The sequence below is a fragment of the Ornithorhynchus anatinus genome, chromosome X5 (assembly GCF_004115215.2).
Source record: "Ornithorhynchus anatinus isolate Pmale09 chromosome X5, mOrnAna1.pri.v4, whole genome shotgun sequence".
NCBI lineage: Eukaryota > Metazoa > Chordata > Mammalia > Monotremata > Ornithorhynchidae > Ornithorhynchus > Ornithorhynchus anatinus.
This window is the reverse complement of record NC_041753.1, coordinates 3,354,762-3,460,841: the sequence shown is the minus strand read 5'-3', so window position 1 is coordinate 3,460,841 and position 106,080 is coordinate 3,354,762. Positions and strand designations below refer to the sequence as shown.

General features: G+C 53.3%; 4 protein-coding genes and 2 long non-coding RNA genes across 8 annotated transcripts; 3 read left to right on the top strand and 3 right to left on the bottom strand.

Annotated features, from left to right (window-relative positions):
* The first annotated feature begins 316 nt into the window (after positions 1-316).
* Positions 317-30,075, top strand: LOC103166193 (signaling lymphocytic activation molecule-like). Of its 2 annotated transcripts, XM_029056293.2 has the most exons (7): positions 319-660; positions 12,031-12,354; positions 13,383-13,661; positions 24,452-24,559; positions 27,668-27,729; positions 28,555-28,662; positions 29,493-30,075. In XM_029056293.2, the coding sequence occupies exons 1-7, from the start codon at positions 381-383 to the stop codon at positions 29,541-29,543; spliced, it is 1,212 nt and encodes a 403-aa protein (XP_028912126.1). In that variant the 5' UTR covers positions 319-380; the 3' UTR covers positions 29,544-30,075. The 2 variants fall into 2 exon arrangements, with proteins under 2 accessions (XP_028912127.1, XP_028912126.1); XM_029056294.2 differs by lacking the exon at positions 27,668-27,729 and having other exon boundaries at positions 317-660.
* LOC114808224 lies at positions 12,161-16,904 on the bottom strand. Its single transcript, XR_003756071.1, has 2 exons — positions 16,799-16,904; positions 12,161-12,382 (listed from the first exon to the last, which is right to left on the bottom strand). It is a non-coding gene; the product is annotated as an uncharacterized LOC114808224 (long non-coding RNA).
* A 2,073-nt stretch (positions 30,076-32,148) lies between the features above and the next one.
* LOC114808223 lies at positions 32,149-36,760 on the bottom strand. Its single transcript, XR_003756069.1, has 3 exons — positions 36,629-36,760; positions 33,875-34,114; positions 32,149-32,428 (listed from the first exon to the last, which is right to left on the bottom strand). It is a non-coding gene; the product is annotated as an uncharacterized LOC114808223 (long non-coding RNA).
* Positions 36,761-36,871: 111 nt separating this feature from the next.
* LOC103166817 lies at positions 36,872-78,266 on the top strand. The gene is made up of 14 exons (XM_039910863.1): positions 36,872-37,071; positions 55,474-55,797; positions 56,883-57,155; positions 58,062-58,169; positions 58,962-58,994; positions 59,220-59,326; positions 59,873-59,947; positions 60,711-60,830; positions 65,380-65,608; positions 69,692-70,018; positions 72,198-72,470; positions 73,603-73,734; positions 76,497-76,564; positions 77,321-78,266. Exons 1-14 carry the CDS (start codon positions 37,011-37,013, stop codon positions 77,420-77,422), a joined length of 2,232 nt encoding a protein of 743 aa, XP_039766797.1. The 5' UTR covers positions 36,872-37,010; the 3' UTR covers positions 77,423-78,266.
* Positions 78,267-85,115: 6,849 nt separating this feature from the next.
* On the top strand, positions 85,116-92,521 carry LOC100087254 (SLAM family member 9-like). 2 transcript variants are annotated; one of them, XM_029055755.1, is made up of 5 exons: positions 85,116-85,293; positions 88,508-88,822; positions 90,322-90,609; positions 91,463-91,585; positions 91,835-92,521. In XM_029055755.1, the coding sequence occupies exons 1-5, from the start codon at positions 85,245-85,247 to the stop codon at positions 91,969-91,971; spliced, it is 912 nt and encodes a 303-aa protein (XP_028911588.1). In that variant the 5' UTR covers positions 85,116-85,244; the 3' UTR covers positions 91,972-92,521. The 2 variants fall into 2 exon arrangements, with proteins under 2 accessions (XP_028911588.1, XP_028911587.1); XM_029055754.1 differs by having other exon boundaries at positions 91,815-92,521.
* Positions 92,522-94,994: 2,473 nt separating this feature from the next.
* Positions 94,995-102,782, bottom strand: VANGL2 (VANGL planar cell polarity protein 2). Its single transcript, XM_029054778.1, has 7 exons — positions 102,635-102,782; positions 100,939-101,059; positions 99,003-99,610; positions 97,764-97,900; positions 96,862-97,000; positions 96,136-96,403; positions 94,995-95,662 (listed from the first exon to the last, which is right to left on the bottom strand). Exons 1-7 carry the CDS (start codon positions 102,703-102,705, stop codon positions 95,402-95,404), a joined length of 1,605 nt encoding a protein of 534 aa, XP_028910611.1. The 5' UTR covers positions 102,706-102,782; the 3' UTR covers positions 94,995-95,401.
* Positions 102,783-106,080: the final 3,298 nt, after the last annotated feature.

Genomic DNA, 106,080 nt, shown 5'->3' with positions numbered 1-106,080 from the left:
GTATCTGCTCTCCCCCGCAGGCCGGACCCCCACAGGCCAGGCCCAGGCGGGCCAGGCAAAGGGGAACCGAAACCCAGGAGTCCCAGGGGCTCTAGTCTCTGGGATACCTTCCTTCCCAGCAGAGCCGCTCGGGGAGCCCCGCTCGCCGGGGTCTGGGGGTGGGGTGGGTGGGGAGGGACGTGGGCCGGGGCCCGGAGGATCCGGGGTGGGGGCAGATGGGGAGGGGACAGAGGAAGGGAGAGGGGTGGGGGGAGAGTGGGGGGACCCTGCCTGGAAATCAGGGCGCCCCGAGGTCTGGGGCGTTGGGGAATGGCCCTGGGTGACTGGAACTTTTCTCCAGAAGGCTGAGTGGGTTTGAGGAGAAGAAGCAGGAGGGGGCGATGAGCCGGCAACCCATTCTGGTGGAGAAAACCCCAACAGACAGGAAGCGGGGGCTGGGGGATGGGCGGCCCCTTCCCCACCCCCGCCCTGGGGAGGAGAAGGCACACCTGCTTCTCAAAGCTCCGCGTCGGTGGCCCCCCTCCTTCTCCTCCTCCTCCTCCTCCTCCTCCCCTAGTGCCCCACCGGCCGGGCCCCCCGATTCCGCTCCTGGCCCAGCGATGGTCTCGGTGAGAATCCTGCTGCTCTTCTCCCTGACCCTGGTCCTGCACTGTAGAGCCGGTAAGTGCGGCTGGCTCTGGGGTGGAGCGGTGGGGAGACTGTGTGTATGGGGGGGGGGGGGAGACCGCTGTGGGGAGCCCCGATTGTGCCATCCCAGTTCCCCTTCCCCTCTGCCCTTCCCTCTCTCCCTCCACCTCCAGATGGAGGCCCCTCCAGCCCCGGGCCTCCCCCCGGCTGGGGGGGACCGACCCCCGGCCCTCTCGGTCGAACACGGTACTAGAGAGGGGTGCCATCCCTGGACCAAACGCTGGGACAAATACGGAGGGTGGTCCGCTGCCCCCCAGGAGGGCAACCAGACGTCTCCCCTCTTCTAAACTGTGAGCCCGTTGGATAGGGATTATCTCTGGTTGTTGCCAGATTGTACTTTCCAAGCGCTTAGTACAGTGCTCTGCACACAGTAAGCGCTCAATAAATACGATTGAATGACTGAAGAGGGAGGGTGACAGAAGAGGACGAGGCCCAGAGAGGTTCGGTGAGTCGCCTGGGGTCGCCCAGCGGAGGTGGGCCCGTGACCGGGGAGCTCCAGGGTCCCGGTTCCACCCCGGCCGTAACGATGATGAGAATGGTGACGTTCGTTAAGCGCTTACTCTGTGCCAAGCACTGTGTTAAGCGCTGGCGGAGAGGTGAGATAGGTCGGACGCAGGACCCGACCCATACGGGGAAAACTGTCCCCGGGACCTCTCCGCTATGTTCATGGTATTTGTTAAGCGCTTACTATGTGCCGGGCACTGTACTAAGTGCTGGAGTGGATGCGAGTTAATCGGGGGGACACAGACCCTATCCCACATAGGGCTCACAGTTTATAAATGAGGTAACTGAGGCTCAGAGAAATGAAATGACTTGTCCAAGGTCACACAGCAGACGAATGGTGGAGTCGGGATTAGAACCCAAGCCCTTGCTGTATCTACTAGGCCACCCTGCTCAGAGGAGTGCTGCCAAGACGATTTAGGGCAGGGCTGGGGTCGGGGAGGGGTCGGGGATGGGATGGAAGGTGGCGGGCTGGGGGGAATCTCTCTGAGAAGCTCGGCAAGAATTAATCAGTGGTATTTACTGAACGCTTAGTGTGTGCAGAACACTGTACTAAGCACTTGGGAGAGGGGGGATATAACAGAGTTGGTAGGCGTTCCCTGCCCACAGTGAGTTTACCATCTAGAGGAAGTTCAAGCTATAATCAGTCAACCGGTGTTCTTTATTGAGCACTTACTGTGTGCAGAGCACTGTACTGAGCGCTTGGGAGAGGGCAAGAGGGCAACAAACAGACCTATTTCCCTGCCCACAATGAACTGACAGTCTAGAGGAAGTTCAAGCTATAATCAATCAAGGGGATTTATTGAGCGCTTACTGGGTGCAGAGCACTGTACTAAGAGCTTGGGAGAGCACAATACAAAAACAGATACATGCCTGCCCACAGCGAGCTCACAGTCCAGAGGGGGAGACAGACGTTAATATACATTAACATACATATACATATAATATATATATATATACATAATATACAGACGTTAGAGAAGCAGCGTGGCTCAGTGGGAAGAGCACGGGCTTTGGAGTCAGGGCTCATGAGTTCGAATCCCAGCTCTGCCACTTGTCGGCTGTGTGACTGTGGGCAAGTCACTTAACTTCTCTTTGCCTCAGTTCCCTCATCTGTCAAATGGGGATTAAGACTGTGAGCCCCACGTGGGACAACCTGATTCCCCTGTGTCTACCCCAGAGCTTAGAACAGTGCTCTGCACATAGTAAGCGCTTAACAAATACCAACATTACATAAGTTAATAAATAAATACATAAATAACAGGTATGGACATAAGTACTGTGGAGATGGACGAAAACAGCAAGTCAGGGCGACGCAGAAGGAAGTGGAAGAAGAGGAAAAGAGGGCTTAATCGGGGAAGGCTTCTTGGTGGAGATGGGCCTTCGGTAAGGCTTTGAAGTCAGGGAGAGCTGACAGTCTGATACGAGGAGGGAAGGCGTTCCAGGCCAGAGGCAGGACGTAGGCGAGAGGTCAGCGACGAGACAGATGAGATCGAGGACCAGTGAGAAGGTTAGTATTAGAGAAACAAAGTGCGCGGGCTGGGAAGTAGGAGACTAGAGAGGTGAGGTAGGAGGGGGCAAGGTGACTGAGTGCCTTAAAGCCGATGGTGAGGAGCTTTTGTGTGATGCGAAGGTAACCACTGGAGGTTCTTGAGGAGTGGGGAAACATGGTCTGAATGTTTTTAAGGAAAATGATCCGGGCAGCGGAGCAGAGAATGAACTGCAGTGGGGAGAGACTGGAGGCAGGGAGGTCAGCAAGGAGGTTGTTAGGATAATCAAGGCGGGATAGGATAAATGCTTGGATTAACGTGGTAGCGATTTGGATGGAGGGAAAGGGATGGATTTAAGCGACGTTGTGAAGGTAGAACCGACAGGCTCTAGTGATGGCTTAAATATGTGGGTTGACTGACAGAGAAGTGTCAAAGGTCACGGGCCTGTGAGACAGGAAGGATGGCGGTGCCATCTACGGTGATGAGAAAGTCAGGGGAAGGGCAGGGTTTGGGTGGGAAAATAAAAAGTTCGGTTTGAGCCGTATTAAGTCTGAGGGGATGGGAGGACATCCAAGAAGAGGATGTCTTGAAGGCAGAAGGAAATATGAGACTGCAGTGAGAGAGATCAGGGCTGGAGATGCCGATTTTGGTGATCATCCGCTTAGAGGTGGTAGTTGAAGCCTTGGGAGCAAAAGGGTTCTCCAAGGGAGTGCAGGTAGATGGAGAATAGATTGGATGCAAAACTGAACCTTGAGGGACCCCCACAGTTAGGGGGTGGGAGGCAGAGGAGGAGCCCGCAAAATTGAGAATGAGCGGCCAGAGAGATAGGAGGAGAAGCAGGAGAAGACGGTGTCGGTGAAGTCGAGGTTGGATAACGTTTCTAAGAGAAGGGGCCGGTCGACAGTGTCAAAGGCAGCTGAGCGGTCGAAGACGATTAGGATGGGTAGAGGGCCTTGGATTTGGCAAGAGGAGATTATTGGCGACCTTTGAGAGGGCACTTTCTGTGGAGTTAAGGAGATGGAAGCCAGATCCAAGTGGGTCAGGGAAAGAATTGGAGGAGAAGAAGTTGAGGCAGCAGGTGTAGACAGCTCGCTCTAGGAGTTTGGAGAGGAATGGTAGGAGGGAGATGGGGAGATAACTGGAGGGAGCCGAGGGGTCAAGGGAGGGCTTTTGGGGGGGGGGGATAGGGGAGACGTGGGCGTGTTTGAAAGCAGTGGGGTAGAAGCCACTGGAGAGCGAACACTTGAAGATGGCAGTTAGGGAGGGAAGAAGGGAGGAGGCAAGTGGTTTGAGAAGGTGCGAAGAAATAGGGTCAGAGGGCAGGTGGAGAGGGTTGATTTTAAGAAAAGGCAGATCTCCTCTAGAGATACTGCAGGGAAAGATGGCAGCGTTGAAGAAGGGGCAGGAGGGGGGAACAACCGGGAGGGGCAGGGGAGATTTTCGAGAGATCGCACCTGATAGTGTCAGTTTTCTTACTCGAGTAGGTGGACGGGTCAGTGGGGGCAAAGGATGAGGGAGGCGGGGGCTCAGGGGGCCTGAGGAGGAAATCAAATGTCTGGACCAACTGGTGAGGGTGAAGGGCATGGGGGTCAATAAGGGCGGAGAAATCGTTTGGTCGGGCAGAGGAGAGGGCGGAGTTAGAGTACGCCAGGATAAGCTTGAGGTGGACAAAGTCGGTAGAATGGGTAGACGTTTTCCCTGCCCACAACGAGCTCAGGGTCTGGTGGATCCTAAGATAGAGAGGAGAGGGAATAAGTAGCCCAGTGGCTAGTCACTTAGCTGGACCTCACTCCCACCTGAGGGATCCTGAATGTCTGGCCAGGGTGGGGAAGAGATAACCCAGAAGCAGTGTGGTCTAGTGGAAAAAGCAACGGCCTGAGAGTCGGAGGACCTGGGTTCTAATCCCGGCTCTGCCACTCATCTGCCGTGTGACTTTGGGCAAGACGCTTCACTTCTCTGTGCCTCCTTCAACTGCAGAAGGGAGATTACGAGGGTGAGCCCCAAGTGGGATAGGGACCGTGTCCAACCCGATGATCTTGTTTCTACCCTGAGAGCTTAGTTCAGTGCCCGGAGCAGCGTGGTTTAGTGGAAAGAGCACGGGAGTCAGAGAATTTAGGTCCTAATCCCGGTTCTCCACTTAGTAATAATAATAATGGTATTTGTTAAGTGCTTACTATGTGCCAAGCATTATTCTAAGCGCCGGGGTAGATACAAGGTCATTAGGTTGTCCCACGTGGGTCTCGCAGTCTTAATCCCCATTTTACAGATGAGGGAGCTGAGGCCCAGAGAAGTGACTTGCCCACACAGCTGACAAGTGGCGGAGCCTGGATTAGAACCCGTGACCTCTGACTCCCAAGCCCGGCCTCTTTCCACTAAACCACGCTGCCCTTCTCTGCTGTGTGACCTCGGGCAAGCCACTTCACTTCTCTGTGCCTCGCTCACCTCACCTGTAAAATGGGGATTAAGACCGTGAGCTCCTCGTGGGGCAGTCCGATTACCTTGTATCTACTCCAGTGCTTAGAATAGAGCTCGGCACATAGTGAGCGCTTAATAAATACCCTATTATTATTATTGTTAACAAATACCGCTAAAGAAAACAAAAGAGGAGAGGATGAGGGGGTGGGGCTGTCCTCCTAGGAGCCCATAAATTGCCCCCCAGGGGGTGAGGGGAAAGAGAAGACTGGGATTTCTCAGGGTTTCAGAGGCGTAGACAGGAGTGGGTCAGGACCCGTGTCCAGCGGAAAGCTCACTGTAGGCAGGGGACGTGTCTACCTACTCTGTTGCCTGTCATCCTCACCAAAGCGCTTAGCACAGTGCTCTACCCACAGTAATAATAATAACTATGGTACTTAAGCGCTTACTATGTGCCGAGCACTGTTCTAAGCGCTGGGGTAGACACAGGATAATCAGGTTGTCCCACGTGGGGCTCACGGTCTTCATCTCCATTTTACAGATGAGGTCACTGAGGCACAGAGAAGTGAAGTGACTTGCCCAAGGTCACACAGCAGACAAGCGGCGGAGCCGGGATTGGAACCCACGTCCTCTGGCTCCCAAACCCGGGCTCTTTCCACTGAATCACGCTGCTTCTCTAAGCGCTCAACAGAGACGATTGATTGATTGATTGAAAGGTTGGGATGGCCACGCCTGCCAAGCCCAGGTGGTGTCCAAAAAAGAGCCCCCGGGGGAGGGGTCACGGGACCCCCAACCTCCAACCAAGGGGACGGGGGCTCGGGAGGGAACCCAGGCCTCTCGAATTCCAGTCCTGTGCCCCATCACTGGGCCCCCGCCGGCTGCGAGGCCTCGTGGGAAAAGACCTCAGTTTACTCATCTCTAAAATGGGGAGAAAATCCCCATTCTCCCTCCACCTCAGACTGCGGGATGGGAACTGCGTCGGATCGGATGACTTTGCACCCATCCCGGCGCTTAGTACAGAGCTCGGCTGAGTCAGCGCCTAGTATAGTCCCACGATTGTGATCGCCACGGTTGATCACGGGCTCAGGGTGGTTTGAGGGTTTAAATAGTTTCACCCCCACCCTTACCTCCGCCGCCCTCCCCTCTGCCTAACTCTGTACCCTCGAGTTTGGGCATCGATCAATCCGTGGTATTTATTGAGCGCTTACCGCGTGCAGAGCACTGTACTAAACGCTTGGGAGAGTAATACAACAGAGTTGGTAGACACATTCCCTGCCCACAACGAGCCGACAGTCTAGAGGAAGTTCAAACTATAATCGGTCAATCCGTGGTATTTATTGGGGGCGTACTGTGTGCTGAGCACTGTACTAGAGAAGCGGCGTGGTTTTGTGGCAAGACCAGGGGCTTGGGAGTCAGAGGTCGTGGGTTCTAATCCCGACTCTGCCACTAATCAACTGGGTGACTTTGGGCAAGTCACTAAACTTTTCTGTGCCTCAGTTACCTCGTCTGGTAAATGGGGATTAAGACCTGATTACCTTGCATTTATCCCAGCGCTCAGAATAGTGCTTGATACGTAGTAAGCGCTTAATAAATGCCATCATTATTATGATTATTATTATCACTAAGCTCCTGGGAGAGTGGGAGACGGGTTCCCTGCCCATAGCGAGCTTACAGTCCATGCGGGGAGACACATCTCGGTCAAGCATCTCTCCCCATCAGTCAATCGTATTTATTGAGCTCTTGCTGCGTGCAGAGGACTGTACTAAGCGCTTGCCATCTCCCATCCTCCAGGGTTTTAAACAGTTTTCCCAGAGCTGAGATCTTCTGCATCATCTGTGCACCCTTTGGGCGCTTGGTATTCATTCAGTCGCATTTATTGAGCGTTTACCATGCGCGGAGCACTGTACTGAGCGTTTGGGAGAGACACATTCCCTGCCCACAACGAGCTTACCGTCTCCGCTCCTCCCGCAGACCCACAGTCCTTATGCCCTTCTCTATCATTTATTTATATCAATGTCTGTCTCCCACTCTAGACTGGAAGATCATTTTTTGTTGGCTTTTCTGGTATTTTTTTCATGGCATTTGTTAAACGCTTACTCTATGCCAGGCACTGTACTGAGCACTGTACTGAGGTATAAACTAATCAGGATGGACCCAGTCCCCGGCCCACTCGGGGTTCACAGTCTTAATCCCCATTTTCCAGATGAGGTGACCGAGGCCCGGAGAAGTGGAGTGACTTGCCCAAGGTCACACAGCAGGCAAGTGATAATAATAATAATGTTAGTATTTGTTAAGCGCTTACTATGTGCCGAGCACTGTTCTAAGCTCTGGGGTAGACACAGGGGAATCAGGTTGCCCCACGAGGGGCTCACAGTCTTAATCCCCATTTTACAGATGAGGGAACTGAGGCACCGAGAAGTTAAGTGACTTGCCCGATTTCCACTAGGTCACGGTGCTTCCCTTGTTAAGGTATCTGTTAAGCTCTTACTGGGTGCCAAGCGCTCTTAGCGATTGTGCTATTTGTTAAGCGCTTACCGTGTGTCAAGCGCTGTCGTGGCTCGGTGGAAAGAGCCCAGACTTGGGAGTCAGAGGTCATGGGTTCGAATCCCGACTCTGCCCCTTGCCAGCTATGTAACTGTGGGCAAGTCACTTCTCTCTGTGCCTCAGTTACCTCATCTGTAAAATGGGGATTAACTGTGAGCCCCATAGGGGAAAACCTGATTACCCTGTATCCACCGCAGCGCTTAGAACAGTGCTCTGCACACAGTAAGCGCTTAACACATACCAACATTAGTATTATTACTAAGCACTGGGGTAGATCCAAGATAAGCAGGTCCCACATCAGGCTCGCAGTAGGAGGGAGAACAGGGACTGGAGCTCCATTTTGCAGATGAGGGAACTGAGGCACAGAGAAGAAGTGACTCAGCCAAGGTCTCGCAGCAGGTAAGCGGTGCCGGCATAAGAACCGACTCCCAGGCCCGGGCTCCTTGCACTAGGCCACGTTGCTTCTGAGCGCTGGGGGAGATACAAGTTTATCAGGACAGACACAGTCTCACCTTAGAGAAGCAGTGTGGCTCAGTGGAAAGAGCCCGAGCTTGGGAGGCAGAGGTCGTGGGTTCGAATCCCGCCTCGGCCACTTGTCAGCTGTGTGACTGTGGGGAAGTCACTTTACTTCTCTGGGCCTCAGTTCCCACATCTGTAAAATGGGGATTAAGACTGCGAGCCTCACGTGGGATGACCTGATGACCCTGTATCTACTCCAGCGCTTAGAACAGTGCTCGGCCCATAGTAAGCGCTTAACAAATACCGACATTATTATTACATGGGGCTCACAGTCTAAATGGGAGGAAGGGGGTAACTGAGGCACAGAGAAGTGAAGCGACTAGCCCAAGACACACAGCAAGCCGATAAGCGCTTAACAAATACCATTATTATTATTATTAATTGGCAGAGCTGAGATGAGAAGCCAGGTTCTCTAACCCCCAGGTCCGTGCTCTTTCTACTAGGCCATCCAGCTTCTCATGTGGGCAGGGAAAGTGTCTATCAGCTCTCTCCTCACCCAAGCGCTTAGCGCCGTGGTCCACGCACAGTAAGCGCTCAGTAAGTACCGATGATTGATGGGTCGATCGGCTGATCCTAGCCCACGGGGCTCAGTTTCCCCTTCACTGCCACTTCCCGCACCCTACAGGCACTCCTCGGCTCAGTGGAAAGAACCCGGGCTTGGGAGTCAGAGGTCATGGGTTCGAATTCCGGCTCTGCCACTTGTCAGCTATGTGACTGTGGGCAAGTCACTTCGCTTCTCTGTGCCTCAGTTCCCTCATCTGGAAAATGGGGATTAACTGTGCGCCTCACGTGGGACGGCCTGATTACCCTGTATCTCCCCCAGCACTTATAGTAAGCGCTTAACAAATACCAACATTATTATTATTATTATTCCTACCCACCCTCAGGTTCCAGGGGGCCGATCCACTGGGCCTCCCTTCTCCCGAAGCCACCATCTTGGGTATCGAACCTAAAGCTTTCCCAGAAGGCTCGGGTGGCCTCACTTCTCCTCTCGTCCCTGCCCCGTCCTCAGCCTTCCTTCCTCCTTCCTTCCTCGGCTCCCGGGGGGCCGAGTCACCTGCCCCGGCGGGTCTTCTCGCCGAGGCGCCCATCTCGGCTACCAAACCCGAAGCCTTCGGACAAGCCTCGGAGGGCCTGTCACTGTGGGGGCGGCCGGTGTTCTCCTCTCTGCCCCGTCCTGCCCCATCCCCTCCCTCAGCCTCTAGGGACCCTGCTGGTCCCCCTGCCCCGGAGGTGCCCATCTCGGGGACCAAACCTGAAGCTTTCCCAACAGCTGACCCTGCTGGTCCCCCTTCCCCGGAGGCGTCCATCTTGGATACCAAAACTGAAGCTTTCCCGGCAGCTTCTGGGGGCCTCTCACCGTGCGAGAGCCGGTGTCCTCTTCTCCTCTCTGCCCCGACCCATCCCCTCCCTCGCCCCCCGGGGGACCGAGTCACCGGACCCTACTGGTCCCCCCTCCTTGAAGGCCCCATCTTGGGTACCAAACCCGAAAGCTTCCCAGAAGCCTCCGAGGGCCTTTCCCGGTGTGAAGGCCCGTCTTCTCCTCCCGGGCCTGGCCCTTCCCGGCCCCTGCCCCGCTCCCCCAGAGGCCCCGTCGGAGCGGCGGGGAGATCTGTGGGGGGTTTTGATTTGGGCCCGTCACCCCCGGCCAGGACTCCCGGGAGCTGTGGAGGGAAACGAGCGTGCCCACGGAAAGGGTGAGCCGTGACGAGGCAGCCGGCCGTGACGCCTCGTTTCTTGTAAACCGAGCGTTTCCCCCACCGCTCGCCCCTTCCCCCTCCCGCCGCCGTTCGCGGCTGCCCTCCTCCCGATCTCCTCACCCACAGCCTCGGATTTCCCCCCCAACACTGTCCCCTCCGGGCCCCCAATTCCTGCGCCGTCCCCCTCGTCCCGGCTCCCCCCGCGATTCCCGGGGGCCTAGCGGAAAGAGCCCGGGCCTGCGAGTCGGAAGAGCTAGGGTCTAATCCCGGCTCTGTCGATCGCCTGCTGTGAGTCATTTCACTTCTGTGGGCCTCAGTTTCCTCATCTGTAAAATGGGGATTCGATACCCGTTCTCCCTCCTACTTAGACTGGGAGCCCCATGTGGGACAGGGACAGATCTGATCATCTCTTTCTCTTAATGTATTTGTTCAGCGCTTACCGTGTGCCGGGCACTGTACCGAGCACTGGGGTCGATCCAAGTCAATCAAGTTGGACACGCTCCCTGTCCCATGGGGGGCTAGCAGTCTTAATCCCCATTTTACAGATGAGGGAACTGAGGCAGAGAGAAGTGAAGTGACTTGCCCAAAGTCACATAGCGAGGCAAGAGGAGGAGTCAGCATTAGAACCCAGGTCCTCCTGACTCCCAGGCTCCGGATTCTATCCTTCAGGCCACACTGTTTCTCTTGTAATCCCGGCTCTGCCGCTTTTCTGCTGGGTGACCGTGGGCAAGTCACTTCACTTCTCTGGGCTTCAGTTACCTCATCTGGAAAATGGGGAGACTGTGAGCCCCATGGGGGACAGGGACTGTGTCCAACCAGATTAGCTTGTATCCACCCCGGGGCTTAGTACGGAGCCTGCCACCTGGAAAGCGCTTAACAAATACCATAGTAATAATTATTATTATTGTTTTTACCCCAGAGCACTTGCCGTATGGTAAGCCTGTAACAAATGCCACTGTTACCGTTATTATAATAATAATTATTATTATTATTACTGTCAAAGAGAGGAGATGCGGGTCTTACGCTGGCAACTTGGAGTCTCAGATGCTGATCAATTCCTCTCTGCCCCCCAGGCCTCCGACCCACTGCCATCGGCCGGGGGGGTCTTAGAGAAATTCCAGGGTCTCTTGACCACTTCAGGGGGAAATCTAGTCCGCCCCAGTGCTTAGCACAGTGTCTGGCACATAGTAAGCACTCAACAAATACCACAGTTATTATTATTATTACCAGTGGAGGAGCGCGGCCTGCTGGAAAGAGCCCGGGAGCTGGCAGTCCCGGGTTTGAGTTCCGCCTCCGCCATCGGGCTGCTGTGTGACCTCGGGCATGTCGCTTAACCTCTCTGGGCCTCGGGTTTCTCCTCTGTAGAATAGGGACAAGATCGCCCCTGCCCTCCCTCCCTCCTGGACGGCGAGTTCCGATCAGGAAGGGGACTGCATCCGACTCATTATCCGGAAGCTACGTGGTGTTCAGTACAGTGCCGGGCACCTACTCGAGTGCGTTCTCAGGGTGGATTTCAAATGAAGAGTCTTCGCCATGACCCCTGTATTGGCAGGGAAGAGGACACTGGTGGGGTGAGAGGGGAGGCCGGTGGAAGGGAAGTGCTGTGAGTGCCATGCACTGTACTGAATGCCTGCTTAGTGCAACGCGCTGTACTGAGCTTCTGCTGAGTGTAGCGCACCGTGCTGAGTGCCTGTTGAGTGTTATTTGCTGTACTGAACTCCTACTCAGTGCAATGTGCTGGCCTGAGCCCCTAGTGCGGGAAATGTGCTGTACTAGCGTGGCTCGGTGGAAAGAGCCCCGGCTTGGGAGTCAGAGGTCCCGGGTTCGAATCCCGGCTGACCGTGGGCAAGTCACTTGGCTGTGCCTCAGTTATCTCATCTGTAAAATGGGGATTAAAACTGTGAGCCCCAAGTGGGACCAGCTGATCACCCTGTATCTCCCCCAGCGCTTAGAACAGTGCGCTGCACATGGTAAGCGCTTAACAGATACCAACATTATTATTATTATGGGCCGTACCGAACGCCCGCCGAGCGCAAAGGGATGTCCTGAAAGCCTGCAGGGGAGACCGCTAGACGTTTCTACAGAGAAGGCCTTCCCACCCATCCCGTCCGGACCCGCCGGTGCCCCCCAGGCCTGCGTCGCCAGGGCCCGAGGGTGACCGTCACCCCACTTTGCAGGACGGACCTCCAGCTGCTCCGACCCGGAGAAGGTCCAGGGGACGGTGGGATCCCGGGTGAGTCTGCCCCTGGTCCTCGAGGGGGCCAACGAGACCACGCCGGTGACCATCAAGCTGCAGAGCTCGGAGCAGCCGAACAAGAAGAAGGTGTTTTCGGGGCAGAGGAAGAACCTGGTCGGAAAACTGGAGGCCCGCTACACCTTCTTCCCCCAGAACTCATCGCTGGAGATCACCGAGGCCTCCTGGGGCGACGCTGGCGTCTACGAGGTCTCCGTGGAGGCCGGAGGCTGGTTCAAGGAGTTCTGTCTCAAGCTGGAGCTGTTCGGTAAGCTGGGGGTCCGGGGTCCTGGGTCCTAGAAGAAATGGGGGAGAGGGGTCTGGGGTCAGCAGGAGGCCCCGGGAGGAATGGGGAGGCCTCCTCCATCACTTTCCGCCTCTCTTCGCCCCCTCTGGCTGTCTCTGCCTCTCTGTCTCCTCTTTTGGTTTATTAATAATGATAATAATGATAATGATGGTATTTAGTAAGCGCTTACTAGGTGCCAAGCACTGTTCTCAGCGCAAGGGTACACACGAGGTAATCAGGTTGTCCCACGCGGGGCTCCCGGTCTCGATCCCCATCTTCCAGATGAGGTAGCCGAGGCCCAGAGAAGTGAAGTGACTTGCCCAAGGTCACCCAGCGAGCAGTTGGCGGAGCTGGAATTAGAACCCAGGTCCCCTGACTCCCAGGCCCGGCTTCTTTCCACTGGGCCCCGCTGCTCCTGCACTTGTCTGCTGTGTGACTTGGGGTGAGTCGCTGCCCTTCTCAGGGCCTCCGTTGCCTCCGGAAAACGGGGATTCGACACCTGTTAAACACCTGTTAATCAATCGATGGTATTTACTGAGTGCGTGCAGCGTGCAGCGTGCTGCGCTAAGCGCTGGGAGAGGACAGAGCAACAGACTGTGAGCCCCCTGTGGCTCAGGGACTGTCCAACCCGATTTGTTTGTATCCCCCCAGCGCTTAGTACAGTGCCTGGCACATAGTAAGCGCTTAACAAATACGCTAATTATTACTAGGAGAAGCAGCACGACTTAACGGAAAGAGGACGGGCTTGGGAGTCAGAGGTGGTGGGTTCTAATCCCGGCTCAGCCGCTTGTCAGCTGCGTGACTGTGGGCAAGTCACTTAACTTCTCGGTGCCTCAGTGATCTCATCTGTAAAATGGGGATTAACCGTGAGTCTCACATGGGGCCACCTGATGACCCTGTATCTCCCCTAGCTCTTACAACAGTGCTCTGCACATAGTAAGCGCTTAACAAATACCGTCATTATTACTGTGGTTAATAAACCCCATCCTAATTATTATCATTCCGATCAGAGCGGGTCTCGGTGCCGTCCATCGGAGTCAACTTGACGCTGGGGAACGGCAGCTGCGACCTAACCCTGGCCTGCAGGACGGAAAGCAAGGAGCCCGTGGGCTTCAACTGGACCTGGACGGTGGGTGGGGGGGCCTGGACCCCCCGGCTCCAAGGAAACATCCTGCACCTCACCCTCACCCCGGTGGCTCCCAATTTCTCCTGCACCTGCATCGCCTACAACCCCGTCAGCTCCGCCGAAACCCACTTCTTCAGCTCCTGGGACCGCTGTAGGGTCAGAGGTCAGTGTCCGTCCGGCCTCCGACCGCCGGCCTGGAAAATACCCCCTCCCGCCGGGGACGGGGACGGGGAGGGGGCAGGACAGCAAGGAAGGGGGGATGGGAAGCGGGGAGAGGAAGAAAGGAAACGGATCCAAATTCATAACCCGGATTGGGCTTCTGAGATCCCCCTCCCATTCATCAATCAAAGGTGTTTTGGATTTTAGCACTTACTTCTAGCCGGGCACTGAACTAATCAGGTTGGACCCCGACCCACGTGGGGCTCACAGTCCTCATCCCCATTTTCCAGATGAGGGAACTGAAGCCCAGAGGAGTGAAGTGACTTGACCAAGGTCACCCAGCAGACGAGCGGAGGAGCCGGGATGAGAACCCGGGCCCGTCTGACACCCAGGCCCGGGCTCTACCCACTGGACCACATTGTTTTCCCCAAGGTCCCCAGATAGGACTGGACTCTCTCACTCCAGCCAGCCCTCCGGCCCCCAAGAGACGCGGGTTCTAATTCTGGTGCCGTCCCTTGTCCGCTGTGTGACCTAGGGCACACTTCTCTAGTTCCATTTCCTAAACCGTAAAATGGGGTTTCGATTGGTGTTGTCCTTTGCCCTGTGACTGTCAACCCCATCTGGGCCAGGGACTGTTGCTGCTCCGATTAACTGATTCCTCCCCCAACACAGTGCTCGGCATATCCAGCGCTTAGAACAGCGCTTGGCACATATCATCATCGACATTATTATTATTATTATTATTATTATACTACGTGCTTAACAAAACGCCGTCATTATTATTGTTATGATTATTTATAACACCGTAACTGCGATACTTATAATTGCCCTATTGGCAATGAAACGATAACGATTGATAACAATAATGGTACTTGTTAAGCACTTACTATGTGCCAGACACTGTTCTAAGCGCTAAGTTAGTCGGTTTGGATGCGGTCCCTGTCCTCCATGGGGCTCACACTCTTAATCCCCATTTTCTAGATGAGGTCACTGAGGCCCAGAAAAGTTAAGCGACTTGCCCAAGGCCACACAGCAGACACGTGGCACGGTCAGGATTAGAACCCAGGTCCTCTGACTCCCAGGCCAGGGCTCTGTTCTCGTCCTACCCCTTGTCCCGTGAGTAAAACCACAAACCCGTCTCTAGACCTTACCACTTGTCAGCTGTGTGACTTTGGGCAAGTCACTTAACTTCTCGGTGCCTCAGTTACCTCATCTGTAAAATGGGGATGAAGACTGTGAGCCCTACGTGGGACAACCTGATCCCCCCGTGTCTACCCCAGCGCTTAGAACAGTGCTCGGCACATAGTAAGCGCTTAACAAATACCAACATTATTAAGAGGGCGGGAGACGTGTCTGCTAATTGGGTTGCAGGGTGCTCTTCCAAGCGCTTAGTACAGTGCTCTGCGCACAGTAAGTGCTCAATAAATGCCACTGTTTGACTGATTGAGTCCCACGAGGGACAGAAACCGTGTCTGGTCGGACTCTGGCATACCACCGACCCTGCCAGCGCTCAGCATATAGTAAGCACTTAAGTAGCGCAGTTATGATCGGAAACACCTGTAAGCGTAGTAAGCACTTAACAAGTAGCCCGATATAAGCGCTTAGTACAGTGCTCTGCACTCATTTAAGCACTCAATAAATACGATTGGATGAATGATTATGATTTCTAGCCACCCGGGGCTTGAAATTTCAAATTTGAAATTTCGAAGGGCGGGGCTTTGGGCAGGCGCCGTCATCGCAGAAGGACCTGGGTTCTAATCCCCGCTATGCCACTCTTCTGCTATGTGACCTTAGTCAAGTCACTTCACTTCTCAGGTCCTCAGTCGCCTCATCTGCTAAATGGGGATTCAATACCTGGTCTCCCTCCTACTTCGACTGTGACCCCCCAGGACCTTGCAATTACCCCACCGCCCAGTCCAGCGCTTGGCATATAGAAAACGCTTAACAAATACCACAATTATTATTACCCGGGCTTCATTAGCGATGGTTTTATGCATTACTGTCTTAGAAGGTCATGGGTTCTAATCCCAACTCCGCCACTTGCCTGCCGTGTGACCTGAAACAAACCACTTCTCTGGGCCTCAGTTCCCTCATCTGTAAAATGATTAACTGTGAGTCTCACATGGGACAACCTGATGACCCTGTATCTCCCCTAGCGCTTAGAACAGTGCTCCGCACATAGTAAGCGCTTAACAAATACCAACATTATTATTATTATTCTCTGTGCCTCAGTTCCCTCATCTGGAAAATGGGGATTAAAACTGTGAACTCCCCCCGTGGGACAACCTGATCTTGTATCTCCCCCGTCGCTTAGAATAGTGTTCGGTCCCATGTGGGACAGGGACTGAGTCCAACGCGATTTGCTTCTATCCACCCCAGCGCTTAGTACAGTGCCTGGTACATAGTAAGCGCTGAACAAATACCATTATCATTATTATTATTACCCACGGCATATTTTTATTATGGTCCTTTTTGTGGGCGGGACTCCATCCCCATCCTTCCCGATATTCCGGACGTGTCCTTGGTAAACGGGGGGGGGGGGGGGCGGGGAGGATGCCCCCCCAGAGCCAGCCGTACCCTTCGGGGGGCAGCTGTCAATGAAGCTGCATCCATCCCACCCCTCCAAAGGGGAAAGAAAACTCCCCCTGCTCCTCCGCAGCCTCAGACTCCGCACCCTCAGCTCTCGGTTCCCAGCCCCTCCCTCCCTCCCTGTCACCCCTCCTCCCTCCCTGCGGGGACATCTCAACCAGCCAGCCTGAGAAAAGGGGTTCTGGGTTCCTCCTCCCTCCCCTCACCCCATCACCCCGTTGCCATGGAAACAGGACGGCTTCCTGTCGATCTGCGGTTCCATTTCCTGTGCGTGCCTGGGGCCGGGGGATGCTGAGGCGTTTTGTAAGTGGGGGTGGGGGGCAGGCTCGGCCTACAGGCTGGGAGTTGGGAGACCCAGGTTCCAGTCCCCGTCCCGACACCTCTCCCCCACAGCCTGCTGGGTGACCCTCGGCCCAGTGCCTTACCCTCTCTGATCCCCCTTTTCCTCGCTTGTAAAATGGGGCCGCTCTGAGGCCTGGCTGGACAAGGATCGGGTTCAATCCGCCTACCCCAGTGCTTGGCCCAGTGTTTAGCCCGAAGAAAGTGCCTCACCGATGCCATCATTCTCGCCGCTGACTTCTCAGTCGATCGTTAATTCAATCGCATCTATTGAGCGCTTATTGTGTGCAGAGCACTGTATGAAGCGCTTGGAAAGGACAATTCGGCAACAGAGACAATCCCTCCCCAACAACGGGCTCACCGTCTAGAAGGGGGAGACAGACACCAAAACAAAACGAGCAGACAGGCTTGTCTAAATAAGACAAAAGAGGTAGACAGTAGATCAGTCGGTGGTATTTATCGAGCGCTTACTGTGTGCAGAGCACTGAACTAAGCGCTTGGGAGAGGACGATATGACAATAGAACAGATACAGTCCCTGACCACAGCGAGCTTACAGTCTAGAGGGGGAGACGGACATGAATAGAAATCGATAAATTACACATATGGATGTAAGTGCTGTGGGGCTGGGAGGAGGGGGGGATGAAAAAAGGGCGCAAGTCAGGGCCACGCAGAAGGGAGCGGGAGAAGAGGAAAAGAGGGTTTAGTCAGGGAAGGCTTCTTGGAGGAGAAAACCTTCGATAAAGGCTCTGGGTGGGCGAGGGGTCGGCGGCGAGATAATAATGATGACATTTGTTAAGCGCTTACTATGTGCCAAGCACCGTTCTAAGCGCTGGGGTAGATGCAAGGTTGTCCCACGTGGGGCTCACGGTCTTAAACCCCATTTTACAGATGAGGTAACTGAGGCACAGAGAAGTGAAGTGACTTGCCCAAAGTCACCCAGCTGGTAACTGGCAGAGCTTGAGCGAGAGCCACATCGTAATCGACGGATTCATTCCCCGCCCTCAAAGAGCTTACGGTTTGGTCCAAGCCCTTTGTACAGCCCTCTGCCCACAATAAGCGCTCAATAAATCCAGTCGATCGATTGGTTGAGCGATTAATATCCTCACCTCAAGACAAAGCAACGGGCAGGCCCAAGACGGGGACCCCCCTCTCCCCTACCCACCTTGGGAACTTCTCCTGCATGGTTTGGGGTGAGCAGAAGCAGCGTGGCCTAGTGGTTAGAGTCCGGGCCTGGGCTTCAGGAGGACCTGGATTCTACCCCTCCTCCACCGCCTCTTGTCTGCTGTGTGACCTTGGACGAGTCGCTTCACTTATCTGCGCCTCGGTTCTCTCATCTGTAAATTGGGGATGAAGGCTCTGAGCCCCCCCGGTGGGGGACGGGGCCTGAGTCCAACCTGATGAGGTGGGATCTGCCCTGGCGCTTAGCGCAGTACCTGGCACATATTAAGTGCTCAACAAGCACCATTTAAAAAAAAAATCAGCCCCGGGGTGGTGTCGTCGATCTAATAAAAGGGTCCCAATGGTGTGACCTAGAAATAGAAAAACTGACCTTTCTATAAGGGATGAAAATACCCAAATCGGATGCTCACACCCAGTTGACACGTGATGGGTGGGAGAAAGGGGAAGCAAAACAATTTCAAACAAACCAGCTGGAGCGGTGAGGGGAGAAAGAAAACTGTAAAAACACCAAGGGTCCTGTGAGTGCGGAGAGCTGTGCCGGGCGCCTTCTATGGGTGCAGAGCACGGAATAATCATCGTGGTATCTGTTAAGCGCTTACTATGAGCCAGGCTGGGCTGGATCCAAGCAATTTGGGTTGGAGACAGTCCCCGTCCTATGGGGGCCCACAATCTCCATCCCAGTTTTGCAGATGAGGTCACTGAGGCCCAAGGAAGTGAAGTGATTTGCCCAAGGTCACACAGCAGATGAAGGGCAGAATCAGGATTAGAACTCAAATTCGACTCCCAGGCGGGTGTGCAGAAGTTGTGCTGAGCGTCCACCGTGTGCAGAGCGCTGAACTGCGTAACTAAGAGAGTTCTGGACAGGGCAACGATTTGGTATTTGTTGTTTGCTTTGGGGTTTTTTTTTGGTTTTGGTTAAGCGCTCGCTATAGGCCGGGCACTGTACTAAACGTTGGGGTAGATCCAACCTCATCATGTTGGACACGATCTCAATCCCCATTTTACAGAGGAGGGAACCGAGGCCCAGAGAAGTGAAGCGACTTGCCCAAGGTCACACAGCAGACAGGTGGCGGTACGGAATTAGAACCCGGGTCCTTCTGGCTCCCGGCCCCCGGGGCTCTATCCGGCCAGGCCGCGCCGCTTCTCGTCGCTCCGGAACGGGGCCAGGGTGGGGGCGGGGAGAGGAAAAGAGCAAGAAAAACAGTGTGACATAGTGGAAAGAGGATGGGGGCTCTGAGTCAGCAGACCGGGGTTCTAATCCCAGCCCTCCCCTTGGGGAGAGCTGTGTGTTCCTGAGCCAGACACCTAACCTCTCTGAACCTCCGCATCTTCCCCTGTAAAACAGAGATCCAATCCCCGCTCTCTCCCTCGGGGGGCCTGAGGTCGGGGAGGGGGTGGGGGCTGTTAGTGACTCACTTGTCCCGTGTGGAAGCGCTCAAAAACATCAACCCTTCCAACAGGGGGGTCCCTGTCAGTTTTTCCAGGCCTGGAGGCGGGGAAAGGGCCAGGCTAGCACCCCCAGAACGGATCCTGGGCACGAGATGAGGGTCAGAGAGGAGAAGGGTAGGCCTACCGGGTAGAACCCGGGCATGGAAGTCAGAAGGACCTGGGTTCTAATCCCGCTCTGCCACTTAATAATTATAACAGTGTTGGTATTTGTTAAGCGCTTACTATATGCCGAGCACCGTTCTAAGCGCTGGGTAATCAGGTTGTCCCACGTGAGGCTCACAGTCTTAATCCCCATTTTACAGATGAGAGAACTGAGGCACCGAGAAGTTAAGTGACTTGCCCAAAGTCACACAGCTGACAGGTGGCGGAGTCCGGATTAGAACCCGCGACCTCTGACTCCTAAACCCGGGCTCTTTCCACTGAGCTACGCTGCTGTGCTTGTCTGCTGCGTGACCTTGGACAAGTCACTTTACCTCTCTGGGTCTCAGTTCCCTCCTCTGGAAAATGGGGATTGAAACGGTGAGCCCCATGTGGGACAGGGACTGTGTCCAAACTGATTTGCTTGTATCCACCCCAGCGTTTAGTACAGTACAGGCCACATAGTAAGCGCTTAACAAATACCATAATTATAGTAGCAGCGGTAGGGTAGGAAACGTAATAGTAATAATAATGGTATTTGTTAAGCGCTTGGGAGGTGCCAAGCACTGTTCTAAGCGCTGGGGTACATACGGGGGTAATCAGGCTGTCGCACGTGGGGCTCACAGTTTTAACCCACATTTTGCAGATGAGGTAACTGAGGCCCAGAGAAGTGAGGTGGCTTGCCCCAGGTCACACAGCAGGCAAGTGGCGGAGCCTGGATTAGAACTCACACCCTCTGACTCCCAAGCCCGTGGTCTTGCCGCTAAACCACGCTGCTTTATAGTAGCAGTAACAGCAAGTCACAGTAGTTAACAGTAATAGTAACAGTAGCGGGTAATAATATTCATTCAATAGTATTTATTGAGCGCTTACTACGTGCAGAGCACCGTACTAAGCGCTTGGAATGGACAAATCGGTAACAGATAGAGACAGTCCCTGCCCTTTGACGGGTTTACGGTCTAATCGGGGGAGACGGCAGACAAGAACAATAGCAATAAATAGAATCTAATAAATAGAACATCTCATTAAAACAATAGCAAATAAATAGAATCAAGGCGATGTACATCTCATTAACAAAATTAATAGGGTAATGAAAATATAAACAGTTGAGCGGACGGTTACAGTGCTGAGGGGATGGGAAGGGAGAGGGGGAGGAGCAGAGGGAAATGGGGGGAAAAGAGGGTTTAGCTGGGGTAGAGGGAGAAGAGGGAAAAGGGGAGCTCAGTCTGGGAAGGCCTCTTGGAGGAGGTGAGCTTTAAAAATTATTAAATTATTATTGTTATTATGATATTTGTTAAGCACTTACCATGTGCTTAGTAGTCGCAGTAAGAGTATTTATTAAGCGTCATCGGTAACCAGCCCCTCGCTCAGATTAAGGGTGTCAGGGTGGGACAGAGATTGTGTCCAACCCGATTATCTTGTATCCACCCCAGCGCTTAGTACGGTGCCCGGACCATAGTAAGCGCTTAACAGATACCATTATTATTATTATCATTACTAGCTTCTATTTCTACTAATGACCAAAAAGTTGGAGTTGCAGGCACCCGACCGAACCTCTTGCGCTGAAACCCGATGAAGAAAGGTCTCCTTTGATGACTGAAGCCAACTTGGGTTTTAAGAGCCGAAAGAATTGGGTAAAACGTGTTAACGGGTCTATGTAAGAGTATATATAGAACAAATTTGGTTAGATTAACAGGCCAGGGCGGTGGAAGGGTTTCAGAGCGTGTATTGTGCATGGTGAAATTCCTAAGGAGGAAACTAATTCCACAGCTGAGGAATTCTCACTTTAGATGGGGGGAAAAAAAGGGAATCTGCGGGAAGGCACCTCCCTCAAGCAAATGAAAACTCCCCTGCCTGTGAAATGTGGATCTCGTCATTGGAAGCATTAGCCAAGGTGCGAAAAAGCAAAGAGGTAATTAGGAGAGAAACGAGGGACTACTATCTCACTCCGGCAGGAATGCCTGCGGGGGTGGCGACTAGTACACATCTAAACGAAGAGGTCTGGAAGCGGGTTAGGAAGGTTCTACTTTCCTGGAGGCCAGGTTCGAGCCCCCAAAAGAAAAAAAAACACCCTGCTTTGAGAGATTGACCAATGAGTTCATTCAATAGTATTTATTGAGCGCTTACTATGTGCAGAGCACGGTACTAAGCGCTTGGAATGGACAAATCGGTAACAGATAGAGACGGTCCCTGCCCTTGGACGGGCTTACAGTCTAACCGGTTAGCAATGTGTGGGTGAAAAAAGAAAGAGAATGTCTATAAGCCGACACAAAAAGTGGTTAATTATACAAATATTGTAGGGGGGGGGCAGCCAACAGGGACTGGATCTGGGGGTTCTCTGCGCCCCCTGCTGGATCAGCGCGGGAACGGCGGCTTCCCCTGGGGAAGGAGCCCAGAAGTCACCGCTTCGGAGTAACAATAATAATAATAATAAAATTGATAATGGTATTTGCTCCTTCATTCATTCAATCGTATTTATTGAGCTCTTACTGGGTGCAGAGCACTGCACTAAGCGTTTGGAAAGTACACTTCCGCAAACAATAGAGACAATCCCAGCTCCACCACTTGGCAGCTGTGTGACTCTGGGCAAGCCACTTAACATCTCTGTGCCTCAGTCACCTCATCTGTAAAAGGGGGATTAAGACTGTGAGCGCCACGTGGGAGTAGACTGTAAACCCGTCAAACGGCAGGGACTGTCTCTATCTGTTGCCGACTTGTTCATTTCAAGCGCTTAGTACAATGCTCTGCACATAGTAAGCGCTCAATAAATACTATTGAATGAATGAATGAATGAACAACCTGATTCCCTTGTGTCTACCCCAGCGCTTAGAACAGTGCTCTGCACATAGTAAGCGCTTAACAAATACCAACATTATCATTATTATTAATATTATTATTATCCCCGCCCAACGACGTGCTCACAGTCTAGTAGGTAGGGGACAGCAAAACAAGTAAGCAGGCATCAATAGCATTAATATAAATAAATGCAATTAGAGATATATGCACATCAAAATTATCATAAATATGCACGAGTGCTGTGGGGCGGAGGGGGGGAGGGCAGAGGGAGGGAGGAGGGGCGATGGGGAGGAGGAGCAGAGAAAAAGGGGGGTTAGTCTGGGAAGACCTACTGGAGGAGGTGAGCTTGAAGAAGGGGGGAAGTGGGCTAGTTTGGCGGATGTGAGGAGGGAGGGCATTCCAGGCCGGAGGGAGGACGTGGGCCAGGGGTCGACGGCGGGACAGGAGAGAACGAGGCCCAGTGAGAAGGTGAGCGGCAGCGGAGTGTGCGGGCTGGGCTGGAGAAGGAGAGAAGGGAGGTGAGATAGGAGGGGGCAAGGTGATGGACAGCTTTGAAGCCGACAGTGAGGAGTTTTTGCTCCAGTAGTATAACAACACTGGGATGTAGGGTTTTCTCCATTTCCTCCTTTTCTTTGGCTCTTCCATTTGGCTAAGCAACAGCAAGACCAACAGGAGGGTTCTAAAGAAAGTCCTTGCATTTCCCCCAAAACAGCAGTAACTTGGGGGATCCTATTAGAGTCGCAACTTTTTCCATTACCCACAGTTATCAATGAACATAAATCCACCAATCGTAACACTTTTTTTTCCAACCGCACACTCCTTATAGTTTGTGGCTCATCCCCACCCAGGCACTGGTCCCCAAATCCTCTCAGGACCGGGTCTTCTGGTGGGAACACGGACTCAAGACAGGTGCTCTGCGAAGCAGCTGAGCGGTGGGTCCTTTCTTCAAGCCAATGTGTCCTGCTGGGCTAAAATCTAGAGAGTTACAATCTTCAAGCTAATGTGTCCTGTTGGGCTAAAATCTAGGGAGTTACAATCTCAACCATAGATTAAGAACCCAGCAACATCATTCAGTAAGGCCATATTTTTGTACAATTAACTACTTTTTGTATTGGCATATAGGTATACTCTTTTTTTTTTTTCAATCACACATTGTTAACTCATTGGTGAATCTATCAAAGCACGGGGTTTTTTTTGGCTCGAACCTGGCCGGCAGGAAAGTTGACCGTTCCTAACCTGCTTCCAGACCTCTTTGTTAGATTTCTACTAGTCGCCACCCCTGCAGGCATTCCTGCCGGAGTGAGAGAGTAGTTGCGGGATTCTCTCTTAATTACCTCTGATTTTTTGCACTTTGGCTAATGCTTCCAATCAGGAGATCCACATTTCACAGAAAAGGGAGTTTTTATTTGCTTGAAGGAGGTGCCTTCCCCCAGATTCTCCCCTCCAGCCCCCCAAAGTGATAACTCCTACCTGTGAAGTTATTCAGTTTCCTCTTTAGGAATTTCACCGTGCACAATACATACACACGCTGAAACTATTCCACCTCCCTGACCGGTTAATCTAACCAAACTTGTTCTATATATACTCTTTCGTAGACAAGTTAACACATTTTATACATTTCTTTCGGCACTTAAAACCGAACGGAGTTGGCTTCGGGTCCTCTTCAGGAGACCTTCCTTCATCGCGGGTGGAAGCGGGTTTCAGCACAAGAGGTCTGGTTGGGTCCCTGCAACTCCAACTTTTTGGTCATTAGTAGAAGCCGATATTGATAATAATAATAATAATGGTATTGGTTAAGCGTTTACTATGTGCCAGGCACTGTACTAAGCGCTGGGGTGAATACAAGATAATAGGGTCGGACACAATCTCTGTCCCACGTGGGGCTCCCACTCTCAATCCTCATTTTACAGATGAGGGAACTGAGGCACAGAAAGAGCAACATGGCGTAGTGGATGGCATAGCAAATCAGGATGGACACGGTCCCTGTCCCACATGGGGCTCACAGTCTCAACCCCCCATTTTCCAGATGAGGGAACTGAGGCCCAGAGAAGGAAAGTGACTTGCCCAAGGTCACACAGCAGACAAGGGGCGGAGCTGGGATTAGAACCCAGATCCTCCTGACTCCCAGGCCCGGGTTCTAGCCGTTAGCCACTAGCTTAGCTAAGTTTAGCACATAGTAAGCGCTTAGAAGATACCGTGATTGTTAAGAGATGCTCAGCTGGTTTGCCTCCCCTCTCTGTCTCTCTTTGTCTCTCTCTATCTCTCTCTGTCTCTCTTCCTCCCCATCCCGTCTCTCTCTCCAGATGGTTCGCTCCAGCCTTCGCGGTGGCCAATATATTTGGTACTGCCCCTCGTATGCCTGGCGGCCGTAGCCATGATCTTGGCGATCGCCCTCGTGTCCAGAAAAAAGAGTAGGTGTCAATCCTTCCCCCGGGATTGGGCGGGGAGAGGGGAAAAGGGGGGGCTCCATCCGGATTCCCGCTTCTTGGCTTCGGGTCTTCACCGTCCCTTGGAAAGATCACTCATCCAGTCGTCTTTCCTGAGCGCTTACTGGGTGCAAAGCACTGTACTGAGCGCTTGGAGCACTGTAATAATAATAATGATGATGTTGGCATTTGTTAAGCGCTTACTATGTGCCGAGCACTGTTCTAAGCGCTGGGGTAGATGCAGGGTAATCAGGTCGTCCTACGTGAGGCTCACAGTTAATCCCCATTTTACAGATGAGGTAACTGAGGCAAAGAGAAGTTAAGTGACTTGCCCACGCTGTACTAATCCACCTGTTCCCTCCCCCTCTTCCTCCCCCCGGCCAACCTCCCGTGTGGCCTCGTCGGTGAAATCACTATTCGCCCCCTGGATCCCTCTCAATTAATCAGTCCATCACTAGTGTGTAATAATGATAAATAATAATAATAGTGGTATTTGTTAAGCGCTTACTTTGTGCCGAGCACTGCTCTAAGCGCCAGGGGAGATGGTGACCAGGTTGTCCCATTTGGAGCTCACAGTCTTCATCCCCATTTTACAGATGAGGTATCTGAGATCCAGAGAAGGGAAGCGGCTTGCCCAAGGCCCCACAGCAGATGAGTGGTGGAGCCGGGGTTAGAACCCACATCTTCCCACTTCCAAGCCCATAATAATAATAATAACTGTAGTATTTGTTAAGCGCTTACTATGTGCAAAACACTGTTCTAAGCGCTGGGGGATACCAGCTGATCAGGTTGTCCCACGTGGGGCTCACAGTTTTTTTAATCCCCATTTGCCAGATGAGGTAACTGAGGCACAGAGAAGTGACTTGCCCAAGGTCACACAGCTGACTAGAGGCAGAGCCGGGATTAGAACCCATGACCTCTGACTCCCAAACCCGCACTCTTTCCACTGAGCCACGCTGCTTCTCAAGTGTACTGAGCGCTTGGGGGAGTCCAATTTCAATCCATCAATCAACGGTATTTATTGAGCGCTTACTATGGACAGAGCACTGTACTGAGCGCTGGGGGGAGAGGACAATACAACAGAATTAGCTGGCGCGTTCCCTGACCCGTTACGAACTTAGGGTCTAGAGGGGGAGGCAGACGTTAATATGAACAGGTGATTTATGGAATAAATAATAGGGGGAGAAGTTCTGATCCCTCCCCTTGAGGAGCTTACAGAAAAGTGGGGCTATCACTCCACCAGTAGTGGTAGAGTGAGCGTCTACTGGGGGCAAGGCACTGTACTGAACACTTGGGGGAGTCCAATAAAACACCAGAGTCCTACCCTCAAGGACCTTGCAGTCCAATGGGGGGAGAAGGACACAAAAATAAATCACAGAGGGTCGTGGTAATCGTAGAAATGGTGTTTATATGAGCACCTACCGTGAGGGCAGAACACTGTACTGAGCGCTTGGGAGAGTCTATTAGGGGGCCTATCCCTGCCTTCAGGGAGCTTGTAGTGCAGAGGGGAAGCCGGGTGTCGACGTACACTGAAGAGAGGAGTTGTAAGCAATCACTCAATCAGTGGTATTTATCGAGCGCTTACTGTGTGCGGAGCACTGTACTAGGCGCTTGGGAGAGCCCAATCCAACAGAGTCGGTAGGCACGTTCCCTGCCTTCAACGAGCTTACAGTCCAGAAGGGGACGTCGTCATCATCATCCGTGGTATTTATTGAGCATCTAACGTGCGCAGAGCGCTGTACTCAGCGCTCGAGAGAGTACAATACAGCAGGGTCGGTAGGCGCGTTCCCTGCCCACCACGAGCTTTCGGTCTAGAGTGAGAGTATTAGGTAGCCCCCCGCCCCCCGGCTCTTGGGGACCCCCCACCAGGTTCAGCAGAAGGAAGAGTGGGAAGAAAATTGGAGAATTACTCTCCTCTGCTAGAGGGCGACGTGTCTGCTTCCTCTACCTACTCTCCCAAGCGCTTAGTCCAATGCTCTGCACCCAGTAAGCTCTCGATAAACCCCCTGATTGACCGATCGATTGGTTAATTGATCGGCGCCTCGTGCCATCCAACCTCCGTGTGACCTCGGGCAAGCCACTTAACTTCTCTGTGCCTCAGTTCCCTCATCTGTAAAATGGGGCTGAAGACCGTGAGCCCCATGTGGGACAACCTGATTACCCTGTATCTACCCCAGCGCATAGAACAGTGCTCGGCACACAGTAAGCGCTTAACAAATGCCGACATTAATAATAATAATAATAATGTTGGTATTTGTTAAGCGCTTACTATGTGCAGAGCACTGTTCTAAGCGCTGGGGTAAACACAGGGAAATCAGGTTATCCCACGTGGGGCTCACAGTCTTAATCCCCATTTTACAGATGAGGGAACTGAGGCACAGAGAAGTTAAGTTTTATTGCTATTATTATTATTATTGTTATTATTATTCCCATCCAGGGTCCGCTTGCCGGGGGTGTTGGAGAAGCAGCGTGGCTCAGTGGCTTGGGAGTCAGAGGTTATGGGTTCGAAACCCGGCTCTGCCACCGGTCAGCTGTGTGACTGTGGGCGAGTCACTTCACTTCTCTGGGCCTCAGTTACCTCATCTGGAAAATGGGGATGAAGACCGTGAGCCTCACGAGGGACAACCTGATGACCCTGTATCTACCCCAGCGCTTAGAACAGTGTTCGGCACATAGTAAGCGCTTAACAAACGCCCACACTATTATTAGTATTTACGATAGGGCCTCCGTGGAGCCTGAGGTCTGGGGGGGCTCAGGACGTCAGGTTACTGTGTTCAGAGCACTGTAATAAGCGCTGAGGAGGGTCCGATATAACAATCAACAGGCACGGTCCCTGCCCGCAGTGAGTTTACAGTCTAGAGAGCATGTGCGTTGGAGGTCCCCTTCCACTTTCCACGCACATGCTCCAAGTTCTGACCTTTGGAGCCAGGATGACCCCTTGCTTCCCTTCTTCAGCCCCGGTGATGGCTTGGACTCCCCCCACCACCGAACCCCCAGCCCACACCTGAGTCTGAGGAATTGCCCCCCGCCTCCCCTCCCCACCCCCCCACTGGCTACTTCTTTACCTCCACCATGGTGGGCTTTCTTCCGCAGGCAAGTCAGCCCACTTCCAGCCTCCGGTCCTCACCATCTACGCCCAGGTGCAGAGGGCTCCTGTAAGTGCCCCCCACCCCCCGCCCCCACTGCGACCACCCACTCCCAAGGAGGGGACCAGCGTCACCCCGCAGCCCCAACAGTTGTTGGGGGGACGAGGGGACGCCCTGAGATTCCCAAACCTTGATCTGTGTTGGGCGAATAATAATAATAATAATGAGAATAAGAGTAATAATAGTGGTATTTGTTAAGCACTTACTATGTGCCAAGCAGTGTTCTAAGCGCTGGGGTAGATACAAGGTAATAAAGTTGCCCCACGTGGGGCGCACACTCTTCACCCCCATTTTACAGAGGAGGGAACTGAGGCACAGAGAAGTTAAGGGACTTGCCTAAGGTCACACACCAGACGAGTGGTGAGGCCGGGATTAGAACCCACATCCTCCGACTCCCAAGCCCGGGCTCTTTCCACAAAGGAATGAGAAGAAGGAAGCAGCGTGGCTTAGTGGCAAGGGCCCGGGCTTGGGACTCAGAGGTCGCGGGTTCTAATCCCGACTCCACCACTTATCAGCTCTGCGACTTTGGGCAGGTGATTTCACTTCTCTGTGCTTCAGTTACCTCACCCGGAAAAGGGGGATTAAGACCGTGAGTCCCACGTGGGACAACTTGATTACCCTGTACCTACCCCAGCGCTTAGAACAGTATGCGGCACATAGTAAGCGCTTAACAAACATCATTAAATAAATAATAAGTAATTCCTCTTCATCCCATCCTTTTCCGAAGCCCTCCAAAGGGGGGGAGGTGGGCAGCGGGGGGGAGGGGGGCCCCGGCTCAGCTCTGGGGGAGGCCGTGAGAGGAGGGTCTCCTCCAGCTTCGACTTTTCCGCGCAGTCCAAGAAGAAGCCAGAGTCCCCCATGGAAAAGGACCCGTGTTCTACCATCTACGTGGCCGCCACCGACGTGCAGCCCTCCGGGCCCCCGCCCCCGCCCCACACCCAGGTATGGGACCCCCCGCCCCCACCCGCCAAAATCCCCCACCTTCCCGGATGGAGCTGTGGGGGTGGAGGCCGTTCCCACCGATCCGGTTCCTTTCCCTCGGGGCTGCATTCGAACTCGGTGCCCAGGGGTGGGGCACTGAGGTGAGGGTCAGAACTGCAGGGGCTTGGGGAGGGAGGGATGGGAATCCCAGGGGACCCCACCTCAAACAGCCCCCAGTTGCATCCCAGCCCCTCCGGGTCTTGTCACGGGTCCGAGAGCCAACACGCGAACTCCGCGAGCCGCTCCGTCCCTCATCCCATCAATCAGTCAGTGATATTTATTGAGCACTTACATGCGCGAAACGCCGTACTAAGCGCTCGGAAGAGGATAACACGACAGAATTAGCGGGCAGATTCCTTCCTCCCTGCCCCTCCCTCCCGCCCACCCCTCCTTCCCCAAGGCCCTTCCTGCTGCCGCCTCCGGGAAGCCCTCCCGGATGGATCCCGCCTGCCCTTCCCCTGCCACTCCCTCCCACCCGTCCTTCCCCAAGGCCCTTCCCGCTCCTGCCTCCGGGAAGCCTTCCCTGAGTGACGTCTCCTCCTTCTCCCCCTGTCATTCCCTCCCACCCTCCCTGACCTTCCGCCGCCACCCCCGGGAAGCCTTCCCGGCTCGATCCCACTCCCGCCCGCCCACGCCGTCCGGCTCAGTCGAGACTGGGGAGAGCGAGGGAGGGGATTAACTCCCCTCCCACCCACCCCCAACTCGAGCAGGTCCCTCCTGCATCCTCCCCCCGTCCCTCCCCGGCTCACAGATCCTTCCTGTCCCCTTTGTCGCCCCCCCGTCCCTTCCAGAGCTGCAGCCCCATGACGGTTTACGCCAGCGTGACGCACCCGGCCAGCTGACCCCCGCTCCGACCCGGGGAATCCGCAGGAGGGCCTACGTGACCTCGTGAACTTTGACCCCAACCCCCAGGGTCCCGCCACCACCGCCCTGCCCCTCTGGGGGCTCTCCCCGTTCCCAGCAAGCGACCCTACCCACCCCTCGTAGTCCTCCGGAGGCGAGCACGCCCCTCCACGACCACCCGTGGGGCGCCCGGGCGCTGTGCCCGTTTTACAGACGGGGAAGACCGAGGCCCGGGGCCCGCTGAGGACCTCGCCCATCCTGCCCGGAGACACTTGGGACCCCGGCGGGGCGGAGGGGGTCGGAGCCTCCCCTCCGGCTCCCCCACCCCCCACCCCAGTGTATCCCAGAGACACCGGCGCCGTGGGGCGACGAGCCGCCAAGAAGGGAATGGGAATTGGAACCCAGGATCCACGCCCCAACGCTCCCTCTCTCGGCCTCGGTGTTCCCGCTCGTGAAATGGGAGGAGTAACTGCCCCGGCAGCAACCCATCAAGGGATGGGTCATGGGGCGGGACCTCTGGAGGTTGGGGGGATTTCGGAGGGGCGTCGCTCGCGGGGGGCGGGGGGGGTGCGGCCAGAGCTCAGATGGGGTAAAGTCCCTGTCCGTCCCCCTGGGGTCCCCCCTCCGTCTATGAGGGAGGGGCGGCGGGGAGCTGGCCCCCACTATACAGAGGAAGAAGGGAAGGCCCAGAAGGGGGAGGTGATTTCCCCGAGGACACACAGCAGGAAAGTGGCCTAGGGGGATTAGAATCCGGATCCCCTGACTCAGAGCTCTCTCCACTAGGCCGCCCTACCCCCTGACCGGAGCGCCCACGTTGCCGGCGTAGAGGTAGAGGCCGGCACATGGGGCGGGGCCCCGGCGGGTAGCGGAGAGACCCTTCGGGTCTTCCCCCCACCTCCAGCCACCTCCCCCCCTAACCTCCCCCAGATCATCACCATCCCCGCCATCGCTACCTCCGGTACCGGGAATTTTGAAGCACTTACATCACGAGATCGTACTTCACGGGGCGGAGGGGGAAATCGGGGGAAGCCCAGGAGAGGAGAAAAAAACCAGAATAACGATAATAAATAACAAATTGGGGTATTTGTTAAGAACTGACTATATGCCGTGCACCGTGGTAGGTGATAATAAGGATAACTGTGGTATTTGTTAAGCGCTTACTAAGGCACTGTTCTAAGCGCTGGGGTAGATCCAAGATAATCGGGTCGAACCGGTCCCTGTCCCACATGGGGCTCACCGTCTCAATTCTCATTTTACGGACGAGGGAACTGAGGCCCAGAGAAGTGACTTGTTCAAGGTCACACGGCAGACAAGTGGAGAAGCAGAGATTAGAACCCAGGTCCTTCTGCCTACCGGGCCTGGGCTCTGTCCACTAGGCGATTCCTCCTTCTCAAGCTAATCAGCTACAAGTTAATCGGGTTGGACGCAGTCCCTGTCCCACATGGGACTCATGGCCTTAATCCCCATTGTACAGATGAGGGAACCGAGGCCCAGAGAAGTGAAACGACTTGCCCAAGATCACACAGCAGAAGACTGGCAGAGTCGGGATTAGAACCCAGGTCCCCCTGACTCCCAGGCCCTGGCTCTAGCCACTCGACCACCCCGTACTTATGCCACGTGGACGACTTGAAAAGGGAGGGAAGGGAAATCGGGAAGCAGAGAAAAGAGGAACGAGAATAATAATAATAAAAGTGGTATCTGTTAAATACTTACTCTATGCCAAGCACTGTACTAAGCGCTGGGGTAGATGCAAGATAATCGGGTCCTCCATGCCCTCACAGTAGGCGGGAGCACAGGTATTGAATCCACATCGGGCAGATGAGGAAACTGAGGCCCGGAGAAGTTAAGTGACTTGCCCTCACACGGTAGGTAAGTAGAAAAGTCAGAATTAGAACCCAGGTCCTCTGACTCCCAGGCCCCTGCTCCTTCCATTAGGCCATGCTGCTTCTCTGATAATAAAAATAATAACGATAACGACCTTTGTTGATTGCTGACTCCGGGCCACCGAGGTAAGCGTTGGGATAGATACACGATAATCGGATATCGGATCAGACACAGTCAATCAATCGACGTCATTTATTGAGCGCTTACGGTGTGAGGAGCACCGTACTAAGCGGTTGGGAGAGTACAAGACAACACAGCTGGTAGACATGTTCCCTGCCCACATTCATTCAAACGTATTTATTGAGCGCTTACTGTGTGCAAAGCACTGTACTAAGCGCTTTGGGGAGTACAATATAACAACGAACAGACACATTCCCTGCCCACAACGAGTTCATAGCCTTGGACCTTACAGTCTAGAATCAATCAATCCGTCAGTCGACCAGTGATATTTACTGAGCACCTACTGTGTGCAGAGCACTGTACTAAGCGCTTGGGAGGGTTCAATACAACAGAACCGGTAGACAGGTTCCCTGCCCACGTGGAGCTTACAGTCTAGAAGCAATCAATCAACCGTATTTACTGAGCGCTTACTGTGTGCCGAGCACTGTAATAATAGTCATTATTATTATTATAGTATATGTTAAGCGCTTCAGCGCTTAGGAGAGTTCAACACAACAGAACTGGTCGACACGTTCCCTGCGCACAAGTAGCTTCCAATGTAGAATCAATCGATCAGTGGCATTTATTGAGCGCTCACGGTGTGCAGAACACTGTGCTACGCGCTTGGGAGAGTGGGCCACGACGGTAATATAGAAGACACCCCTAACCCATCCCTTCTCTCCAGAGAAATTGATTTAGTCCAGTGGCCTGAAACTTGCCTTGTCGGAGTTCTGCGGAGGCGTATCCCTGATCCCGTCCATCCTTCCGTCTGTCCATCCTCTCGTCCCAACCTCCCGAGGCCCGCTCGGAGCCCGGCGCCCGGAGGAGGCCGAGCCAGGTTCTTGGAACAGATGAGGAAAAGGGGACCGTGATTTTCCCGTCAGCCCTTCCCTCGCCCCCTCCCCAGGCCTCCTGGCCTCCCTCCCCCCCTCCACCTTTTGTAGAGCAGCTTGGATTTCGCTCGGGTTTCGAGTTCTCTTCTGACAGGGATCCAACCGCGGCAGGGGTAAAGAGAGGGAACTGAGATTGCTCCCGGGTTCTGGGCTAGGAAAATCCCGAGGCTTCCCGAGAATTGGAAGAATGAGAGTCCCGGGGGCGTCGGGGGGTGGGGGGGAGAGGGACCCTGGTGCCTGGATTCGGGTGGGAATTTTTGCCGCCTCCTGGAAATGAACCTGAACCACATTAAGGACTAGGGAATCAAACACGGCCTAATGGCTAGAACCCGTTGTTAGGTAGGGATTATCTCTATTTGTTGCCGAATTGTACTTTCCAAGCGCTTAGTACAGTGCTCTGCACACAGTAAGCGCTCAATAAATACGATTAATGACACAGCCCGGTCCTGGGAGTCCGACGGATCTGGGTTCTAATCCCGCTCTGTCTCTTATCTGCTTGGGAGATTAGCTTCACTTCTCTGGGCCTCAGTTCTCTCACCTGTAAACTGGGAATTAAGCCTGACAGCCCCTTGTGGGAGAGGGACGGTGTCCAACCTGATTAGGTTGTACCCACCCTAGCGCTCAGTACGGTGCCTGGCACCTAAAAGTGCTTAATAGATACCATATAAAAAAGGGGGACTCGCCCCTTGGCTTTCTGTTTCACTGAGGGGAGAAGGTCCAGGGTGAAGGTGCTTCTGGGCCTGGATTGGGGGCCACCAAGGGGGTATTTGTAGCCTCATGATGATGGGGAATGGGCAGAGTGGTACGTGGTAAGCGCTTACTATGTGTCAAGCACTGTACCGAGCGCTGGGGCCAATCCAAGGTAATCGGGTCCCACGAGGAAAACGGGTAGTGAATTGCCATTTTGCAGATGAGGGAACTGAGGCACAAAGAATAATCATAATAATAATGGTATTTTTATGAGCTCTGATCCCAGCTGTGCCACTTATCTGCCGTGTGACCTTGGGCTAGTCATTTCACTTCTCTGTGCCTCAGTTCCCTCATCTGTAAAATGGGGATTGAGACTGAGCTCCACAAGGAAAAGGGACTGTGTCCAACCCGATTTGCTTGTAACCACCCCAGCGCTTAGTACAGTGCCTGGCACATAGTAAGCGCTCCACAAATACCACAATTATTATCGTTGTTATTATTATCATTACAGATGAGGTGACGGAGGGCCAGAGAAGTGAAATGACTTGTTCAAAGTCACGCAGCATACACGGGGCAGAGTCAGGATAAGAACCCAGGTCCTCTGACTCCCAGGTCCGGGCTCTAACCACTAGACCATGCTGCTTCTCTGGGCCACTAGGCCCTGCTGTTGGGGGTAATTCCGCTTGGGTTTCTGAGAGACTCACGGTGCCTTTTCATCCAGTTTTCACTGATCTCTTCCCTTTCCCCTCCAGACTGGGCTTCGGACGCTGGAACATTGTTTCAGTGCTAGGGACCACAGTTCTTGCATCACACCGGTATCCATGGCAACCAAGCATCCCCGGGTCACAGTGGATCTTCCCGCCCCTCGGGGGCATTGTCGGGCTGGGAGCAGGATTGAAGGGGAATCTTCCCAGTGGGGATCAACTTCTTTTTTTATATATATTCTTTGTTAATAAAATGATTTTCAGTTAATCAATTTCGTTAATCCAAGATATTTATTGAATTCTTCTAATGTGCGGGGCACTGTACGAAGCACTTGGGAGAGCACAATATAATTGACAGATATGTTCCCCGCCCATAAGGAGTTAGCTCTTACTGTGTCCCAGGCACTGTACTAAGCGCTAGGGTACTTAGACACAGTCCCTGTCACACATAGACAAAGGCAAACACAGTCTTAATCCTCATTTTACAGATGAGGGAACTGAGGCCCAGAGAAATGAAGTGACTTGCCCAAGGTCACACAGCAGACAAGTGAGGGAGCCGGGCTTAGAACCAAGTCCTTCTGACTCCCAGGCCCGGGCTCTAGCCACTAAGCCACACTGCTTTGCAATCCACGGATCTCACAGTCCATTTTATCCCCATTTTACGGATGAGGAAACCAAGTCCCAGAGAAGTTAAACGACTTGCCCTGAGTCGCCACAACAATCCACAGAAACAGATCTCCCGTCTCCAAGGCCTACGTTCCGTCCCCTAGTCCAAACGTACCGATTTTTGCAAATGATAATCGCACTGCTATATGAATGTCTGTCTCCTCATCTAAAAGTGTGTCTACCAACTCTGCTGCCCTGGATTCTCCCAAACGCTTAGTACAGTACTCCGCAAACGGGAAGCATTCCATAAATACCATCAATTGCACTTGGCTTAGTGCTAGACAGTCAGAAGGACTAGCCTCTGCCACTTGTCTCCTGGTGACCTTGGGTGAGTCACTTCTCTTCTCTGGGCCTCAGTTCCCTCATCTGTAAAAGGGGGATTAAGACTGTGCGCCCCACGAGGGACAGGGACCGTGTCCGACCTGATTTGTTTGAACGCTCGCCCTCAGATCCGACATAAAATGACTCTCCTCTCCTTCAAAGCGCTATTGAGGGCACATCTCCTCCAAGAGGCCTTCCCAGACTAAGCCCCTCCATTCCTCTTCTCTCTCTCCCTTCTGCTTCACCCCGACTTGCTCCCTCTGTTCTTCCCCCCTCCCAACCCCCCAACACTTACGTCCATAATGTCATTTATCGATTTCTATTACTATCTGTCTCCCGTTCTAGACCTTCAGCTCGTTGTGGGCAGGGAATGTATCCGTTTACTGTCGCTATGTCCCCCAAGCCCTCAGTACAGCGCCCTGCACACCGCAAACGCTCAATAAATACCACTGAATGAATGAATGAATCTCCTCCAGCGCTTAGTACAGTGCCTGGCTCATAGTAAGCTCCAAAAAGATCCCACTGTGATTATTTTTATTACTGGGGTGAGAGGATGAGGTCGATTTCCAGGCTCCGACCCGGTCGGGTTTTCCCTGGATTCAGTCAGCTCCTGGTCCTCCCACGGGCCCCAGCTTGGCTTCCTCCATCTGCCTCCCCCTCCCCTTCCTTCCTGGGGTGGGGGACCCCCCACCCCCCACCCCCCAGCCCCCACACACTGTGGCCTCCACAGGAGGGCGCCAGGCTACCTGAGCCCTTGGCTGCCCTCCCCCCCGCACCCCATCTGACCGGTGGCATGGCCGGGCGTATCTCCACGAAGCCACTGCCGGAGCCTGCTGGACTCGGAGGGTCCTTGCCCTGGGGATCTTCGCCCCGGCCCCTCTCCGCTCCCCTACCTGCTCGGCGTCAAATGCCGCCACCTGTCCAGCCGGAATGTGGTCCAGACTCTCTCTCCCCCGTGCCTTCTGGAGGTCTCGGGCAAGCCCGTCTACACCGGATCCCCCAAAACGCCATTGAGTTGGGCTTAATCCGCCTCTGCTCTCTCTGTTTCTCCCCGTCTCTGTCTTGTTTCACCCGTCCGTCTTGTTTTCTTTAGGTTTCCGCGTCTTTCTGCTCTGCTTCCTCTTTTTTCTTTCTCCCCTCTTCATGTTGTTTTCTCTTCCTGTCTCTATTGCTCCTCTCGCCGTCTCCCTCCCTCGTTCTTTGTCCCCCTCTTTTATTCTCTTTTTCTCAGTGGTTCTCCCTCTTTCTCTCTCATTCTATATCTCCTCTCCCTTTTCTGTATCTTCTTCAATCTCCCCCTCTCTCTGTGTCTCTCCCTTTCTCATTCATTTCCTTTTTTACTCTCTTTCTCGGTCTCTCCCTCTTTCTCATTCCGTCTCCCCTTTTTCTGTATCTTCTTCAATCTCTCCCTCTCCCTCTCTCATCCTGTCTCCCTATTATCTCTGTCTCTTCCTCAGTCTCTCTTCTCTTTCTCTCTCCTCTCTCATTCCGTCTCCCTCTCTTTTTTCTGCCTCATCCTCAGTCTCTCTCTACCTCCCTCTGCCTCTCTCCCTCTCTCATTCTCCATCTCCCTCTTTTTTCCTGTCTCTTCCTCAGCCTCTCTCCCCCTTCTGCCTCCCTCTCATTTTTTCTCTCTCTCGTCCTTGGACTCTCTCTCTTTCCTTTTCTCATCCTGCTTCTCCCTCCACCGACTACCTCCATCTCCCCTGTCCCTTTTCCTTCTTGTGAGCCTGGAAATGTCTTGAGGGCAAAAGCCTTGATTCTTACCTCCACTCTGCTCTCCCAGAGGCCTAGGACAGTGCTCCGGATAGGGTCAGGTGTTCAATCAGTACCCCAGATGGATGGCAGGATAGCCTGACGTGGACCTCTCCCTCTCTAAGCCCTCCCCTAAAGTTGTTAGAGTATGTTGGCACTCCTACCAGAGGAGGGAGAAAGCTAGAAGGGAGGAGACAGAAGTGGGTGTTTTTTTTTCTGCTGGGCCTTGCGGGGGGGGGGGGGTGGGTGGGCTCAGAGGAAACGAAGCACCAGCCCACAAGAGAATACTCGGCCTTCAGAAAGCGCTCAGTAAAGAGTCCTGATTGATTGATCGATCGACCATCTCCTCCCCACCTCACGCTGCGGTTTCCAGAGCCACCTGGCCACCGAGGAGATGTCTCCGCTCAGCCTTTGGCTCATAGCTATCTGGCTCCTGGCCCTGAAACCACGCTCAGGTAAACCCCCCGCCTCACACCTCCACCGGCCCCTCCCCAGGAACCCATCTCGACCCCTCTGTCTCTGTTCGCCCCCTTTATCCTCCTCTCCCTCAAGCCCACCGCGCTGACTTCCATAACCGTCCTTTATTTTTTCAGCTTTTTGTCCGTCTCGCCTTCTAGCCTGTAAACATGTTTGCTAACTCTGTTGTGTTGAACTCTCCTAAGCGCTCAGTACAGTGCTCTGCACACGGTAGGCGCTCAATAGATACGAACGAGTGAATGAGCACCCGTCATTTACAAAGCACCGTGCTGTGTGTCTGTGAAGTAGCAATAGCCTGCAAAACGCTGTATTTCCGTGTTTACGTTTAGCAGAAACAGTATTTATTAAGCACCTACTGTTTCTTTCCTTCATTCAATCGTATTTATTGAGCGCTTAATGTGTGCAGAGCACTGTACTAAGCAGCGTGGCTGAGTGGAAAGAGCCCAGGCTTGGGAATCAGAGGTCATGGGTTCAAGTCCCGGCTCTGCCACTTGTCAGCTACTGTAGGGAAGTCACTTCACTTCTCTGTGCCTCAGTTACCTCATCTGTAAAATGGGGATTAATTGTGAACCCCAGAGGGGACAACCTGATTACCCTGTATCTATCCCAGCGCTTAGAACAGTGCTCTGCACAGAGTAAGCGCTTAACAAATACCAACATCATTATTATTATGAATATTAGGGAGGGTACAATTCAGCAACAGAGACAATCTGCAACAAGCTCACAGTCTAGAAGGGAGGAGACAGACATCGAAACAAGTAAACAGGCATCGGTAGCAATATCATAAATAGAATTATAGATTCTATAATCATCGTTAATAAAAATTAATAGAATTATAATGATAAATGTATGCATATTTACAAAAGCACTGTGAGGTGGGGGAGGCGTAAAGCGAAGGGAGGGAGTCGGGGCGATGGGGAGGGGAGAGGGAAGACTACTGTTTGCGAAGCGCTGTGCTACGGTTGTCTGTGTGTAGCAGAAGCGGCGTGGTTCAGTAGAAAGAGCCCGGGTTTAGGAGTCAGAGATCATGGGTTCTAATCCCGACTCCTCCACCTGTCAGCTGTGTGACTTTGGGCAAATCACATCACTTCTCTGGACCTCGGTGACCGCATCTGTAAAATGGGGATGAAGACTGTGAGTCCCCCCCCCCGGGACAACCTGTTTACCTTGTATCTACCCCAGCGCTGAGAACAGCGCTTGGCACATAGTAAGCGCTTAACAAATGCCAAGGTTATTAGTATAATTAGCTTACTGTGTGCAAAACACTGTACAAACCACTGTGCGTGTGTGTCTGTGGTTGTGTGTAATAGCAACAGTATTTATTAGGTGTTTATTGTTAGCGAAACCCCTTACTAAGTTCTCCGGCTCCTTGTGTATTGGAAATGGGATTGAATACGCACCTGCTACTTGCTAAGCACTGTGCTAAGCACTGTGCCTGGGGTCCCTTCTTATATCCCAATCAATCAGTGCCGTTTCCTGTGTGCAGAGCACTGTACTGAGCGCTGGGGAGAGCAAAGAGCAGCTCCTCTGGTTGCTCTGAGAGCCGTCAGTGTTTCGATGCAGCAGAGAGAGACCCGCTCTCTGAAGATCGGTCAATCGGTATTCACCGAGCTCTGTCTGGGTACAGAACACTGTGCTAAGCGCTTGGGAGAGGATAATAGAGAAGCAGCAGTGGTTTAGTGGAAAAAGCCCGGGCTTGGGAGTCGGAGATCACGGATTCTAATCCCGGCTCTGCCACGTATCAACCGTGTGACCTTGGGCAAGTCACTTAACTTCTCTGGACCTCAGTGACCTCAACTGTAAAATGGGAACTAGGACCGTGAGTCCTACGTGGGGCAACCTGATTACCTTGTATCTACCCCAGCGCTTAGAACAGTGTTTGGCACATAATATTTGTTAAGCGCTTACTATGTGCCAAGCACTGTTCTAAGCTCTGAGCACAGTTCTAAGCGCTTAACAAATACCATTGTTATTATTATAGAGAGGCATATTTCCTGACCACGCCAAGTCTGAAAGGTCTTGGTGAGGGACCATCACCGAGGAGGGACTGTCCCCACGGGGGGGGGGGGGGGTTGAGGGGGAGCGGAGGGAAAATATGGGGGGTCGGACGTGATTCAGAACTAGAAATGAAAATATCGCCCTGGAACTTTCCAAAACACCCCCAGCCGACCCCTAATCCCTACTAACCGCCGACCTCTCACCCACGTCCTGCCTCTGGCCTGGAATGACCTCCCTCTCCATATCGGACAGAGAGTGATTCTCCCCACCTTCAGAGCCTATTGAAGGCCCATCTCCTCCAAGAGGCCTTCCTTGCCTAAACCCTCCTTTCCTCTTCTGCGTCCCCCTGACTTGCTCCCTTTATTCCGACTCTGCCATTTGTCAGCTGTGTGACTGTGGGCAAGTCACTTAACTTCTCTGTGCCTCAGTAACCTCATCTGTAAAATGGGGATTAACTGTCAGCCTCACGTGGGACAACCTCATGACCCTGTATCTACCCCAGCGCGCTTAACAAATACCAACATTATTATTATTATTTATTCATCCCTCTCCCACCCCCATCTCTTATGTCCATCTCTGTCATTTCTTTATTTCTATTCATGTCTGTCTCCCCCTCTAGACGTAAGCTCACTGTGGGCGGGGAATATGTCTGTTTATTGTTAAATTGGACTCTCCCATGTGCTTAGTACGGTGTTCCTCGTCCAGTTCGCGCTCAATAAATACGACTGAGCGAATGAGCAGTTGACTGAAGACTCCACTCCCCCAAGGCAGAAGAACCAACCGACATCATGGTATTTACTGAGCGCTCGCTCTGGACGGGGCACTGGACGGGGCGCTTAGGTGAGGCCAGTACAAGAGAGATTTGAGTGTTTTGGTTTTTTAAAGGCATCCGGTAAGCACTCCATCTAAACTAATCAGGTTGGGCACAGTCCACGTCCCACACGGGGCTCCCGTTCTTAATCCCCATTTTACAGATGAGGAAAATGAGGCCCGGAGAAGGGAATTGACTTGTCCAAGGTCACACAGCAGACCAAGGACAAGTCAGGTCCTTCTGACTCCCAGGCCTGGGCTCTATCCACTAGGCTACACTACTTCTTAAGGAAATTGACACGTTCCCCGCCCACAGAGAGCTTACCCTTTCCATCTCTCTTACTTTGCTTCCAAGATCTCAAAGCACTTATGCCACTCCCCAAGGAGAAGGATTCGGGGGGCTGGGGAGGGGCGTCTCCCCGGATCGTGCCAGAGGCCGCTTGAGTTTCTGGATCCGTTATGTGCTCTGACCCTCCTACCCCAGTGGGATCGGTCTCTCTCCCTGTCTGGCTAAAAACGATTTTTTCGTTTCTTCTTTTTGCTTCTTTCTTTGATGTTTCCCCAAGTAAACTGACGTGAAGAAGTGTGCTAAACTCTGGGGGGCGAAGACAGTCGTGAGCTCTCTGTGGGCGGGGAATGTGTCTTTTTATTGTTATATCGTACTCTCCCAAGCGCTTAGTCCAGTGCTGTGCACACAGTAAACGCTTTATAAATACGAATGAGTGAATGAATTCAGGTCAGATCCAAGCCGTGTCCCAAGCGGGGCCCACGGTCTAAGATGAATCAATCGATGATATTTATTGGGCGCTCACTGTGCGCAGGGCGCTGTGCTAAGCGCTTGGGAGAGTACGAGGCAACAGAGCTGGCAGACACGTTACCTGCCCGCAACGAGCTTACAGTCTAGTTGGGGAGACATTCGTTAAAACGAATTATGGACTTCCTTTGGGGCTGAGGGTGTGATGAATATCCTCATCAGTGGTGTTTATTGAGCACTTTCACTGTGCAGAGCACTCTGATACTAATAATAATTATGGTATTTGTTAAGTGCTTACTCTGTACAAAGCAGTGTACTAAGCGCTGGAGAGGATAGAAGCAAATCGGGTTGGACACAGTCCCTGCCTCACGTGGGGCTCCCAGTTTACAGATGAGGTCACTGAGGCGCAGAGAAGTTAAGTGATTTGTCCAAGGTCACCCAGCAGACCTGTGCCAGCGTCGGGATTAGAACCCATGACCTTCCACTACGCCACGCTGGGGGAGTTTAGTGCAACAGAGATGTTAGATTTGTCCATGGGGCGCTTTTAAGGGGAGACAGATGTAAAATGAATTCTGGACATACGTACTTTGGGGCTGGGGGGAGGGGTGGCTATCCTCAATCGGTGGTATGTATTGAGCGCTTACTATGTATAGAGCACTGTACTAAGCGCTTGGGAGAGTACGATACGGCAGAGTTGGCAGTCACGTTCCCTGCTCACAAGGAGTTTACAGCCTAGAGGTGCTTAAAAGATACAGAACCAAATGCGTAGGCACAGCGCTTAGGAAATTGGACTAGCAGTACCGATGGTATTTATTATGCGCCTGCACCTTATTATACCCCTGGGTGCTCTTCTTTCATTCATTCATTCATTCATTCATTCATTCATTCAGTTGTATTTGTTGAGGGCTTACTGTGCGCAGAGCACTGTACTAAGCGCTTAGGAGAGTCCAATAAAGCAGTAAACAGACACATTTCCTGCCCACAGCGAGCTCGTTCGCGGTCTAGAAAGGAGCCAGATCCAACACCATCAAGAGTGGATCAAGTTCCTTTCCCACAAAGGGAATTGTATCGATAATAATCAGGCAGCTTGAGAGCACAGACCTGGGATTCAAAACATCCCTCTCTGCCGCTTGCCTGCTATGACTCTGGGCAAGTCATTTCACTTCTCTTGGTCTCAGTTTCCCTATCAGTAAAATGGGGATCGAAACTGTAAGCCCCACGTGGGACAGAGACGGTGTCCATCCTGATGAACTCTCTACCCCAGCGCTTAGTACAGTGACTGGTACATGGTAAGCGCTTAACAAATATCTTTTTTAAAAATAAAACAAAAAGCATCTACTTGCTCTTTGCTTGATATTCAGCCCACCTTCAACCCCACAGCACTTATGTACCTATAATAATGATGTTGGTATTTGTTAAGCGCTTACTATGTGCCGAGCACTGTTCTAAGCGCTGGGGTAGATACAAGGTAATCAGGTTGTCCCACATGAGGCTCACAGTTAATCCCCATTTTACAGATGAGGTGACTGAGGCACAGAGAAGTGAAGTGACTTGCCTACAGACTCGAACCCATGACCTCTGATTCCCAAGTCTGGGCTCTTTCCACTGAGCCACGCTGCTTCTCTGACAGGGATAGCGGACAGGGGACACTTTTAACCAACTCTGTTATGCCTTGCACTCCCAGACGTTTAGTACAGTACTCTGCGTGCAGTAAGTGCTCAATAAATACCTTGGGCAAGTCACTTCCTTTCTGTGCCTCAGTTGCCTCATCTGTAAAATGGGGATTGAGACTGTGAGCCCCATGCAGGACAGGGGCTCTATCCAACCCGATTTGCTTGTAACCACCCCAGCGCTTAGTACAGTGCCTGGCACATAGAAAGTACTTAATAATAACAGTTGGGTATTTGCTATTATTACCACTGATTGATCTGTGCTGAGCTCTGGAGTAGATATTAATTATCAATATTAATGTCCATCTCCCTCTCTAGACCAGAAGGCCGTTATGGACAAGGAATGCGTCTACCCAACTCTGTTCTGCTCTACACCCCAAGTGCTTAGTACAGTGCTTTGCACAAAGTGGGTGCTCAACAAACACCATTGACTGATTGATTGATATGTGGCAAACCCTAAGCTAAACACTGGAATAGATACCAGGTAATAATAATGTTGGTATTTGTTAAGCGCTTACTATATGCAGAGCACTGTTCTAAGCGCTGGGGTAGATTCAGGGTCATCAGGTTGTCCCACGTGAGGCTCACAGTCTTCATCCCCATTTTACAGATGAGGTAACTGAGGCCCAGAGAAGTGAAGTGACTTGTCCACAGTCACACAGATGACAAGTGGCGGAGCCGGGAATCGAACCCATGACCTCTGACGCCCAAGGGTCTTTCCACCGATGCCATCATTACTAAAGAAGATCCATCAGATCAGACTCAGTCCCTGTCCCACATTGAGCTCACAGTCCCAGGGGAAGGGAAAACACATTTGCAGATCAGAGAACCGATCCCCAGAGAAGTGTAGAGACTCACCCGAGGTCACGCAGCAGGCCATTGGCCGAGCTGGGATTCGAACGCGGGTCTCCTGACTCCCAATCTCGTGTTTACTGCTCTAGGTCACTCAGCCGTTTGTAAAGACCATAAGGGATTTATTGTCAGCTCTTTGCTGGAATGGAGAGTTACCCCTCTCTTCCCTGAGGGAAGCTGCGTGGCTCAGTGGAAAGAGCCTGGGCTTCGGAGTCAGAGGTCATGAGTTCGACTCCCGGCTCTGCCACTTGTCAGCTGTGTGACTGTGGGCGAGTGACTTCACTTCTCTGGGCCTCAGTTCCCTCATCCGTAAAATGGGGATTAAGACTGTGAGCCTCACGTGGGACAATCTGATGACCCTGTATCTACCCCAGCGCTTAGAACAGTGCTCTGCACATAGTAAGCGCTTAACAGATACCAACATTATTATTATTATTATTATGAAACTTTACAAGTAGGGAAGGGGGTCTGATGTCTTGAAGCGAAGTGGAGAGGGGAAGCTGAAGCAGCTGTTCAGAGTTCTACAGAACTAGCAATCATCTGGTTCTTTTTCCTTATATGTGGTATTTGTTATCTGCTTGCTATGTGCCAGGCACAGTAGAAAGCTCTGGGGTAGATTCAAGCTAATCAGATTGGACACAGTCCCTGTCCCATATGGGGCTTCTGGCCTTACTCTCCATTTCATAGAAGAGGGAACTGAGGCCTAAAGAAGTTCATTCATTTGTTCAATTGTATTTATTGAGTGCTTACTGGGTGCAGAGCACTGTATTAAACGTTTGGGAAAGTACAATACAACAATAAACACACATTCCCTGCCCTCAACGAGCTTACAGTCTAGAGGATATATATGTGTGTGTGTGTCCATATAATAATAATTATGGTATTTGTTCAGCTGGGGTAGATACCGGGTAATCAGATTGTCCCACGTGGGGCTCACATTTTTTAGTCCCCATTTTCACAGATGAGGTAACTGAGGCACAGAGAAGTTAAGTGACTTGCCCAAGGTCACACAGCAGACAAGTGGCGGAGCCGGGATTAGAACGCACGACCTTTAACTCCCAAGCCCGGGCTCACTCCACTAAGCCACGCTGCCTCATATATATATACTGGAGATAACATTCAGATACAGAGAAGTGAAGCCACTCACCCAAGGTCACTTGGTAGACAAGTGAACTAGAAGCAGGGAGTTGGGAGGAGCTAGGAGAGCTGAAATACTTTCCTCATCTGGGAAATGGGCAGAAGATTCCCTGCTATCCCGGGAAGCCCAGGGATTGGGTCCCAGCTGATGATCCCACACTGACCCCAGCGTTTCACACAGGGTGCGGCACGCTGTCAGCTCTTAGTCTCTCCCGGGATGAGCAAAAGAAGCAAAACGATCAGCGGTGCCCAGGCTAGGTGTCTTACTCCCCTTGACCCCGGAACTTTCCCGTCTCTGTAGATGGCACAAGCATGCTTCCCGTCTCACAAGCCCAAGACCTTGGTGTCATCTTTGACTTCGCTCTCTCGTTCACCCGACACATCCAATCCTACGCCAAAACCTGCCAGTCTCAGCTTCACAACATCGCCAAGATCTGCCCTTTTCTCTCCATCCGAACGGCTACTACGTTAGTGCAATCACTCATCCTGCTCCACCTGGATTACTGCATCAGCCTCCTTTCTGAACTACCTCCTGTCTGTCCCCGCTTCAGTCTATACTTCACTCCGCTGCCCGGATTATCTTTCTACGGAAACGTTCAGGGCATGTCACCCCCTTCCTTAAAAATCTCCAGTGGCTGCCTATCAACCTCTGCGTCAAGCAAAAACTCCTCACTCTTGGCTTCAAAGATGTCCATCTCCTTGCCCGTTCCTACCTCACCTCCGTTCTCTCCTTGTCCAGCCCACACTCTGCTCTTCTGGTGTCGCTGACCTCTTCACTGGGCCTCCTTTTCACCTGTCCCACCGTCGACCCCTGGCCCCCGTCCTACCTCTGTCCTGGAACGCCCTCCCTCCTCAAATCCTCCAAACAATCCCTCGTCCTCTCATCAAAGCCCTATTGAAGGCTCACCTTCTCCAAGAGGCCTTCCCAGACTAAGCCTCTTTTTTCTCAGCTCCCCCACCCCTGTGCATCGCCTCGACTCGCTCCCTTTGCTCTTCCTCCTGCCCCACAGGACTTATGTATAATAATTATGTATAATTAGAACTTAATTCTATTTATTTATATTGATGCCTGTTTATTTTGATGTCTGTCTCCCCCCGTCTAGGCTGTGAGCCCATTGTGGCGGGGATTGTTTCAGAGGGGGGACGCTGAATTGGACTAAGTGACTCCGAGAGATGGCTAAAAGTGGGTGACATAGGGCTCGGGGTGACATAATGATAATAGTGGTATTCGTTAAGCACTTACTGTGTGCCAAGCACTACACTGAGCACTGGGGTAGATACAAGCCAATCAGGTCCCAGTGGTGGCTCACACTGTCAGCAGGAGGGGGAACAGGGATTGAAACCCCATTTTACAAATGATGGAACTGATGCCCAGGGAAGGGAAGTGACTTGTCCAAAGTCACGAGGCAGACAACTGGCGGGGCGAGATTAGAACCCAAGTCTCCTGATTCCCTGAAGCCCGGGCTTTCCTCTGGACCCATCCGGGCACCTCCCGGTCGGCTCCCGCCGAATCTCCCCTCTCCACTGACCTCTCCATTCTAAGCGCTTAGTACAGTGCTCTGCACATAGTAAGCGCTCAATAAGTACGATTGACTGACGACCTACTACACCCCCCGGGAGTCGGTGCCTCTGAACTCGAGCAGTCAGGTAGGGCTGGTGGTGTTTGTAGTAAGGGCCTTGATTGGATTCCACTAGGTGCAATTAACTGTCCTAGCCCTTGGACGGTGGTGGTATTTACTGAGCGTCCAATAGGTGCCGTGGACTGTACTGAGCACTAGGGAAAGTTCAATGGAGGTGCAGAATGAGTTCCCTGACGTCAGGGGCTTCCACTGGAATGGGGGAAAATCTTTCAGACATTTTCAGACGTGAGTGGAATGAAGCCATCGGGCCTGTGACTAATCTCTTCTCAGGGGCTTTGATTCGTTCACTCATTCAATCGTATTTATCGAGCGCTTACTGTGTGCAGACCACTGCACTAAGCGCTTAAGGGTTGGGTTAGGAAAAAAAAAACAGAAATGCTAAAGGCGGCCTGTGATGGGGACGACGGCATGAAATCGGGGCTTATGAGAGGCGGGGGTTTTTCGGGGGGCTTTGAAGTCGGGAAGAGAGACGGTTGCCCGCACCCCCATCGTTCCTCACACTCCGAGGTGTCTACCTGGCTCTATCTTTGTCACCATTATTGTGAAGCGAAGCGGGGGTGCTAAAGACGGAAATGGGGAGGGGGACTTCTGTGAATACTTGTGTGATCTGAGGTCTGGTATTTGGGGGGGGCGGCGTGCAGCTAATCGCCACCCCCGAACAGAGCTTATTCATTCATTCGTGTTTATTAATAATAATAAATAATCTGTTTATTACAGCACAGCACATAGTAAGCACTTTAAAAATACGCTGATAATGATTATTTATTATTATAGAACAATAAATAAATAAACTGTTCTAAGCGCTGGGTTAGATATAAGGTCAATGGGTTGTCCCATGTGGAGCTCACGGTCTTAACCTCCATCTTCCAGATGAGGTCACTAAGCCACAGAGAAGTTAAGTGGCTTGCCCAAGGCCGCAGCAGACGAGTGGCGGAGCCGGGAATAGAACCCAAGGCCTCTGACTCGCAAGCCGGTGCTCTTTCCGCTAAGCCACACTCCTTCTCTTATTTTGAGTGCTTACTGTGTGCAGAGCGCTGTGCTAAGCGTTTGAAAAGTACACACAGCAATAAAGAGAGACAATTCCCGCCCACACCGGGCTTATTAGTCTAGAAGGGGGGGAGACAGACATCAAAACAAGTAAACAGGCATCACTATAAATAAATAGAATTATAGATATACGCACATCAAAGGAAGTAAAGGGGCATCATTATAAATAAATAGAATTATAAACCCTTTACATAAGTGCTGTGGGGAGGGGAGTGGGGGGAAGAGCAAAGGGAGCGAGTCGAGGCGATGCGCAGGGGAGGGGGAGCTGAGGAAAAGGGGGCTTAGTCTGAGAAGGCCTCTTGGAGGAGGTGAGCCTTCAGTAGGACCTTGAAGAGTGATCGTTTGGCGGATCTGAGGAGGAAGGGTGTTCCAGGCCAGAGGTAGGATATGGGCCGGGGGTCGGCAGCGAGACAGGTGAGATCGTTACGATCCGGGTTGATGGGGTTGGATATGGTTCCCAACCCACCTGGGGCCCCCAGTCTCAGAAGGAGGGAGAACAGGTGTTGCACCCCCATTTTACAGATGAGAGGACAGTCCAAGGAGTCAAGGCCTCGCAGCAGGCCGGGGGCAAAGCTAGGCTTCAAATGCAAAGCTCCTGTCTCTCACTCCCATGATTTTTCTCCTAGGCCACACAGTATGGCCTAGTGGATAAAGCATGAGCCTGGGAGTCAGAAGGTTAAGGCTTCTAATTCTGTCTCTACCTCTTCATAATAATAATAACAATTATTATTTTTATGGTATTTGTTAAGCGCTTACTACGTGCAGGGCACTGTACTAAGTGCTGGGGCGAATACAAGCAAATTGACACGATCCCTATCCCATATGGGGCTCACGGTCTCAATCCCCATTTTACAGATGTGGTAACTTAGGTCCAGAGAAGAGACGTGACCTGCCCAAGGTCACACAGCAGATAAAGTGAGGAACCGGAGTTTGAACCCATGACTTTCTGTCTCCCAGGCTCGTGCTCTATCCACTGCATCATGCTGCTGCCTACTTCTGTGTGACCTTGGTCAAATCACTTCTCCCCTCACATAATTCACTTCCCTCACTCCTCCAGCCCAGGAGGTTGGGGGCTGCCTGAACATCCCCCTCTACCCCCTCTCCTCTGGAAGAACCCCCAGAGGTCTCAAAGAGGGAACAAAACTAACTCTGAAATAACCTGTGGCTTTTCTCCTGAAAGAGGATTCAGCCCAGACTCTCAAAGGCCTTTCTTACTAAGACAGACGGTCATTGTGAGAGAAAATTGGGGATTTTTCAGGACGTGGCAGGATGGAGGCGGGGGTGGTTAGGACAGAGTTACTCAAGCCCAAAGAGAGAAGTAGCATGGCCTAGTGGATAGACCCCAGGCCTGAGAGTCAGAAGGAGCTAGGTTTTCCATGCTTAGAACAGTGCTTGGCACATAGTAAGTACTTATCGCATACCATCATTATAATTATTATTATCCTGGCTCCGCCCCGGTAAGCTCATAGAGGGCAGCAAATGTGTTCATTGTTATATTGTCCTCTCCCAAGCGCTTAGTACAGTGCTCTGCCCACAGTAAGCCCTCAAAAAGTACAACAGACCGACTTGTCTGCTGTGTGAGTTTGGACAAGTAATAATAACGATGGCACCATCGTTATCGTCCTTATCGACCAGCACAGAGGGGACGGAAAGTGACCACGATGAATCGGCAGCCAAATCCGTCCTCTCCAGAAGCTCCGCTTTGTCCTTGGGGGGCTGGCGGGTTGGGGGAGAGGGAGGCCTGCCTTTCCTAAGCCCCCCCTTTCCTCTTCTCCCACTTCCTTCTGCGTCACCCTGACTTGCTCTCTTTATTCATCCTCCCCTCCCAGCCCCACAGCACTAATGATGTCCACATCTGTCATTTTTCTATTTCTATTAATGTCTGTCTCCCGCCGTAAACTCGCGGTGGGCAGGGAACGTGTCTGATGCATTGTTACGTTGTCCTCTCCCAAGGCCCTCTCAGGATGGCACCTGGAGAGTTTCCAGTCCCCTACCAGTCTCGGTTACGGGAGGGAGAGTCTGGCAGAGGCCTAATTGTTCTTTTCCTAGTTTGGGCAGTGGATAGTGAGTGGCGGGCCATCTGCTACCACTCAAAATTCATCTGCTCTGGGCAGCAGCGTCAGGGGAAAGAGTCAAGGATGGAGACTTGTTTACCCGGCAGAAGGAGGTAGTGGTGAACCACTTCCGATTTTCACCAACTCTGTGGATCAAATAGCAGAACGATCACAGGTGGAGGTGGGGCATTCTGGAAGAGATGTTTCCATGGGGATGCCAGGGGTCGGAAACGACTCGACGGCGTAAGACAAGAAAAGACTCTCCCAGTACAGTGCTCTGCACACTGTAAGCGCTCAATAAATACAATTGACTGATTCTAGGAGGAGGAAAGGGGAAGGTGGACAGACAAAAGGGGCCCTTTGGTTTGTCCTTCGGAAGTGTCGTACTTTCCCAAGCGCTTAGAACAGTGCTCCGCATACAGTAAACGCTCAATAAATATAATCGATTGACTGAAGGACCACCTAGCTCTTCCTGGGCTCCTCTTTTAGGCCGTTGGGTCCTCGTGGTCAGAGAACACTTCTACCAACTCGGAGAAACAGTGTGGCCCAGTGGACGGAGCACTAGCCTGGGAGTCAGAAGGACCTAGATTCTAATCCCGACTCCCCCACTTGTCCAATGTGTGATGCGGGGTAATTCACTTTAATTCTCTGTGACTTAAATTCTCTGTGACTCAGTTTCCTCATCTGGAAAATGGGGATTAAGACCACGAACCCCGGATGGGACACGGACTGCGTCCAACTCGATTAGCTGTGCCTACCCCAGATCTTAATCAGTCAATCGCATTTGTTGAGCGCTTACTGTGTGCAGAGCACTGTACTAAGCGTCCGGGAGAGAAGGATAAACAGACACATTCCCTGCCCACAACAAGCTTGCAGTCTAGAGGATAGACAGGGTCTGGCATATAGTAAGCACTTAACAAATACCATTTAAAAAAACCCTCTCTTATAATGTGTGCAGAGCACTGTACTGTAAAGTAAGCACTTAAATACCTTAGAAAAACCCAACTCTCTTATAATGTACTCTCCCAAGTGCTCAGGACAGTGATTAGCACACAGTAAGCCCTCAATACCATTGATTGATTGATCAATTGATAGCACTTTGGGGGTTTGGAGGAGGGGTGAGAAAAGAGGGGAATCTGAAATCCGGAAGCATCGTCCCCTTCTCGAGCGGCGGAAGGAAAAGTCCTCCTGGAACCAAGTTGTGCAGGGGCGTCTCAGGCTTGACACGAGAAGAGGAAGCGACCGAATGGAAAGAGGAAGTCGTCGTGAGTCGGTTGCGGGGAGGGTTCCATTGGTATGGACCTCAGCAAATCAGGGATCGTTAGTGACCAACAGCCCCGTTCTCGGGGCTGAGCCATGCAAGGACCGGACCACCGGTCTCTAAACCATCGTCTCACACTACCTCATTCCCACTCTAGGCTTCGAGGCTCTCCACCACCTTGCCCCCTCCTACCTCTCCTCCCTTCTCTCTTTCCACTGCCCACCCCGCACGCTCCGCTCCTCCGCCGCCCACCTCCTCACCGTCCCCCTTTCTCGCCTATCCCGCCGTCGACCCCTGGTCCACGTCCTCCCACGGTCCTGGAATGCACTCCCTCCTCACCTCCGTCAAACTAATTCTCTTCCCCTCTTCAAAACCCTACTTAAAGCTCACTTCCTCCAAGAGGCCTTCCCAGACTGAACTCCCCTTTTCCCTCTGCTCCCTCTACCACCCCCTTCACCTCTCCGCAGCTAAACCCTCTTTTGCCCCCTTTCCCTCTGCTCCTCCCCCTCTCCCTTCCCCTCCCCTCAGCACTGTACTCCTCCGCTCAACTGTATATATTTTCATTACCCTATTTATTTTGTTAATGAGATGTACATCACCTTGATTCTATTTATTTGCTATTGTTCTTGTCTGTCCGTCTCCCCAGATTAGACTGTAAGCCCGTTAAAGGGCAGGGACTGTCTCTGTTACCGATTTGTACATTCCAAGCGCTTAGTACAGTGTTCTGCACATAGTAAGCCCTCAATAAATACGAATGAATGAATGAATGAATGAATCGTCCCCACTGAATGCAATGGTTGAGTCACCATGACCTTGGGTGAGTCACTTGACTTGGCTTCGGGTCTTGTTCTGCAAAATGAGGTTCTTCTTTGTATTGTGACAGGATTAGAACCCATGACCTCTGACTTCCAAGCCCATGCTCTTTCCACTAAGTCACGCTGCTTCTGGGATGGGCATGGCGCTGTGTCGCGTTAAAAAAAATGATCATTAAGGTACTTATAAAGCGTCTACTACATGCCAAGCGCCGTTCTAAGTTGCCATTCTAAGTTTTATGCAAGCAAATCGAGTTGGACACAGTCCCTGTCCCGCATGAGGCTCACAGTCTTAATCCCCATTTTACAGATGAGACAACTGAGGCCCAGAGAAGAGAAGCGATTTGCCCGAGGTCACACAGCAGACGAGTGGCAAGCCGGCATTAGAACTCAGGTCCTTCTGATTCCCAGGCCTCATGCTCTATCCTCTAGACCAGGCTACTTCCAAGTGCTTAGGACAGTGCTGTGTACCCAGTAAGCACTCAATAAATACCATCGATTACTGAGCGCCCCCTGCATAGTACTGTCATGATAAGAATGGTGGGATTGGTTCAGCACCTACTTTTGCGAAGCGCGGTGCTAAGCACTGGGGCAGCGATAAGAAGATCGGGTGGGGCCCGGCCCTGTCCCACATGGAAGACTCGCGGTCTACAGGAGAATCCACCACCATCGTTGGCGAGAGCACGTGGCTTAGTGGATACAACAGGGGCCTGGGGGTCAGAAGGACCTGGGTTCTAATCCCAGCTCCACCACTCATCTGCTGTGCGACCTTGGATAAGTCACTTCACTCCTCTGTACTTCAGTTACCTCACCTGTAAAATGGGGATGAAGACTGTGAACCCCATGTGGGACAGGGACTGCATCCAACCTGATTAACTTGTATCTAACCCAGTGCTTAGAACAGTGCTTGGCACCTAGTAAGAGCTTAACAAGTACCATAATTACTATTATGTTCATCAAAGCACTTATCCTCTCCCACCTTCATTACTTGATTGAGAAAGAGCGTGGCTCAATGCAAAGAGCACGGGCTTGGGAGCCAGAGGGCGTGAGTTCTAATTCCGGATCCGCCTCTTGTCTGCTGTGTGACCTTGGGCCAGTTATGTCATTTCTCTGTGCCTCAGTTCCCTCATCTGGAAAATGGGGATTAAGACTGTGAGCCTCACGGGGGACAACCTGATTGTCTTGTATCTACCCCAGCGCTTAGAAAAGCGCTGGGCACATAGTAAGCGCTTAACAAATACCTTTATTATTATTATTGTTACTGTGTCAGCCTCCTCACTGACCTCCTTGCCTCCCATCTCTCTCTTCTCCAGTCCATACTTCACTCTGCTGCCCGGTTAGTTTTTCTAAAGACAAGTCTGCCTGCAACCCCATCTGCACATTTCACTCTTTTAACACCCGTCTACTCGCTGTTATTTCCCTTTAGTTTATCTCTTCACCGATCTCTCGCCCACATCCTGCCTCTGGCCTGCAACCCCCTACTCCTTTATATCTGACAGACTAATGTTCCCGCTACCTTAAAGTTATATTTAAAGCAATCTCCTCCGAGGGGCCTAGCCCCCCACTGAGCCCTCATTTCCTCTCCTTTCACCACCTTCTACATCACCCTTGCATTTTGATTTACACCTTTTATTCATCCCACAGCATTTATGCGCAGATCTGTAATTAATTTATTTATAGTCATGTCTATCTACCCCTCTAGATTATAAACTCACCGTGGGCAGGTATGCTGTATTCTCCCAAGCGCTTAGTACAGCACTGTGAGCTCGTTGTGGACAGGGAATGTGTCTGTTTGTTGTTGTATTGTACTCTCCCAAGCACTTAGTACAGTGCTTTGCACACAGTAAGTGCTCGATAAATACGACTGACTGATCGATTGATTTGTAGCAACGGCTTCTCCTCTCACAAGTGTGTCTTTGATGGGGGAAGTGATCTTGGATTAATACCATCATTATTACTATTATATTTATTAAGCAGTTACCATGTGTCCAGCACTATCCTAAGCACTGGGGTAGATACAAGTAAATCAGAACGGACAGAACACCCGCCTCACACGGAGGGGCTCATAGTCTAAGTAGAAGGAAGAACAGCAGTGAATTCCCATTTTATAGAGGAGGGAACTGAGGCGCAGAGAAGTGAAGGGACTTCTCCAAGGTCATAAAGCAGGCAATTGGCAGAGCCGGCGTATCAATCAATCAATATGTATTTATTGAGCATTTACTGTGCGGAGAGCACTGTACTAAGCACTTGGAAGAAGACGATATCACCGAGTTGGTAGACTTGTTCCCTGCCCACAAGGAGCTTCCAGTCTAGAGGATTAGAACCCAGGTCCGCTGACTCCCAGGTCTGGCCTCTACCCATTAGACCATACTGCTCCTCTAGAGCTCCTCAGATATTCTGGATTTTCCTTTCCCAAGTTCCTCACGGATTCCTAGAGCTCGCATCGACTTTCAAACATCTGATTAGCTTGTATCTACCCCAGCGCTTAGTACAGTGTGTGGCATACGGTAAGCGCTTAATAAATACCATCTGCCTCTGGAAAATTCGATTGAGTGGTTGAGAATCAACATGGCCAAGTGGATAGAGCTCGGGCCTGGGAGTCAGAAGGACCTGGCTTTTCATCCCGGCTCCACCACTTGTCTGCTGTGTGGCCTTGGGCAAGTCACTTGACTTATCTTTGTGGCAGTTACCCCATTTGTAAAATGAGGATTAAAACTGTGAGCTTAATATGGGACATGGATTGTGTCCAAACTGATTATCTTGTACCTAGCTCAGTGGGTGCTACAGTGCCTGGCTCATAGTAAGTCTCTAACAAATATCATAATTATTATTATTACTGTTATAGTACCTGTCCCTTTCATCTCCGATATGTAACTCTTTTCGGAATCTTCCCTACTAAAGGGTAAGTCCGCAAGGAACCCCAGAGGTTGCTCATCTACCTCTGCATCAAGCAGAAACTCCTCACCTTTAGCTTTAAAGCTCTCCATCACCTCGCCCCCTCCTACCTCACCTCACTTCTGTCCTTCTACAACGCAGCCCACACACTTCACTCCTCTGGTGCTGCTAACTTTCCCATGGACCTCTATCTCACCACCGACCCCTCACCCACGTCCTGCTCTGGCCTGGAACATCCTCCCTCCTCAAATCCGCCAGACAATTACTCTCCCCCCATTTCAAAGCCTAATTAAAGGCCCATCTCCTCCAAGAGGCCTTCCCTGGCTGAGCCCCCCTTTCCTCTTCTCCCACTCCCTTCTGCGTCACCCTGACTTGCTCCCTTTGTTCATCCCCCGCCCCAGTCGCAAAACACTAACGTATATACCTGTAATTTATTTATTTATTTATATTAATGTTTGTCTCCCCTCTAGATTAAGCTCGCTGTGGGCAGGGAATGTGTCTGTTACAGTGTTCTAATGTACTCCCCCAAGGGCTTAGTACAGTGCTCTGCCCCCAGTAAGTGCTCAATAAATATGATTGAATGAATGAATTGGGTTTATTCAATCAGTGGTCTCTTTTATGGCGTTTGTTAAGCACTTACGATGTGCCAGGCACTACATTAAGCGGTGGGGTAGATACAAGATAATCAAGTAGGACACAGTCCATGTCCCATAGCGCTTAGTACAGTGCATGTCACATTGTAAGCGCTTAACAAATATCATCATTATTATTATATGGAGCTCGCAGTATTAATCCCCATTTCATAGATGAGGTAACAGGCCCAGAAAAGTAAAGTGACTCACCTAAGGACACACAGTAGACAAGTGGTAGAGCCAGGATTAGAACCCAGGTCCTTCTGACTCCCAGGCCCAGGGTCTATCCACTAGGCCGTGCTGCTTCTCACTAGACCACACTACCTCTATTTATTGAGCGCTTCCCATTTGGAGAGTACCGTATTAAACATTTGGAGAGTAAGTTACAACAGAGTTGGTAGAAACATTCCCCGCACACAATAAGTTAGTCCTATCACCTTCCCCGAAGCGCTTGATACAGTGTTCAGCACAGTACTCAGCACAGTAGTATAGTGGATAGAGCACGGGTCTGGGAGTCAGAAGGTCATGGGTCCTAATCCCAGCTCTGCCACTTGTCTGCTGTGTGACCTTGGGCAAGCCACTACGCTTCTCTGTGCCTCATTTCCCTCATCTGTAACATAGGGATTGAGAGTGTGAGCCCCACTTGGGACAGGGACTGTGTCCAATCTTGTATCTACCCCAGAGCTAGAACAGTGCTTGGCACATAGTGAGCATTTAGCAAGTACCGCAATTATTATTATTATTATCATCACCCCGCATGCAGGGGGTGCTCGGTAAATACGATCGATTGATGACAATTTCCTCTTCCGTGTCTGCAGGGTTCACCGCCTCGACGGAGCTGACGGGGGTAAAAGGGGGGTCGGTGCAGTTGTTCCCGGAGATCCCGGCCGGAAAGGAGGTTAACAACATCATCTGGAATTCCCCTATGTCTTTCGCCATCATAAATCCGGGCACGACAGGGACACCGCCCGAGGTTGTCGTGACGGACAGTCGATACAAGGGACGGGTGAGGGTTTTGGACCAGAGCTACATCCTGCACATCAGTGACCTGAAGATGGAGGATGCAGGATACTACATAGCCCAGATCAATCTGGTCGGCGTCTCTGACACCTTCACCAGGAACTACACTCTGAGGATCTTCGGTGAGGCAGCGGGGCGGGGAGACCAGCCGGCCCTTTGGAAGTTTGCCCCTTATAAATCAGGGAAGCTCCTATCACCTCCAGACCTTCATTCAGTAGTATTTATTGAGGGCTTACTATGTGCAGAGCACTGTACTAAGCGCTTGGAATGGACAAGTCGGCAACAGATAGAGACAGACCCTGCCCTTTGACGGGCGCACAGTCTAATCGGGGGAGACGGGCAGACGAGAACATTGGCAATAAATAGAGTCAAGGGGAAGAACATCTCATAAAAACAATGGCAACTAAATAGAATCAGGGTGATGTACATCTCATTAAACAAAATAAACAGGGTGATAAAGATATATACAGTTGAGCGGACGAGTACAGTGCTGAGGGGAGGGGACGGGAGAGGGAAAGGGGGGAGAAGAGGGTTTAGCTGCGGAGAGGTGAAGGGGGGTAGAGGGAGCAGAGGGAAAAAGGGGGGAGCTCAGTCTGGGAAGGCCTCTTGGAGGAGGTGAGCTTTAAGTAGGGATTTGAAGAGGGGAAGAGAATTAGATTGTGAGAGGTAAGGAGGGAGGGCATTGTTCCCCCTGCTGTAGACTGTAAACTCACTGTGGGCAGGGCATGTGTCTGTTTATTGCTGAATTGTACCCTCCCATCCGCTTAGGACAGCCCCCTGCCCACGGTAAGCGATCAATAAATACGATCGACTGATTTCCTGGCCCTTAGAGGGGCGGGGCTAAAGGGGCTAAGCTCAGCCCCTCTCACGCCTCCCTTCCCGGGGGGAACAGCGGGAAACCCATCAGGGGCAGAGGAGAGAAGCCCCACGGCCTAGTGGAAGAAGCCCAGGCCCGGGATCTTCTTTGCAGTGCTACCTTGGACAAGTCACTTCACTTCTCTGTGGCTCAGTTCCCTCATCTGCCAAATGGGAGTTCGATATCTGTTTTCCATCCTCCGCAGATTGAGAACCGCTCGTGGAACCTGAGGATCTTGTATCTACCGCTGCGCTTAGTACCGGCTTAACACCTACTAAGCACTTGGCAGATTCCACAGTTATCATTACCGCCATCCTCACGGTTTGTGTCTTTCCTCCATCACCCACGCAGAGCCCCTGCCCAAGCCAAAAATCACCCGAAAAATCAGCCGCGGTGAGAACAACACCTGCAACTTCACCCTGACCTGCTCCGTGGTCGGGGGAGGGGCCAACATCACGTACAGCTGGTCATCCCCGGGGCCGGGGGCCGCTCTGTCCCCCAACAGCTCCGTCCTCAGAGTCTCCCGGAGCCCCGAAGACGATCACACTCACTACACCTGCACGGCCACCAACTCCATCACCAGCAGCTACGAGATCGTTGACTCTGATGAGCTTCTCTGTCCAGGTACCAGACCTCCCCCTCTCCCCCCACTTTCCCCCGCAAACTTGGGGTCGCTCCATGGCAGCCCCCGAGCCCCAACCTCAAGCACCCCCGAAGCTGCTGGGACTTGTAGATGACACACGGGGCCCGTCTACTTGTTTTACTTTGTTGCCTGTCTCCCTCTTCTAGACTGTGAGCCCCTGGTTGGGAAGGGATTGTCTCTCTCTGTTGCCGAATTGTACTCTCCAAACGCTTAGCACAGCGCTCCGCACACAGCAAGCGCTCAATATGAGTGAACGAATGACTGAATAAATAATAATAAGCAGCGTGGCTCAGTGGAAAGAGCCCAGGCTTTGGAATCAGAGGTCATGAGTTCGAATCCCGGCTCTGCCACTTGTCAGCTGTGTGACTGTGGGCAAGTCACTTCACTTCTCTGTGCCTCAGTTACCTCATCTGGAAAATGGGGACTAACTGTGAGCCTCACAGGGACAACCTGATGACCCTGTATCTACCCCAGCGCTTAGAACAGTGCTCGGCACATAGTAAGCGCTTAACAAATACCATCATTATTATTAAGAGGAAAGGAGGGCCTAACCGGGGAAGGCCTCTTGGAGGAGGTGGGCCTTCGATAAGGCTTCGAAGGGGGGGGGGTCGTCTTCTGGATAGGAAGAGGGAGGGAGTTCCAGGCCAGAGGGGGGACGAGGGTGAGGTAGAGAATCCCTTCTTCCGCCCCACCAAGGCAGGGACAGCCTCTTCCGACTCATTCAATAGTATTTATTGAGCGCTTACTATGTGCAGAGTACTGTACTAAACGCTTGGAATGTACAAATCGGTAACAGATACAGTCCCTGCCCTTTGACGGGCTTACAGTCCAATCGGGGAAGACGGACAGACAAGAACGATAACAATAAACGTACCCTTCGTTCGCAGCCCCTCTCCATTCCCCATTGAAGATTGGGGTGTCCAGCCTGGCCGTCCTGATAGCCCTGGCCGGGGCTTTCGTGGGCTACCTCCTGTTCCGCAAGAAGACCTGGAAGGGTAAGGTCGCCCGAGAGGTGAAAGCCCCCAGATCCTCCTCCCCATCCCCCGCCCTGCCAAACTCCGGCTCGGCTCCTCCAAGGCCGGAGGAGGGGGCAGGGGATGTTGGAAGACCCAACTCCCATCACGTCGAGAATTGGGAGGGGGTGGGACGGTAAGAGGAGGAGAGGACGGACCCCTCCTCCTCTGCTCCGCCTCCCCTACTCCAGCCCCCCCACCCCCCACCCCCCATGGATGCTGAAGGAGTCTCCCACCGTAAACGCAGTCGAGCTCCAAGTGGAGTCTCTCGGGCTTCAGGATGGAGAACTTCACCGCGGAAACGGTGATGATGGGGCTGGCGGCTTGCAGGGCCCCATTTGCCCTCTCTCGCTGCTGCGAGGAGGAGGGAGGGGGCGCGGGGCGGGGCGCAATTACCCCGGTAACCGCGGTGCGACGGACAATTACCCTGGTACCTGCGGTGTAGCAGGCAGTTACCTTGGTAATCTTGGCGGATGCTTTCCCCGGGACCCGCGGTGCGGAGGGCAGTTACCTTGGTAACCAAAGTGCGACGGACAATTACCCTGGTACTCGAGGTGCGGCGGGCAGTTACCTTGGTAACCACGGCGCGGCGGATGCTGTCCCCTGTATCCGCGGTGCGGAGGGCAGTTACCTTGGTAACCGCGGCGTGACGGACGGTTGCCCAGGTACCCGCGGTGCGGCTGACCGTTGCCCGGTAACCGAGGGCGTCTCCACGGATGTCTGGCTGCTCGGTAATGCAGGAGGGTCACAACCTCCATCCTTCCGACTCCGCAGGTACCAACAAGCCCCAGGGGCCTAAGAATCCCGGTGAGTTTGAGCTGCCCCAAGTCCCCCGGGAGGGACGGGGCGGGGGAATCCATCAATCAGTCCATCGGATTTACGGAGTGCCCACGGTGACCCCTTTCCAGAAACGCCTCTGCCAGGAGGTGGCGGGGATGCGGCGGGATGCCGGGAATGTTGGGGGGGATGGGATGAGGGATGGTCGCCACCCCCACAACCCCGGGGTCACCGGCCCGGCCTGATGTGCTGCAGAACCCGCTATAGAGAGCAGGGTGTATGACGAAGTGGGCTTGGGCCCGGCCAAGGATCTCCCGGACAGGGATGGAAACACGCTGTACTTCCACATCAAGCCCTCAAAGGTGGGTCTCTGGAAGCCCCGCCCCTGGTCCCTCCTCCCTCCCCCTCCCCCATGACCCCTCCCATCCCCAGAAGTCCCTCCCTTAAGCCCTCCTCCCTCACTCCCCTTCCTGACCTCTCTCCTCCAAGGAGTCTTCCCTGATTAAGCCCTGCTCTCCTCTTCTCCCACTCCCTTTTGCCAGCTCTTACTTGCTCCTTCATTTCTCCTCCCACCAATCCCCACGGCACATCTGTAGATACCTACAATTTATTGATTTATTTATTTCTATTAATGTCGATCTTCCCCTCTAGACTGTGAGCTCGCTGTGGGCAGGAATGTGTCTGTTACTATATTGTACTCTCCCAAGCGCTTAGTACAGTGCTTTGCCCGCAGTAAGCTCTCAAGAAATACGATTGAATGAATGATTGACCCCATCCACCCCCCAGAAGCCCCTCCCCTAGCCCCTCCTCCCTCGCCCTTCCAGGTGACCCCTCCCATAGCCAGAAGCCCCGGGGGTCCCCGCCCCGCCCCCCGCCCCCCGGGCTCAAGCTTAGTTTGTGTCTGACAGCTGGTATCCAAGCCGGATCCCGTGAAGGAAAGCGCCGTGAACACGATTTACTCTGTGGTTGAGATCCCCAAAAGGGTAAGACCCTCCCCCTCGTCCCCTACACCTGAATCCCACTCGCTCCATCCCCCGTTTCCACCTCTACAGGGGTGTCCCACGGCCGCTCTTCCCCAGGCCTGATTCTATGGACCGGGGCCGTGGCCATTGCTTCCAGCCCAGCCTCGGGGTCCCCTGATCGACCCCCGGTGGGACCCGCTCTTCTGCGGCTGTGCTGGCCCCCCATCCCGGCTGGCTGGAGGCCCGGCTGAACATCCTGCCCCTGGCCCGGAATACCCACCCTCCTCATATCCGACGGATTATTACTCTCCCCGCTCTTCAAAGCCTTATTGAAGTCTTACTGAAGCCTTATTTCCTTCAAGAGGCCTTCCCTAAGCCCTCCTTTCCTCTTCTCCTACTCCCTTCTGCATCACGCTGACTTGCTCCCTTTATTCATCCCCCCATCCCAGCCCCACGGCAATTATGTACATATCTGTAATTTCTCTGCAATTAATTTATTTATTCATATTAATATCTGTCTCCCCTCCAGACTGTAAGCTTGCAGGCAGGGGATGGGTCTGTTTATTGTTCTCTTGTAGTCTCCCAAGCGTTTAGTTCACTGCTCCGCACAGGAAGCGCTCAATAAATGCGATTGGATGAATGAATGAACGATTGAATGAATGTGTCTGTCGATTGGTATATTGTACTCTCCCAAGCGCTCAATAAAGACGTTAGAATGAATGAATCTCTCTCCCACAAGCCCCCTCCAGCTGCTGTGACTGACACCCTCCCATCTCTTCCCCAGAAGCCCCCACCCACAGCTGCCAAGACTGACGCCCTCCCATATGTCCTTCCAACCGAGGTGAAAGCCGCCAGTTCCCAGCGGACGGGTGTCGCAGCTCCGGAGAAATCTACGGATAAATGCTCCAACTGAGCCCCCCCCCCCAACTCAAGGTCGGCGGGGAGGGGGGCACATCAGCACCACCAACCTGGCCGCCACACCATTACCAGGGACTCGGAAGAGAGAGGGAGGCGGGAGCGTCTCGGACCCCAGACCGCCGGGGCCTCAGCAGTTCTGGACGGACAGGATCTCCGGGGGTCCTCTCCCTGCTGGGAGCCTGTCAGAGGGTGGGGAAGGACTCCTGGAGAGAAGATGAGGGCAGGGGTCCTGGCCCGGGTGCCAGGCCGACCCTGGACAGAGGGAGGCAGGAAGGCCAACCTCCAAAGCCTGCGGGATGGGGAGCGGCCCGAATAGGAAGGCAAGGCCGCAGGGAGCTAGGTGGTCTAGAGTTCCCCAGAAGTCCACAGACCCTGCATCCCTACCCCTCCATCCACCCCTTGACACTCTCTCTGAACCACACTCTTTCCACTGAACCATGCTGCCGTCACCATTCGTACTTCACTGCTTAGAGGATTTTCAGCTTTTTCTTCTCTTCTAATAATAATAATAATAATGGAATTTGTTAAGCGCCTGAGGAACCCCTACAGTTAGGGGATGGGAGGGGGAGGAGGAGCCCGGGAAGGAGATCGAGAATGAACGGCCAGAGAGAGATAAGGGAGAACCAGGAGAGGACGGAGTCCGTGAAGCCAAGGTTGGATAATGTGTTGAGGAGAAGGGGATGGTCGACAGTATCAAAGGCAGCTGAGAAGTCGAGGAGGATTAGCATAGATTAGGAGCCATTGGATTTGGAAAGAAGAAGGTCATGGGTGACCTGGGAGAGGGCAGTTTCGGTGGAGCGGAGGGGACGGAAGCCAGAATGGAGGGGGTCCAGGCTAGAATTAGAGTTGAGGAATTCGAGTGTAGACGACTCGTTCTAGGAGTTTGGAAAGGAAAGGTAGGAGGGAGATAGGGTGATAACTGGAAGGGGCAGTGAGGTAGAGAGAGGGGTTTTTTTAGGATGGCGGAGACATGGGCATCTCTGAAGGCAGAGGGGAAGAAGCCTTTGGAGAGTGAGTGGTTAAAGATGGAAGTTAAGGAGGGAAGGACAGAAGGGGCGATAGTTTTTATAAGATGAGTGGGAATGGGGTCGAAAGCACAGGTTGAGGGGGTGGCACTTGCGAGGAGGGAGGAAATCTTTGAAGATACTGCTGGGAAGGATGGGAAAGTAGAGGAGAGGGTTGAGAGCGTGGTGGGGGGAGGATGGGGAAGGGGAAGGGGTGACTTTGGGGAGCTCAGACCTGAAGGTGTGAATTTTCCTAATGAAGTAGGTGGCCAGATCGTTGGGGGTGAAGGATGGAGGAGGGGGAGGAACAAGGGGCCTGAGGAAGGAGTTTAATGTCCGGAAGAGTTGGCGCGGGTGATGGGCATGGGTGTCAATGAGGGAAGAAAAATAGTTTTGCCTGGCAGAGGGGAGGGCAGAGTTAAAGCAGGAAGAGATCAATTTAAAGCGAACAAGGTTGGCTGGTGCTTAGACTTTCGCCAGCAGCGTTCAGCAACTCGAGCGTAAGAGAGAAGGAGGCGGACAGAGACAGAGATCCAGGGCTGTGGGTTAGTGGAGCCAGAGCGATGGAGGGAAAGCCTGCAGAGCGGCGGGCTGCAGGAAATTAAACAGATTAGCAAAAATAAGAAAGTTATAAATAGGAATAGAATAATCCACTGCAACAGGGGCTGAGAAGAAGGACCAATAGTTTGCATCAACATACCTTCATTACAACGCGGCCCAATAATAATAATAATAACGATGATAATGGTATTCGTTAAGCGCCTGGGTAGACACAAAGTAATCAGGTTGTCCCACGTGGGGCTCGCACTCTTAATCCCCATTTTACAGATGAGGTAACTGAGGCACAGAGAAGTGAAGTGACTTGCCCAAAGTCAAACAGCTGATTAGCGGCGGAGCTGGGATTAGAACTCACGACCTCTGACTCTGGACTCGCCTAATTTATCAAATAGTCTAGCATTTAAAAGACATGCATGAATACATGGGATCTACCCACCCAGGGTTACTTAAATCCTCATCCGGCAGGAGCGGGCAGCACGGACACCCAGGACCTTGGCCTGCCTGTGACCTCAATCCCTCAAGTGATCATACCTATAAAGTGTTTACCAAGTGTGGAGCACTGTGCTAAGCACTTGGGAGAGCCATTCACAACAGAGTTGGTAGATACGTTCCTCTGGAGGCCGAGACAGACATTAATATGAATAAATAAATTACAGAGACATGCATAAATTCATTCATTCAATTCAATCATATTTATTGAGCGCTTACTTTGTGCAGAGGACTGTACTAAGCGCTTGGAAAGTATAATTCAGCAATAAAGAGAGACCATCCCTGCCCACACCAGTTTACGGCCTAGAAGGGGGGAGACAGACATCAATTGCTCTGGGGCTGAGGTTCTGATTAATTCACTGATTATAACTTGATTTTCCTCTTGACCATAAGCTCCTTCTGGGCAGGGAATGCCTCTATCAATTCCGTTGTAGCGTGCATGCCCAAGCGTTTAGTCCAGTGTTCTGCAAACAGTAAGAGCTCAATAAATAGGATTGAGTGATTGGAAGCTGGGCAGCTATCCCCTCTTCCCCTCCTCTGCACTTTCCTCTCCCTTCTTCTCTAAATAATAATAATAATAATAGTGTATGTGCCAAGCACTATTCTAAGCACAGGGGTATAGACAAGGTAATAAGTTGGACACAGTCCCGGTCCCACATGGGGCTCACAGTCTTACTCCCCATTTTGCAGATGAGGGAATTGAGGCCCAGAGAAGTAAAGTGACTTCTCTAAGGTCACACAGCAGACCAGTGGAGAGTCAGGATTAGAACCCATGACCTTCTGAATCCCAGGCCTGTGCTCTATCCACCACACCATGCTGCTTCTCTCCCCATCCAGCGCCTAGTCCAGAGCTCTGCCCACAGTAAGTGCTCAATTATGATGATGATGATGGAGAGGTGGTGGGGGGAGGGGTGAAACTACAGGGCAGAGGAGGAAGCCGAAAAGGTGAGGTGATTTAATTCGTGGGGAGGGGTGGGCAAAGAGGGCCCCGAAACTGGAAGTTCACTGTGGGCAGGGAATGTACCTGTTTTATTGTATTGTACTCTCCCAAGCATTTAGTACATTGCTCCGCACACGGTAAACTAGCAAAAAATACGAATGAATTACGGTCGCAGGCTCCCCTTCCCCCATCTCTCGTTTCCTGGAGAAGGGGACCAGATGCCGGGAGTTCTCCACAGGGGAGGGGATTCCCCAGTTTACGGGCAGATCCAGCCTCCGCCCCTCAACACCCTCCCCGCCCGTCACCAAATTTCCCCTACAAAGCCTTATTGAAGGCCCATTTCCTCCAAGAGGCCTTCCCTGACTAGGCTCTCCTTTCCTCTTCTCCCACTCCCATCTGTGTCACCCCGGCTTGTCCCCTTTATTCATCCCCCCCGGCCCCTCAGCCCCACAGCACTAATGTCTATATCTGTCACTTATTTACATTAACGTCTGTCTCCCCCTCTAGACTGTCAGCTCGCTGCGGGCAGGGGATGCGTCTGTTATATAATAATAATAATAATGGTATTTGTTAAGCGCCTACTATATGCCAAGCACTGTTCTAAGCGCTGAGGTAGATGCAAGGTAATCAGGTTGTCCCACGCGGGGCTCACAGTCTTAATCCCCATTTAATAGATGAGGGAACTGAGGCACAGAGAAGTTAAGTGACTTGCCCAAAGTCACACAGATGATAAGTGGCACAGCGGGATTAGAACCCATGACCTCTGACTCCCAATCCCGTGCTCTTTCCACTAAGCTACGCTGCTTCACATCTTTCTATTTTATCTTTCTATTATACTCTCCCATCGCTGAGTCCAGCGCTCTGCGCACAGTAAGCGCTCAATAAATACGATCGACCTACTGACCCAACCCATTCTCCCACCTCCCTCCCCCGGGGCACCGCCCCCACCCCTGCCCCCCGTTCTGCCAACTACGTCCCTCCTCTCCGGCAAATCCAACGGAAACGCCACCTCCTCCAGGAGGCCTTTCCTGATTACATCCCCTCCCTGCCTAAGCAGTAAACCCTCAACGCCTGTGGCTCACATCCGGCCGCCTCTGCCTTTTCTTGCTTTTTTTAATCTCTCGAACGGCTTCCACTTCCTCAATCTGAGGGGCGGAGGCTTTCCCTCACTGAGGCATTGGACGCCTGAGTCCTCTCACCCCGACTCCCACCCCTCCACTGGACTGTAAACTCCTCAAGGGCAGGGACTGCTCCTCTTGATGTCCGTGCAAGTTCCCAAGCCCAGGAAGAGGAGGAAAAGGAGGTGAAAAAGAAGAAGAAAGAGGAGGAAGGTGCCCCCACTCCTTGCCCCATCCCTACCTTGTCCACCCCAACTCCACCTCTCTCTAGAAGCCTCTGAGAGAGGGGCAGGAGTCGTGGGACCCGGCCCGGACCCGTCTCCCGGCTACCCTCCCCAACTCGGCCCTGTGTTTCTGTTGCAGCCGTTTTACAAGTCAGGTGTCGTGAGAAACTTCCTAATTAGGCTGTGCACCCTCCCACCCTAGTCCTGCCCCGGTCGCCCTGACACCGAGAAGGTGGGAAGTGACCAGAGAGCCACAGAAATGCTACGTAGTGGAAAGAGGAGTTCGGGGACATGGGAGGGTCTGACCAACCAAAGCTCACATCTGTTTCCTATCCGCCCCACTTCTCTTCCCCATCGCAAAGGAGAGAGGGACAGAGGAGTCATGATCCCCCTGCTTCTATGGCTACCGGCCCTTCTACACCTGCAACCAAGTAAGTGCCAGGGGGGCTCCCTAGCACCCCAAACGCCACCTCAATGCTTTTGGTTTTGTTTATAGTTTTTATTAAATGCTTTCCCTGTGCCGGGCGCCATCCTAAGCGCAGGGCTAGTTACAAGCTTATCACACTGGGCCTGAGATGATCACCTTGTATCCTCCCCAGCGCTTAGAACAGTGCTTTGCACATAGTAAGTGCTTAACAAATGCCATCGTTATTATTATTATTATTCTCCACCTCCCCTTCCCCCCGGCCCTGTGCATTCCCCATATCTGACCACCCCCTGCCCCGCCAGGCCACCGGGACTCGGGGGAGAGCTGAGGCAGAATTGGGTGGGTAACATCCCCAGATTACCAGGTTGTGAAAAGGGAATCGGGAGGCTGGGGGGGGACAGAAGAGCTGATACTGACCACCCCCTTCCCCTCCCAGGGGGGCTTCTGAGCCCCCCCTCATTTCCTCTCCCCAGCTGAGGAAAGCGGGACTGGCTAAGGGAGATAAGGCCCGGCTGGCAGCGGCTGGTGGAAGCTGGGTTATTTATGGACACTTTCACCCCATAGAGGTCCTGGGGTTGGAGCCAGGTCTCGGGGCTCCACCAACCCCCGACAATGGGTCCTGAGCTCGGCCCCTGCCCTGAGCTGCCCGGGACCCCCCGGTCTCTGTCTACCCCGCTCAGGAACGCAGATCTTCCATCGCCAATCCTGACAGGGGAGCGAGATGGGCCTCTGAGACCCCCGCCATATCTCCCCCATGGCTTCTGCCAGACCCCCGGGGTTCCCAGAAGGAACAGTCCCAGGATGGGCCAAGACTTTTGGATCGGAATCCCTCCTCAGCAACCGGTCCTCCCAGGGAACATGCCGGGAGTCAGTCAATCTTATTTCCTGAGCACTTACTGTGTGCAGGGCACTGTACTAAGTTCTTGGAAGAGTACAATATAACAATAAATAGACATTCCCTGCCCTAAACAAGCTTACAGTCTAGAGAGAGGCTTACAGTCTGGAGGGAATGCTTGGAGAAGCAGTGTGACCTTAGTGGAAAGATCCCTGGCCTGGGAGTCAGGGGACCTGGGTTCTAATTCCTACTTTGCCACTTGCCTACTGTGTGACTTTGGGCAAGTCACTTAACCTCTCTGAGGCTCACTTGTAAAATGGGAATCAGAAACCTGTTTTCTCTCCCCATTTGACTGTGAGCCCCACACTGGCCAGGAACTGTGTCTGATCTCAGAGAACATGTCTACAACTCTGATCTTTTGTACTCTCCCAAGCACTCAGTACAGGGCTCTGCCCACACTAAGGACTCAATAAATGCCATTGATTGATTGATCTACTCATATTGCATCTTCCCCAACAGTTACCATAATGCTTGGCACATAGTAAGTGCTTACTACCCCCAGGGATTAACACTTTTCCAGCAGGGACCATGGAAGATGATGGACAATGAGCTCTGAGAGGGTTTTTTTGGTTGTTGTTTTTGAGTCCCACATGGGGCTCACAGTCTTAATCCCCATTTTACAGGTGAGAGAACTGAGGCCCAGAGAAGCGTAGTGACTTGCCCAAGGTCAAACAGCAGACCCTTGACAGAGCCGAGATGAGATCCCAAGTCCTCTGACTGCCAGGCCCCTGCTCTAACCACTAGACACACTGCTTCTGAGCCACCCCAAACTGATGTAGGGATGTAGGAATGTAGGAATGAAAAGCAGCATGGCTTAGTCCACTTACTGATTGATTGATAGAGCCCTTTTGATGTGCAGAGCGCTTTATTAAGTGCTTGGGAGAGTACAACAGAATTAGCAGCCGCATTGCCTGCTCATAACGAGCTTATAGTCTAGAGCAGGAGACCGACATCGAGATGAATAAATAAGTAATTTATAATATAAAAATTTAAAGATACGTACATAAGTGTCATGGTGTTGGGGCAAATATCAAATGCCCAAAGGGCACATCCAAGAAGGGATAGTGAACGGGGGAAAAGAGAGCTTACTCATGGAAGGCCTCTTGGATGAGGTGTGACTTTAATAATGCTTCGAAGGTGTGGACGGTGGTGGTCTGGTGAACATGGAGGGAGAGAGAGTTCAGGCTAAGTGGAGGATGTAGAGAAGCAGCCTAGTGGCTCTAGCCTGGGCCCAGGAGTCAGAAGGACCTGGATTCTAATCCTGGCTCCGACCCTTGCCCGCGGTGTGATCTCAGGCAAGCCACTTCACTTTTCTGGGCCTCGTTTACCTCATCTGTAGATGGGGATTAAGACTGTGAGCTTCATATGGGACAAGGACTACGTCCAACCCGAGTAGCTTGTTGCTATCACAGCCCTAAGTACAGTGCATGGGACATAGTAAGTGCTTACGAAAACGCTAAAAAAAAAACCCAAAACCGTGGGAAAGGGGTCAGTGGCAAATTAGGTGGAATAAAGTGAAGAGAAACTTCTTCACCATTGCTCCATAGCTGGACCAGATGTGCTCCTACCATGTTATGCACATCCTGTTACCACACAGCAGCGGTCATCTCCACCCAAAGACGTGGGGCCACAGCAGGGCCAACTCCCACGGGAAATATAATAAATGGGGTATTTGTTAAGTGCTCTGTCAGTAACAAGCTCTGTACCAAGCACTGAGGGAGATACAAGTTGATCAGGTCCCACATTGGATGAGTCAGATCTAAATTCATCAAGTCCCACATGGGGCTCAGAGTTCATTCAATCGTGTTTACTGAGCACTTACTGTGGGAAGAGCACTGTACTAGGTGATTGGAAAGCACAATACAGCAATAAAGAAAGAAAGAAAGTCATTCCCTGCCCACAACGGGCAGACGGGGGGGGGGGGGGGGGAGACAGACATCAATACAAGTAAACAGGCATCAATATAAATAGAATTAAAGATGTATACATAAGTGCTGTGGGGCAGAGTCTAAGGAGGAGGGAGAATGGGTATCTAATCCCCCGATTAGACTGTAAGCCCGTCAAACGGCAGGGACTGTCTCTATCTGTTGCCGACTGGTTCATCCCAAGTGCTTAGTACAGTGCTCTGCACATAGTAAGCGCTCAATAAATACTATTGAATGAATGGATCTCCACTTTGCAGATGAGGAAAGTGAGGCTCAGGGAAGTGAGGGGCCTACCCAAGGTCACAGAGCAATCCAGGGGCAGAACTGAGATGAGGACTCTGGTCTTCTTGTAAGGAGGGAACACGTTTACCAAAAGTAGTATGGCCTAGTGGATAGAGCTTGGGTCTGGGAGTCAGAAGGACCTCGGTTCTAATCCCAGCTCCACCACTTGTCTGCTGTGGGAACTTGGGGAAGTCACCTCACTTCTCTGGGTCTCAGTTACTGCCTCTGTAAAGTGGGGTTTAAGACTGTGAGCCCCATGTGGGACAGGAACAGTGTCCTACCTAATTAGACTGTAACTACCACAGCGCTTAGTACAGTGCCTGGCACATAGTAAACACTAAACAAATACCGTAATTTTTTTTTTCTCTCCCAAGCACTAGGTACGGTGCTTTACACACAATAAGTGCTCTGTAAATCCCATTGATCGACTGGCGGAATGATTCTGCTTGTAGTCACGTGCTCTTCCCAGCAGACCTCATACCTAAGTGACCCCCTGAACCCGCACCTGATTCCATTCCCCCGGATGCCCCCAGCCCTTCTGAGGGTCCCAGAGATCTGGGCTGGGCAAAGGTGTCCCCGTGATCAAGGATCAATGTGAACCCAATCAATCCCTCTATATTTATTAACTAAGATTGTGGGCAGGGAACGTCTACCAACTCTCCCAAGGGTTTAGTACAGTGCCCTGCACTCAGTAAGCACTCAATAAATACCACTGATGATGATGATGAAGTGGTTCCTGTGTGCAGAGCACTGTACTAAGCGTTCTGCAGAAGATTGCTCCTGGTGGGAGAGAGATTCAGAGATGAAGCCTCTTCCAGGGTTAGATGGATGGAGTCCTGAAGGGAGAGTTTCCCATGAGTGTCAGCTCAGAAGGATGGGGGTTGGGTGTTAGGGGAGGAGGGGGTCTGGGACGGGATGGGCAGCGGGGTAGGAGGAGGGGTCTGAAAGAGGATCTGTTGGTGAATTTCCCCTTCTGGGCCCATAGGTGCCGCAGCCCTGCAGGAGCTGAACAGCATCATTGGGGGGTCGGTCACTTTCCCCCTGAACATCCCGGATGGGTGGCCGGTCAAGAGCATCATCTGGACTTCCAATGGGGCCATCGCCACGGTGATCCCAGGAGCACTGAGAGACCCTCCTAACATCATCGCCAGCACTCAGCAATACAGTGAGAGACTGAGCGTCTCCAGAGACTACTCCTTGACCATCAGTCACCTGAGGCTGGAGGACGCGGGGCCCTACAGAGCCGATGTCAACACTGCTAACACCACCGGCACCACCACCACCACCAGCCAGTTCTCCCTGCGCTTCTACGGTCAGTCCCCTGAAGATTCAACCATTTCTGAATTCCCTTTAGACGGGAGATGCTCACCAGCATTCCCTGCTCCAGGAGCTCCCAGGAGAATTCCCAACAGGAATCCTGGGTCTCCTCTGGGGAGAATGCCATTGTCTGGGGAGATGAGGTCCCAGGAGAAGTCTGGGGACTCCAGACCTCTGGGGACCCAGGCTTTCTCATGTCTATGAGCTGAGCCATAAAAAATGACCCTTTTTAAGATATTTGTTAAGCACTTACTATATCTCAGGCACTGTACTAAGCGCTGAGGTAGATACAAGCTAATCAGGTTACACACAGTCCCTGTTCCACATGGGGCTCACAGTCTTAATTGGCTCAGTGGAAAGAGCACGGGCTTAGGAGTCAGAGGTCATGGGTTCTAATCCCCGCTCTGCCACCTGTCAGCTGTGTGACTTTGAGCAAGTCACTTAACTTCTCGGTGCCTCAGTTACCTCATCTGTAAAATGGGGATTGACTATGAGCTTCACATGGGATAACCTGATTACCCTGTATCTACCCCAGTCCTTAGAACAGTGCTCGGCACATAGTAAGCATTTAACAAATACCAACATTATTATTATTATTATTACCAAATCCCACTTTACAGATGAAGAAACTGAGGAACAGAGAAGTGAAGTGACTTGTCCGTGGTCACACAGCAGACAAGTGGCGGAGCTGGGATTAGAATTCAGGTCCTTCTGACTTTCAGGCCCAGGCTCTAGCCACTACACTGTTTCTCTAAGCAGTAGCTTTAAGTTCTGTGGTTGTGGTAAACAGAACCATAAACAGAAACTGTAATAAGCTTTCACCAGATAAACAGGTAGTCACAGAGCACCGTCAGAAAAGGATGACATAAAATTCACTCACAAACACACCACTTTCCCTTGTTCCAGACTTCTCCCTGAGCTCACCTTCCAAGCCCTTAAAGTTGATAGTCACCCTGTCCTCAGCCCCACCGTAGTTACGAACATATCAGCAATTTATTTATTTATATTAATGTCTGTCTACCCCTCTAATCTCTAAGATCCTGGTGGGCAGGGAACATTTATTTTTCATGTTGTTTGTTAAGTGGTGACTGTGTGTCAAACACTGTTCTAAGCACTGGGGAAGGTACAAGTTAATTAGTCCCTGACCTGCATGGGACTCACAGTCTAAGTAGGAGGGAGAGCAGGTATCCCCATTTTACAGTTGAGGAAACTGAGGTACAGAGAAGTTAAATGACTTGCCCAAAGTCACACAGCAGACGAGTGGCAGATCTGGGATTAAAACCCATTCCTTCAGACTCCCAGGCCCTAGGTGCCTCTACTAGCTGTCCCTCTAGACTGTGAGCTTGTGGGATGGGCAGGGATTGTCACTATTTATTGTTGCATTGTACTTTCCCAAGGACTTAGTACAGTGTTCTGCACACAGTAAGTGCTTAATAAATATGATTGAATGAATGAATGAATGAATACTAGGCCATGTTACTTTGTTTCTTCCACATCTATGAACTCTGTTGTGTTGTATTCTCTCCCTACTCTAGTTCTTACTTCACTTTGCTGCCCGGATTATTTTTGTACAAAAATGTTCAGTCTATGTTTCCCCAGTCTTCAAGAACCTACACTGGTTGCCCACTCACCTCCACATCAAACAGAAGCTCACCATAGGACTCAATCACTTTGCCCCCTCCTCCCTCACTTTGCCGCTCTCCTATTACAAACCAGTCCGCACACTTCACTCTTCTATTGCCAACCTAACTCGATGAATCTCCAACTCATCTGACTCGCCACTGACCTCCCACCCACATCCTGTCTCTGGCCTAGAACACCTTCTCTCCTCATATCTAACAGGGAATGACTCTCCCCTACTTCAAAGCGCTAATGAAGGCACATCATTTCCAAGAAATTTCTTTTCCAGCTCCCTTCTGCGTCACCCTTGCACCTGGATTTGCTCTTTTTTATTCATCCCTTCCTCAGCCCCACAGCACTTCTGTCCATCTCCGTCATTTATTTAATGTCTGTCTCCCACTCTAGACTGTAAACTCCTTGTGGGAAGGGAACACCTCTAGCAACTCTGTTATACTGTATTCTCTCAAGAGCTTTCTATGGTTCTCTACATACAGTAAGCCTTTAGTAAATACCATTGATTGATTCACCTCCCTTTTGGGCCTTTACCCCCCCAGATCAGCTGATGGAGCCCTTAGTAATGGTGAACTCCTCGGTGTCTGTCAATGGCACCTGTATCATCACACTGACCTGCTCCGTGGCCAGAGGAGGGGATAACGTGACATTCAGCTGGACGCCCTCGGTACGGGAGAAAACTGTGTCCCCCAACGGCTCCGTCATCAACATCTTCCACAGCTCCAAGGACCCTCCCCCAAACTACACATGCACAGTCACAAACCCCGTCAGCCACAGTTCCCACACGGTCTTTGCTAACCAGATCTTCTGTGCAGGTACCAGTCCCCTTCCCTGACCTCCCTCCCTTCCTCCCGTCCTATGTGCCTGAGGTGACCACCTGGGGTCTGGGATTCGGAGATTTGTCCTCCATCAGTGGCAGTGTGGGGGCAACCCCCATGAGCCCCCGGGGGGACAGGGACCCTGTCTTTATTCCCACCTGTGTATTCTCTCCCAGCACTTAGTACAGTGTGCTGCACACAGTAAGTGCTTAGATCAGCAGAGTGGCCTAGTGGAAAGATCCCTGGCTTGGGAGTAAGAAGACCTGAGTTCTAATCCTAACTTTGCCACTGCTGTGTAATAATAATAATAATAATGTTGGTATTTGTTAAGCGCTTACTATGTGCCGAGCACTGTTCTAAGAGCTGGGGTAGATACAGGGGAATCAGGATGTCCCACGTGGGGCTCACAGTCTTAATCCCCATTTTACAGATGAGGTAACTGAGGCACAGAGAAGTTAAGTGACTTGCCCACAGTCACACAGCTGACAAGTGGCAGATCTGGGATTCGAACTCATGACCTCTGACTCCAAAGCCCGTGTTCTTTCCACTGAGCCACGCTGCTTCTCTCAAAGTCTGTGTGACTTTGAGCAAGTCACTTCATGTCACTGAGCCTCAGTTTCCTCATCTGCAAAATGGGGATTCAATGTCACTTGGACTGTGAGCCCAGTGTGGGACCTGATTATCTCACATGGAGCTCACATGCTTAGCATTTAGCCCTTAACGAATACCACAATTAGCATTGTTATTATCACTGTCCTCAGGGAGTTGATTTTTGGAGGGCTTCTCCTTGGGGAAACCGGAAGACGGCCTGGCCCATCAGAAGGTGTAGACGGGACAGTGGGGAAGCAGTGAGGACTCCAAGGAGTCAATGGAAAAGGGCGGGGGTGACTTTGAAGGGAAAATAAGGATCATATCTACTAATTCTGTTGTATTGTGTTCTCCGGAGCACTTAACGTCTGCACGTAGTAAGTGCTTAATAAATACAATTGATTGATTGATAAGAGAGGAGGAAGAGGAAGGGCACCAGATAGTGAACCTGATCTTGTGACCTTGACCCTGGCCCCGTCGAACAGTCCCCCGGCCTCCTCCCCAGTCTGCCCCACCAACAACTTCCATATGTCCTCTCTAGACACAGTGAAGGAATTAAACACAGGCCAGACCACTGTGACCGTGGTTGTGACAGTCCTGGTGGTAGTTGGTGTCGCCGTCTTCATTGGGATTGGGTTCACGGTCAACTGGAGGCAGATAAGGACAAGACAAGGTGGGTGACCCCTCCCTGCCCGCCCCCTCCTCCCCCCCGGTGTGTCTGCCAGCCCGTCCGTCCGCCCACGGCTCAAAATGGGGCAGCAGAGGATGGTTGCCAGAGGGGTTGGGTTTCCCAGCACCCATAAAGTCCCATTCCAGGGCCCTGATGTGGGGAATTGTACTTTCCAAGCACTTAGTACAGTGCTCTGCACACAGTAAGTGCTCAATTAATACGATTGAATGAATGAATGAACTCTGTGCCTCAGTTCCCTCATCTGTAAAATGGAGATTAAGACTGCAAGCCCTACATACTAATAATAATAATTATTATGGTATTTGTTAAGCGCTTACTGTGTGCAAAGCACTGTTCTAAGCGTTGGGGTTGATACAAGGTTGTCCCACGTGGGGCTCACAGTCTTAATCCCCATTTTACAGATGAGGGAACTGAGGCACAGAGAAGTTAAGTGACTTGCCCGAAGTCACACAGCTGATAAGTGACAGAGCCGAGATCAGAACGCATGACCTCTGACTCCCATGCCGGTGCTCTTTCCACTAAACCACGCTGCTTCTCATAGAACAGGGACTGTGTCCAACCCAATTATAGCTTATAGCTTATATAGCTTATAGCAAATATTCAAACAAGAGCTTTGAAGGCCGAAGTGGAGAAGGGTTCCATGTGAACAGCAGTTGAACATGGGTCAGTCGGTCCTGAGAGACAGGCGAGTGCCGTTCCGAAGGGACGGGCGATGGCTTCCGTTGCCCTCAGCAGCATCTTCCTGCAGAAACGCTCTGAGCATGTCACTCCGCTTAAAAACCTCCAGTGGTTGCCTATCAACCTCCGCACGAAACAAAAACTTCTCATTCTAGGCTTCAAGGTCTCCATCACCTTGCCCCCTCCTACCTCTCCTCCCTTCTCTCTTTCTACTGCCCACCCCGTAGGCTCCTCTCCTCTGCCGCCCACCTCCTCACCATCCCCCATTCTCTCCTATCCCGCCATCGACCCCTGGCCCACGTCCTCTTGCTGTCCTGGAATGCCCTCCTTCCTCACCTCCGCCAAACTAACTCTCTTCCCCTCTTCAAAGCCCTACTGAGAGCTCATCTCCTCCAAGATGCCTTCCCAGACTGAGCTTCCCCTTTTCCTTCTGCTCCCTCTGCTGCCTCTCTGCCGTCCCCCCCTTCACCTCCCCTCAGCTAAGCCCCCTTTCCCCCCTTTCCCTCTGCTTCTCCCCCTCTCCCTTCCCCTCCCCTCAGCACAGTGTTCATTTGCTCATTTGTATATATTTTATTACCCTATTTATTTTGTTAATGAGATGTACATCCCCTTGAATCTATTTACTGCTATTGTTTTTGTCTGTCTCCCCCGATTAGGCTGTAAGCCCGTCAATGGGCAGGGGTTGTCTCTATCTGTTGCCGAATTGTACATCCCAAGCGCTTAGTATAGTGCTTAGTAAGCGCTCAATAAATACTATTGAATGAGTTGTGTGACTGTGGGCAAGTCACCTAACTTCTCTGTGCCTCAGTTCCCTCATCTGTAAAATGGGGATTAACTGTGAGCCTCACGTGGGACAACCTGATTACCCTGTATCTCCCCCAGGGCTTAGAACAGTGTCCTGAACATAGTAAGCGCTTAATAAATGCCAACATTATTAATGAATGAATGAATATCTACCCTAGAGCTTAGAACAGAGCCAGGCACAGGTAAGCGCTTAACAAATACCACAACAACAAAAAAAATTCCAAGACCCTGTTCCACTCTCGCCCTCTCCACCCCTAGGGCCGTTGTGGGACCTTCTCCATCTCCCCCAGCCTGGAATTTGCCCGTTTATTTGTTCATCCCCTCATGGGTCACAGGTACCCGTTGAAGGGCCACTGGGCAGAGCTTTCAGGAGGGGGCTTTAGGGGATTGGTGGTGCCCTGGGTAACATTACCGGAGGGCGGGATCTCCTCAGGTCCTCTGGGATAATTCAAAGAGGGTGGCTGATGCCCATTTATGCCAACCATTCCCAGCCATCGGACTGCCTCCCTTCCCACTGCCCCCTCCACTGAGCAGTAGCCTTGGGCAACGGAGCTGCCTCATTATGGGCAGAGAACCTATCTGTCTGTTGTGTTGTACCTAGAAGCCCTCCTGAACCCTCTCCCTTCTCACCCTGGGACAAAGCCAACCCTCCACCACCATCTTTTTTTTAATGGTATGTTTTTAAGTGCTTAGTATGAGCCAGGTACTGTACTAAGCGCTGGGGTGATGCAAGCCACTCGCATTGGGCACAGTCCCTGTCCCACATGGGGTTCACAAATCTCAACCCCCCTTCTACAGATGAGGGAGCTGAGGCCCAGGGAAGGGAAGGACTTGTCCAAGGTTCCACAGAGGGTGAATTGGGATTAGAACCCAGGTCCTTCTGACTCCCGAGCTGGTGCTCTATCCATTAGGCAACACTATTTCCCTCCGGAGTGGGGCCACCCCTCAACCTCCCAGGTCTGCATCCCTGATGCCAGAGGGGCCGGGGGCCGTTTACCCCCCACCCGACTCTGCGGTTAGCGGCCCACAGGTACAGAAGCCCCTCTCTGGGTAGGGACCCGAGGGTCAGCGGGCGCTAGGGGCGGACAGGACCGATGAGGATCCAGGAGGGATTTCACCCATCCCAGACCAGGCCAGGGACCCTCCACCCTTCACCTGCCACTGTGAACCTCCTCCCCGCAGAACTGCAACCTTCCAGCTCTGGAAGGGGAGGCGGAGAGAGGAGAGGTGGGGGATGATGGTGCCAGCCTCTTGTGTTCCAGGGGCTGAGGCCGAGACCGTGGAGGGAAACACACTGTATGCCCAGGTCCAGCACAGCCACGCACAACGGGTGAGTCCCCTCCGAGAGCCACCGGGCCGGGGCGGAGCCGCCGCCTCCGCACCATGGCACCCGGGGGGGGGAGCCTACAGGGACCGAGGCCTGGTCACCCCCTGCCCCCCATCCTCCTGGATCTAGATGGACCCTCGCCCTTGCTTCGCCTCTGCCCCCCTCCGCCCCCATTAGGCCAACTTCCAACCCACCCGGGGCAGATGGATTCTCCCCTTAATCCACGGCCCCTTCTGAACTACCCGGACACCTCCGCCGGTCCTTCCCCACCCTGCTGTGACCTCCCCGAGGTGGTGGTGACCCTCCAGGGAGACCCACTCACTGTTGGAGGCGGCGGAGAGAGACGGAGGCTGACACCCCTCTGTTGATGGGGGCATGAACCGCAGCTCTTAGGGGGTCCTCCTCGCCCCAAGGGACACCTTGGCACACACGGAGGCACCCCCTCCTCCACTGTTGGGCCGCATCGGGTGGTCCATGGTCCTGGGCGGGACCCCAGTGGACAACCAGAATGCGAGCCAGGTGCCGGGGCGGGGCACGTATCTTGTTCCCACCATATCAAGAAGCATTTAAGCAGGGCTATAAACTCCTCTCCCCAAATCTGCTCTCGTCCCGCCACGAGGAATGGGCCTCTCTGCTGCCTCTATCCTGCCGCCGTCCCCCCAGTCTCCAATCTAGTGTCCCCTCTTTCTCATTCCCAATCCCTTCTCTGGTGAGAACTACTCTGGTCCACTCCACTCAAGCGACAGCGTTCTCCCACAGGAACCGCCGCATAAAGAGACCACGATTTACTCGACCGTCCAGCCAGCCAAGAAGGTGGAGAGTCCCTCCCTAACCCCCTTGACCTACGAAAAGATCATGTGAACAGAATCTTGTGAACAGCATGTAAACAGCATGCGAACAGCAGCGTGGCCTGCTCTCATCCCAGTGAACAAGGCCACATTCGCCCATGGAGAAATCGTCCGGGCAGCCAGAAAAGCAACTGGACCTCAAGCGGGAGCGGCTCTCACGATTCCTGATGCCCGCGGCTGACTCGGGAACCCCTCGGTGGCAAACACCAGGAAAGCCAAAGGGAAAATCTCCACTTCCTCGGACTGAGACCCCCAGGCCTCGGACGATCCGCTCCTCGTGACTCAGAATCCCCCGTTTCTGATCATGTCCCTCTGGAAGGGGCCCAGATGCTTCAGAAGAACCTTCCCCGCCGGCCTTGACTTGGGGGTTCTGCCCTGGCCACGCTCCAGGCTTGTCCAAAAACAGCCCAAGTCCTTCCCGTCCTCCACACATGGAGATATAGAGATGTGAAACGCTTGCCTCAATTTGCTGAAACAACATGCTGCACGAACGGCTGGATGGAAGCAATACCACTTTAACTCCTCATCTTCTGCCCTCCGACCCCAATTCCTGAGGCTCATGGATAAAAAAGTAACGGATTCATTCTTTATTTATGCAAACTTTTCGGCATCAGCTTTAGAGCTCTCAGTCACCTTGGCCCCAGTTTCCTTACCTCACTGATTTCCTACCTCATCCAGAGTGGACATTTAATGCAGAGAGACGAGGATGTCTCTCATTCAAGCTAGGAGGCTTGAGCAAAGCCTGAATCACTGTGGGAATGGAACGTGCCTGGCGATTCTGTTATATCGCACTCTCCCAATCGCTTAGTACAGTGCTCTGCCCAGAGTAAGCCTTCAATAAATACGACTGATTGGTTGATTGGTTGATTGATTGATTGAAGGGGCAGGCATGGGCTCAGAGGTGGGGAAAATCAGGGTCAGGTGGGGAGGAGGACGGTGAGAGAGTGAGCCTGGCCAAAACAGAGACGGGAGGGTGGGGATGGGGGTCCCCACTGAAACGTGTGAACAGCCCTGGCTCCCAGCTCCTCCCAACCACCTGCCGTTCTCTGCCCCTCCCGGGCACCGGTTCAAATCCTCCCAGGTAGGGTGAGGGAGAGAGGGGCGGTGGCAGTTGGTGGCAGGGGAGGTGGTAACCAGCTTCACCCATTTCCCCTCTACCAATCCAGGGCTGTGGGTATTTATACCCAATAGGGCATGCTCTAGGGGGAGCACAGATTTCCCCACCCACACCACCGCAATCGGCTGATGGTACTGGTGGGTGTGAAAGACTCAGCTTTCTGATCACATGATTCTCTTGATTTCTTTAATCTGGAATTCCCCCCGCCCCATCCATCCACACTCTTGCCCTTCCAGCATTGTGCCTGGCCGGAGTGTCCCCCAGGACCTTGGGTGAACCCCCAAATGACGCCCCATCAGAAGGGAAACATCATGGTCTAGGGGATAGAGCACGGGCCCGGGAGCCAGAGGACCTGGGCTCTAATCCTGGCTCTACCACTTGTCTGCTACGTGACCTTGGGCCTCTCGAGGCCGTGTGGAAGGAGCCTTTGGAGAGAGAGTGATTGCTGGGGGCTATCAGAGAGGGAAGAAGAAAAGAGGGCAGAAAGGTTTTGAGAAGGTGAGATGGTTGGGGTCAGAGCCATTCATTCATTCACCCATTCAATCATATTTATTGAACGCTTACTGTGTGCAGAAGACCATACTAATTGCTTGGGAGAGTACAATACAATAATAAACAGCCAGAGGTGGAAGAAGTAGAATTTGAAAGCAGGTGGGAGATCTCTTGAGAGATGGCCGAGAAGAGGAGAGAAGCAGTGTGGCCCAGTGAACAGAGCACGGGCCCGGGAGTCAGAAGGACCAGAATTCTAATCCTGGCTCCGCCACTTGTCTGCCGGGTGACCCTGGTTAAGTCACTTTACTTCTCTGGGCCTCAGTTACCTCATCTCTAAAATGGGGATTAAGACTGTGAGCCCCATGTGGGACAGGGACTCTGTCCAACCTGCCGATCTTGTATCTACCCAGAGCTTAGTACAGTACCCTATAGTAAGCGCCTAAAAGATACCGTAAAAAAGGCACCATGGCCTAGTGGAGAGCGCGGAGGATTGGGAGTCCAGAGATGGAACCTAATCTTAGTTCCACCACTTTCCTGCTGTGTAACCTTCAAGGCCAGCGTGAGACTCAGGGGATCACTGGGCTCCACCCCTGAAGCAGCTTGCCCTCCTTGGCAGGAGTAAGTTTGTTGTGGGCAGGGAAGGTGGCTGCCAACTCTGTTGTATCGTATTCTCCCAGACGTTTAGTACAGTGCTCTACACACTGTAAGCGCTCAAATACCAGTGACGATGATGATGATGTTGGAGTGTATAAGAGAAGCAGCGTGGCTTAGTGGAAAGAGCACGGGCTTGGGAGTCAGAGGTCATGGGTTCTAATCCTGGCTCCATCACTTGTCAGCTGTGAGACTTGGGACAAGTCACTTAACTTCTCTGTGCCTCAGTTACCTCATCTGTAAAATGGAGATTAAGACTGTGAGTCCCACGTGGGACAACCTGATGACCTTGTATCCCCCCAGTGCTTAGAACAGTGCTTGGCACACGGTAAGTGCTTAACAAATGCCATCATTATTAGCAGTAGTAGAATTATAACCCAGGGTGGAGAACGGGAAGGAGTTGAGGAGGCAGGTTGCAGGGGAAAATCCGGGCCTGGGAGTCAGAGGACCTGGATTCTAAATTCACCTCTGCTGATTCCTTGCTGAGTGACCCTGGGCAAATTACTACACTTCTCTGGGCCTCGGTTCCCTCATCTGCAAAATGGGGAATCCATTCACCCATTTTCAACCTCCTACTTGGACTGTGAGTCCTATGTGGGACCTGATGATCTTATATTTACCCCCATACTTAGTACAGTGCTTGGCACATAATAAGGGCTAACAAATACCCCAGTGAATAGTTCGTTGAGTAGCAAACCGCTGAACCAAGCTAAACAAACCCCTGGGCCCCCGTACCGTGGTGGTGACTTCCTTCCTTACAGGTGCTGCAGCCCACATCTCTCCGTGCCAGAAAACGGTGTGTGGGCCCCCTCCCCCACCCTAAGGGGTGGAGGGAGGGGCACCATTTCCGTCATTTCCAGAGACCCCCAGGCTCTGGCAGCTGCAATAGGGGATGGAGAGACCCAGATAATCTGAGATAAATCAGAGATGGCGGCAGAGGAATGATGACGGCGGAAGAATGAGATGAAAAGGAAACCGAGAGATGGAATAGAGAAAGAGGCATGCAGGGGTGTGTCTGCTTGAGAGCAAAGAAGGCTCGGCGTTTCCCACCCTCCTGGGTGCCCCTCACCCCAGACGGAGGCCGCTGGCACCACAGAGCCTTGCCTGGCTTGTACCCCGAAACAGGAAGTGCCCATACCCTCCTCTCTTACTTCTTCCAACATTCCAAGAGGGCCAGGCTGCTCAGACTGAGAAACACTACCCTAAGCCCCCTCCCCGGACCTCGGCCCAACCCCCGGGGACACAATACGCCATTCACTCTGACCCTCGGCCCACCTACTGTTACCTTGTACTCTCCCAAGTACTTAGTGCAGTGCTCTTCACGCAGCAAGCGCTCAATATCATTGATTGATTGATTTCCTGGGAGAAAGAGCACAGGCCTCGGTATCAAGCACTTAGTTACAATGCTCTGCACACAGTAGGTGCTCAAAAAATGATTGATTGACCTAGGTTCTGTGCCCAGTTACCTCAATCAATCATATTTACTGAGCACTAACTGTGTTTGGAGCACTTTACTAAGCGCTTGGGGGAGTACAATATAAAGAGTCGGTAGACAGCTCAACTATAAAATGGGGATTAGTACTGTGAGCCCCATGTGGGACATATTAATATAGTATAATAATGATAATGATGGCATTTGTTAAGTGCTTACTATGTGCCAAGAACTATTCTAAGCACTGGGGTAATAATAATAATTATAATGTTGGTATTTGTTAAGCACTTACTATGTGCAGAGCACTGTTCTAAGCTCTGGGATAGATACAGGGTAATCAGGTTGACCCTTGTGAGGTTCACAGTTAATCCCCATTTTACAGATGAGGTAACTGAGACACAGAGAAGTTAGGTGACTTACATACTAGATCATCAGGTTGTCCCACAAAGGGCTCACAGTCTTAATCCCCATTTTACAGATGAGATAACTGAGGCACAGAGAAGCTAAGTGACTTGCCCAAAGTCACACAGCTGACGAATGGTGGAGCCAGATTGAGAATCCACAGCTTTCGACTCCTAAACCCGGGATCTTTCCACTAAGCCATGATCAGCCTCTTTCTACCCCCGGTGCTTAGTACAGTACCTGGCACATAATAAACACTTAAAAACCGTTTTGTTATTTTTAAAAAGCCCAATATTAAGCGGTGGGAAAATCAGGTAGAGACACGGGTCGCAGCGCCCCCTTCTGGCCTCCCTCAGAAAAAGCAGCCCTCCTGCCTTAACCCTCCTCCCCCTTCAAACAGCTCCCGCAAAAAAGTCCACGGCTTTATTTGCAGATATATAAAAAAAATTGCATAGTTTTAGTTCCTGAATTCACGAAAAGCCCCTAACTGCTCCGACCCACCGTAAAAAGTAGAAGCGAACCGGGGAATATATTAAAGAAATTTAAAACTCACACAGAATCCCCAGCAGTTTGGCATTCATTCACTCAATCGTATTTATTGAGCGCTCACTGTGTGCAGGGCACTATACTAAGCGCTTGGGAAGTACAGTTCAGCAACAGAGAGAGACAGTCCCTGCCAGCAACGGGCTCACAGTCTAGAAGGGGGAAGACAGACAGCAAAACAAAACAAGTAGGCAAAAAAAAACCAAGTAGACAACACACACACACACACATTCTTCCTCTTCCCCCAAGGGAGGGTGAGAAGCCACAGTTCCCCAGTGGGTGGGTGGGTGGCACTCCGGGGTCCGTGCCGTGTCCTCCCCCTTACTTTCCCACCACTGTAGACGGCACCACCGTCCTTTCTGACAAGCCTTGGCATTATCTTTGACTCCTCTCTCTCATTCAACCCACATACTCAATCACTAAATCCTGTTGGTCCCACCTTCACAACGTCGCTAAAATCCTCCCTTTCCTCTCCATCCAAACTGCTCCCACGTTAATACAATCAGCCATCCTATTCCACCTGGATTACTGCATCAGCCTCCTTGCTCACCTCCTACATTCCCGTCTCTCCCCACTCTGATCCATACTTCACTCTGCTGCCCGGATCATTTTTTTCTACAAAAACATTCAGTACACGTCACCCCACTCCTCAGAACACTCCAGTGGTTGCCCATCCACCTCGGCATCAAACAGAAACTCCTCCCCATCGACTTGAAAGCCGTCCATCACCTCGCCCCCTCCCACCTCAACTCCCTTCTCTCCTTCTGCAACCCAGCCGACACAATTCGCTCCTTCAATGCCAACCTTCTCACTGGGCCTCCATCTCGTCTACCTCGCCACCGACCCCCGGCCCTCGTCCTGCCTGTGGCCTGGAGCGCCCTCCCTCCACGAATCCCCCAGACAATAGCTCTCCCACCTTTCAAAGCCTTATTGAAGGTCCATCTCCTCCAGGAGGCCTTCCCTGACTAAGCCCTCCCTTCATCTTCTCCCATTCCCTTCTGCGACGCCCTGACTTGCTCCCTTTATTCATCTCCCCCTCCCAGGCCCAAAGCACTTCTGCACATACCTGTCATTTTTTTTTATATTAACGTCTGTCGTCATCCCCCCACTCCACCCCTGACTGTAAACTCGTTGTGGGCAGGGAGTGTGTCTGTTTCTTACTGCAGTACACTCTCCCAAGCGCTTAGCCCAGTGTTCTGCACACGGTAAGCACTCAATCAGTACTATTGAATGAATGGATGGATGGCAGGAAGGCTGGATGGATGGCAGGGCTGCTGGCGGATGGTCGCAAGTACTTCTGCAGGGCCCGCCATGGAGGAGAAGATGCCCCGGGCTGGTTCCCGCGGGGATGGGGCGGGGGTCTTCGGCCCCCACCCCCTGCTACTGTTGAAACCCCTTGGTGTGCGTAAAGGCCTCCTCCACCACCAGCCTGGGCCGCCCCCAGTCGGCGCCGTCAGATCCTCCCCCTTGCCCCCGGAGTCTCACCTCCAACCCTCCCGCTGCAGCGCCCCCAACCTCAATCCCCTTGGAATCTCGCCTGCATCCCTCCCGCTGCGGCGGCCCTAACGTCATTCCCCCCTACCGTCTTACCAGCATCCCTCCCGCTGCAGTAACCCCAGGTCTCACATGCATTCCTCCAGCTGCGGCAGCCGCAACATCGGCCCCTCCCGGAGTCTCCCCTGCATCCCTCCCACTGCAGTAGCCCCAGCAGGCCCGGCGAAATCCGCGAAGTCTCACGGCCCGGCAGCAGGGCCGAGTAGACACAGGGAAGGTGAACTGGCCTCTCCTGGTCCCTACCACGGCCCCGCCCATACCCCCCCCTTCCAGGCCCCTCTCACATCCCCTTCCAGGCCCCTTCCCTTCCCACTCCCTCCCCACCCAGCACCAAGCCTATTCCCCCACCCACCTCCCCCCCAGCCAATGCCCCTACCCGCCCCCCTCCCCACCTCCGCCAACCACGCCCTTCCTTTCTGGTAAAACCAACTGAAACGCCACCTCCTCCAGGAGGCCCTCCCTGATTGCCTCTCCACCCTATCCGACAATCAGCCCTCTCAACGTCTGCGGCTCATATGCATTCATTCAATAGTATTTACTGAGCGCTTACTATGTGCAGAGCACTGTACTAAGCTCTTGGAATGTACACTTCGGCAACACATAGAGACAATCCCTGCCCAGTGACAGGCTCACACAGCTCAAATCTGGCCACCTCTTCCTTTCCTAGATTTCTTTATCTCTTGAACTGCTTTCACTTGTTCCTCAGAGTAAGGGAGGGGGGACATAATAATAGTGATGATGGCATTTGTTAAGCGCTTACTATGTACAAAGCATGGTTCTAAGTGCTGGGGAGGATATAAGGTGATCAGGTTGTCCCACGTGGGGCTCACAGCCTTAATCTCCATTTTACAGATGGGGTAACTGAGGCACAGAGAAGTGAAGTGACTTGTCCAGAGTCACACAGCTGCCAAGTGATTGAGCGGGGATTTGAACCCATGACCTCTGACTCCCAAGCCCGGCCTCTTTCCACTGAGCCACGTTGCTTCTCTTACATCTTTCCCTTACTGAGCAGTTGGTGGCCTGGGTCCTCTCATCACCACCCCCTTCCCAGTACTAGACTGTAAGCTTCTGGTGTGCAGGGACCACACCTCTTGCTGGGGATTCAAGTTCCCAAGCCCTGGAAGAGGAGGAGGATGAAGTTGAGGAGGAAGGTGCCCCCATTCCTTGCCCCATCTCCACCCTCTCTGCCCCAACACCACCTCTCTCTAGAAGACTCCAGGATTGGGGCAGGAGTCAGGGAACCCGATCTGGACTCCACTCCTGACCACCCTCCCCCATGTAATCCCATGGCCGGCTGCGGTGCGCAGGCCCAGCCTCCCATCACAGCGTCGCTGCAATGGTACCGCTAGTCAAGACCCCGAGCAAACTTCCTCATTTGGCTATGGCGTCCACTGTGACTGATGGCCCTCCTGCCGCCCCCGGCCATCCCAGCTCCTGGACCCGGCCTGACCACAGAGCCTTGGGCTGTGCTACCTTAGAGGAACTCAGTTTGAAGGGAAGAGAAAGAGAGGTTTCAACCAAAGTACAATTTGAAACATTTCACAGCCACCCGAAACTGAAACTAAAGTGCTGTATTTCAAAAAAGCCATATCACCTCTACTTCTCTTTCCCTCATCACACAATGCTGAAAGGCAGGAGGGAGCCATGATCCATCTGCTGCTGTGGCTACAGGCCCTTCTACATCTGCAAACAAGTAAGTGCCGGGCTGTTCTCTACCACCCAACCATCCCCTCACTGTTTTTCATTTTATTTTCTTTTGTTTATGGTATTTGTTGAGTTTTTATTATGTGCCAGGTACTGTGCTAAGTGCTGGGGTAGATACAAATTCATCAGGTTGGCCCTGAGATTTTGCATCCTCCATCCCCCCCAACCCCGAAAAGTGGGTTCCCCATATCAGATGGATATTGAGGGGATCCCCGGACTGAAGTTTCAGGCCCGACCTCTCCCCGGAGGACCATCCCCTGCACCACCGGGCCACCGAGACTCGGGAGTGGGGGAGGTGGGGGACAGCCAGGGCAGAGTTGGGGGGGTGATGCCCCCAACTACTAGGATGGGGAGGGGAACCGGGAGGTTGCAGCAGTAGGACAGAAGAGCTGATATTGACTACCCCCGACCCTCCCAGGGGGGCTTCTGAGCCCTCCCACATTTCCTCTCCCCAGCTGAGGGAAGCGGGACTGGGTAAATGAAATACGGCCCGGCTGGCAGCGGCTGGTGGGAGCTGGGTTATTTATGGACACATTCACCCCTTAGAGGTTCTGGGGTTGGAGCCGGATCTCAGGGCTCCACCCAGCTCCAACGGGTATGGAGCTCGGCCCCTGTTCTGAGCTGCCCGGGACCCCCCGGTTTCTGACTACCCCACCCAGGAACCCAGATCTTCCATCGCCTATCCGGACAGGGGAGCAAGATCAGGATTCCCGAGACCCCCATGTGTCTCCCCTACCAAATTTGTCCGGTCCCTGGGTTCCCAGGAGAAGGAAGCGCCCTGAGGATGGGTCGGGACTTCTGGATTGGAATCCCACCTCAGCACCCAGTCCTCCCAGGGAAAGTGTCCAGGGAGCACATGGAAAAGCAGCGTTGCCTAGTGGAAAGATCATGGGCCTGGGATTTAGGGGACCTGGAATCTAATCCCTGGCTCCATCACTTTTCTAGAGTGTGACTTTAGGCAAGTCACTTAACATCTGAACCTCAGTTTCCTCACCTGTAAAATGGGTATTAGATACCTGTTTTCTCTCCCTCTTAGACTGTGAGTCCCACATGGGGCAAGAACTGTGTCTGATCTTAGGGAACATGTCTACCAAATCTGTTCTATGCACTCTCTCAAGCGGTCAGTTCAGTGCTCTGCTCACAGTAAGTCCCAGTGATTGACTGATCTGGTTATATTGCATCTCCCCCAGCAGTTAAGATATTGCTTGGCACATAATAAGTGCTTAAAACCCCACTGATTAACACTTTCCCATCAGGGTCCATGGAAGATGGTGACTCCTGAAGGTTTTCTTGTCGTCTGTTGTTTTGGGGGGTTTCTTTTAAATGGTATTTGTTAGGTATTTACTATGTGCCAGGCACTGTACTAAGCACTGGGGTAGATCCAAGCTAATCAGGTTGGACACAGTCCCTATCCCACATGGGACTCGCAGTTTTAATCCCCATTTTACAGATGAGGGAACTGAGACCCAGAGAAGTGAAATAACTTCCCCAAGGTCACACAGCAGACAAGCGGCAGAGCCGGGATTAGAACCTAGGTCTTTCTGACTCCCACGCCGAGGCTCTATCTGTGGGGGTGCACTGTTTTGCCGTCCTCTCCGTCCTCCATCGGTCCCTACCCCCCAGCCTCTTCTCGGGCTTTCTCTTCTGCTTTCCGAAAACAGGCTGACCTCGCTTCCCTCCATCTGACTCAGTTGACCATCCCCCTTGCCCCACTCCCTCCAGTCAGCCCCCTGCACACGACCTCCTGCCGTGACCAAGACTATAGTCACCATGGCAACTAAAGTGACTGCAGGGCTAACTTGGTTGGGGGGGGGGGTCCCTTCTCCTGGCTCCCACCCCAGGCACGGGCTCTGACAGGCCTCTTCAATCAATCAATCCATTCACGTTATTAATCGAGCTGTACTGTACCTGTACTGATCGTTTGGGAGAGTACCATACAATTCACCAATGATTTATTGAATGCTTAATATGTGTAGAACACTGTACTTAAGTGCTTGGGAGAGAAACAACAGACACATTCCCTGCCCATAGTGAGTTTACAGTCTAGAGGGGGAAACAGACATTAAAATAAATAAATTTCAGATATGGACGTAAGTGGTGTGGGGCTGGGAGAAGGGATGAATAAAGGGAGCAAGTCAGGGCGACATAGAAGAGAGTGGGAGGAGATGTAAAATGGGGATTAAGACTGTGAGCCCCATGTGGGATAGGGACTATACCCTACCTGACCAACTGGTATCCACCTCAGAGCTTAGTGGAGTGACTGGCATAAACACTTAATACCATAAAAAAATTTTTTTATCTCTGTTGTAGATAGATACACCAAGCACTTAGTTTACTCCCCTCCCAAAGCATTTAGTACAGTGCTTTCCACACAGTAAGTGCTCAATAAATCCCATTGATTGGTGGATTGATTCTGCTTGGAGTAACAATGTGTAGTATTTGTTAAGTGCTTACTATGTGCCAGGCACTGTACTAAGAACAGGGGTAGAAACAAGTTTATCATGTTGGACAGAGTCCCTTTCCTACATGGGGCTCACAGTCTCAATGCCCATGTTACAGATGAGGTCACTGAGGCACAGAGAAGTGAAGTGACTTGCCCGAGGTCACACAGCAGACAAGTGGCAGAGCAGGGATTAGAACCCATGACCTTCTTACTCCCAGGCCCGTGCTCTAGCCACTACTCCACACTGCTTCCCATCAGAACTCACACCTAAGTGACCCTCGGAACCCACACCTGGATGCCTCCAGCCCTTCTGAGGGTGCCAGAGCCATGGGCTGGGGGTCAGGGGTCAAAGCAAACCTAATCAAACTCTCAATACTATTTATTAACTAAGAGTGTAGTGGGAAGGGGACATGTCTACCAACTCTCTTGCACTGTACTCTTCCAAGCGCTTAGTGCTCTGGGCATAGTAAGTGCCCAATAAATACCACTGATGATGATGATGACGCTAATGAAGTGGCTCCTGTGTGCAAAGGACTCTACTAAGCGTTCTTCCGAGGGCTGCTCCTGATGGGGGAGAGATTCAGAAATGGGACTTCTTCCAGGGCTAAATGGGTAGAGTACAGAAGGGAGAGTTTCCCTTGAGTCTCAGCTGTGAACCATTGAGCTGAGGGGTCGGGGAGAGGGAGTGGTGATCTGTGGTGGGATGAGGGGGGCGGGGTGGTGTGGGGAGGGGTCTTAATCTCCCCTTCTGGGCCTCTAGGTGCCGCAGCTCCACAGGAGCTGAATGGGGCCATCGGAGGGTCAGTCACCTTCCCCCTGGACATCCAAGCAGTGTGGCAGGTCAAGAGCGTCTTCTGGACTTCCAAAGGAGCCATCGCCACGGTGATCCCAGAGGGGCCGGGGAACCCTCCTCAAATCATCGCCTACACTCAGCAATACAAGGGACGGCTGATCGTCGCCGCCAACTACGACCTGACCATCGGCAACCTGAGCCTGGAGGACGCCGGAACCTACAGAGCCGACGTCAGCATTGCCCAAACCACCAACACCACCCAGTTCTCTCTGCGCATCTGGGGTCGGTCTCGTGGAGATTCAGCCATTTCCGAATCCACTTTGGACAGGAAACACTCACCCGCATTCACTGCTCCGGGAGCTTCCGGGAGAATTCTCAGCAAGAATCCTGGGTCTGTGCCAGGGAGAATGCAATTGTCCAGGGAGATGAGGTCCTAGGAGAAGTGTGGGAAAGCCCAATCACCCAGGGACCCAAGCTTTCTCATCTAAATGAGCCAAGCTATTAAAAATGACTTTTTTGATGGTATTTAAGCGCTTACTACATACTAGGCACTCTACTACGCTCTAGGCAAGAAACAAGCAAATCAGGTTGGACACAGTCCATGCCCCACGTGGGACTCTCAGTCTTAATCCCCATTTTACAGATGAGGGAACTGAGGCACACAGAAGCGTAGTGACTTGCCCAAGCCCACAAAGCAAACAAGTAGAGGAGCCGGGATTAAAACCCAGTTCCTTCTGACTCCTAGGCCCATGCTCTAACCACGAGGCAACATTGCTTCTTAAGCATTAATGTTAAGTTCAGTGTTTGTAGTGAGCAGAATCGAAAATGGAAACAGGTTTTAAATAAGCTTTCATCAGTCACAGAGTGCCACCAAAATAGGATGACTTTAAACTCACTCTCAAACACACAGCTTTCCCTCGTCCCAGACTCCTCCCTGAGCTAGCCTCCATGTTGTTAAAGGCGGTATTCACCCCGACCTCAGCTCCACAGCACCTATGTACACATCAGCAATGTATTTATTTAGATTAATATCTGTGGGCCCTTCTAGACTGTAAGCTCGTGAGCACGGAATGTGTCGGCCAACTCAGTCGTACCGTATTCTGTCCCCACTCCAGTCCATACTTCCCTCTGCTACGTGGATCATTTTTCTACAGAAGTGTTCAGTCCATGTGTCCCCACTCCTCAAGAACCTCCAGAGTTTGCCCATCCACCTCTGCAAACAGGAACTCCTCATCATTTGGCATTAAACACTCAATCACCTTCTCCCCTCCTACGTGACCTCACGGCTCTCCTACTACAATCCAGTCCACACACTTCGCTCCTCTAATGCCAACTTACTGGCTGTACCTCGATCTCGCCGCCGACCTCTCGCCCATGTCCTACCTCTGACCTGGCACACCTTCCCTCTTCCTAGCCGAAAGACCACTGCTCTCCCCACCTTCAAAGCCTTATTTAAAGCACATCTCTTCCAAAAGGCCTTCCCCAACTAAGTCCTCATTTCCTCTTCTCCAACTCCATTCTACATCACTCTTGCACTTAGATTTGCTCCCTTTTATTCACCCCTTCCTCAGCCCCACAACACTTACGACCATATCCAACACATTTATATTAATACCTTTCTCCCCCTCTAGACTGTAAGCTCCTCAAGGACAGGAAATGTTTCTAGAAACTCTTGTTATACTGCATTCTCCCAAGCACTTAGTGTAGTGATCTGCACACAGTAAGAGCTCAACAAATACCATTTATGATTCGTCGCCCTCTTTTGGGTCTTTCCCTCTCAGATCTGCTGACGGAGCCCTCGGTGATGGTGAATTCCATGATGGTGAATTCCACGGCGTCTGACAACGGCCACTGTAACGTCACCCTGACCTGCTCCGTGGCCAGGGGAGGGGATAACGTGACATTTAGCTGGATGCCCCTGGGGCCTGAGACTTCCGTGTCCCCCTACGACTATGTCCTCAGCATCGCCTGGAGGCCCGGGGACCCTCCCCAAGACTACACTTGCACAGCCACAAACCCCATCAGCAATAGCTCCCACACCATCCCCGCTGACCGGATCCACTGTCCAGGTATTTGTCTCCATCCCCCCCGCCTCTCGCCTTCCCTCCCTCCCGTCCTTGGGGCCTGAGCTGACCACCCGGGGTCCGGGGACCCAGGGGCCAGGCCACACTTGGCCAGTGCTGGGGAGACCCCCATGAGCCCCCAAGAGACAGGGACCTTGTCTTAATTCCCACCTGAGTATTCTCTCCCAGTGCTTAGTAGAGCGCTCTGCACACAGTAAGCGCTTGGAGAAGCAGCGTGGCCTAATGGAAAGCTCCTGGGCCTGGGAGTCAGAGGATCTGGGTTCTAATCCCGGCTCTGCCGCTTACCTGCTGTGCGACCTTGGGCAAGCACTTCACTTCTCGGGGCCTCAGCTCCGTCATCTGCAAAATGGGGATTCAACGCCTGTTCTCAGACTGTGAGCCCCATGTGGGACCTAATTATCTTCCCTCTATCCAGTGCTTAGCACTGAGTAAGCGCTTAACAAATACCACAATTATCATTATTATTGTCCACAGGAATCAATTTTCAGGGGGCTTCTCTCTCGGGGGAACCAGAAGACGGACCGACCCATCAGAAGGTGTAGACGGGGCGGTGGGGAAGCGGGGAGGACCCCCAGGAGTCAGTGGAGAGGGAGGACCACCCAGAAGGGAAGATGAGAAATATGCCTGCTAATTCAGCCGTGTCGTACTCTCCCAAGCACTTAGTACAGTGCTCTGCACATAGTAAGCACTCAATAAATATGATTGATGAGAGGAAGAAAAGAGACACCAGGCAGTGAACCCAATCTCCTGACCCTGGCCCCAGTCTGGTCGAGGACTCCCCCAGCCCCTCCTCATTCCACCTGGGGAAGCCCCACCGACTCCCATATGTCTTCTCTAGGCATGATGAACGCATCGGAATTGAGCCGGACCACGGTGCGTGCGGTTGTCCTAGTCCTGGTGGTAGTATCCATCATCTTGGTCGGGGTCCTGGTCATATGGTGGCAGATGAAGCAAAGACAAAGTAGGTGATCCCCAGCCCTCTCTGTGTCCCCCCAAGTTTAACCCTAACCAGCCATAGAGAGCAATAGAGATGTAAAGACCACCCCCACCATCACCAAATCTCCCCGCCACGAGGAATGGGGCCCTCTGCTGCCCCATCCTGTCACCCCCCACCCAGAGTTTAGCCCCCTGCCTCTCCTTGTCCCCAAGATCTTCTCCCAATTAGAACTACTCTGATCTGCTCAACTCAGGAGACAGTGTTAACCCACAGGAACCACACCGATCTCTGAACCGCCCGTGGAAAGAGACCCCAGTGAACGCCAGTGCCGCAATTTACTCGACCGTCCAGCCAACCCAGAAGGCGGAGACCACCCCCGCATCCCATTGACCTATGAAAATATCATATGAGCAGTAGCGTGGTCTGGGCTAACCCGAGTGACTGAGGCCACACCCGGCCCACGGAGAGACTGTGCAGGCGGCCCGGCTGACGGCAGGAAAGCGACTGTGGCCCAGGGAGGGAGTGGACACCCACGATTCCCGACCCCCACAACTGACCCGCGAGCACAGAAGCAAAATTCTGCAGAATGAGACCTCTCCCCCAGGCCACCTTAGTCTTGGAAAATCCACTCCTTGGGACTCAGAATCTCCCATTTCTGATCCTGCCCCTCTGAAAGGGGCTTGGATGCTCCTAAAGAACCCTCCCCCCGGGACTTGACTTTGGGTGCTTCCCTGGCCACGCTCCAGGCTTGTCCAAGGACAGCCCCAATCCTTCCCATCCCCCACTGATGGAGGTAAGGAGACGTGAGCCACTTGCCTCCATTTGCTGAAACAACATGCCGCACAAATGGCCGGAAGGGAGACCACTTTAACCTCCACATCTTCTGCCCGACCCCCAAGCACTTAGTATAGTGTGCTGCATATAGTAAGCATTCAATAACCACAATTGATTAATTGAAAATAATAACCATAAGTGTGGTATTTGTTAAGCACTTACTATGTGCCAAGCACTGTACTAAGCAATGGGGTAGATACAAGATATTCAGGCCTCAGAGGGGGGCTCACACTCTAAGTAGGAAGGAGAACAGGTATTGATTCCCCATGTTGCAGATGAGGGAACTGAAGAACAGAGAAGTTAAGAGACTCGCCCAAGGTCACACAGCTGGTAAGTGACAGAACCAGGGTTAGAACCAAGATCCTCTGATGCCCAGGCCTGGGCTCTTTCCACTAGGCCACACTGCTTCTCTGTCTCTTCTTGTTAGACTGGGAGACTTGTTAAACTGGAACTATGCCTGAGCTGATGATCATGCGCTCACCCCAGTGCTTAATACAGTGCTCGGCACAAGGAAATTTACTATGTGCTAAGCACAGTAAAGGACCTGGGTTCTAATCCCAGCTCTGCCACTTCTCTGCTGTGTGACCTTGGGCAAGTCACCTCACTTCTCTGTGCCCCAGTAACCTCAATCGTATTTATTAACACCTGTGTGCAGAACACTATATTAAACACTTGGAAGAGTACAATATAACAGAGTTGGTAAACACCGCATCTGTAAAATAGAGATTAATACTGTGAGCCCTATGTGGGACATGGACTGTGTCCAACCTGATTAGGTTCTATCTACCCCAGCACTTAGCACACTACCTGGCACATAATAAGCACTTAGCATTCAAAGAAAAAAAAAGGACCGTATCAAGCGCTGGGAATAATAAACGCAATTGAAAGAATGAATGAAGCGCTGGGAAATTAAGGTATAATCAGGGGTCACACACCACCCCGCCAGCCACTCTCAGAAGTACCAGCCCTCCTGCCCCATCATCAAACAACCCCACAAAAAGTCCACTGCTTTATTTTCATATAAAAAAAAAAACATTTGTACAATTTTAGTTTCTAAATTCACGAAAAGTCCCTAACACCGCACTGGTCCAACCCATTGCAAAAGTAGAAACGATCCTGGAATATATTAGAAAAACCAAAAACCAAGAAAAAACCACACAAAATACCAAGCCGCTTTTCCCGTTCCAGGTCCCTACAGGCATGCACGGGGGCCTCGGCTCCAGGCCTGGAAATTCAGAAGTCCTGGATGCGTTTTGGGGGTGGGGGTGGGGGTGTAGGGGATCCTGGTTGGAGAGGGAGGGGCCAAAAGAATGATGGCCCCGCTCCCCCTTGCAAAGATCTACCCCGAAATTTGGGGGACAACTGAGGGGGAAGGACAGGCTTGGGGGTGGGGGGTGGGGGGCAGAGGGTCTCTCTCTCTCTCTCTCTCTCACACATACACACACACACACACACACACACCCCACCCCCCTCACAGCCCACTGGGAATAAGGGATAGAGGAAACAAAAGCCCAGATCCAGACATTAGTCAGATTTGGTAGGGGGGAAAGGATGGAGCCATTGTAATTGGGGAGTGGGGAGGGGGCAGAGTCATAGTGATGACCGATCGGAGAGCAGCAAGGGTCTACCACGTGAAGCGGTTGGGGGCCTCCACGTGTGACCGGTGGGAGAGTCAGGGCTCACACACCCAGAGGCTGAGAGATTTGGGGTCCGAGGAGAGTAACAACAGTCAAAAATAAAGCCATTCCTCAGGCTTAGTGCTTCACAGTCAATAGGAAGAAAACGGAAACATCTTATTTTTAACACTGAAGGAAAGAGGAGATCACAGCGATTAAAAAGGTGAGAGGTGTCTAAGATAGTGCCTGACGGAAGCCCCCTCCCCAGGACATACACCAAACCAAATAAACTCCTCCCAACCCCACCAGGGCATCTCCCTTTGGCCAAAACCCCGTGGTGTTTAGAAACAAGGCTGAGTGGCGTGGGGTGCTGGGGGGTCCCCAAGGCGGCAGGGGGAGAGGGGAGGGCTCTTTGTGATTTGGTCCCCATTAGGGTCAGCTGAGCCAAGGACGGGAACTCCGGGGCTGGAGCCGACATCTCCTCCTCTGGGCCGGTGGAACCGTCGGTCCAATCTGCAAGCCTGGGCTAGGGCTCCATTCGCCCCTATCTCCCGGGGAGGCAGGGGGCACGTGGGGAAATGGGGGGGATCCAGGTCAGATTGACTTCTGGGCTGGTCGGGGGGCTGAGGTGAACCCCCCAGGGAAGGAGTTGAGAGCCCTCTAACTGCCATGGAGGGAAGACATCCATGATGGAACGAGGCATCATGGGCTATGAGGAGGGCCAATCATGGTGGGGGGACCGGGGACACAATGGACGGGTAGAGGGGCTGAGGCAAAGAACACAGGCTTGGGAGTAAGAGGTCATGGGTTCGAATCCCAGCTCTGCCACTTGTCAGCGGTGTGACTTTGGGCAAATCACTTAACTTCTCTGGGACTCGGTTACCTCCATCTGTAAAATGGGGATTAAGACTGTGAGCCCCAAGTGGGACAACTTCATAACCTTGTATCTGTCCCAGCGCTTAGAGCAGTGCTTAGCACATAGTCAGCGCTTAACAAACACCATCATTATTATTATTATTTTTCACCCCACTGAGAGGAGACCGTGGGCTGAGGAGGGAGGAGGGGGTGGGACAGAGGATCTGATGTAGAGGAGCAAATGTGGGGGAGAGGGGCGCCTCTCTTTCTCTCTTGTCCCCAAGTAGAGGGTGACAAGCCACAGCGGGAGGGTGGGGGTATCCAGGTGTCCGTGCCTTGTGCGGAGTGAGGGGGCCTTGGTCCCAGGAGTCCCCTTCCCCATTGGGGGGGGGGTCAGTGAGCTGGGGACACAGACTCCCTCTCTCCTCCCCGCCAGCTAGGAAACCTTGGTTTTTGAAGTCTCCAGGGCAGGGAAGGGTTGGTTATTCAAGTAAAGTCGAGTTCCGGTTTTGAGGAGGGGGTCCTCCGGGCCGGGTCAGACGGAGGTCTCGGACTGCAGCCTCATGACGAACTTGTGGGACTTCGGGTCCACGAACTCCTCGCTCAGCTTGAAGAAGGGCACGCGCTTGGTGCTGACCACCAGACTGAAATCCTGCCGCTTCAAGAGGAAGACCACCCCGTCCCGCAGCCCGTTGGTCACCGACTCCTCGCTGACCAGTGTCCACTGCTTGGCCAGCCAGCGCTCCTTCTGGTACTGGATGGTGGGGCCGGCCGCCAGATAGCGTTCCAGAAACGCCTGTGGACGGGGCCGGGAGGGAGGTGAGCAACCGGCCTGGTGCGGGACACCCCAAAGGCCTAATTCCGGCTCGCCCCTCTCCGGATGGGGCCGGTCGTGAGGGGCAGAGGAGGAGCAGAGGTGGGGTTACTCAGGGGAGACGGCGGGGGGTAAGGGGTCAGGAGCAGAGGGAGGCCAGGGGAGGGTTGGGGAGCGTGGCAGAAACAGGGATGGGGTAAGGAGACCGGAGTTGGGATCAGAGCAGGAGGGAGGGGAGAGGGGACAGGGGTTAGGAGACCGGGACTGGAATGGGGAGTGGCAAAGTGGAATGGGGAGGTGGAGTGATGAAGCAGAACTGGAAGAAGGGACAGGGAGCGGGAGGGGAAGCAGGGAGTGGGGATGAAGAGCGGAGAGAGGGGGGCAAGGATTTGGAGTGGGAAACTGGGAGTAGGGAACGGAAGCAGGGGATGCCGAGGGTGGGCGTGGGAGGTCACCTTGGGAGTCATGTCGTGGGTGATGCAGAACTCAAGGTGCTGAAGGATGCTCTCCATGCTGTGGAAGGGCTGCTGGCGGGTGGTCCGCAGGTACTTCTGCAGGGCCCGGGCCATAGAGGCGAAGATGGCCTGGGCCGCCTCCCGCGGGTCCATCACCTCCCGCGGGGACGGGGCGGGGGGCTTCGGCCCGCATCCCCCGCCCTCCTCCTGCTGCTGCTGTTGGAGCCGCTTGATGTGCGTGAAGGCCTCCTCCACCGCCACCACCAGCCTGGGGAGGCATTGGCAGACCACCCCCCCAAGTATCTCCTAAGGCCCTCCCGCTGCAGCGGCCCTGGCTTCATTCTACCTGGAGTCTCACCTACGTCCCTCCCGCTGAGACAGCCCCAGCCCCACCCATCCCTTCAGAGCCTCCCCTGCATCCCTCCCACTACTGGAGCCCCAACATCATCCCCCAGAGTCTCACCCGCATCCCACTAGCTGCAGCGGCCCTAACATCACCGCCCCCAGCATCCCCCCCGCTGCAGTAACCCCGGGGCCCACCTACATCTCTCTTGATGCAGTGGCCCCTACATCATCCCCTCCCAGAGTCTCACCTGCATCCTTCCTGCTACAGTGACCCCAGCAGGCCCAGCAAATTCCCCAAAATCACACAGCCCAGCGGCAGGGGCAGGATGGCAATGGGGAAGGCGCGCTGGCCCCACCCACACCCTCACCCCGGGGTGGTACCTCGCCCGTCGTTTGCGGACCCGTCGCTCGTGCTCGGCCTCCTCATAGTAGAAGTCGTTGTGGCTGTTGTCCCGCCGCCGAGCCGCCGCTGCTGCCATCACCGCCCGCGACTGCCCCGTCGAGTTGTTGGCTGTGCTCTCTGCCCGCCCCGCACCACCACAACCCCACGTCAGGGACACACACACACACACACAACCCCCCCCCCACCACAGCAACACACTCTTCACTGGAAGCTCCTTGTGATTAGGGAACGTATCTACCAACTTGTGTTCTCCCAAGTGCTTAGCACAGTGTTTTGCACACAGCGAGCGCTCGATAAATACGACTGAATGAACTCTGTGGAACTGTGCTCTCCCAAGCACTTTGCTTCCCACATGATAAGCGCTCAGTAAATACTATCGATGAATGCACTCCAACACACAGCTTCCTCTACCCAAATCGGGCAGACACACAGTCCTCCACACAAATACACATCGCTTCCCCGCCTTCTCCACCGGGGAGCTTGGGACCTCATGAGGACAGGGAGATCTTGGGGGGGCCGGGGGGTGTCAAGGGATGAGGCCTACAGGAAGGAAGATGAGGAGAATGAGGAGGTCAAGCAGGAGGACGAGAAGGATGAGGAGAACGAGAAGGAGGTTGACAACGAGCAGGAGGAGGAGGTTGAGGGCAAGGAGAAGGAGGGCGGAGAGATGAGGAGGACAAGGATGAGGAGGAAGAGGACGAGGTTGAGGAAGAGGACGAGGATGAGTAGAACAAGAATGAGGAGGAGGAGGACAAGATTGAGGAGGAGGAGGAGAAGGAGGAGGAGGACAAGGAGGAGGAGGAGGACAAAAAGGAGGACAAGGAGGGGCATTGGAACGGGTAGAAAGGAGTCAAGGGGACCCGGGGGTCGGTCAGCTCACCCTCTCCCAGCGAGTACACCTTGAAGCCAGATGCTTTCTTGGCCAGCACGGCCTTGGGCAGGGTGAGCAGGGCCGGGTTGTAGACGGGGAAGTCCCGATAATAGTTCTCCAGAACCCACACCGCCACACGCTGGATACTGGGCAGAAAAATGGAGTGGGGGGGGGAGGGGGAAAGGCCAGGTCACTCTCCCACACCATGGGTCCCTGATGCCTCTCACCCCACCATCGTCCTCATCTGTCCCCGCTTCCCAGCACCATTGCCACAGAGCCCGCCCAGAATGACCTCGGTGGGCTACCCGCTCCGAGGTGGCCCATGGCGCAGAAGTGGCCGGACCCCCGGCCACAATGCCCACCCCACACTGACCCAACGGGGTCCGTGATGTACAAACAGCCACTCAGGTCCTCCTACCGTGCTTCTCACCTTGGCACCCCACCCCAGGCCCCACCAGAGATTCCCCTCATCATATGAGCAGCCATCCAGTCCCCTGGTTCCCTGCCAACTCCCACCTGAGGGGGTCCATGGAGCCCCAGCCCCCGCAGTCCTCATCCAGTTCCTCTGCCGGCACCCACCCGAGGTGGTCCACATTGAAGTGGCCGCCTAATGCCCCCGGATGCCCCAGCTGAGATCCACCCGAGTTGGCCCACGTTCCCAGCCCAGTCTCCCCGGCCCCAACCCGGTGCCCCCCAGTGATACTCACCTGAGTTGGCCGATATTACAGAAGCGACCACCCAGTCCCCCACCCCCGGGTCCTCCTGGCGGTGTCTGAGGTGGCTGACTTCATAGGAGCAGCCATCCTTGTCCCTCGGGCCCCCACCCACTCCCCAAGCTGACTCCGATACAAGTTGACCCACACTGCAGAAGCAGATGCCCAGTACCTCCGGCCCCCAAATCCACACCCTGTCTCCTGAGGTGACCAACAGCGTAAAGCGGCTGCCTACCCGATCTGGCCATGGTGGAAGTGACGACCCGGTTCCCCCCAGCACTCCCTTAGGCAAACGCTTGAGGTGGTCCATTTTGTAGAAGAGGATACCCGGTCCCCCTGCCCCCCGTCCAGCTCCCCAGGTGGTGCCCACCTGAGGTGGCCCACATTATAGAAGCGGTCGCCCAGTCCCCCCTGCCCACGCCCAGTCCCTTCTAGCGCCCATCTGAGGTGGCCCTTGCTGTAGAAGCGGTCACCCGGTCCTTCCGGCCCCCGGCCAGTCACCCCGGCCCCCGCCCGGCCCCGCCGTGACGCCCACCTGAGGTGTCCCACGTTGTAGAAGCGACTGGCCCCGTCGGTGGAGCGCACGACTTTGAGGGTGAAGTGGGGCTGCAGCTGGCGTAGCTCGAGTAGGACGACGGCAAGGTAGTGCACGAAGAGCAGAGCGTCCACCAGAGAGCCGGCGAACTGCACCACGGCCCGGTAGCTGCGCTCGCGGGCGTCCAGCACCCGCACCCCGTAGAACAGCCAGTAGGAGGCCACCAGCAGGAAGACCAGCACCATGAGGAGCGCCCGCAGCACCCGCACGCGGGGCAGCCCCGCCCGCGGCCGGCGGAGGAAGAGGGCCCAGCCCGCCAGGGCCAGCAACAGCAGCTTGAAGGCCCCGGCCAGCAGCAGCCCCTCGCAGGCCGAGCCGCACGGCTCCAGCTGGTCCCGCCAGAGCAGCGGCGGCAGCAGCAGGAAGGCCACCGGGCTCAGCGCCGACAGCAGCGCCAGACCCGCCCCCGCCGCCGCCCCCAGGTGACGTCCGCAGCCCGGCGGGGCCCCCTCCTCCAGGTCTTTGGCGATGCGGGCGAGGTCGTCGTGGGACACGCTGCGCTCCGACGTGCCCGTCACCACCGTCGTCGTCTCCCCCCAGTTGTCATCCTGGAGGCCCGCCAGGCGGCGGGGGGAAGCCGGGGCAGAGGCGGGGAGAGGGACGGAGAGGGACGAAGGGGGAAATGGAGAGACGAGGTGAGAAAGGAGGAGAGGCCAAGGGACAAAGAACAGACGCAGCGGAGAGAGGAGGGGTAAGATGAGGGGAGAAACAAGAGACAGTGGGGAGAGATGAAGGGAGAAAGAAGAGACAGTAGGGAGAGATGAAGGGAGAAAGAAGTGACAGCAGGGAGAGATGAGAGACAGTGGGGAGATTTGGGAAGACGAGGAGAGAAACAAGGAGAGACCAAGGGAGAAAGAAGAGGCCAAGAGAGAGAGAGACACAGTAGGGAGAGGAGGGGAGAGATGAAGGTAGAAACAAAAGACAGTAGGGAGAGATGAGGGGAGAAACAAGAGACCGGGGAGAGATGAGGGAAGAAACAAGAGACAGTGGGAGAAATGGGAAGATGAGGAGAGAAACGAGGAGAGACCAAGGGAGAAAGAAGAGGCCGAGAGAGATACGGTGGGGAGAGCAGGGGAGAGATGAGGGGAGAAACAAGAGAGAGTGGGAGAGATGAGGGGAGAAATAGAGACAGTGGGGAGATGAAGGGGAAACGAGAGGAGAGAGAAGAGAATGTGGAGAGGAGGAATGAGGGTTCGGGAAAGAGGAAAGGGGTTAGTGGGGCAGAGAAAGACATGAGGTTAAGGATCAGAAAGAGGGCGATGGGGAGGGCAAAACGGTTAGACTAGAGGAAGAACTTCCAGGCCATGAAGGAGGCGGGTGGTGGGAATACTCAGAGCTTTGTGGTGGTGGGAGGGATTAGAGGGCCTGCACAAAGGGTAGAGGCCTAAGATCATTGTAGGCAGGTAATGTGTCTATCATTCTACCATACTCTCCCAAGTGCTTAGTAAAGTGTTTTGCACACAGTAAGCATAGAGAAGCAGCATGGCTTAATAGAAAGAGCGCAGGCCTGGGAGTCAGAGGATGCGGGTTCTAATCCCAGCTCTGCCCGTCTGCTGTGTGACCTTGGGCAAGCCACTTCACTTCTCTGTGCCTCAGTTACCTCATCTGTAAGATGGGGATTAAGACTGTGAGCCTCACATGGAATAACTTGATTACCTTGTATCTCCCCCAGCGCTTAGAACAGTGCTTGGCACACAGTAAGCGCTTAACAAATACCATCACTATTAATAAATACGATTGAATGAGTGAATGAAGGAAGCATCCCGGACGGCTGACTGCTTCCCCGTGCACGCGGGGACGAGGGAGACGCGTGGCTCCCGACTGGGCGATGAGGACACGGCCTCCGTGTGGCCCCGCCACCCGGCCCGGCCCTCACCCGCTCGTCCCCCCGGGTGGACTCATTGTCCAGCAGTGGCTCCCCCGGGGCCTGGATGGTCACCGACTTGTCCCCACGGCTGCCGTCCCGGCTCTTGGACCGATGGCGTTCCCGCCGCTCCCTGGGGATAGGGGACAGAGTGAAGATAATGAGAAGTTCCACCCCGTCATCCCCCCATACACACACACCACACAACACCCCCAAGCCCCTCCTCCCTGACCCCTGGGCTACCTCTCCGCCCCCTCATCTCCTAACCCCCAGAAACGGCCCCTGGGCCTGATAACAACTATGTTGGCACATAGTGAGTGCTTAACAAATGCCATCATCATTACTAATTAATAATGGTGGTAGTATTTGTTAATAATAATAACTATATAGTTTTATATTTTATATTATATGTATTTTGTTATATAATTTTGATGTGTGATATATTTTAATATAAAATATTGTATATTTGTTATATGTAGTTTGTATATAATTAAGTAGATGATCGTGATCAATTATTAATATTACTACTAATAATGATGATGGCATTTAAGTGCTTACTATGTGCCAAGCACTGCTCTAAGCACTAGGGTAAATACAAGTTAATCAGTTTGTCCCGCATGGGGCTCACAGTCTTAATCCCCATTTTACAGATGAGTTAAGAGACAGAGACATTTAAGTGGCTTGCCCGAAGTCACAGCAGACAAGTGGCAGAGGTGGGATTAGAACCCATCTCCTCTGACTCCCAAGCCCGTGCTCTTTCCACTAGCCACACTGCTTCTCAATGTTAAGCGCTTAACTATGTGCCAGGCACTGTCCTAAACGCTGATCTCCCATCCCCTCCTCCTCCCCTCACCCCCAGATCTAGCCCTTGGGCCTGGTCTTCCATCTCGTCTCCTGATCCCATCTACCCTTCGGCCCCCACATCCCCTCCTCCCGACTCCCTGTCTACCCCTCTGCTTACAGGCCCCTTCCTCACCCTTCCGTGCCCCCCCACCCCCAACCTCACCTCCCTTCTCTCCTTCTCCATCCCAGCCCGCACACTCCACTCCTCTGGTGCCGCTAACCTTCTCACTGGGCCTCCATCTCTCCTGTCTCACCGCCGACCCCTGGCCCATGTCCTGCCTCTGGCCTGGAATGCCCTCCCCTCCCCAAATCCACCAATTACTCTCCCCGACCCTTCAAAGCCTTACTGAAGGCACATCTCCTTCAAGAGGCCTTCCCAGACTAAGCCCCACTTTTCCTCAACTCCCATTCCCTTCTGCGTCACTCTGACCCGCTCCCTTTACTCTTGGCTTCCCTTCCCATCCCTCAGCACTTATATATGTATCTGTAATTTTATTTGTACTGATGTCTGTTTCCCCCCTCTAAACTGTGAGCTCGTTGTGGGCGGGGATTGCCTCTCTTTATTGTATTGTACTTTCCCAAGCGCTTAGTACAGTGCTCAACACACAGAAAACACTCAATAAATACGACAGAGAATGTACATCCCCTCTTCCCGTGACCCCTGGTCTGTCCCTCTGCCCCCACACCCCTCCTTCCCTGACCCCTGACCTGTCCCTCCGCCCCCACATCCCCTCCTTCCCTGACCCCTGGTCTCTCCCTCTGCCCTCACATCCCCTCTTTCCCTGACCACCGGCCTGGTGACCATGCCCTTTCCCCATCCGCCCCGCCATGTCCCAGGGGATGGCCTCCCCGTCCCGGGGCAGACCTGTGGCGACGGGAGCTGCGGGAGTGTCCGGACTTGCAGGAGTAGCCCGAGTACTGGGACTCGGTGTCCATGGCGTCGTCGCCGCGCCGGGCCGCGGAGCGCTCCAGGATGGCGGGCTTGGGCTGGGGCCGCCCGCGAGGGCCCCCCCACCCCCACCCCGCCCCGGCCCCCGCCGCCTTCTTGAGCCCTGGTTTCCTGAGCCCCAGCGGTGCCTTCAGGAAGTCCACCGTGACCCTGAGGGACTCTATCTTGCTGGGCGGCGGGGGGCTCCACGCAGAGAAAGTCCAGCGGCCCACCTGTGAGGAGGAAAGAGGAGGGTCTCAGGTCTGTGTCCAGCCCCCTGGGGCCAAGGAAGAGTCAGGGTGAGCACCCCCCTCCCCCAGACACACATACACACACAGAGGCTGGGCATTGGGGGTGGAGGAGGGGGGGGGGGGGGGGGGCGGAGAGAGGCGCCCCCGAGGTGCTGACAGCCTGACAGGGGAAGCAGGACAGAGCCAGAGACACAGGCAGACACAAAGACGGGGCCCTGAAACATTAAAGATGCAAAAGAACAGAGACATGATTGATGGAGTGAGAAGCAAGGCTGCGGGGAGGGGAGGGCAAGGGAGGAGGAGGAGGGGGTGGGCTGGAGAGCCCGAAGAGACTCGGCCTCTATTGGGGTGGGTCTGGGAAGGCTTTCTGGAAGAGGTGGGCATTCAGAAAAAGGAGAAGATGGGTTGGACCAGGGGCTAGAACGCTCACTATCTTCACCCCTTTTGTGGGGTCCCACTTGCCCTACCAAACACTCTTTTATCATTCCCCCCCACACACACACACCATCCCCCGCCAAACTTCTACCATGAGCACTTCTCCCCACCCCCCACCCCCTTGGACAGACCACAAACTCCCAGGATGACCATTCCCCCACTATCCCCTCCGCTGTTCCCAGACAGTTGGTGATTGGGTCTCTGACAGTTCCCCCCCTCAAAACTCAGTTGGTGTCCACTCCTCCTCCCTCCCCCTCCCATCTTCTTAAGCTGGGGTCGCGGGGGGGGGGGGGGGGGGGGGGGGGGTGGCGGAGGGCAGAAGATTGAAATCAGAGGAAGAATAGCAGGGGGAGGGGCTTCCTTGCAATAAATTTCAAACCTGACAGTCATCCCGCCACTTCCAACTCCCAGCCTCATCCTACCCTCAGCTCCCCAGCTCCTCCTTACCCCCCCAATCCTCCCCTGCTGTAGCCTCTCTCTCTCTCTCTCTCTCTCTCACACACACACACACTCATATATACACACACACATTTCCTCCCTCCCCCCTCCGGGGGCGGGGGGGGGGGGGGCAACGAGGCCCTCTGGGGTCCGGCCGGCTGCCCGGAGGTGGGGAGGGGGCTGGAGAAAGATTTAAGCCCCTCTCTCCGACGGCTTCAGAGGAAAGGGAGGGGGCGAGGAGACCATTAGGAGATGAGACCCCCTCTACCACCACCACACATCCACACCCACACCCCAACATGATAATGAGCCAGCAATGATAATGGGGGGTCTCCCTGCCGGTGATTCCCCCCACCCAACCCCGTCTCTTTCAGAAACAAAATTAATGGACGAATGGTGGGGGGAAGGGGCTGGGGGGAAGGGGAGGGGGGAGGCTTTTGTCCCCACTGCCCGCTTCTCCCCCATTGATTGCCATGGCAACTCACAGCCCCCCCGTTGCCAGGGAGACAGCAGCGGTGGGGTGGGGGTCGGGGAGAGGGCCCGGGATTCACGGGCGGGGTGCGGGGGGCGGGTGTGGAGGGAGCGGGGCTGGGGGCTAGCCGGCCGGACGGCCGAGAAGGGGGGAGGGGGCTTCTCCCGAGGCGGGGCCCCCCGGCCTTTGTCCGGACCCGGATCGGGTTTCTCCGGGAAACAATGGGGCGGGGGGTGGGGGGCCCTGGCTTCTGGGGACCCTCACCCTGGGGGGGCCGGAGGGGGGGGGTCCGCCTGGAGGAGAGAAGGCCACGGGGAGGGGGCGAGGACCATCCGACCACCCCCCGCCCCCCGCCCCCAGGAAAGTAGGTCGAGAGCGGACGCAGCAGGAGGGACGGAGGTTAGACTTCGTTTGAGAATTTCCCTGCGGCGAAGGCGGCGTTGGCTGAGGGGGGGGGAGGGGGGGCGGGGGGAGAATGGATCCGGGCTGAGGCTCCTCCGTCCCGGGGTTAGAGGGGGATGGACTGAATGACCGCCGCCCCCCGACCCAATCCATACCCGCGCGGGGACCTTGGAGCGGGATTCCAACCAAGGGGATTGGAACCCAGGTCCTCCTGACTCTCAAGCCGGGTTCTTTCTAGGAGCAGACATGGGGCTAGGGGGTCCCCCAGGACTGGACGTTAGGGTGAATAATAATAACGATGATGATGGCATTTGTCAGAGGAGAGGCGGGCTGGTTTTGTCGGGGAGAGGGGCAGGGGAAGGTCAGAGTTGAGCTGGAGCCTGCCCCGGCCGCCCTCGCGGTGGGAGGGGGGAATGGGGCGGGGGGGGGGGTCCCCTGTCCTCCCCATCCCACCCCCATCCCATCCCCCACCACAGCCGGTCCTGCAAGGGGAGGGGAGGGGTCTGAGGGTGGGGAGGGGGCGTTGAGTAACCCATGCTGGCAGCCGGCCCTGGCCCTAAGGGGGTGAGAGGCGGTGCGGCTGGGCGGGGAGAGGCCGGGGCGCCGGGACGCCTGGGTTCCCAGCCCCGCCGATGCCAACTACCCCGAGGGGTCGGGCGGGAACGCCTCCGCCCCTTCCCCCTTCCCAAACCCCTCCCCGATTCCCCCCATTCCCTCCACTCCTGCTCCCCAGAGTCCTCCTCCGGGGGAGCCCCCGCCTCTCCCACTCCCAGCGCTTAGAACAGTGTCTGGCACACAGCAAGCACCTGACAAATGCCATCATCATTATTATTCACCCGAGCGTCCAGTCCTGGGGGACGCCCCCCCCCACCCCCACCCCATGTCTGCTCCTAGAAAGAACCCGGCTCGAGAGTCAGAAGGACCTGGGTTCTAATCCCCCCTCCACCACTCGTCTGCTGTGTGACTCTGGGCAAGCCACTTCACTTCTCTGGGCCTCGGTGGCCTCATCTGTCAAATGGGGTTTAAGGCTATGAGCCCTACGTGGGACAAACTGACTACCTTGTATCTATCCCAGCGCTTAGAACAGTGCTTGGTACATAGTAGGCGCTTAACAAATACCAATATTATCAGAGCTTAAAACAGGGCTTGGTACATCAATGCTTAGAACTGGGCTTGGCACACAGTAAGTGCTTAACTATCATCATTATTATTATAGTAAGCGCTTAACAAATACCAAAATTATCAGTGCTTAGAACAGGGCTTGGCATCAAGTAAGCATTTAACAAATACCATCATTATTATCCTGCCCCGAGAGGACCTCCCCACCAAAGTCTCCCTGGGCTCAGGCTCCCCCCCACCCCGGTCTTGTTGGGTAGGGATTTGTC

What these genes read in the sequence shown, in the direction of transcription:
- VANGL2 (XM_029054778.1), bottom strand. Translation starts at nt 102,705, where the DNA reads ATGGACACCGAGTCCCAGTACTCGGGCTACTCCTGCAAGTCCGGACAC. An exon ending in CCACCCGGGGGGACGAGCGG is followed by an intron (nt 99,611 to 100,938) that starts GTGAGGGCCGGG and finishes GCGGGCCTCCAG; the next exon opens with GATGACAACTGGGGGGAGAC. An exon ending in CCCACGACATGACTCCCAAG is followed by an intron (nt 95,663 to 96,135) that starts GTGACCTCCCAC and finishes CCCCGTCCACAG; the next exon opens with GCGTTTCTGGAACGCTATCT.
- LOC103166817 (XM_039910863.1), top strand. Translation starts at nt 37,011, where the DNA reads ATGTCTCCGCTCAGCCTTTGGCTCATAGCTATCTGGCTCCTGGCCCTG. An exon ending in GGCCCTGAAACCACGCTCAG is followed by an intron (nt 37,072 to 55,473) that starts GTAAACCCCCCG and finishes CCGTGTCTGCAG; the next exon opens with GGTTCACCGCCTCGACGGAG. An exon ending in CTACACTCTGAGGATCTTCG is followed by an intron (nt 55,798 to 56,882) that starts GTGAGGCAGCGG and finishes TCACCCACGCAG; the next exon opens with AGCCCCTGCCCAAGCCAAAA.
- LOC100087254 (XM_029055755.1), top strand. Translation starts at nt 85,245, where the DNA reads ATGATCCATCTGCTGCTGTGGCTACAGGCCCTTCTACATCTGCAAACA. An exon ending in GTTCTCTCTGCGCATCTGGG is followed by an intron (nt 88,823 to 90,321) that starts GTCGGTCTCGTG and finishes TTTCCCTCTCAG; the next exon opens with ATCTGCTGACGGAGCCCTCG. An exon ending in TGACCGGATCCACTGTCCAG is followed by an intron (nt 90,610 to 91,462) that starts GTATTTGTCTCC and finishes TGTCTTCTCTAG; the next exon opens with GCATGATGAACGCATCGGAA.
- LOC103166193 (XM_029056293.2), top strand. Translation starts at nt 381, where the DNA reads ATGAGCCGGCAACCCATTCTGGTGGAGAAAACCCCAACAGACAGGAAG. An exon ending in GGACCGCTGTAGGGTCAGAG is followed by an intron (nt 13,662 to 24,451) that starts GTCAGTGTCCGT and finishes CTCTCTCTCCAG; the next exon opens with ATGGTTCGCTCCAGCCTTCG. An exon ending in CGCCCCCGCCCCACACCCAG is followed by an intron (nt 28,663 to 29,492) that starts GTATGGGACCCC and finishes CGTCCCTTCCAG; the next exon opens with AGCTGCAGCCCCATGACGGT.